Source organism: Lytechinus pictus, chromosome 13 (genome assembly GCF_037042905.1).
Source record: "Lytechinus pictus isolate F3 Inbred chromosome 13, Lp3.0, whole genome shotgun sequence".
Lineage (NCBI taxonomy): Eukaryota > Metazoa > Echinodermata > Echinoidea > Temnopleuroida > Toxopneustidae > Lytechinus > Lytechinus pictus.
The window spans coordinates 18,116,512-18,260,690 of record NC_087257.1 but is presented as its reverse complement, the minus strand read 5'-3'; the positions used below and the strand labels follow the sequence as shown (position 1 = coordinate 18,260,690).

The window sequence follows — 144,179 nt, the reverse complement described above, 5'->3', positions numbered from 1 at the left end:
CCGATTGAGGTGAGAACACAAATAACTTTAGATTCGACAGAATAAAAAACATTAACTAAAATTTGAAAGACAGATTACATTACGTTTATGCCTTACTGAATTTCTGAAAAACATCAAGGTTAATTAATTTCACTATTTTGTTCTCTTTGCCCTTTTGCCATATTTTGTTATCCTTCCCCTCCTTTCATTTTCGTTTTCTATCTAGTCACCAAAATAGTGGGAAGTGGCCACGCATCTGCACGTTTATTATCACGTAACCAGGTAACAAGCCAACGTTGGCTCTACGTTGGAAACTTGAAAGTCGTTGGACGTTGGAAAAACTTGATGGATTAACGTTGAATCGACGTTGAAAACTAGTTTGATGGAAAGATGATGGACAATCAACAATGACACGACGTTGGCAATGTTGGAAACTTGTTAGTTGGAGAGTTGTTGGACAGTCTACAATGTCACAACGTTGGAAACACGTTTGATTGGATAGTTGTTGAACAGCCAGCAAAGGCACAACGTTGGCAACGTTGAAAACTAGTTCGCTGGAAAGTTGTTGAACAACCAACAATGGCACAACGTTGACAAAGTTGAAAACTAGTTTGTTGGAGATTTGTTGGACGGTCGACAATGGCACAACGTTGGAAACTAGTAAGTTGGAGAGTTGTTGGACAGTCGACAATGTCACAACGTTGGAGACACGTTTGATTGGATAGTTGTTGAACAGCCAGCAAAGGCACAACGTTGGAAACTAGTTCGCTGGAAAGTTGTTGAACAATTAACAATGACACGACGTTGGCAACGTTGGAAACTTGTTAGTTGGAGAGTTGTTGGACAGTCGACAATGGCACAACGATGGAAACATGTTTAATTGGATAGTTGCTGAACAGCCAACAATTACACAACGTTGACAACGTTGGAAACCAGTTCGATGGAAAGTTGTTGATCAACCGACAATGAGACAACTTTGACAAAGTTGGAAACTAGTTTGATGGCACAACGGACAATGGCACAACGTGGACAGCGTAATTGGAATAGTTTATTGGAGAGTTGTCGACAGTTAACATTGACACAATGTTGGAAACTATAGTTTGTTGGATATTTGTTTGACAGTCAACAAAATATCCCGGCATAATATACACAGTGTTGAGAACGTTAGAAACTGGTTCATTGGAGAATTGATATACAGACGACTACTTGCATAATTTTCAATGGGGCCAAGGGGGGGGGGGGGGTCGATCAAGTAAGTTTGCTTGTCTATCCATGTCACCCTTGGTATCTCCAGCAATAAGGGGAAAAGAAATCGAGAGGGAAGGAAAATAATGGGAAGGGAAAGAGGAACTAAAACTAAGGGGAAAACTAATATAAAGATGGGGTAAATAGAGAGGCTGCATATGCACCGGGGGATGCAAATGTGTCGATTAATATAGAAAATAAAGGAGAAAAACAAGAAAACAAATGTAGTTCAAGACCAGAATTTCCAGAAACACCCTCGTCCTTTGCAGCTGGCTAGGCCTCTCACAGTAAGTACGAGATATATATAGGCCTACCGTCACATAACTAGAAGAAATTGAAGGAAATACAAGCATCAAATGTGCCTATTTAAAAATACCATACTATTGTGATGCGCATAATTAGTCGCGACGTCGGACTCCTTTTGTGTAGTCTGCTTCCTTCAATTTTGAACTTGAAGAATCTGGCAGAATTTGGACTGGATATAGACAATTAAATTCCTGAATATCTAGTGATCTGGAACAGTACTTATAAGCTGCATATTTAGGACCTACAATCTACAGTGGAATTTTCTTTGCACTTGCAGATAATCGGTAACTGCAACCGTTGATCCCCTCCGAAAGATCCCGGAGTCAGCTTCTGTGCGCGTACAGTCCGACGCTAGTATTTTCGTGTAAGTACTTAACACCAGTCACTGCACAGTACAACATACTAACTAACCTCGTACTTATGTGAGTGACTAACCTCGCAATACGTGTGAGTGGGAACGAGTATGCGATACCAAGGGCAAGGCAACAGTCATTGGGTGATTTCAATAATTTCAAGTACAGTGTTGAAATCTGGTGTTGGTGTTGTGACAACACCGTACTTGAATCGGCTGGTGTTGAGATTGACCTCGGAAAATATGGTTTATTTCCGGCAGTTTGTGTTGAAGGCTGGTGTTGATTGTCATCTGCTGAACCCAACACTGCACTGCGGCTGCATGGTGTTGATAATCTACGTGCAATTTCCCCATTCAGCAACACCGACCCCCAGGGATTGGGAGAATCGTGATTTAAAGTTCAGTGCACTCATTCAATGAACAAGGTTATGTTCAGTGTTGGTGTTGATGAACTGTAGCTCACGAACAGTGGCCGAACACGACGAACCATCTCCCTAAATTATCTTTTACATTTAAGATGAGAGCAAATCATTAGAGTTTTAATACATTTCAATGAAAAATAATATTACGCTTGGTGTTGGAGCTCAGTTCAGCAGCCCTTTCGCGCTCTCAACACCGTACACCGTACTTGAAATCACCCAATGACTTGCTACTTGGCATTCCTGCCTTATTTATTATACGCTGCCTTGAACTGATCTGGTCGGTCCTGCATGGCCTAGCCTGGACCGAGTGTTTTCCAACTGTAGTCAAACCTGTAGTTGCTACGTGAGGCATGTTTACACTTGACGCTGAAATATCATTTAAGAGTTATGGCACGAGCGAGACTAGGCCATGGCCATGCATTTGAGATATCAGTTGACTTCTATCTTAATAAAAAAGAGGCGCCCTGTAGTTACAGTAGGCAGTAGCTACGTTACTTTCATAAACCCAATAAAACCCAATTATGCGGCTAATAGCAGCATAATTTGGTCGTAAAATCAGAGGAGGACAAGAGTTATCCGCATTATTCTGATGCTGCTATTATCCGCATAATAGCGGCATCGGGACAAGATTTTGAGTTTATGAACGTATTTCCAAATAATGCGGTCGCAAGGTCACCCTTTTCCAACACAACCGCATCGGAGGGGGCGTGTCCAGTTGTCATGACGATTATCCGCCTTTTTCAGGACGGGCGCTCGTAAAAATAATGCGGATAATTTTCGGAGTTTGTGAACGCAATTTTTATTGAATTATCCGCATTACTCTTAGGCGGCTAATTGGAGGATAGGTTTTATTGGGTTTATGAAAGGGGTATGAGTGAGGCCAAGTTAAGCGACCTTTTGAGATTTTGTTAATACTGAGAAACTGCAATTACACTATGTGAGTTTTTGTGATGCTGACGTTGCTATTGGCATTGCATACCGAGTCATTAAACAATTGTAGACATGAACAGATGTTGCAACTCGCAAGAAAATGTAATACATCTTAATTCTTATTACATATGCATATGTTTTTTTGGTATTAGTCTTGTTTGATAAAAAGAGGATGTCAAAAAAGTTTGAATGCTACAAAGGCCTCAATAAATATCACACGTAATTATCTTGATTCCTCTCAATTATGTGAAGAGACTTTTAACAGAAAGAATGGAAAGAAATGAATAGCTGTATAGTTGTAATGTTTTTTGACAGAATCATGAACAGGTTACAGATGATGATGGCACAGTGTTGAAAACTGTTTGATGGAGATGGCGCATCGTTGGATTTGTTTAAAATTAGACCAACAAATAATCAACGTTACAACAACATTTAACCGATATAGACAAACATTGAATCAACGTTTACGCCAACATTGGACTAACATTGGATCAACGTCACCCAACGTTGGACCAACATTGGACAAACGCTGCCATACCTGCCTCATCTGGACATAATGATTATGCACTCATGAATATTCATTACATCAGTAAATGACCAAAATCATAGGTAATATTGCTATAATAATTTATAATAATATTTATGTTTATTCAATATTTCCACCATGAAAAGTTTCAGAAAAGTGTGTGCCTCCATTACCATATCATTTATAATCAAAACATATTATTCTAAGTGAAATTTTCAAGGTTAAGTGTGGAAAATGATATTAACTGTATTCTTCCAAGTATAGCAAAGTTGCTCTATATATAGGAGTCAATGACAGGATTCAGTGGATAGGTGTAGGATGATAAGAATAGGATGATGATAAAGATTAGAGTGTATAGTTGTAATGGTGGACTTCATCTTGAAACCAATTAATGTTTTGTTAATTACTGCCATACTGTTATGTAGTATGTATTTAACTTCCTTATATCCTTTCAGTCATTCACCTTCACTTGTTTACAAACTCCCCCAATGTCATCTAAGAATCCCCAAACCCCAATACCATTTAACTCCTAAACCTTGACCATAAAAAGACCAACCCTCAGTGACGTCAGCTAACTTCAAAGAACAAGTATGACTCTCTCTTCCAGCCCCAGTCACTTACACAGAGCATCACCACACCCCTATACCAGAGAAAGTTTGATAGACAGTTACCTGTAGACCAATCAGATCAAGTTTATATCACTCCCACCTGAAATTGTTACACCCCCAAAACTAATGATATAAATAAGACTTCTTGATTATTAGATATAAAATATACAGAAGAATACTAGACCCACACTCATCCAGATAGACTGACTGATTTCAAGACTTAGACGTCCATCAAATATTATCTTAACTTCACAATCTCAATCTGATACTTCTAAATTATCTTATATTCATCGTCTCATATTATATCTGAATCTTCAAGTACTTTGAACTGTAGCTGAATATTGATAATTAAATACTTTGTGACTTTGAACTGTATAACTTTCTCAAAAGTTTCTTCATTACGCTTCCCTTCTTATAATTACCGATCCAAACACGACATGGTGGAGAACCCGGTTTTCTAATTGAGAAACACTTTGTGATCATGGCTATATGCTTCGAGAAAAGACTGAGAATAGCTCTTATTAAAAGACAATTAAGATATCAGCTACTGTGTTAGAACCTGAACTATGCATGACGAAGATCACGACAACTCCACACATTTACGATAAACGAAGACGACTTCGATTGCCGCAATACAATTGGACACAGACGCATGGACAGACGAAAGAGCAGACGGACGATACAGACGGAGGGACAATGGGACAAGGACATCAATGAAAATTACATTAAACGGAAGCATTACAAGACACCATCGCCAAAGACGCAGATCACCACAACAACATAAATCCTGAAATATAGAATGAATGACTTTGACTGTTCCCCCCAAATATATAAAACACATCACTTTAATTGTGCTATTCATTTTACTTAATTTTAATAATTGTTTGGATACATCTTCTCTGATCGGTAAGTGAAACCATTTTCTTTATTGTTCCACTGGCAAATGAGAGAGTGCGAGAGGCTGTATTTAATTTAGTGCCTGTTACATGTGTATAATTGTATTTTCATTGTACACAGTTTCATTCGTTATAACTGTATAAATTTCTAAAAAGTTTCTTCATTACGCTTCCCTTCTTATAATTACCGATCCCAACACGACAATACATTGGAATGACGTTGGAGCAATGTTGGAGCAACGTTGTAACAATGTTGGAGCAATGTTGCCAGACAACGTTAGAGAATTGTTGCTGGACAGCGTTCAACCAACGTTGTAAACATAGTTGGACTGACGATGTATGCATGTGCACGTCCATCGCTGCTTCAACGTTGCCCATCAACGTTGCAGCAACGCTGTTATTGATGACTCAGCCGACATTATACCAACGTTGGAGCATTGATGGCGGACAACGTTGAACTGACGTTGGAAATGTTGTTGGTCTGACGATGTATGGACGTGCACTTCTATCGATGATGCAACGTTGCTTACCAACGTTGTAGCAATGTTGTATTTGACTATTTAGCCAACATTGGATCAACGTTGCCAGACAACGTTGGAACATTGTTGCTGGACAACGTTGAACTGACGTTGGAAATGTTGTTGGTCTGACGATGTATGCGCGTGCACTTCTATCGATGAAGCAACATTTGCCTGCCAACGTTGAGGCAACGTTGGGAAAAATTTCCCAACGTTGATCCAACGTTTGTCCAACGCTGTATTGTTACCTGGGGTATAATCATACTTCATATTTTTCCAGATATGCAAACATCATCGTAATCACCAGACTTATATTCAAAGTCATACACCGTGTCCTTTGCCGTTAAAAGATAACTCTAAAACAAATTAAAGTGCTGTGACATTAAAATTATGTTGTAGCATGAATGTAGGCCTACAGCGAGGTTTCCATGACATTTGCTCCGGCGACAATTGCTCCGCTGTAAATGTCACTTATTAATAGAATGACCAAATTCATCCCTGCATGGATTCAACGCTATATACCCTATCCAGAACCTAACCTTAAAATAAAACCCTATTGCAACCCTCATCCTAACCCTATATCAGTTCGAAGTCACCTTTCTCCGCATGATCAGAAGAAGGTCCCTTGAACTGTTGAACTCAAAGGGCATGATGGTTATAATATTCAATGAGATAAGCACCAATCTAGATGTCTTGATAATCAAATGGATGGTCCGGGCTGAAAATATCTATATCTAAATAAATAGAGTAAAATTCACAAAGCAAAATGCTGACAATTTCATCGAAATCGGATAACAAAGTTATTGAATTTTAAAGTATATCAATATTTTGTGAAAACAGTTATAACGCACATCGCCATGAATATTCATTAAGTGGGCTGATGATGTAATATCCCCACTTTCCGTTTTCTTTTGTTTTTACATGAAATCATAATTGTTTCATTTTTCATACATGTGTAAATGATGTGTCTCCATTATGATGATATAAGTTGCGGTAATAAATAACTAATGTACTTAATCAGTTGTCAATCCAATTGTTTTAGTTCTTGGTAGAAATTTTTTGAATAAACCTAATTTCATATAATAAAATACAAAAGAACAAGTGGGGATATGACATCATCAGCCCACCTTATGAATCTTCATTAAAACGTGCCTAGAACTGTTTCACCGGAATAATGGAAATCTTTAAAATTCAATAAAATTCAATTGTGGAGCGTTGTGGCCCAGTGGATAAGTCTTCTGACTTTGAAATAGAGGGCCGTGGGTTCGAATCCCAGCCACGGCGTAATTTCCTGCAGCAAGAAATTTATCCACATTGTGCTGCACTCGACCCAGGTGAGGTGAATGGGTACCCGGCAGGATTAATTCCTTGAATGCATGAGCGCTGAAAGGCAGCTCGAGCTAAAGCCGGGGTAATAATAATAATAACAACGCGTCTCGGAATAGAATATTTCTAGATAGATGTCGCTATATAGCCTATTATTATTATTATTATTAATAACTTCGTTATCTATTAACCGATTTTGAAAAAAATTTCAGCATTTTGCTTTGAGAATTTTACTCTATTTATTAAAATATAAATATCTTCAGCCTGGACCATCCCTTAAATGATATTCTTTTGAATGATGCTCTTCATTAGATCCACTGGAAGCAACTGTGCGTCCATGAGCTACTGGTATTTATAAGTTGACCAAGTACATTGTAATAGCAACATGATGTGCTAATGCATTCAAAGTATAAATGCAATAAATATTATCATAATGTCATATGGGACTTGTTGGATAAAACAAAAACTCTGGCGATAGAGCTTTTCATTCAATGTGTTAGTGTCTGGTTTGCCAGAGTTTATTGTGGCAACAGTTTTATGAACTGTTCTATAACATTTCTGCACCCTGCTACGTCAGGCATGCTCACATAATTGATATCTTGAATTGAAATTTGACCATTCTAATGAAAGAATAGAGCGGGGTGACCAGACGTCCCGGATTTCAAGAAACAGTCCCTTATTCCACCACTTTGTCCAGTGTTCCGTTACGACCACAATTTTTGTAAGAATATTCAAACATTACATTTTTTGTTCTCATGCATAGCAGGAAGGGGGGGGATAAACTATGATAATTACGATTGTCTAAATATTATGCCATAATCTTTTATCAAATTAGATTTTTGTATTAAAAATGCCAATATTTTTGCTCGCTCGTAGCTTTGTAGAAATATAGTCCTCTGAAAATGTTTGGCACATTTTATTTACGCCGCTGCTCTGATATCCAAGTGTTCGACGGTCCAAATCTGGTCACCATAGGATGGGGCGACACAGGCCTATAACATTTCCCATAGACTCGTTTGAGTGGCACTTTTAAAAAATCATAAAAAACAAGGACGAAATTCGAGGGTTGAATGTATACTACCAGTGGATAACATATGTCAGACATTCCATATCTGACCAGAAAAGGGTATCTCGACCGGCTCATTTTGAAAATAAATCGGCATTTATAAAGACTACACCTGGCAGGATCAAATTCATCACTTAAGACAGTAAAATGGCCCTAGTAAAAACATAGTTTCAAAGCGGTGATCTTCCCAATTTGGAAAAAGGAAGTTCAGTAGTTACCCTCCCTAGAATCAGTGTTAGATTGTCAATCATATCAATTCATTTTTGTCAATCAGCAATATCAAATTCAAAAATTGAGAATGAGTAGGCTCGAATGAATATCATGTAGCTTCGCACTTCAAAAGAAGTACAAAACGAATCCACACTGAGTTTTACTTAATATAGCCACCTGTGATGCCGCCAGTTTTCTGGGAAAACTGAAAAATGATTTTTGTTGGAAATATGTAATTGCAAATATTTCATATCTTTGTTCACATACAGTGGACGTTAAAAACATGACGAAATATATCTCAAAGCCTTATTTTGTCCTAAAATATTATTGGGCGAAACATATAATAGTTTCAAAATGTGTAAATCCTTAGAATTCCACAGTTTTTGTAGAGAAAAAATAGCAAGCCCCCCCCCAAAAAAAAAAGGACTTCACACCCAATGTATGGTACAATTTATGTCAGGAAAAATTTGGCAGGCAAAAAAAAAAGGCTCTTCACTTACGTTTACACGACATATTTCCCTAACAAATATAAATAAGGGGGGAGGGGGGGGGCACGGGCCTAGATCCGCCACTGCTGACATATTTTATTCCTGTAGTATCAAACATGAATGAATGAATGAGATGGTACTCCATCCTCTTTTTTAAATACATGTAATGACCAACCCAGTCTATTCCCTCGTCTACGAACCGACATAATTATACTGTACCTGTAATGGGGGCTCTTTCCGTGGTTTTCCTCACCTTAATTCAGCAGAGATTATGCTCCAAAATATGATGAGCAGCATATTGGAGACGGCACAAAGAAATGACAGTGGCACATGCTTTCATGACTTTTCGCTACCGAGGATGGCAACGTTTAATTCAATTAAAGTGTGTTTTGTGAAATTAGATTTGTCGCAAACAAACAACAAGGACAATGAACCGTTGCGATACAATGGCTTTCTGCAAATATACATTACGACAGAATACATTTAGTTAGTATCACAGTCACGTATTCTAATATGTCTTTTTTTACACTCTTATACCCGAGGGGCTCCATAGTTGCCGCCCCTATAAAAATTCGTGTTTTTTTAATAAAAGAAGCATATAACTTTTATTTCAACATTGTTATCTTCCTCCATATTTAAGTAGGCCCTATTGCAGCTGGTCGACTCATATATTATATTTCCACTCCTAATCTGTTACACAATAATCGCGTATTTCAATATGATTGAGTAGGCATAATAGTCGCATCCCCGTGCCCGGAATTTCCCGAAATAGTGCGTCCAGCCCCTCCAAACTCTTCACATATAAATACGCTGCATAGTGCCCGGTTGCATTTATATTTGAATAGCACCGACTTATAGATTTATTATTTAATGACATAAAAACAAATCGAGGTGTCAACGCCCTCCCCTCTCTCCCTTTCTTTCTCCCTCTCTTCTCAAGCCTGGGCTGGTGAGGATGTCTTTTCAACTATCTTTCGTACGCAGAAGCAATGATTTGATTTTACATATACTTTAAAATTTACTTTTACATGTTTAAAAGCTGGATTCTCTTTATGATATTACCTTGTTTTATGGTGTTGTATGGATCATAACTATGTCCCCATTTTTCCCCCTTATTCATAATTATACTTACACTAGATCCATTAACACTGAACAATAAATTAATTCATGCAGGCAGTTTGGTTGGCTCGGCTGTGATCATACGATTTCAGCAAAGGTTATTAATTGGTTGCCGTGAATTTCATGACATACTAAGCACATATAGGCATGTATCTGATTAAACAATAAAGAACAAAATAAATAGTAAGTGAGAGACAATCATCATCGACTTTTTTCATTTGCATATCACTGATTTGTGCATAATTTAATTGTTTGGTGAAAAATAATCGGAACTTTAGAGTGTCATAACTTTCTTATTTTACATCCGATTTTTATGATATTTTCAGTTTCTGCTATTGGATTTTTTCTCTTTTAATTCAAACCAACTTTTGTTCGGGTGGACTTGAGGTTTACAACTACGTTACCCTTTGCCAATCTGAACGGAACTACAGTAGATCAAACGCAATAATAATACAATTCTGAATAGATACTCTAATCTAAATTCACTTCAGTCTCATTTCATAAACCATGATTATCTATACGTAAAATGCAATATAATGTGTTTTGGATTTATGATAATGCATTCTTTTAATCTTTGAAGTTTCTCTGGATAAGCAAATATAAAATTTCCACTCCATCTAAGTATGCCCTTTTTTGTATAAATTTATATGTTTTATTGGGTCAACACAGACCAAGTGTAAACAAAAATAACAAATCAAACACAATTAAACGATTTACAAGTAAACCATTGAAGTATGTCTAAATTTCTTGCTCATTTTCGTTGAATTTTGTTTCAACTTTTCAATGCAGATACCATCCATCGTGGTTTATCAGTTTTTATATACATCGGATTTAGTCTGCAGACACTGACACTTGGTTTTCGCAATTCGCCTAGTACATAATACAGAGTCTGAAGTAGTGAGACTAGATTCACTGTGTACTGTGGCTGGACACAGACAGAGTCTTTGGAGTCTAGTCGTTACTCTAGACCAGTCATGTTATTGGTTAAAGCATGGAGCTCCATGGTTAAATTGTCAAACATGAGCCTGTGCGTGCAGACTACATGGGATTGGTTATAACTTTTATTCATAATTATTGTTGCAGTACATGACCAGGGGCGTTTCATTCTTTTTAAAATTCATTTAAATATATAAAAAAAAACGAAGGAAACTGTGATTAATTTCAGAAACAAGATGCGTAGGCCCCTACGTGGTGCTCCACAACAAGGAGGTTGAACATGTGAAAAACTTTGGAATTATTTATAGTGACCGATAGACAAAGAACACCCAATTTTACGCAAGAAAAATGAAACCAAAGAATCAGCTTCAGAGAATGAAGAATATCCATGCACATTGATAAAGCTATTTTTCTTGTTTTATCAGGCTGTCATTATATAACATTCTAACCTACAACCTAAGATGTATACAACGCTATTTACTATATGAACCTTGCAGCTAGTCGTTGTTCAAAAGTTAGACAATCATGTTTAATTTATTGAGAATTAAAACAAGAATAATCTTTGTTGTTTAAGATTTCAAACACTTGCTTAACCTATTTATACAACCACTGTAGGATTCATGTTGCATGTATTGTAAGCAGCGTCCATGGCGTACCGTGGGTCACGGAATGGGGGGGGGGCACCTGCAAAAATTTTGAGTCACTTAGTGAGCGCGCTCAGTTGCCAGGTATACTGACCTAACAGAGGCATTTTAGGAATCCATTAAGAGTATACATATCTCACCATAGTCATCTCATGCGAGTGCCAAGCGCTTGTCGATTTTGTTAGAATCACATCTAAACACATGAAGCACTTGCAGTCATTGTAATCATGAGTAACATACGCATATCACTAATCAAATATTGCGAACGCGAAGCGCGAGTTAAAAATTTAGGAAATTCAGAAGAATGAGTGTTTTCGGTGTCTCAGCAAGGCAATTCGGAGCAGGTTCGGAGATTCTCGAAAGCGTCCGTAAATGCTCGCGAGATGTGGAGTGCAGTGCGAGATGGTAGATCGGCGCGCTATCATATCATCGATTCGCAACTCGCAAGGCGATCCGAAAACATTTCCCATAGACTCGTGTTTTTAAAGTGGCACTTTAAAAACATTCATAAAAAGTAAGGATGAAATTCGAGGGTTGAATGTTACCAGTGGACAGAATTATATCTGACATTCCATATCTGACCAGAAAAGGGAACCTCGACCGGTTCATTTAAAAAATATGTCGGCATTTATGAAGACTACTCCCGATGGATCATATTCATCACATGACACAGTAAAAATGACCCCAATTCTTCCGCCAGTCAAAATAGTTCCAAAATTTGTGATATACCTTTCCACTTTGGAAAAAGGAAAGTTCAGTAGATTTAGATTTTAGATTTAGATTTATTCATTTTCCGTTCACAAAGCACAACAAAATCAAAGTAACAATACATAGTCAAATTTAAAGTACAACATCAATTGGAATAATGCATAATAATTAGAAGGTATAAACAATGAGAACTATAATGCGAATTAAAGTAACTTTGACTAATGACTATATAAAACAGAACGGAGGGGCTTGCCAAGAAAAGCAAAGCTTGTATGGGAGGCAAGCCCCTGTAACTTAGTTTCAATACGTATATTACAAAACTATAGTAAAAGGAGAGACGGAAGACAGTTTCAAAGGAGGTTATACAAAATATCGAAGGTAACAACAAAAGAGTGACACAAATTAGAATAAATGTAGTTGCCCTCCCTAGAATCAGTGTTTGACAATCACCTATATCAAATTGAAAAATTGAGAATGGGTTGGCTCGAATGAATTTTTTTTTACTTCCAGTTGTAAATAGGCCAGTGTGACCCGAAGACGATCGGTACAGAGTTTTAGTCGATTTGACATTTTCCGATCCTAGAAACATTCTTTCCGATGAAGTTTTTTCTTGATTCGTGTTCCTATGGGGTCCTATAAGAAATTCAGCTTGGTTGCCCAAAGTTGTCGTTTGGGTAATTTTGCTAATTTGCAGAAATCCAAAATGGCCGCCACATGCCATCTTGATCGAAAACCTAACTTTTGAACCCCTTGCCCCAAAATGACGAGGAATAACTCCTATTAAGGGTTTATGGGTGTGTAGAATCCATTTCTATCATTATATTTGCGATATAAAGTAATCTTTAGAGATTTTGTCTGATCATGGACCCACTACTGTCTCTGACAGACTGTCTGTTTGAACAGAGGGTATTGTCAAAAACAAATAAACTCGTGACAGATCCAAGCCATCCTCTAAATGCCAAATATTCATTCAATCGATCCGCGATCCGTATAAAATCCACGCACTACTTTGAGTAACGCTTCTGCCAATCTTTCTTTCCTAAATCCATTCACTTGTATAATCAACGTGTTAGGTCTGGAGAAAATATTCTTACAATAGTCCCGACTAACCATGCAAGTAGGCGATGGATAACGGCAATACAAATAATAATTATGATACTACTACTGTTACCACTAATGATAAAAATGGTGATAATGATGACGATGATGATGATAATAATAATAACAAAAATAATAACGATAATTATAATATAATAATGAATATCAAAGAGATAATGACATGCAATATTATGTCCTGTTTAATTTAGCTGTGCAAGTAATGATCACATTTTTAACACGCCATGACTTCTTGTGAAGAATCATAATTTGTGTTAGTCTGTTTTGCGTGAACTGTTTGCCGTTTTGATCTTGGATCATGTACATACCATTGTGATCATATGTTTATAACGCTGGTGGAAAGCACATTTCCATCATTATGTAGGACTGTCATTTTGACATTCATCCTTTATTCACTTTGATTACTCATTCTTTTCTTATTCAGATTGTGTTCATCTAGTCCATTCTCACATCTATATCTTCAGTTCAACATTCTCATTATGTAATCATCCCAACATCAATTATTTCTTATTTGTTATTTTTTATGACTTGGACTGTCACATTTTAGTTAGCTCTTCCATTCTCCTTTTTTATTGGTTGATAATCCTTAAAGGGGGTACTCCTGGCTGAAACATGTATATGTATAATGTACAGAATAATGAGTATTTTATACCCTGGCCGCAGTTTCAAGAATCAAAAATGGTTTTATACAAAATGGAAAGTACAATATTTGAGGATATAGATTTAATATTCGGATTTAAAACACAATCGATCAGTTTTCATGAAAAAAAAGAAAATTCCGAAAATTCCCGGCAGCTGAAAGTTCCCGAACTTTCTATGGAAATTTCCCAAAATTTAAGCTTCCAGCCCTTTGCAACCCTAGGTGTGTATTTGATGAAAGGAACATGCCGATTATCGCATTTCGCAATTTAGGTGTAGAGGCATAATTATTATGCAAATCTTTGGTCTGAAATTGAGTGTTTACACGCATGCAAATTAAGATAAGTATAGTGCCCTAACCATCGGAAAGCTAAAATAATTAACTTTACTTTACTTTGAATAAAGAAATATATATATAAAAAAGGAAATTTATACGCGATTCTTTGCTGATTTTTTTTCTCCAAATTTCACACACTGTAGGAAGTCATAATGAAGCAAATGAAACAAAGTTTTTAACTGTATGCAAATAAGAACAAATTTCCCTACGGTATAATGCAAATTTGAGATGAAATAATGGGAATTTCATGTGTATTTGCTTGTTTTTTCTATTTTCCAAGGATTTCTTAATTTTCATGTTTTTTGTTGTTTCATGCTAGCAACAATATTATTGTGAGCCCAACCATGATCCATTTTACTGGAGGGTGTAAATGTAGTAGGAAACTTGAAAACATTTCACAACCACACGGTGTACACCAAAGAGCGGTGCCATGCAGGTAATTTTGATTGATCTTTATTTCTAATTTTGACAGTGGGGGTGGTTTTTTTTATCGCAATTGAAGTACACGGGTTTCATAACGAGTTGCACATTCATAGCACTCTTGGGCACTCTTCTTTCTTCTTTTTGCTATCTATTTTTTCACTACTTGAAAAGTAATACCTCGATGCCCCCATCCTTTAATCGCCGACCATGTGCATACACCATCGATGTAAAAAAAGGGGGTGGCGACCTTGGAGCTATAGGAAAAGTATATAGGGAATTCCGGGGTAAGTTGAGCATAGGGGCAAGTTTAGCCACCAGCCCCAGGCCAATAATGAATGAGTCAGACATTGTGTTGCATGGTGTCATGTATTGATGACCAATTGCGTAACCCCTAACCCCACCACATTGTTTTCAACTTTGAAACGAACAGTACTTTTTTCAGAGGGAAAAATACAAATTTCAGCAAAAATACATAGAGCGCGTTGTGCTATACCGATGGTACTTTAATAGAGAGTTTTCGCATTTTACTACGGAGCCGCTCCCTGAAACTTAGCAATTCATTTGAATGTGCAAGGCAATTCACAATGGAGAGCTGACATATTTTGCAAATCTTCGGATGATCTGCTACACCGGTCCATCAACTAACTTTCGACAAAAGCCTCTATTACAGCTGTCAGTGTGATATGACTTGCACTTTCAAGGGAATTGGTGGGTTGCAGCATGGACCTAGGTTGCAGAGAGCTGCCCCCTATAGTAAATGCAAAAACTCTCTGTTAGCGTGATGAGGGAAAACCCTTTTGTTATCGTGAAACGTGTAATATGGTTTGTACTAAACTGTCAGGTGACAACGCTTGACCTCGCGAGAACAATTATAGATCAATCGGCCCATTCAAACCATTCTATCCTGCCAGGAGAAAACAGATACATGAATATTTGTTAATTGCAGGTACTAAGTCGTGCCTTCCCAATGATTCATTATTCCAATGATTCATTACTACGCCCCGTTTTTATTTGGGGAAGGGGATTCTGAAATGAAACATGTGTTTTTGTAATCCTGTCCACTTAGAATTCTGTCACGGTATTTTGTGACTGCGGACGTCGTATAAATGCATTTCTTATACCAGGGGGGGGGGGCGTCGTAGCTGCTCTGGATATACGGCTTAGAAGTGCGTTCATACCGGACCCTACGAGAGTAGTACAAAATGAGGTGCGGAAATCGAATGGTATATACAATGATTCTAAAGACGATATCTTTTAGTGAAGCCCAGGAGGGCCTGTCTAAGGGTTAGGCCTACACTAAACATTTTCAAAGACAAACACGAGGAAGCTAGCACAGTACAGGGGCACAGAGTTTTCTTTTCAGTTCTTTGTTTTCCTTGTCAATCAATAATTGTTCAGACATATCGATTCTACCAGCCGAAAATCAGACACGTATACATTATGACGACCGGTCATTGCATAAATCTGGTTCACTATAATTATATCCTTTTACTACAAAAGGTCAAAAGCAATGATGCTAAAACTGTAGTAATTTAGTCGGCCCTCTCAGTGGTATGATATTCTTCACAATACAGTTTTTACAGTGTTAATGTCGGGGAGTACTTCATGAAAGGATATGTCGGGTGTAATCCAATACGGTTTATCTCCAATTCGTCTAATGCCAATTCGTCCAATTGCCAACTCGTCTACTATCGTTTGGTCTACCATAAGTTCGTCCACTCATGGTCTACTTTCATTTAGTCTAATGCCATTCCGTCTAATAACCGGTTGGTCCAATAGCCATTTACCATGCGGTCTAATTAAACTATATATGAAGTGTTAATTGTGCAAAATGAAGGAAAAGAAAATGGATATTAGACCAACTGTTTATTAGACGAAATGGTAATAGACGAGCTGGTGATTAGACGAAGTGATGATTGGACCAAATGGTTGTTAGACGAAATGTTAATGGACGGATGGCATTAGACTAAATGAAGGTAGACCATGTGGTGAGTGGACGAGTTGGCAGTGGACGGATTGGCAATTACCTCAAATCCTGTTTATTCCAACCCAGGGGTCCGACAGTTACCACAGCAACAATACTTTGGTTTTGACAGACTAGGGTCAACTGTCAATCGCGGACTCAAACGTATTTAGGGTATGTTCTTTTTCCAAAGCTTTTTTCTTTAGACTAGCCAAACGTGTTTAGGGTATGTTTTTCACCCAAGCTTTTTCCTCGGGGCTTTTTCCTCCTCGTTTCTGAAAAGTGTTTGGGTTCTATTCCCTATTCTGGCGACAATGTGTTTAGGGGCCAAGATGTGTAATTGAAGCCCGCGAAAAAGTTGTTTAGGGGGTTATTTTGCACACAGAGAAAAACTCGTTTAGGGCCAAGTATTTTGAAATAATTTTGTCACGCATGTGTAAATGATCCTCAGAGGCGATAAATGGACACTAAAAATGAATAAATAAATGAAATATCATGTGGAACATTTCTAAGTACCTGCAATGCTCAAAACGCAATCGTCCTGAATAAACTTACAATTTGCTGGCCAAAACACGTGATGATGAATGAATATCACTTCAAATGAAAAAACCCGGTAGGATGCGAAAGATATTGTATGTTTGATTTTGCCAGCGCCATAATGAGGCTGCGATGAATGCAAGGAATGCTCCCCAGGGAGTGGAAATTGTGCACTTTTCGTGCGGGATTGAAATGAATCCAATGACCGGGGTAATAATATGCTGTAACGCGCTTTGAGCCATTCTGGGAAAAGCGCTCTATAAAAATTGGCTATTATTATTAATAGGCCTACGGTGTATAACATGACATCATGGATAAACTTACAATTTGCAACCATTTAAAAAAAAACATATGAAGATGAATGAACAAACAAACACATCATTATTTTGGTGTATAGCATTTTCAAGTATTTTGAATACAACACAAACGTTCTGCATGCATGATATATATACAGTGTTACATATAGACCAAGGAGCCATGCATGTATAGACGACTTTTTCGACAGAACAGCTACTATAGGAATTTTACTATACGCCAATGTACCGCCATTGCTGCAACCCCGCGGTTCGCAAAAATATGGCGTAAACGCTTTCAGCTGGCTGCATGGCCTGGACGTTTCAATAATTAGCGATATAGGTCACGGCAAGCTCCGTCCATATATTCGCCATACATACAGTACATCGTATATTATGGTTTAGCAGTTTATGCTATAATGTAGGTGAGTTGTCAAACCACGGATATGTATCTCCTTGACACTGATGAAAATATGAAATGACAATTCATGAGTTTGTTGCGGGTATATCGTTTGTGTATTATAAATATTATGCAAATATTGCGGGCCAAGGTCAGAAGCTAGCAACAGCGATTCTACTGTGTATTGCGAATATATTATTGATTAAATTGTGGTTGACGCGTTCGAAAGCTATTGCTATCCAACTCCGCTTGCAGTCTGCTATCTGCAGATTTGCATTCACCAGAAATAAGCATTGCATAGGCCTATATATGCCTGGTGGGGCTATATTGCCTGTACTTTGAGATAATACATACGATAATTTCGTTTGAATACTGTATGTATACATTTTTGTAGTATATTTTTAAACCCGGGGCTCTGTCTTGCAAAGAGTTACATTAATTTTGATCCGATCAACCACATCTATGGAAATCCAGCAATGCATGTCATCAACATCCAAAACGCGTGTTCATGAAATATTTTCTATAGATATGATTTATACTCAAGCATTCATATTTGTCTTGACAGTTGGGTGGGCCCCTCAACTATGGAAATCCAGCAATGTCATCAACATCCAAAACGCGTGTTTATGAAATATGTCATCAACATCCAAAACGCGTGTTTATGAAATATGTCATCAACATCCAAAACGCGTGTTCATGAAATATTTTCTATAGATATGATTTATACTCATGCATTCATATTTGCCTTGAAATATTGGGTGGGCCCCTCTTCCTTTACAAATTAGGACATTGTGAGAATTTCCCGTAGAAAAAAATTATGACAATATGGATTTCCATATATGGTTTGAGGTTGATCGGATCAATCGCAACTCTTTGTAAGACACGGGGCCCCGATCAGTGTTCGTGTTGATATGGGTAGCTGGTTAAATTTAATAAGGTATATTATACAAGCCTTTTCGGCAAGCCTCTCCATAATTACTGTCATGATAATATATTCAACTCAGCTTAGGTCATGTTTTGTATGAAGCTCACGATCTTTCCTCGAGATCCACATAATACCACACATTCTAGTTAATATATCAGATACTTAATGTATTTGGACTTTTCATGTAATGTAAGTCTGTATTATCTTAAACGGAAATGTTTCAGATCTCTCTAAAGAAACATCTTTTAGAAAAATCCTAAGAATCTAACAAAAGTCTGAAACCTGTGACAATCCGAATGAGTGTCATTTATAAGCCTATCATGGAGAACATGTATGACTGCATATAAAATCAAATAATACGAATCGGTCAAATACCGAGGTAATAGGCAGAGGCAGATCCAGGATTTTCTTTTGGGAGGGGGCATATTTTCTTGAGGAAAAACTTTACAAACCCCCCTCCCCCCCCCAAAAGGGAAAAATCTTCACTTTCAAAAGGGGGCACACTTCTGTTTTAACGACTTCACATTACAAATTTTGATTGTGCCTCTCAAGGGGGGGGGGGGGGGGCACGGGTCGGCGTTGCCCCCCCCCCCCTGTATCCGCCAGTGGTAGTAAGGGATGGCACACTTGATCCAGTTTCAACTGGTTTTTCCTTCTGGGCTTTTCAAAACAGTACTCAGTAGGGCCTATATTCATGGAATCGAGTTATTGAATTCAACGTATGAAAAATGATGTGTGTTTCAACCACTACTCTTTTACAATTTTCATAGTCATGCAACCTTTCTTTTGTTCAAATCATAAAGGCGTCCATTGGGACAGAAACTCGTCTTGGAAATCATATTTATAATATTCATGCGCCAGTGACAAAATGGAAGTTTCCCCGCTTGAAATTCTGCATCGTTATTGTTAGCTGAGACTCACAAATATGAGATATATTATACAATATAAATTATTATTATTTTACGATTTATATTTCATTTCTGTTCATTGTAAGCCCCACAGTTTTGATTATTTACATTGTAAAGCGCTTTGATATGAATTTTATGAAAAGATCCGATTAATTTATCATTATTTTATACTTGTAGCCTATCGTTGATTTTTTCAAGCATTTTTTTTTAAATCTAATTCATTAAAATTTATGTTTTTATTATCCATCTGCGCCTACAATTTCAAAATAATATTTACACATGTACATTTAGGGTCCATGGTTTGTGTTGCTACTGTATCTCCTTATTTTCACATAGAACCTGCCGGGCCTTCACTTGCATAGTATTTCAAACAAACACGACACCATACAAAGTCATGGAGCTATTACTGCATGATATACAATCATGAAAAGGGGGTCTCCACGGAGTCTCCCCACTTGAAATTTTATTCTATATACCTTATTATAAAAACGAAATTGATTTCACACGTTACCTTCATACCTCCCATTGGATTCCTCTCATAATCGCAATGATGGTGTAGGTTTATACTCCCGATCACTAATAGGCCTATATGTTTCCCGTCGAGCCAACGTCAAAATAATGCACAGGCTTTCCTCCAGAATCACATCATGATGAACAGTAAGTTTCAGCCGGTCGTACCGTCTCGGATTTGACGAGCTCGTCATCTGCTCGGCTGAACATAATCATGATAATGAATGCAGGCAGGCAGGGTTGCAGGGGAGCTCCACTCAGACGTGTGATTCAAGAGGAGGAGGGAGGGGGGGGGGGGGGTTGGTCCGGGGGGGGGGGTTAGTCACACCAATGAAATCGATTCCAACTCAACTGAAAGTTTGCCATAATATGATTCAAAATAACGTAACCTCTGGGGGTCTTCTTCTTCTCTCTTTCTTTTGCTTTCCTTCGTCTTTCGTTTTGTGTGTGTGTGTTTGTGTTTCTTTTCTTCCCCTTCTATTCTCATGCTGTCTGTTTTTTGTTTTTTTATATATTTTTTTGTCGCTGTGTTTTTCCTGCTGTCTTCAGTGTCTGCTAATATTTCGATGCGTGGATGTATAGGACGGGATGATGTATAATACATTCATTCAATTTATTTGATTCCGTTTGCTTATACCTGCAAATCGTTTTTTTTTAATGTTGTATTATGTCACAGTTGAAGAGTCACTGAAGTCATATTTTCTGTGATTTTACGATGACTATACTGGTCTGCTCAGATGCATAAAAGTTACGGTAACATTGCCATCCAGTGGTATACCTTTCACGGAATCCTTGATTTTGATTGGCTGTTGAGCCTTGTTGCCATGGTATAGTTACTATTGAATTGCAAATTTCCCATAATTGTAACTTTTATGCAACGCGGCCGGACCCATGCATGTATCTTATTTTCCCGGGGGGCAACTTCCATTGACGAGTGGATACCATGCGCGACCAAGGGGTCTCGAAAAGCACCCTAAACACGTATTTTTCCAAATTCTGAAAATGCACCCCTTAACAAGTATTGGCGTCTGAAACCCTACCCTTAACAAGTATCAGAAACAAAACGATACTCTTGGCAAGTATTCCCTGAAATGAACCCCTAAACAAATACAGCGATATTTGATTGTTATGTCACGAGTCCATCGGTCGTCGGTTTTACCTTTACAGTTTACACACCATTTGGTTTAGTACGGCCCCAGCTTCCACAACTCGCGCAAATCGGACTCAAAACACGTAGTGTTGGGGCAAAAAGGACATCCTTTATAAGACATTTTAATTTTGTTTTATCATCCCCGCAAATTTGACCCTAAACACGTAGCTTTCCTAGCGAAAAAGATACCCTTTTTTCATTATTTTTGTGTTTTTGACACCCTTATCACGGTACGTACGTAACGTGCCCTATCTTGAAAAAGACATCCTTTTTCCGTGTTTTTTTGGTCGCGCATGGTATCCACTCGTCAATGTAAGTGGCCCCCCCGGGCTTAGTTTCTATAATGTTATTTGACTTTGTGTACACTCTGCTGCAATGACTCATTTCTTTTGTTATTTTTATGATATTTTTCAGATTATGTATGTATGATTTGAATAAAGATAACAGAACAAACAGACAATAGACTACGGGGGAGCTTCACTCGGGCGTGTGTATCGGGGGGGTGGGGCAGTCACACCAATGAATCAATTCCAACTCGACCGACAGTTTGCCATTCAAAATAAGGTAATCGGATTGATCGACCTGGCGTTTCCAAGGTCAAACAGTACGTCAATACATTGAGCGTAACCCGGCAGCGCTGAGCTCGTCATTGGTCTCGCGATTCGCTTTTCTCCGAGTGCGCCCATGCGTGTAACCATGGACTTATACTACTCAGAGTAGTAGGTCCATGGTGTAACTGACTAACTGGATATGCGGAGACGGTCCTTTGGTTTGAAGCCCGCGAGTTCTATTGTCCGCCATACCAGTTCCCCCAAAAGGAACGCGATCGCTCCACTGCATGTGCATTGGAGCGGTACGCTAGCTGTCTGCACACTGAAGCTCTCATTGCTTTTCATACAAAACTTCATATATTTAAGGTGCCAGTATCCTCAATTTTCTTGAAACCATGGTACTTTCCCAGTACATTTAGGAAACATGATTTTGAAGGGGTTGGTGTTTTTCTCACCTGAGGAAGAATGGATGAAATCCTTGACTTGTCAAGGGGTATTTTCAGTTGGAGGCATTGCCAAATAACATATTAGGGATAGGGCGAGGACTTTCTAGGTTATGCAGGCTTGTAACACTGCATGGGCTTGAAACCCCCTTTAAAGAACAAGTCCACCCCAAAAGAAAGTTGATTTGAATAAATAGAGAAAAATCAATCAAGCATAACACTGACAATTTCATCGCTTAAGTGAAACTTTAAAATGTCATAACTTTCATATTTTACTTCCGATTTTGATTAAATTTTCAGCATTATTGTGTGGTTTTTCTCTCTATTCAAATCATCTTTTCCATGAGGTGGACTCGCCCTTTAAGAGTCTCTCTCGCCCTCCATCACACCCACCCTCTTCAATTAGTCTCTCCCCAGTTTGTTCATAGCGTAGGCGGCGGAAGCGGGGGGGGGGTCTTGTCCCCTCTAAATTTTAGGTGGGGGACGGACCCCCCTAAAATTTATGTTGAAAACCTTTTTGTTTTTTGGGGTTTTTTTTGCTTGTCAATTTTGTTTCCTGCGTCCCCCCCCCCCTAAATTCAGGTGGACCCCCCCTAAAATTGTTGTGGTCCCCCCTAAAATTCTGGTTGATAACCTTTTTTTTTTTTTTTTTCCTTGTAAGATTATTTTTCTTGCGTCCCCCCCCCTAAATTTTGGGTTGATAACCCCCCTTTTTTTTTGCTTGTCAATTTTTTTTCCTATGTCCAACCATAAATTTTAGGTGGACCCCCTCCCCTTAATTTTTGGGCTTCCGCCGCCAATGGTTCATAGTTTTTTTTTTCGGTTTTTATTATAACAAATTGAAATAAATCACAAAATTTACCAATGATTATTAGGTGATTGCAAATCACATAAACACAAGTTAGTTACACAAAAAAGACAAAATAACAACCATAATAATAAAAAAAAAACCTCTACCCATTTATCCTCCCCCACCCCCCAAAAAAGGAATGTGGCAAAGTGATGACTTAATATCAGTGTTATCTAAACAAAGATAGGTGATTTGGTAAATAAAGTAGACAAAACAAAATATACAAGCTATGATTATGAAATGGTTTCCCAACAACCATTGATTAAAAAACCCAACTGGTTATCCAAGACGACATAATTATGGAGGTTTTTAAACGAACATGTATATCAAGGAAACTGAGATATAAGTTGCCTGAAAAAATGGGATCTGATGTCTACAACCATATAACCAATACAGTGCAGTATTATTTTTAAGAATGGGGCACTAAGCCTGTTATACAAAATGTACATTGTTAGTTATCATGTAACCTGTTGACATTTTTGACAACCAAATTATAAGGTGAATCGCCACTTCTTAAAGTGAGCGGGCAACTTATTTTTTTTTCTTAGCTATCAAATATTCCAAGTCCTGTTGTTTTTTAACAAATGTTTTAAAAAGAGCAAAACTTGGAGGATTAATCTTACATTTACATGTATGAATATAATACTTCAAATGTAAGAAAAGGTATGAAATGAACTTATCAGCTGGGAGTCCGAACATTTTTTCAAAATTAGAACCATTTATTTGAACATTATTTTGGGAAATTTTCGTTAAAAGGGATTGCCAAATAGGAATACCCTTTCACATTCGCAAAACAGGTGGACTATTGTTTCCTCACTTTTATCACAGAAAACACAATTGGGTGAATCCTTAGATTTAATCTTATATAAAAAAAAATCATTTAATGCTATGGCTTTATGAAAAATCTTAAAATAGAATGATCTTAATTTTTTAGTATAAATGGTACAAAAAAAATGTGTGTAGTGTACCTTTTCCCAATCGATAGATACTGGTATTGGTAAACGTTCATCCCAATAAGAGTATCTTTTGTCAGGTGTGTGTGATCCCCTAAATAAAATGTATGAATTTTTAGGGACTTTTTTATAACTCAACAATTTATGTACAATCGTTTCATGAACACCAATAATATCAGGGTCAAAACTCACCAACCATTCTTCCGGGATGCACTTATTTAAAAAATTATATTTCCTTCTGCATGTTCTGTCTGTTTGGGGGATTCCAAAATCTAACACAAGCTCTTTAAAGAGTTTGTGACCTAAAAGAGGATTAAATAAGTCTGACATCATTAAGACATTTCTCTCATACCACATTGGATAATTAAGATACTGTTTAGTGTTTGAACGAATGAATTTGTTATACCACAGGAGTTGACAACCACTCAAATCTGAAAATTTGTTACCATAAAATTCGACAGCCAATGGTTCATAGTTAAATCTGCCATTCCATTCTTGCACAATATCACTCCTGCTGTAAACTCTGTCTCTCCAACTCTCCCCCTCCCCCTTCACAAATACACACACCCATGCACACACAGACACACTTCTCATTTTTGCTTCAAACATCTAACGTAGATCCCAGTCGTTAGTTAAAATTTCTAATGCAGTAATTGAGAAAAGCAGACATTTCAATTTTCATTTAAAATCGACAAGGCCACGTTGACACTATTGCCGTGAACGCTATCTAGACTCTACTTCGATTTTGGCTTTTTTGGGGAACTCGGCGTGCGGAGGTACAACTTCCGGTGCTTCAACACGGAATAGGCCAATCAGCGTTATTGTTCCCATCCCGTTAGTGGAGAGATCAGTGGTCACAATCGGGTACATGTACGCCCCTGTAGTATGGCTTCTCTTTTCCGCGTGCTGACGATCTTGTTATTGGTGAATGATTATCGGATGGTCCAATACACTTGGTCTACTTATCATTTCGTCCAATTTCACATAGTCTAAACCCATTTCGTCTACAACCAGTTCGTCTAATATCCAATTTGTTTATACCCACTCGGTCGAATATCCAATCCGTCTAATGAGCAGTTGGGCTAAGACCATTTAGTCTAATTTCCAGTTGGCCTAACACCACTTGGTCTAATTTTCATTTCATCTAATTGGCATATGGTCTAATTCACACTTAGTCTAATTCCCATATAGTTTAATATGTATTCATTCATTATGATTTATAGGCATATTTGATCTAAAATTAGCAAATATGGTAATGGATAGATAAATACACCATGCATCATTTAATACATGTCGCCCCGGGATGTCGCCATGATCTAGAGGGGTAGAGCCTTGGAAGGGCTATAGTGGCGGATGCCAAACCTCTCCGTGAAGGACTACCAATGACGAGATAGCCGCTCATCGAATGAATTATTCTAATCAAAATTGATTATTCTAATCGAAAAGGAAATCTTTTGAGAACTTTTAGACAACTCAAATGTAAATAAGGCGAGAAAAAATATTCATGGTCTATACACAATGTTAATTTGAATATATATATATATAATATAAAACCAAGCTCCGACTAAGCGCTCATAGAAACAGGGAGGTACAAAAGACCGGAAAGGATACCACCTATGCAGTGGCGTACCTGGCATATTTCGTCAGGGGGGCAAGCGACACGAATGAGCAAGGTGGGGGAGGGGTTGTAGGCATGGACGTATATAGGCACAATTTTTTCAAGGGGGCTGATAATAATTGCCCAAATAAACTTCACAGTTTTTAATTTCCGAGCGAGCGAAGCGAGCGAACATTTTTTCAATTATTAATTAGCCTTTTTACATGATGTGAAACGTGCAGAAATTATACATTCGGTCATAAAATTACCAATGCACGAGGATATTTGGGCACCTCGCAGTCCTCGCTGTCCTGCATTTTGCAGCCCACCCCCATACACGTTTGGATGTGTAGGTCTGGCAGTGGCACTGAAGGTGGGAAAGGTTACCCAGGGGGTGCCCAATAAAACAGTTGGGATCTTGCTACTACTGATATTTGCAATCGGGCGATTGCACATGATTGTCGAAATTAATAATTTTTTTTTATATCATTCCAGAAATGAAATGTATTGGATCGTGATCGATATATTTCTAATCAAGTGGTAATTGCAATAGTTATGTTAACATACTTCTTTTCTTCCTCTTTGAAGGTGTTTACATTATGTTCCCAATTCTGCTGATTTGGAGACGTTATAGGTTTTGACATTGATATCAGTTAAAATAATAATTTAAAAATAACAATTGCGAGCGCGAAGCGCGAGCTGATTTTTTCTAAAAAGTGCTCCGGAGGCTCAGCATTTCCTGTGAACGAAGGAGGTGCAGAACTTGTCTTCGGATTGAGATGCGACTCCTTTATATGCTGTTGGAGGATCAGGCGCGTAGCCAGGGGGGGGGCGGTGGGGGCGGTCGCCCCCCCCCAAAACGTCCCCAAAAAGAAAAAAAAGAAGGGAAAAAAAGAGAGGAGAAAAGGAAAAGCGAAGGGAAGAAAGGGAAGAAAGGTAGCTTTGTGGGTTTTTCCTTTTATTCTTTTTTTTTTTTTTTCAAAAAGAGAAACTCCTTCACTCTTGCTCTAAATTTATATATATGAATTTTGCTTCCGCGCTGCGCGCGGATAAATGACAATATTGCAGTTCTCCTCTGTTTCCCCCACCCTTTCTCTAACCCTGTTTTTCCACCTCAGCTATACGTGTTTCTTGCCAGTTCAAGTTCAAATGTATACATGAGGGCATGGAATTAGAGTAAGGTTAGGCCGAAGTGTATGAAGTCTTTTTTTTTCAAATTGATCGCGAAACTTCTGGTCGGGTTGACTCCAGGCGGGTCAAATCTTTATATCAATTTCTGCCGTCACCTCCACTAGGGCAACTTCTCCCGCTTTTCAACTCATTATTTAACAACCATAATTTTGGGGCAAACGGGTTTCTAATAAAAAAAAAGAAGGTATAAAATTCGTGTCGTATCAAATAAAAAAGTACAATATTTTTTTAATCAAATTCTAGTAAATTTCATGTCATTTCCCTGCCCTGTCCTATTTTGCGCCCTCAGTTTGAAATTTTGAATGACACTTAAGTTTCTTTATCGTTAATAATGAAGCGCTTCAAGATTAGTCAAAGACATTATACATCATCCTTTTTATATAATTTTAATAAATCACAGAAGTTTCAACTTTTTGAGCGGTATTTTCCTTGTAATGAAGTTAAATAATCTTAGAAAATCAATTGAATTAGAACCGCTGGGTATAGAGATATCTGCATGTAATGAAACGTCCGACCTTTAAGATTTCAGAGTTTCATTGCTCTGCGCGGGGAAGAATATCTTCCTCCCGGCATATCTTCTCCTCTGTTTTGCGAGTTAAAGATATGCACTGTGGCTAAATTGTAATCAAATCTGATCTTTCCGAGGGAAGCATTCAATATGACTTAGAGAATACCATTATTTCGGGACCCTTTTCTTTGCCAAAAAATTATAAAATGCATGAGCTTCCGCGCTTCGAGCGGGGTAATTATTATTATAATTTCCTTTATTTTATCCCTTTTTGTGCGTTCACAATCACTTTTGAAAACAAGATTCAAAATCACAATAGAGTGAACTGAATTGGAGCTGATACAGGCAGGGTTGGAAACAGGTACTAGAGACAAGATAGACGGCTCCTTTTCATTTTAATTTATGAAACACCGAAAGCTTCGCGCTTCGCGCGGGAGGGGGAAACTCCCCCTCCCTGCACCCACCCCCTAGGGAGCGCTCTGTAAGTGTTGGTACTCTTCGCGTGCACTTACCGCCCCCTCCAAAATGAAATCCTGGCTACGCGGTTGTGGAGGAATTCGGGACTTTCAAACCTCTCATCGCAGTCCGTGCATTGGTACAAGTTTGCAAATGTGCTTTTTTGTTTACCGGCAAATTCGACTGGGCTTCTTGTGTTAGGTCCTATTGGGGATGCCATAGAAACATCGGCAGTACCAGTGGTGTCTTTGGATAAGGCAGTTATGTCTATCGACGCAGCAATCCTAGTTCCACCATGAACGCGCTCAATATGACTCTGCATGAAGCCAAACCTGGAGAAGATTTTCCCGCACTCTGGACAAGGGAATCGACGCTGTTGTACAACATTTTGTCTATCTTTACCATGACTTTTTATTAGGCATGCTGCTCCTGCAAAGAACCCAAGATCTCCGTGAGTCATCAGATGATCGTGGAGTGATCTAGCGTCTTCAAAATAAGAAGGACAAGAACTGCAGGAGAAAATCAAGTCTGGTAGTGTCGAATGAAACATTTTAGCGTGAGAAACCAAGTTGTAAATATTACACAAAGTACGTTCGCATATGCGACAAAGATAGCGTTGCTGTATTGCAACAGGTGATACGGACAAATTTTTTGGGTCATAATCGGCAAAGTTGCTATTTCGTTTTGTTCCAAGTTGTTTTGCGGCTGAAATTCTGGGTGTGATTGCGATGACCGCGGCTCTGATGGCGACATTTGTCGTGTCGTGTAGCAAGCTGAAAATTTTCTAGTTGAGATACATATACAAATTCATTGCGTTGTTCAGCATGCTCTTGGGGGACTGCAATAACCCGAACGCATTCGTTGTCATTCGCTTGATGAGTAAATTCAGTTTTGCGAGTCTCCTGTTCTGCCCCACGCCTCATTATCCTCTGGAGGTGCAACTGCTTCAGATTTCGTAGAGCCGTATCTCTGCTCTCATGACTCTCCATAGGTACGGGTACATCCGACTGAACCGATGAAGTTGGTGGATATCACTGGCGTAAATCCCGGGGGAGATGGGGGGATATATCCCCCCCACTTTTCGAGGAGGGGGGATGGCCTGTACAAACATCCCCCCCCCCCCACTTTTTACGAAAGAAATGAAAAAAAAAATCACAAGAGATAGTTGTTTTATTGGTGAAAATTCTTCCTAAAATACCGCTTAACAAATAAAACAATATTATTGAATCATAAAATGCAAATAAAGAGCCAGTTCACCATTTCCAAACGAAATACTTATGTCCTTATTATAACATTGAAGAGAAACCCCCGTTTCTTCCAATTCATCAATGTTGGGTTCTTTGGGAAGGGATTAAGATGGAATGTCAAAAATGTTTGAATGTAATCTCTAATAAAACCATTAAACCATCATAGGGTAAAAAAGATAATAATATTGGAGGGGTATTTGCCATATGGACATACAGTGGCGTAACTACGGGGGGCATGGGGGGCACATCCCCCCATCGGCTGACCAAAAAAAAAACGGGGAAAGGAGGGAAAGGAGAAAAGAGGGAGAAAGGAAGAGAAACGTATTGGGAAAGAAGAAAATATTATTCATTATAAGAAACATTTTTATCATAACTTTATGAAACATAATTTGCCCAGCGCCTACGTCTTCATTGTTCCTGGTGCTCGCATTGTCTGTTTAACGAGATATATAATCCTGTTGTACCAAAAATCCCGTTTTCAAGTCAATATAAATCAAATATATTTCCTAGCACTTGAGTTATCATTGTTTTATGTAGTGACATATGATTCTTTTTCATGACTCAAAAAGTGATTGCCCCATGTTAAGGTCTTCGTATATATGAAACATTTCCTGTCCGTGATTACGTTCGCATTAGTGGATTGGTGAGATATGTCTGCTCTTCATGAATTCCTAAAATCAGTCCTTAAAATGTCCCTTCTTCTGATCTGAATATCAAAAATTTTCAGCTCGCGCTTCGCGCTCGCATCATTTGGTTAATAAAATACGTATGGTCCTAGTTAATTCCTACAAAGAAACCTTAGAATGCCCCACTTCAGGTCTGAATTATCTAAGTTTTCAGCTCGCGCTTCGCACTCGCATTGTTTAGCGAGACAGGTACCTATCATGATTACACAAATTTGATTATAATGTCCCTTTTTAGGTGAGAATATAAAAAAAATTCAGCTCGCACTTCGCGCTCGCATTATTTGATCAGTGAGATACATATCCATTTAATGACATTGTCCTTAAAATGTCTATATTAGGTCAGTATAACTGGCAACTGAGCGCGCTTCGCGCCCTCACTAGCGCACTCACTCAGTGATTCAAAAATTTTGCTGGTGCCCCCAAATGCCGTGACCCACTGTGGACATATCAATGACAATTCCTTGCATATCTAAAAACATGATTGCAAAAAAATGCCAAAATATATCAGTCATCCCCCCACCCATCAACACGGATTTACGCCAGTGGTGGATATACAGGCGTAAGTTGGCCATTGGTGCTTGGTCTCTGGTCCTCTAAGCTAATGGCTGTTTTTAGCTGTGCCTTGGATGCCAGATACGACTGTTGAGACCAAAATTTCTCCCAGTACAGCTTTTGCCACTCGTCACTAACATGGGAATCAGGCTCAGGGGGTTGATGATTCTGTTGTACTCGAACTATTTCAGCCTCTTGCGGATCGCCTGGCTCTGGTGTAAAGGGGATCGGTCCAATCGGTTCACAAGCCACCTGACACGTGAAGTCATGTACGTACTTCTTAGGTAATCCGGATTCCCCTGACATTGGTTGGTCACCAGGTCCAGCTCTGACGCCGTAGCTCATGAAGTCGTTCCTCATCTTGTCAGTGACATTATACTTACAAATTTGGGACTCCCTTCCATCTTGTAACCGAACTAGAACCTCGCATCCGGTCTGCACTGCAAGCTCATGTGCCTGTCAAAATCAACAAACGAAATGGAAATTAAAAATTGATATATAATTATTTTTTCAACTTTTTATAGTATCAAACAATATGTAGGCACATCATCTATATTATCTCCCATATTGTAAAGAAATTGACCAAGACCATAATGTACTCTAATCAATTTCCTGATCAAATAAATTATGATTTATATTGTAATGATTTTCAAGCAACTTTCTTTTTCCCGGTCAGACGAAGATGGTTTAAAAACGTCCATTATTAAAACGTTGGGCAACATACTGTCCACACAAATATAGGTTAAAAATTTATACAACTTTGGTCAGTTTTCAACCAATACTGTGCAGTTTTAACCCGAAGCACACATTATTGGTTTAAAACCCAGAATTGGATAAATTTGTAACCAATTGTTGTGTGGACAGTATGTTGCCCAACATTTTTAAGAGTGTTGAAACGCAATAAATCTGCTTGCATGATGTTCTTATCCCCAAAATATATCATCTTTAATCTGGGGTCCGTTGCAGAAAGAGTTGCGTTTAAACGCAAGTCAAAAAATCAATCGCAAGGCCCAAATGCGCGCTGTTGATTGGTTGAAAATCCAGTTGCGCGTGATTTTTAGAGTTGCGATTGATTGCAACTCTTTCTGCAACAGGCCCCAGGACCCACTGCCGTAGATCTCCGTCGCTGATGAATCGCATTGTATAAAAATGTAGACTAAGATTCAGGATGTGTATTGGTCCTCGATTACGGACACCGATCTACAAGCTTCGATGGACCAGGGAAGTTGGCGTTCCTGGATGGACTATTCGGAAGGGTGAATTAAGTGTCATGTGTATGCTTCAAATATATCAGGGTGCCAGCATGACCGAATACCTGAAAATAAATCACTATTAAAACAAATTATTTTCATGTCGTTGATTGTTATCAAGATCCACTTGAATATTATATTTCAAACACAAATAGACCTACCTTCAGATCAGGTGCACGTTTACAGACCTACAGCATTTCCAAGAAGTAGTGTCAAGATTTCTTACTCGATAAAGTACAATTAATTTCTAAGGTCTGGGTCCAGTAACACGAAGGTTAGCGATTAATCGCTTATTTGAAAGAACAATTCTGATTGGTTCCCAGTCAGTCTACTGAGCAAAATTCACATGCAACGATGATCTTGATAGGCCATTTCACTTAGCGATTAACCGCTTACATTTGTGTTACAGGACCTCTAAATCTTTTGGTTTTTATCTTTAAGAGTTGAACATTCAAGGATTGGTTTGTGACTTAAGCAATAGATAAGAGTTACAAATCCTGATCAATAATTATTCAAGGCAAGGGGTCATTTTTACCACATCAAATGCAATCAGAATGGAGTTATATTTCTTAATCGAATCTTATGAATAATGATTCAGGTATTCACATCTTCTGAGTAGTCCTACAGCTGCACGTGAAATTTCATATAGCAGTACGGCATAATTTATGTTAGACCATGGAGCTATTAGCTCTATGGTTAGACGTTCGCAAGTAAATTTAACATGGCACCACATGGCCAGCGCGGATTCGGTCTACACTGAATGAGCATTTTTGTGTGAAAATCTGTAATAAAAAGGTTTTTTTTTTTTAATCGGAGAGCGGGGTAGGGGTAAATTGCCACCATGTCCCTCTCCGTCCTTCTTCATACAGGGCCATGTATAGCACTTGTCAGAAAGAAATTAAAGTCACCTGAAATCATGCATGAGCAGAACGTCAGGCCAGCCTGAGCATATATCGATCTTTATCTAGACAGGTTTTCGCTATAAAATATGTCGATTAGGAAGGCTTGGAAGAGGGCGCTTTTGAGGTTTTACGACGCCTCTCTTCTCTTCTCCGTTCAATTCGAACTTAAATCTTTGGAAATCGACTTTTGCTATTATTATTTTTCTCTCATATTGAAGGACTTTTACAATTAAAGGAATATCATAGGACATTTACATCGTGAGTATAATTTGGATTATTGTTCTGTTTGCGGAGAAAGCTACGCGCCACTCCCTTCATTTTTTCCACAAGGTCCCAAGCCCGTGTTTCTACGTTCAACCGACATCCGTAACGTAGACAAGAAACCACTTTCGGGAGAGGAACTTTACAAGAGTATCGTAAAGGTCGTTGAAACTGAGAATATCTCAGGTTTTCAGGAAATTCGACACCTATGGAGAATCTACCTAATCTCATCCGAGGACAGAGTTTCATTGATTTCAAACGGCCTTGATCTGCGTGGATCTTTTGTTGCTATCCATGACGTCAATCCTTTTACAAAGGCGAGGGATGAGCATCTTACCATTGTTGTAGTGAAAGATATCCCCCTTTCTTTAAGTGATGACGTCATCAGAGGAGAGATCTTGGCACGAAAGCAAGAAATAAAAGGAGATATTCATCGGCAGAGGTTGCGGGTCAACGGTCAGCTAACCAATTGTTTGAATGGGGATAGGGTCATCTTCATCACCCCTCCAACCCACCCACTCCCAAGAAAGATGAGCTTCGGTAACCTCTTCACCGGTAGAGTTTACCATGATGGCCAACCACAGCAATTCAGCAGGAGTCAGGTGAAATGCTCGAGATGCTTAGAAGTTGGTCACCATGCATCCACCTGTATTAGTGAAGTAAAGTGCCTAAGGTGCAGCAAGTTTGGGCACATGAAAAGGGCTTGCCCTGGCAACGAAATTGCTAATGTGTTACGTAATATCGCGCCCAGAAGGAAAACCAGTTCCACTGGACCAGTTAGACCAGTAGAATTTAAACTGGTAACTCTGGAAATTGGAACATCAGTTTACTGGTCTAACTGGTCATACTGGTCCAGTTAAAATTTTACTGGTCCAGTTAAAAATTAAACTGGTCTTGAATTACTGGAATTTTATACTGGACTTGTTTCTGGTATCACTGCATGTCTTCATACTGGTGTCCATTTCAAGCTGGTCTTTACTGGTATTTTCTACTGGTCTGACTGGTCCTCGAACTGGTTGAACTGGTCCTCGTACTGGTCTTACAGGATCAATTTATTACATGCATTTGATTTGTTATATACCATGGTCAGTGAAATGTGATGGAAAATAACAATGATAACTGATAACAGTAATAAGAATGATAACAACTATGATAATAATCATAATAATAATTATGATAATTATAAGAAGAATGATGATAACAATTAATGATAACGATAATAACTTTCTCTGAATTGCAAGATTCATATTCCATAATTCGTCAAATGACCTGACTTTAAATAAAGTCATTATTTATTGGACCAGTTACACCAGTTTGATGAAAAACAATTTAACTGGTATCACTACTTTGCTTCAACTGGAATGCAATTGTTTGAACTGGTCTCCAGTTGATTTTTACTGGTCCAGTTAAAAAAAATCAACTGGTCCAGTAAACATATACTGGAAACCAGTAAAAATCTACTAGAAACCATTTATTGGACCAGAAACACCAGTTTGATGAAAAACAATTTAACTGCATTACTAATTGCTTCAACTGGAATGCAATTGTTGGAACTGGTCTCCAGTTGATTTTTACTGGTCCAGTTAAAAATCAACTGGCCCAGTAAAAATATACTGGAAACCAGTAAAATTCTACTGGAAACCAGTAAAAATTCTTACTGGTCTTACTGGTTTTTCCTTCTGGGCGGCATCAAGTGATACCATGGATACAGCGTGTGTTCCAGACCCTGAAGCGACCACTCCACACAAAGTCTTCTTCGAGTCATCAAGAAGCGAAACGTCAAAAGAGCCTCGCGGATTTCCTGACGAAACCACAGCAAAGTGATCGTAGTGGCGCGAGTAGGCCTACATCTTCACTTCCTCCTCGTAAAGCTGCAAATCGTCAGACATCGTACGCGTTAGACGGAGCGATCTCCAACAGTTGAATAAGGCAGTTGAATAAGGACGTAGAAGCACAAGTGAGCAGCAGCGAAAGCGAAGTTGACTCACCTTCAACATCATCATCATCCGAAGTTCCAAAGGCTGTTTCGAAAGGTAAAAAAACCGCAAAAAGAAGGCGAAAAGGATCACATAAAATCAAATAAACTTCGAATACGTTCCTAGACAAAGTTGATCTTATTCTCTACTTTTAATGATCGGTGCTTCAGTGCACTTTATATCCTTGAATGTGAGAGGGCTTCGGGATCATCTCAAGCGAAGTAAGATTTTTCTTTGGTTAAATCAACAGAAAAGTGATATCGTGTTTTTTGCAAGAAACGTACTGGACAAGTGATCTTGAACCTAAAATTAGAAATGAATGGAAAGGCCAATGTTATTTTAATCATGGAACGAACCATTCGAAAGGGGTTGCAGTTCTGATTTAAAATAATCTTCATATTGAGAACATTTGTAGCAAAGCTAAAGGAGATGGTAGAATACTAAATTTGTCTTTCACATGTCAAGGTGAATGTTTTAATTGTATTTACATTTATGCACCCACCAAACGATCTGATAAAGGTTCATTTTATAAAAATGTTATGAGTTGGATTAAAAACGTTGGAAATCCAAATGAGAAAATGATTTTTGGTGGAGATTGGAATTATGCTCAAACTAAAAAATTAGACACACAAGGAATTTTATATACATATGGTGCAGATGATTATATCTTAAAGTTAAAAAAACAATATACTTATTGTTAGATATCTGGAGAAAGTTATATCCAGCATGTAAGCAATAATACATGGAGGCAAAATTCCCTCAATTTATTTTCTCGTTTGGATTATTGGCTAATTTCAAGAGACCTTAGCCAATATGTTCTCTACGGATATCAGACCTCGTATACATTCGTAATACCGAAGTTTCGTTATTCCGAAGGTTCGGATATTCCGAAGGTTCGTTATTCCGAAGGTTCGTATTTCCGAAGGTTCGTAATTCCGAAGGTTCGTTAGTCCGAAAACGAAATAAGTTTCGTAATTCCGAAGATTCGTTAGCCCGAAAACGAAGTGAGGTTCGTAATTCCGAAGGTTCGTTAATCCGAAAACGAAATGAGGTTCGTAATTCCGAAGGTTCGTTAGTCCGAAAAGGAAACGATTAACGAACCTCATTTCGTTTTCGGACTAACGAACCTTCGGAACAACGAACCTTATTTCGTTTTCGGATTAACGAGCCTTCGGAACATCGAACCTTATTTCGTTTTCGGATTATCGAACCTTCGGAATATCGAACCTTCGGAATAACGAACCTTCGGAATAACGCCAAAAATGCTCGGATAAACGAACCCTTTTACGTTTTCGGATTAACGAACATCGAGGTATAGGCAATTTACGTGTTTCGGAATTACGAACCTTCGGAATAAAGAACCTTCGGAATTACGAACCTTCGGAATTACGAAGTGTAACCATCAGACCTTGTCTCAATTGTGACCACAATCATGACAATGCTATTTCATTGAAATTAAAACTTTTTAACGACGTGCGAGGAAGGGGTTACTGGAAATTTAATAGTGACCTACTTAAAGATGATATATATAGGTTGAATATCGGAAATGTAATATATAAATGTAAATTGAAATATGAGAACCTTGATGCTCAAGGAAAGTGGGAAATGTGTAAAGTTAGAATAAAAGAATATACAATTAAATATGCTATAGATGTACAACGAAAAAAGAGAGAAAAACTTGTTCAATTGGAAAAGCAATATTTTTTATTGAACAAAGAAATGGACAGTAGTCCTAATGATAGAAATGTCGAAGAAATCAATGAAATAAGGAAAGATATCGATGATTCGTATAATTATAAATTTAAAGGAGCTTACATAAGATCGAGAGAGAAGTGGATGGAGGAAGGTGAAAAATCTACAAATTACTTTCTTGGCCTTGAAAAAAGAAACGGAAAAAAGAAAGAAGTTGATTGCCTAGAACACAACGGTAAAACCATCACTGATAAGGTGAAAATATTGCAGAGATTACGTAAATATTATGATGATTTATATAAAAACCTTAATTGTATTAGTGATTTGGAGTACGAAAAATATTTATTTCATACAAATATACAAATCCTAAATAAAAATGAAGCATCGAGTTGTGAAGGTGATATAACCGAAAAGGAATGTGCTGAGGCTCTGTCAAGAATGCAGTATAAGAAATCACCAGGTAGTGACGGCCTCACAATCGAGTTTTATAAATGCTTTTGGAGCAAGCTAAAAGATTATGTTAATGAACAGTTTAAATGAAGGACATTGAAAGCAGCAATTGTCTCCAAGTCAAAACATGGCCATGTTGGCGTTATTATTTTAAAAAGGAAATAAAAACATCATTCATAACTGGAGACCAATATCAATCCTAAATGTGAATTACAAAATTCTTGCACAAGTTCTTGCCTAACGACTACAAAATGTAATAACGAGTATTGTATCTCCCGATCAAAAAGGTTTTATAAGAGAAAGGTCTTCAGCCGAAAATATACGTCTGGTGCAAGATATAATTGATTATTATCAGGGCATAAAAGCCCCGGGCATAATTATGTTTTGGATTTTGAAAAAGCCTATGACAACATAAGTCATAATTTTCTATTTTACCTTTTAAAAATATTAATTTTGGAAATTCATTCATTGGATGGATTCAATCGTATAAAAACGCAAAAGGCCGTGTGTTAAATCATGACTGGATCTCTGAAACTTTTCAAATTAAAAGAGGTGTAAGGCAGGGGTGCCCCCTCTCATCACTACTTTTTATTATTGTTGCAGAAGTTTTGGCGACGAAAATTAAACAGAATCATAAAATTGAAGGTCTCAGTTTACCGATTTCGCAGATGAATGATGATCAAGTAGAAGTAAAAATATCCCAATTTGCAGATGATACAACTATATTTATGAAAAATAAAAATTATCTTTCTATTTTGATGGAAGAATTAATACTATTTGGTTCAAATGCTGGGCCAAGGATTAATTTGCAAAAAACCAAGCTGCTGAAGCTTAATATTGATATTGTCCCCGGACAAATAGAATGTACTGAATAACCGATAAAATATTTAGGTATATATGTTGGGAAAAATGAGAAAGATGTTGAGGATTATAATTGGCAAAATAAACTAGATAAGATACAAAATATTATTGGAGTATGGAAACTAAGAAATCTAACATTTTTCGGAAAAATTATTATCATCAAAACTTTGTTGGTGTCTAAAATTGTGTATCCTGCAAAAGTGATTAGAGTTCCCCAGAAAGTAATCAAATCTCTAAATAAAATGTTAAATACTTTTATTTGGAATTCTTCAAAAGAAAAGAGTAAAATTATCTACTCGAATTAAAAAAAAAGTGAACGAATTGCATTAAAAAGTGGAGAACAAATAACTCTAGATTATTTACCAACAAGAAAGATATATTCTTTATTATGTTCGGAGGTATCGGAAGAACCAGGCATTGTATCTTTTTGGTCTAATCTTTTTTCATTACCAGTTTCCTTTAATTGGAACCATGTATTTTATTTTAAGTTGCATTTAATTGTGGATAACAGAATTAGACAATTTAGTTTTAAATTTTTGAACAAGATTTTACCCTCAAGAGGCAATTTATTTAAGTGGCATGTAGTAGAAAACAACTCATGTAACATTTGTGGAGAAGTTGATACCATTTCATACTGTATTGTAAATATGTTCGATTTTTTTGGAAAATTATAGAAAGGTTGGTATTTTATATTTTCAAGATTACTTTTTCTATAGATGAAAAAACATTAATCATAGGTTATGATCTGCAAAGTTCCAGCAATGTTATGTGTAATTTATTTGTGTTATTGCTCAATTTGTTATTTATCGAAATTACATAAAAAGCATATTCAAAGGAAAAAGATATGATGCGAATTCTTTATGGATTGAATTCAAGCTTACTATGACTATTTATTTAGAAAGTTTATGTAAACAAAAAAGCAAGTTCGGAATGTTGAAAAAAATGTGATATTCAAAAAATTATTGCATTATTGAAGTGAATTGATTTGTTTATTGTTTGTATATATATGTACATGTTATTGTGAATAAATACCTCGATTAAGAGGATAAAAGAAAAAAAATAAATATGTCGATTAGTTTCAGATAGTTAGATATCAGATGTGTTTAGGTGTGCGTGGGTGTTTGTGTATAACTTCCTTGTCTGTATGAATCGTTGATTTGTGCAGTTTTGTACTTTGTGACAGCAGTGGCGGATCCAGGGGGGCATTCATTTCCTGCCCCATAATGGTTAGTTTCGGTCATGTTCGCTCATTTGGTTTACGTAGCAGACGATGCTAGCCTGCTAGTATATAGTATACTTACGCAGACCCTATTGCAAATCAAAATCAATTCCAGACTCGATATTTGCTTCCTCATACTGTAGCTATATCATAAATATCAGTAGGCAAAGCTTTAGAGTACAAGAACATTGTTACTTTCAACATTATATGCGTTAATTAAGCTTTTTTGGACTGTAATAATTGTTTCAAATGAAAAGGGTCTAGGAACGGAAACTATCAGACGTTAGTCACGTTACGTTGTACACAGAAATATGCCACATTTTGCATTCAATATCTCAAAGTTTGAGAGAAAAATGAGATGTAACCATTATACCAGTCATAAAGTATTATACATCAAACTGTAGGTAATCTATTTAGCATTGAGATGACAATCAATCTCGACCTTTTGACCCTTAGGGATATTCCATTGGGTGCCAGCGTCTTGAAAATATGGGTGGTTTTAGACCGTTTGCCATAGCAAGAGTTGTGAACATGGACACTTTCGAATGAACAGCGAGATCGACGTAAATGGTGAATTAATTGTAATAATATTTACATCAAATTAATGGGATTGGATACAATTTTCACACTATTATCAATCTGGTGTGAGATTAATAGTTATAAAGATATACCCGGATTTCTGCAATATTACGTTCATGATAACCACTATTCCCTGTGTTGAAGCTGTGTGTGGGGACTTTCGGACACTCAAATGCACACGACTAACCATTATGGTCATGGGTGTCGATCGGTATTCTTGGTTGGGGGGGATGATTGACACAAATGTTCTTGTGGATGGGGATCTTTCAACATTACCCCCACTAAAATCACAAGTTAGGACATTTGGGAGTGGTTGATATGCATGGTGTTCTTGCAGTGGCGTACCGTGAGTCACGGCATGGGGGGTACCAGCAAAATTTTTGAGTCACTTAGGAGCGCGCGAAGCGCGCTCAGTTGCCAGGTATACTGACCTAATATAGGGACATTTTAAGGACAGTGCCATTAAACGGATATGTATCTCACTGCTCAAATAATGCGAGCGCGAAGCGCGATCTGAAAATTTTTGATATGCAGACCAAAAAAGGACATTATAAGCAAATTTTTGTAATCATGATACATACCTGTCTCGCTAAACAAACAATGCGAGCGCGAAGCGCGAGCTGAAATTTTTGTAAATATTTACCCCAAACAAGGACATGTTAAGGACTATATTTTAGGAATCCATTAAGAGTATACATATCTCACCATAGTCATCTAATGCGAGTGCAAAGCGCTTGCTAATTTTGCTACATCTAAACACATGAAGCACTTTTTGTAGTCAATGTAATCATGATAATACGCATCTCACTCATCAAATATTGCGAGCGCGAAGCGCGAGCTGAAAATTTAGGATATTCAGACCTGAAGAGAGGCATTCTAAGGCATGTTTGTAAGAATTCACTAAGACCATACGATACGTATTTCACTAAACAAATGATGCGATCGAAAAATGTTGATATTCAGATCAGAAAAAGGGACATTTTAAGGACTGATTTTTAGGAATTCATGAAGAGCAGTCATATCTCACCAATCTACTAGTGCGAACGTAAGCACGGACAGGAAATGTTTTATATTAACACCTTAAAATGGGGCAATCACTTTAAGTAGTAATGAAAAAGAACCATATGTCACTACATAGAACAATAATAAGTCGAAGTGCGAGGAAATATATTTGGTGTATATTGACTTAAAAACGTTAAACAGACAATGCGAGTACCGGGAACAATGAAGAAATCTAGGCCTGAGCAAAATAAAGTTATGAAAAAATGTTTCTTATGTATTATAACATAACATTATTATAATATAATATTATAATGAACAATAATTTCTTCATTCCCACTACGTTTCTCTTCCTTTCTCCTCTTCCCCGTTTTTTTTTTTGGCCAGCCGATTGGGGGGCACGTGCCCCCATGCCCCCCCCCCCGTAGTTACGCCACTGTGTTCTAGGAAATTCTTTCATTATTGCAGTGTACTGTACTTATAATTTTTTTTTAAAATTCAATTTGTGTTACAAGTAAGCCTATTCTAAACTCATACGAAAGAAAAAATGACAAAAATTGTCTGGACCATGCACAAAGTGATCTGTTTATTGAGCATGATGTATACAACTTCTCTCTTAAAATCTAACCCGACTGGCGATATCTTTTTTCTTCTTAATGCATGATGATAAAATGCAGATTTGGATAAATTAAGACTAGCACAAATTACAAACTGTGTGGCTTCTCGTGCGCCATCGGGCTTACCGTCATTCCTTAGACGATTTTAACATGTTTTAAATGCTTTATAAGTGCATAAAACAAAAACAAACAAAAACAATCGAAACTCAACTGTCATGTTTTGATATTTCTCCAACATTTTCTTGAACCATCAGTGTGTAATATCAGCTAATTATGTGTTAAAATGAAATTTACGTACCGCATGAGTGTGCTCATATAGAATGCAAAACTGTCATCCCTTTCCAAACTCAAAAGAGATTTCTTTTTGCCAAAATAAGAAAGAGCCAATCAAGTTTAGTTATTCAAGTCCATAACAATAACAAGAATAACATGGGGAAAAAATCCGATGTTCATATCCGAAGATACGCTTTAGAGAGAAATGAATGATTATTCTTTCTAAAACCATTAATTGATTTCACTTATTAAAAATTGTAAAAATATGATCATATTACCACTGGTGGGATGGAACACCCTATCAACAAAAGTTGTTTTTCGTCGGGGTCCTTTTATGTCATGTGTTAAAAAATATCATATACGTAAACATTTCATTCTTTTTCATCTTGAACCTCCACCCATCTGTTTAAAAGTCCTGGAAAAGAATGTTTTTATTTAATAACAATATACACAAATTGCGAGGGAAACAAACTGATTGATGGCATACTATAATCATCACTATAATCATCATGATCAAACCTTTACATTTTTTCATCATCATTATTATAAATTTTCTACCCTAAATTATTGGGGGGGGGATGATAATACAGGCCATCCCCCCCACTTGAAATATTGGGGGGGATATATCCCCCCCATCCCCCCCGTGATCGACACATGGTGCGCCCCCCCTTGAGAGTCATAGTCAATATTTTTGATGGAAGTATGTCGATCGGTCACACACAAGTGAACCCCCCCCCCTTTGAGTCACAGCAAATATCTTTATTGTTTTATTGGGAATATGCCGTTCATACACAAGTGAGGACCTTTTTTTTTTGGGGGGGGGGGGTATTGGGAATATGCCGTCCATTTTTTAGTGACAACTTTTTTGGGCTCGTCAAATTTTCCTTGGGTAAATGTGCCCCCCCCCCCCCTTTGGAAAATCCTGGATCCGCCCCTGTCTGGAGGTTATACAAAACTGTATACAGGAAAGACAGGTCCATGATTAGGATTACTGCACTTATAATGATCACAATAATCATATCAAGATAATGGGGATGTGAGTGCATTTTTTTCAAGTCACAGAAAGTTTCTTAAATAGAGTCTGAATCTGCACATAAGTATTCGAAACAAGAAGGTCACCTGACAGCAAGTACCTTCGCGCGTGTTGAAAAGGTCCAGTCAATCCACTAGTCGCCAGTCAATGCGTTCAAATTCCGATGTTAGTAAGGGAAAAATATATACATATTAAAAAAAAAACAGAAACCATCATGCGAGTAATGGAATATGAGGTGATCTTGCAGTGACTAATAACTTTACCTAAGATTTAAACTTTCTAAAGATCGCAAAGGTATCCCATATATCCTACACCTAACCAATGCACTGACGGCTCTCACTGCGTCTCATTTAGATGGGCTGCTGTTACAAATGCGTCCTCTTTGCAGAAACAGAAAAGTTAAAACAAGAAAAGCAATTCCTGGCAATGGCAAAAAAAAGCAAAGAAGGAATATTTGATCATAGGACCTTTCTTTTCTCGGATGCTGACATAGATCTGTAATATCCGTTTTGTGCCTGATTTTTTAGTGTTCGAATATTATATTGTTAGAATTTTTCACACATGACTGTATAATATGTAAAATCGCCTTAAAAGTATGGGGTCTTAAGTCTATCCTTCCAACATTTTTTCCCAACATTTTTTCCCAACATCATTGTAATAATCGATTGCTTTGCTCCCTCACCTTCATCTTGCCTTTTTGTGTCTATTCAGGTTGGTTGTTGGTATATCACAAGTTTTTTGGGGGAATTATGGGCCTGGAAGAAGCTGTATCAAGACTAGTTCAATCAATCAACATTGCTGCACGTATACACAGTGTGCACATGGCGTGTTATTAATCGTGTCTTTGAATTTGAACTCTGTCTGCGATGCCACCGCTTCTCTCTCATTGAAACGTAATTCTATATATATACACACCATATTATGAGGCGCCGAATGTACCAATATTATATAGAACAATTATTTGTTATATAATCATTATTTATTAAATAATAACTATTATTTATATATAATTTACATTTTATTTGTAAATAACTATTATTATATAAAATATCATTTCTAATTAATTATATATAATTCCAAGTAATACTTCATTATTTGTAAATAATAATAGTTCGACATTCCATTATTTATAAATAATGATTATTTGTTTTTCATTATTTATAAATAATGATTATTTGTTTTTCATTATTTATAAATAATGATTATTTGTTTTTCATTATTTACAAATAATGATTATTTGTTTTTCATTATTTATAAATAATGATTATTTGTTTTTCATTATTTATAAATAATGATAATTTGTTTTTCATTATTTATAAATAATGATTATTTGTTTTTCATTATTTATAATTAATGATTATTTGTTTTTCATTATTTATAAATAATGATTATTTGTTTTTCATTATTTATGAATAATTTGTTGAGTTTTCCATTATTTATAAATAATGATTATTTGTTAAATAATGAAAACGTCTACTTCATTATTTATAAATAATTTTTTCGAGTGCACCATTATTCTCACTATTTATAAATAATCATTATTTAATGTTCGAGTTTTCCATTATTTATAAATAAAGATTATTTGTTAAATAATGAAATATCTACTTCATTATTTATAAATAATAATTTTGTTTCAATATCCCATTATTTATAAATAATCATTATTTATAAACAATTTTTACAGTTTGCCATTATATACAAATAATCATTATTTATATACAAATAACCATTATTTATTAAATAATGCCATTATTTATTAAATAATGGAAAACTCGCTATAACATGCAAATGTGGGACCGCCCATGATATGAATATTCATGACGCGATTTCCTTTTTCGTGATTTTTCTTCACAAATTTTTGTCCATTTCCTCTTCATAATGACATTTCTTGAAGCAATTTTTTAGGGATATGGTCTGATTGTAATATTCTTCATTTTCTTTATAACTTCGTCTTCGTAGAAATATCAAAAAGTGTAATTTTATACGATTTTTCCTACAGTTCACAATCCCCATAGGCGCGCGTGTATCGTAGGGACAACCGGTGAATCGACGGAGTGCTCTTCATCGAAATACTACGTTGGTTGGTCCCCGGAAGTGGCGGGCGGAATTTAGCCCGAATCCTCGATGGAAGTCGATCAAGTGCATATGAGCTGAGAGAGTGAAATATCAGTGTACTTGTACAGGCCCTTCTACTTTTTATAAATATTTCTTGTTGCTCTTTTTGTTAAGTTATTTTTTCCTGGTGTAGAGATAAGTTTCAGTTCTTATAATGCACTTCAAATACATTTTGGAGTGTCTGTTTGAGGCGTTTGGGGCGATTTCACCCTGGCCCCAAAATGCTCGCAACGACAATACGGGGGCATGATGACCTCTAATTTTTTAAAAACTTGTTTTTCTATTGAAAATTATCACAAAATTCACCAAAAGTGTGCACGAAAGCCTTCGTATTTCACTTTTAAAACTCCAAAAAGTGCCCAAATGACAAGCTTGGTCGCTTCGCTGTGTCGCTTTCAACTTGAGAAAGTTTAATTACGCGTCTGCTTCCCCCCCCCCCCTCCTCCGAAAGAAATTCTGTTTACGGCCATGCTCTAAAGAGCCTGGCACATTGATTTATGTATACTTCATTTTCATTATTTTTATCTCATTATCATCATGGCCTTACGCAGATTTTTTTCCGGTGGGGGGGGGGTGGGTGGGGGGAGCAGGACGCGCGTAAACTTTCTCATAAAAATCTTGAAAAAGCGAAGCGACCAAGCTTGTCATTTGAGCTTGGTCGTGTCGCTGTCTCGCTTTCAAGATTTTTTTGAGAAACTTTACGCGCGTCCTAACTGCTCCCCCCCCCCCCCGGTAAAAATTCTGTGTAAGGCCATGATATGATAATGAGATAAAAATAATGAAAATGAAAGTATACATAAATCAATGTGCCAGGCTCTTTAGAGCATGGCCGTATACAGAATTTCTTTCGGAGGAGGGGGGGGGGGGGGAGCAGACGCGTAAACGTTCTCAAGTTGAAAGCGACACAGCGAAGCGACCAAGCTTGTCATTTGGGCACTTTTTGGAGTTTTAAAAGTGAAATACGAAGGCTTTCGTGCACACTTTTGGTGAATTTTGTGATAATTTTCAATAGAAAAATAATTTTTTTTAAATTTAGGGGTCATCATGCCCCCGTATTGTCGTTGCGAGCATTTTGGGGCCAGGTTGAAATCGCCCCAAACAGACACTCCAAAATGTATTTGAAGTGCATTATTAGAACTGAAACTTATCTCTACACCAGGAAAAATTAACTTAACAAAAAAAGCAACAAGAAATATTTATAAAAAGTAGAAGGGCCTGTACAAGTACACTGATATTTCACTCTCTCAGCTCATATGCATTTGATCGACTTCCATCGAGGATTCGGGCTAAATTCCGCCCGCCACTTCCGGGGACCAACCAACGTAGTATTTCGATGAAGAGCACTCCGTCGATTCACCGGTTGTCCCTACGATACACGCGCGCCTATGGGGATTGTGAACTGTAGGAAAAATCGTATAAAATTACACTTTTTGATATTTTTACGAAGACGAAGTTATAAAGAAAATGAAGAATATTACAATCAGACCATATCCCTAGAAAATTGCTTCAAGAAATGCCATTATGAAGAGGAAATGGACAAAAATTTGTGAAGAAAAATCACGAAAAAGGAAATCGCATCATGAATATTCGGGGCGAATATTCATATCATGGGCGGTCCCACATTTGCATGTTATAGCGAGTTTTCCATTATTTAATAAATAATGGCATTATTTAATAAATAATGGAATTATTTAATAAATAATGGTTATTTGTATATAATGGCAAACTGTAAAAATTGTTTATAAATAATGATTATTTATAAATAATGGGATATTGAAACAAAATTATTATTTATAAATAATGAAGTAGATATTTCATTATTTAACAAATAATCTTTATTTATAAATAATGGAAAACTCGAACATTAAATAATGATTATTTATAAATAATGAGAATAATGGTGCACTCGAAAAAATTATTTATAAATAATGAAGTAGACGTTTTCATTATTTAACAAATAATCATTATTTAAAAATAATGGAAAACTCAACAAATTATTTATAAATAATGAAAAACAAATAATCATTATTTATAAATAATGAAAAACAAATAATCATTATTTATAAATAATGAAAAACAAATAATCATTATTTGTAAATAATGAAAAACAAATAATGATTATTTATAAATAATGAAAAACAAATAATCATTATTTATAAATAATGAAAAACAAATAATCATTATTTGTAAATAATGAAAAACAAATAATCATTATTTGTAAATAATGAAAAACAAATAATCATTATTTATAAATAATGGAATGTCGAACTATTATTATTTACAAATAATGAAGTATTACTTGGAATTATATATAAATAATTAGAAATGATATTTTATATAATAGTAGTTATTTACAAATAAAATGTAAATTATATATAAATAATAGTTATTATTTAATAAATAATGATTATATAACAAATAATTGTTCTATATAATATTGGTACATTCGGCGCCTCATACGCTCTCCCCCTCTTTTCATGATCCCTTTCCATCTCACCCCTTTTCTCCTCTTCTCTCGCACTCCCTCCCTCATTTACTGAGGGATGTATCTATTGTACCAGAACTAGGTCAACACCAGTGGCGTACCTAGGATTTTCCACAGGGGGGGGCAAAACCGTCCGCCAAATTGACAAGCAAAAAAAAAAAAAAAAAAAAAAAAAAAGGTCTTCGATCACAAATAAAGGATTTCGTACCAGAAAAACAATTGACAAGCAAAAAAAAAAAAAAAAAAAAGGTCTTCAAGCTCGTCAGGGGGGCATTGAAGGTCTTAAAGCTCGTCAGGGGGGGGGGGGGGCAAAAAAGGTTTTTCAAGCCCGTCAGGGGGGGGGCAAAGATACGTTTTTGCATGGGTTGTGACTCGTCAGGGGGGGCAGAGTGCCCCCCCCTGCCCCCCCCCCCCCGTAGGTACGCTAGTGGTCAACACACAAATCAAGTTTGTTTCTGGGTGATTCTGGTTGCATAAGCCCCGAAATTGGATTTATATAATTATTATATGCAGTGGCGTACCTAGGATTTTCCACAGGGGGGCAAATTCGTCCGCCAAAAAATTTGACAAGCAAAAAAAAAAGGTCTTCAACCACAAATAAAGGATCTCGTCCGCCAAAAAATGTGACAAGCAAAAAAAGAAAAAGGTCTTCAAGACTCGTCAGGGGGGCAGGGATATGTCCCTTGCATGGGTTGTGACTCGTCAGGGGGGGGGGGCAATCTGCCCCCTCTGCCCCCGTACGTACGCTCGTGCACCTATGTGTAACCCGAGAGTGTCTGAAGAATCACGGTACGAATTCGGTAGGGGACGAGTTCCATATTATAATGAATTGTGACAAATACACAAATTTACTTAAAGAATTTGTTTTGAAAGATGAATACTATGGATGTATTGAATATAGACTACAAGGAAAAATATAGGCCTTAACGTCAATTTGAAAATTGTTGCATTTGTGTATCAAGGGAGTAAAGAAACAGACCTCCAATCATTTCCCCCTAATATACCCAAGGTAATTATTCAATTGATCTCTGCGTCAACTAATGAATAGGTCAAACAACTGAGGCGAGCTAAACTACATTACCTATTTTAAGGCCCAGGAGCTTGGTCTCGTCTGTATAAAATTATTTATTTATTTATTTCGGTATAAAAAACATTGCACATAGCAGCCTTACGGCTGAATTGCGTACAATTTACAAAGATGATTGATTCATACAATACACAATTCAATTCAATTCAATTTAATTCAATATATATTTCATTCTTCAACATAATACAAATAATTACATGATAACTTAATTCAATTTAAATAAAAGCATGAACAAAATTCAACATTGAATAAATAATATACATATTCAATAAGTGATTCAAATATAAATTAACATGCATGTCAAATTTAAATCAATATAATCAATATACAGTGCGTCCCAGAAAAAACGAAACCGAGATTAAGCGATGATTTATCATAACTTAATCACAAATACAATAGACAAATGACCTACCATTGTAAAGCTTAGAATCTCCTCTTTCATTTGATATTACTTAGATTATTCCTCATTCACGCATGATTGAGCAAAAACAATTCGAAGAAAGGATGGATCGTCGAAGACTACGAAATAACAGAGGCTAGGAAAGCCGCTTTAAATTGGATAGTTAGGCAGGCTCACTACCGTGTATTATTAAATCTGTATAAACATAAGAAAACGAAGTGGATCATAAATATATGTCCAATGCTTTGACAAAAATAAATGTTTTCATAATATTCCCAAAATTGTCATCTCTTTTAAACAATAAGGAATATAAATCTAATTATCATTCATATCAGGTGTATAGAACGAATATATATAAACAAATATCCGAGTTTTCCTCGATAGAAAAACCAGTTTAAAATTTGTCCATTTTCTTTAACGTCTTGAAAAAGACTAACTTAAATACATGCATACATATTTGCAATAAATCAAAGTGAACTGCTTAAATATATACCTTTAAATCAACTTTGCGTTCCCACTTAGTAATTTCTATATTCTGAACAAAATTACCTTAAAAGGTAAACAGACAGCAAACTTGTCTGCTAACTTCAGCTTATATCCAAATAAGTCCGGTAAGAAATAAATTACCAAGGTGTTTCATTATTATTTATCCCAATTTTGACATTATCAGAAAAATCTAAAATATAGACCGAAAGCTTTCTTTAGCTAGCGGTTGCACACTAAAATTGAATGTGCGAAAAACGGAACGAGTGACCCTGACATGACCTTGCACATAATTAAGCCTCGTTCGTATGAAAAACTTCTGACTAAAAATTGTCTTAACAAGTCAAAATTATTTTGGTTACAAACGCACAAATTCTTAAAGTGCTTTATAAATGTTTACTCAAATATATCTGACTGAATATAATTAAATGCAAACAAATCACGCAATTTAAAGACCACGCCCATACACGCACGATTCGTGCCCATCAAGATCCTAAAATTCACCTTTGTTCATTTCATAAGCTTAATTTTCCTTTAATTCATACTACTTTACTTTTCTTGAAATAATCTATTAAAAGCTTTTATTTAGTTTCACAACTTTACTCTTCTCATAAAGTACAACTAACCTCCTAATTAAGTGTGCATAGCTAATCGCGTTCATTTCACATCCACTGATTGTACATTACACATATCTATGGCGTTCATTACACATACTGCGTGTTCATTACAGTTCAAGTATCTGCATACGATTTTTAATGCACTTTTTCTGCTCATTCACTGAAAAATATCTCTAGCTTTTAGCACCTCCAAAAATATAACATTTCTGTCATCAAACTTACTTCTTGGGCGGCATTTCCCAGTCAACATCAAGTAAAATAAGATAATTTCATTTTCAAGCGTCCCTTCTCCCTGTTCTCTGCAAACTAACAACGTGGCATCTGCGAAATGCATATTCATGAGCAGAATTACATTACTTACGAAAGCTTCAGGGTAGCACCAAAGTGACAAATTAAACCTTGAAAATACATATAATAAAAATGTGAAAGAAAAAGACAAATTCATAATTTTAAGGTTTGTTCAGCAAACCATCCTCCCCCCGCCAACAGTAGCGGAAAAGAGCTAAATTTCTCCTGACTGAATGAATTCTGTAATTATTATTTTATTTTATTTTTGTTTACAGACCAGATGAAAAATATTCAAGTTTTGCACCGACATAAAATTCAGGAGTATCAAAAGCAACTTTCTTTCAAAAATTCAAATTTTGCACCGACATAAAATTCAGGAGTATCACAAGCAACTTTCTTTCCTCAATGGCATTGAAAAACCAAAACACAATTTATGAACTCCATATTGTCTACTCCTCATACCCTTCTGCCGGATATATTACAACAATCTTCGAAATCGGCCGCTTATAATCAGTACCTTTAGATTGTACTTTAACTGTTCGAACTTTCCCATCAGTCCCAGGATACACTTGGATAACTTTACCCAATGTCCACTTTCCTCGAACTGCATTAGGGTCAGAGAGTATAACCACGTCATCGATTCGGACGTTCCTTCTGTCACTGTTCCATTTTCGTCGTGGCACCAGTAGTGGAAAGACGTCACGCATCCAACTCTTCCAGTACGCGTCGACGATTCGCTGGACAAACTCAAAGCGATGTCTCGGGTTCTTCGTCTCTCTGAAGGGTCCTTGAGGGACTGCGCTCGAAGATCTTCCAAGCAAAAGATCGTTTGGACACAGATATGCTCCATCATCGGGATCATTCGGAGTTCTTCCGATAGGGCGCTGGTTGACGAGATTTGCGACCTCTTGGAGACATGTATGCAACTCAAAGGGTGTGACCAGTTGATCCCCGACTGCTTTCTTCAAGGCGATCTTGCAACTTTTAACTAACGCTTCAGCACATCCATTGTGATGCGGTGCAGATGGAGTGGTGAACTTCCATGTCGTTCCTCTCTCGGCGCAGAAGTCCTTTAACTCCTCATAGCTCCAACCTCTCACCATCTCCCGTAACTCTCTTTCTGCCCCTACGAATTGTGTACCGTTGTCACTTAGCAGCAATGCAGGCTGACCCCGCACAGCAAAGAATCTTCGTAGTACCTGCATGAACTCCATGGATGAGCAATCAACGGCCACTTCAAGATGTACCGCTCTTGTATTCAGGCAGGTGAAGAGGACCCCATAGTGCTTGGCGGTCTTGTTCCTTCCAACTTTGACTGATATCGGTCCAAAATAGTCGACAGATGAGAAGTGAAACGGTGGTGTATATGGGGCAACTCTCTCATCTGGTAGATCAGACATGACTTGTGACTCAACCTGATGCTCCATGCGTCGGCAAATCACACACCTATACTTTACAGTCTTAGCCAGTTTATGAATTTTCAGGATCCAGTATTGACGTCGAACCTTCGCTGCAGTAGCTGCCACGCCTCCGTGTCCTAGCTGATGCATATGTCTCGTTATCAGCACTGATACCCAAGCTCCATGTGGCAGCAGAGCAGGGTGTTTGTGCTCATAGGAAATCAGAGCCTTGTCTAGTCGCCCTCCAACTCTGATAATTCCCTCGTTGTCTATAAAAGGGCTGAGAGTCTTGAATTCTCCATTCTGTACACGTTGATACAAGGAACTCTGGGCTTCCTTAATTAGAAAGTGTTCAGCTTTCTGCAACTGAGTTGTCGATAAGTTTCCATCTCCAAGATTGACATTAGACTTTGCCCGAAGTACAGCTTTGAGCTTGTCGATGAACTTTAAAACATAAGCCGTTACTCGGATCAGTTTTTTCCAGCTGGAGAATCTCTTGACATCGATCACATCATTGTTCTTGACTGAGATATGATTAACCCTTCGTCGTTCTGCTTCAATCTCAGTCTCTGCTTCTGGAATAGCCTTTTCTGACGGCCATTCCTCGTAAGATCTGTACAAGAACGCAGGTCCTTGTTTCCATCTTTCTGAGAGCTTCCTTACTGGCAGGCCCCTGGAGACGTCATCTGCTGGGTTCAGCTCTCCGGGAACATACTTCCATTGTGCAGGGTTGGTATAACTTTGGATTTCTCCAATCCTTGCTGCGACGAATGGCTTAAATCTCCTACCCTCACTTCGAATCCAGGAGAGGGCAATCATGCTATCAGTCATGAAGATGATCTTTTCAGGCTTCAGACTCAGTTCTTTCATCACTGTTGTGTAGACTCTTGAAGCCATTACTGCCGCCTGAAGTTCAAGTCTAGGCACAGTCATCTTTTTCAGGGGAGCAACTCGAGATTTGGCAACTACAAATCTAACAGCATATTTACCATTTTCCAGCTTCCACTGCAAATACACACAGACTCCAAATGCTACCTCAGATGCATCAGCAAATATGCACAGTGAAGGGTGACCAACAGCCATTGGTGGAGTCAGGCATCTCTCATATTTGATATCATTCAAGTCCTGCATCTCTTTCATGAATGTCACCCACCACTCCTGTAGATCGGGAGGCAGAAGTTCATCCCAATCATATCCTCTTTGCCACAACTGCTGCATTCCAATCTTTGCACGAACTAGAAAGGGGGCAGCAAATCCTATCGGATCAAATATTCGTGCAATTCTACTCAGAATCTTCCTTTTGGTAAGTACACTCGATTCTTCTTTTCCATCATTAGGAAAACTGCTGACTGTGTCCTTCAGTTTGTAGAAGAACATATCTTGCTGGTTGTCCCATGCTATTCCCAGCACTTTGTCTTCCAAGGCGGCTTCGAGGATTTTTGTTTTACCTTCCTTCTTACTTTCTCCTCTCAAAGCTTCGTTGCTGGTCCAGCCTTTAACTTTAAAGCCACCTTCCAAAAGTACTTGATCAATTTCACTTGTCAGCTGCTCTGCTTCGCCTACATCTCTCACCGAGTCACATATGTCGTCCATGTAGACACTCTCCTTCAGTACCTGTGCTGCTTTCGGATATCTAGCCTCTGCTGCTTCTGCTGTCATCCTGAGTGCCAACTGGGCCATAGCTGGTGCTGGCTTGTCGCCAAATGTAACAACTTTCATAATGTAAACATCTGGCTTTTTATCAGTCTCCATATCTCGCCACAGGTACCGATGTACATTCATATCTCTCTCAGGAATTGAGACCCTGTGATACATCTTAGAAATGTCACCACAAAATCCTACTTCATTCATCCGGAATCTCAGCAATACTCCAAGCAGATCATTGAGAAGATCTGGACCCTTTAGCCAATAGTCATTTAAGCAATGACCCTGATATGATGAAGACGAATTGAAGACGATGCGTACAGGGGTACTTCTCTTCTCAGGCCGGAGAACAGCGTGGTGGGAAATGTAGTGAACAGGACCCTCGTACTGAGCTACTTCATTCTCTGTTAACTTTCGTGCAAATCCATTCTCTATCAGTTCCCTCATTTGTTTTCTATATGCATCTGCATGGTCTGGGTTTCGAGCTAGTCTTTTCTCAGTCGAACACAGTACCTTCTCTGCTTGTGCTCGATTGTTAGGAAGTAGGTTGGGATCCTTTCTCCATGGATAAGCAATCTCCCACTTGTTTCCAACCTTTCTACTAGACTCTCTGATAATCTGCTCCTCAACCTTCTCCTGCTTGCTCAAAGGGCTTGGCTCACAATGGCAGGAACTAGACTGCACCCCCATAGATTCTGAGCTCCAGAAATCGGTCAAGTCAATTGGGGATGTCAACTTCACATGCAGCACATTCATCCTATCATTCCTTCTTTTGGGAGCACCAAAGATGACCCAGCCCAGTGGGGATTTTCGGGCTGCTAACTGTCCCTTCTCTCTCGTTTCACCAAGATGCATCTTTGGGTAGTCAATACCTATGAGAAGATGAACTGACCCACTTCCTCTGCGTAGATCCTCAGACTTCAGATTAAACTGCTTGGAAATTTCATTCATCTTCACTTGTGCAATATTTTCACTGATACAGGGTAATGCCACTGCTGCTAAAGAATGAATGGCATTGGTAGAGAGGGACCTCACTTTTATCTGATATTGTTTGGTTTCCATCTGCTCTTGCTCTCCACCAACCTTAGTGATTGTGATATTTATGTTGCTTCCCTTCAGATTCATCTCCTTAGCAACAGACATCTTGATGAGGCTTACTTGAGCTCCAGAGTCTAAGAGCACATTTCCCTTACAGACTGCTCCTTGTTGCCCCAGGATCTCCGCTGTAACTACGGGTAACAGTGCCTCAGAGTTGCCCGCAAAGGCGACATCTACATTTCCACCTCGGACCTCTGTTGAAGCATGAAGGAGGGGGTGGTGGAAGTACTTGCATGGTTCTCCGGCAGTAGTTTCACTACATCGACGTTTCCGTTTACAGTTTGACATTCTGTGATCCTTACCAGCCTTCTTTAGACAGCTAAAACAGGCATGATGATCCTTGAGTAGCTTCAGTCTCTCGGATTGTGACATGGCTAAAAACTTACGACACTGATCAAGCCAATGTGATGATGTTTCACAGAGCCAGCATTTGTGAAATAACCTCTGGAATTTGTTTTCCTGGCTGGCTACTGTCTTCCCGACTAGATGTACACCACTTGACTTCGAATCACTTCGGACTGGGGCCGAAGCTCTCATCCTTGACTTCAGTTCAACTGTAAGCCATGTCAGAAACATTTCAAAGCTTGCCTTGCCACTTGCCTCTTGATGCCTAAACCACACCAGTCGGTCTTCCGGGCTTAGCTTCCTTTCCATTATGGCAAGCATATGGCTATTGTTCAAATTTCCTGGCTGGTTGATTTCCATGAGGGTATTGTAACTCCTCCGAACGAGATGCACAAACTCACAAAATCTTTCATCTTCTCCGCTTTTGAGTGGTTTGACTTTTGAGATGTCATTGATTATAGCGTCGGCAACAAAGCGCTCATCTCCATATATCATGTCCAACTGTTCCCATGCTGCTTGGTAGTTATGCCCAATTCCTTTAATCAACTGCAAGGGTTTGCTCTGTAAACATGACCTCAGAATCATTAGGGCATCTCTATCCTCATACTGTCTGCCAACAGCATGTAAAAAATCTGCCTTGAAAATGCAGTAATCACGGATGTTGCCATCAAAGGTGGGAAGTTTAGGCCTTTCCATCCTATAAACAGATCCTGACATTCTCCTTCCTGCTTCAGGAGGCTGATTTGTCTGTCTTGGTGACTGATCTTGCTGTTCATCTGCTGATAAAGTTGTTTCCATACTCTGATGGCTTGTCGATGCTCTAAGATGATGCTCTTGGAGCTGCTGTGCTTCTCTGTGGCTCTCATTATCTTTGCAATAGTCTCTTTCAAGGATCTGCAGCTTCAAAAATGAATTGTGGCACTCTTCCATCCACAACTCTTCTCTTTCAAATTCCTCGTCATCCTCTAGCACTTCCGAATAACTGTCATGCTTATTTTGTAAATCCTCAAAAGCACCAGCATACTGTGCAAACGATTCCTGAACTTCTGGAACAGGTCGCTCTCCATCGATCAAGCTCTGAAGGGCCTTTCCAAACCTGGACAACTTGGCTTTTGCCCATCTCCGCTGCAGGCGCAGATTCTTAACCTTCTCGGCTGACATATTTCTTAAAGACTTCTGATCCCTGATGTAAAGAGTCGTCAGATCCAGACAGCAGACTACTTGTGGTGACCATCAGACCTCTTCCCAGATGAAAGAAATTTAATTGATGGATCGTCGAAGACTACGAAATAACAGAGGCTAGGAAAGCCGCTTTAAATTGGATAGTTAGGCAGGCTCACTACCGTGTATTATTAAATCTGTATAAACATAAGAAAACGAAGTGGATCATAAATATATGTCCAATGCTTTGACAAAAATAAATGTTTTCATAATATTCCCAAAATTGTCATCTCTTTTAAACAATAAGGAATATAAATCTAATTATCATTCATATCAGGTGTATAGAACGAATATATATAAACAAATATCCGAGTTTTCCTCGATAGAAAAACCAGTTTAAAATTTGTCCATTTTCTTTAACGTCTTGAAAAAGACTAACTTAAATACATGCATACATATTTGCAATAAATCAAAGTGAACTGCTTAAATATATACCTTTAAATCAACTTTGCGTTCCCACTTAGTAATTTCTATATTCTGAACAAAATTACCTTAAAAGGTAAACAGACAGCAAACTTGTCTGCTAACTTCAGCTTATATCCAAATAAGTCCGGTAAGAAATAAATTACCAAGGTGTTTCATTATTATTTATCCCAATTTTGACATTATCAGAAAAATCTAAAATATAGACCGAAAGCTTTCTTTAGCTAGCGGTTGCACACTAAAATTGAATGTGCGAAAAACGGAACGAGTGACCCTGACATGACCTTGCACATAATTAAGCCTCGTTCGTATGAAAAACTTCTGACTAAAAATTGTCTTAACAAGTCAAAATTATTTTGGTTACAAACGCACAAATTCTTAAAGTGCTTTATAAATGTTTACTCAAATATATCTGACTGAATATAATTAAATGCAAACAAATCACGCAATTTAAAGACCACGCCCATACACGCACGATTCGTGCCCATCAAGCTCCTAAAATTCACCTTTGTTCATTTCATAAGCTTAATTTTCCTTTAATTCATACTACTTTACTTTTCTTGAAATAATCTATTAAAAGCTTTTATTTAGTTTCACAACTTTACTCTTCTCATAAAGTACAACTAACCTCCTAATTAAGTGTGCATAGCTAATCGCGTTCATTTCACATCCACTGATTGTACATTACACATATCTATGGCGTTCATTACACATACTGCGTGTTCATTACAGTTCAAGTATCTGCATACGATTTTTAATGCACTTTTTCTGCTCATTCACTGAAAAATATCTCTAGCTTTTAGCACCTCCAAAAAATATAACATTTCTGTCATCAAACTTACTTCTTGGGCGGCATTTCCCAGTCAACATCAAGTAAAATAAGATAATTTCATTTTCAAGCGTCCCTTCTCCCTGTTCTCTGCAAACTAACAACGTGGCATCTGCGAAATGCATATTCATGAGCAGAATTACATTACTTACGAAAGCTTCAGGGTAGCACCAAAGTGACAAATTAAACCTTGAAAATACATATAATAAAAATGTGAAAGAAAAAGACAAATTCATAATTTTAAGGTTTGTTCAGCAAACCAATCAATATACAGTGCGTCCCAGAAAAAACGAAACCGAGATTAAGCGATGATTTATCATAACTTAATCACAAATACAATAGACAAATGACCTACCATTGTAAAGCTTAGAATCTCCTCTTTCATTTGATATTACTTAGATTATTCCTCATTCACGCATGATTGAGCAAAAACAATTCGAAGAAAGGATGCCAAAAACCCATTTGGCGGGGGTATCTGAATTTCAAAAGAAAATCACATGACTAAAAAGTTCAATATCTTCTCTTTTCTTTGATACCTAAATCACAGAAAATGGTCAAGTAGTAAAAAAGTTATGATCCCTCGAAACAATGCTTGTATTTCCATAATTTCATTAAATAAACGTGTTTTCACCGGTTTCCCACTGAAGCTATCGCGCGGTAAGACTTAATGCATGGCTGATCGTCAACAAAACGGAGTGTCGAGTGAGTTTGAACGCTAGCCTGTAAAACCTCTTCATTTTATGAAATTCTTGAAATTCAAGCCTTATTTCAAATAACCAGAACTTTGTTATTTCTTGACCATTTTCTGTAATTGAGGTATCAAATTAAAGAGCAGATATTGAAATTTTTAAAAATGTGGTTTTCCTTTTAAAACCCAGATACGGCCCGCCAAGTGATTTTTTGGTATCCCCTTTTCAAATTGTTTTTGCTCACTCATGCGTGAATGGGAAATAATCTAAGTAATTTCAGATGAAAGAAGAGACTCTAAGCTTTAAAGTGGTAGGTCATTTGTCTATTTTATTTGCGATTAAGATATGATAAATCATCGATAAATCTCGGTTTCGTTTTTTGTGGGACGCACTGTATAATCATATATCATGAGAAGAATGGAGGGGTCCACTGAAAAGCAAAGCTTGTAAAATGTGTACCCTCAAAAAGTTAGGATAGAAAGAATAGTGAAATATACAAAAATCTTATGTACAGGATTGTGAAATTCAGAGACAAAAGACAATAACACGACACAACATAACACAGGTACATGAGGGTGGACAATAGTACGATGACAACTGCCTAGAATATAGAAAGAAAAATAGAGATAGGGAGAGGGATGCAAAGCTAATCTGCTGCATATACATTATGTCTACACATACATACACATCATGTACATATATATACACACACACATATATATATATATATATATACATACATATACACACATAAACACGCACACACACACCCTAACACACAGACATACACACATACACGCATACACAGAAACAATATAAAAAGTAGAATATAATGTATAGACAAGCTATAACTTTTGTATTTTAAGTCTTATGTCTAACTGGAAAAAATATGTCATGTTCTGTATAAACATAGAATATAGACTAGCAATAAAAGATACAAAATTTTAGTTTAGAATAATAAACATAATTCATTGAGACTTGAGGAGCATAAATCTTAGTTTGTCTTTAAAGGACAGTAAAGAACGGGCGTCTTTAATCTCATCGTCAAGGGAATTCCAAAATCTTGGACCTGTATATAAGTAAGTATTTTGTGCTAGAAGCGTTCTAAGAAGGGGCAAGTGATATTCATTTAACTGCCTGGTGGGATAGTTATGGAGGGATTGGTTTCGGGGAAACATGGAATCAAATATGCGTGGCAACGAATTATTTTTATATTTAAACATGAATTGACCTAATTGAAACAAATATAATTTTTTTTATTTTCATGATTTTATGTTTCAGAAACAATGGATCTGTATGAGAACGAACTGGTGCGTTACATATAATTCGGAGTGTTTTCTTTTGTAAAATTTATATTTTGTCCAACAAAGAATTGTGGGTATTACCACCCCAAGCTAACATTCCATAATTAAGGTAAGGTAAAATCAAAGAGGAGTATAACATGAGTAATGTGACGGAAGGAAAAGAGTGTTTTAACTTATTAATTACACCAATATTACGAGATAATATTTTGCTCACATTAAGAACGTGGGGTTTCCAAGAAAGTTTATTATCAACTATAATTCCTAAAAATTTAATTTGGGAAACTCATTGTAAAGGTGTATCATCAAAGATGATGTCAGAAGGTAAAGATTCAATAGAATTACTAAATATCATATATTTGGTTTTGTTTAAATTAAGAGATAGTTTATTGGCACGTATCCATTGAGTCAAATTTAGCAATTCTAAATTCATAATCTGAACTAGGGTGTGAGGGTTTTTGTGAGCAAAAAATACATTGGAATCATCTGCAAAAAGAATAAACGAAAGAATGTCAGATGATCTGTGAAAATCGTTAATGTAAATAATGAATAAAATAGGCCCTAATATACTACTTTGTGGGACACCACAATTAATGTCATGTTGATCAGAGATGTGATTATTTAAATAACATATTGCTTTCTTTCTTTAAGGTAATTCCTGAACCACTCCAAGGCAATTCCACGTATTCCATAATAAGAAAGTTTGTAAAGTAAAATCTCGTGGTTAATAGTGTCAAATGCCTTGAAGAAGTCCAGGAATATACCAATTAGATGCGAATGATCATCAAAAGAATGTGCTACTTTATGCACAAAATTTAAAAGAGCGTGGATAGTGCTATGTTTTTGTCTAAAACCAAATTGGAAGTTAGTAAATATATCAAAGACTTTAAGAAATTAAGTTGTTCTAATAAAAATTAATCTTTCTAAAATCTTAGAAAGAGAAGAGAATAAAGATATAGAACGGTAATTACCAGCATCAAGCTCGTCTCCCTTTTTAAATAAGGGAATAACTTTTGCAATTTTCATTTGCTTAGGAAAAATACCACTTAAAATAGATTTATTTAATATATGTGTCAAGGGCTCAACAATAAACGAAATGGTACCTTTTAATATCGGTCACTTCATAAATAGTAGTCGGATAGAAGAAAATGGAATTGGCATTAGGTTGTCCCAAGAATTTAGAAAAATGCTTATTAGATTGTGAAATTTTTGTGCCAGATTTTCCCCTATGGTAGAAAATTATGAATTTAAAACATTGGCGATTTCTGTGGGATCTTCAATATTCCGATTATTAAATCTTATTTTAGTAATATTTGATTTCTTTTTTGAAATATTCAAGGCTTGTTTAATAACTTTCCATGTGTTTTTCATGTCATGTTTATATTGTTCTAATTGAATTGAGTAATATATCTTTTTTTCTGCACGCAAGATTTTTATTAATGTATTTTTATAAGAAGTTTACTTAATTTTTGAGTGTTCATTCTTTTTTATTTTGAATTTATAGTACAGTCGGGTTTTTTTTATTAATTGAGCGCAAGAGGGAGTTAGAAATCCATGGAAGTCTGGGTGATGTTTTATAATTAACTCGAGTATCATTCTTTTTAGGAATATGATCATCTAGATGTTTTTTAAAATATACTTTAAAAAATGCCTAAGGATAGATCGACATCGACAGTGTTATAAACACTAGACCAATCAACTCTATCTAAACTGACACCAAGACTAGCTAAGTTTTCTGGGGTGGCCCTACGTCTAGCTGGTAAGGGATATACTTTATGTAAGGAACAATTAAGATTAAAAAATGACATAATTGGATAATGATCAGTAATATCAGAAAGGACTATTAAGGATTCTTGGGGTGGTAATGAGTTACACAGAATATTGTAAAGGAGAGTGGCTGAGTGATTGCTAACACGCGTAGGTTTATAAATTAATAGCAAGAACGAGGCTGAGTAAAGTGTTTCAAGAAAGTCGTGTGAGAAATTGTTACTAGCATGTTTTAATAGATCGATATTAAAAATTACAAAAAATACATTACAAATACATTTTTGTTAACAAAATTAACATTACTCAGAATAGATTTTATAAATTGAAAGAAATCATTATTATTTGAGTTTGGGGGTCTATAAATAATTCCAACTATTATATTTTTGCTATGAGGAATAGAAATTTCAACAAATAATGACTCAATAAATTCATTCATAAAATTAAGTTCGTTTAGGGCAGTGAATTCAAAATTATTGGAAAGATAAAGTGCTACGCCCCCACCGACTTTTTTTTATCTGTTATTAACAATAAAATCATATCCATTTAATGCATAAGGTAAATTTGTGTCTGTTGTAAGCCAAGTTTCGGTCAAGCCAATAACTGAAAAAGAATGTTTATTATGGTTGTCTAAAAGAATCTGAAGGTCTTCAAAATGTCTACTTATGCTTCTGATATTCATATGCAGTAAGGAAAATGAGTTTTTAGAAAAAAAATTGTTACTTCTTTTAATTGTAATTGGGTAATATATTTTGAGGGGGGAATTGGAAGTGAACATTGATTAGAATCATTGGCATAATTTAACTCCTCAGATGATAGATTAAAGTTATCTGCAAAATTATTATCATTTGAGGCTGAAGAGGTATTAAAGTCACTGGATTCTCTATCAGATGAATCATTATCATAAAAATTGAAAGATCTGTTATTTGTATCAGCCATTTAAAAATTTATCAAAACAGGAGAAGCATAAAACATTAACAATTTGTGAGGAAGATGGAATAATTCAACACTTCTTAAGCAGCATCTCAGCAAGCATCTGAAGAAAGGAAGAATGGAAATAGTCAGGCAAGAAGACAGATACAAACACAACACAAAACAAACATGAAATACTCTCATTTGGAAGAAAGTAACAAACGAAAACAGAAATAATATCTCTCATCTTTGGAGGTGTATCATGCGGTGCTCCAGCTTAAAAAATAAATGAACTGAATTACTCTAATATGGTAATAGAATAATAAGCAATTAGCATCTACTAAAAAGCGGAAAAAGGATCTACGTTTGTCAAAAAGAAAAACGATGAAAATAAACAACAAAACGGGAAAGCAAGCATGTATATACAAATACGAATAATACAAGCGAATGCAGAACAGAAGCGAATATCTACAATATATATAAAGATATGCGATAGAAAATGAAATTAGTATGCAATGGGGAAGGTATGCAAGAAAATATAAGCATATTCAGTACATGAATAGGGGATGAAATATCATTAGACAAGCAAGCGAATATTAAAGTGTATACCGAATGAAACAAGCAAAAAAAAAATGAAAATAAAGAACGTAGGTTGGGGAAAAACATGCAAATTATTTAATGGATCAAGCATTAAAAGAAATCAAGTGGGAATAACAGTGAAGGTTGAGGTTAATTAGTAGTGAGTTAATTAACTGAGCAGGCATGCATAATGTAGAATACAGCAAATGGAAAAAATAAGCATGCATGAATAAGCAAGACTCTTATTCACTGTTAAACAACTAACACAACACCTTACCTCGAGGTCTTGTTAAAGTAGAACTATATTGAAAATCGTAAAAATGGAGAATCATATATCAAATTAAAGGAGAAAATAAGGAGAACACGATGGTGTAAATCATTTATCATGGAGACCGATGGAACTCAGTTAATTGATAGTTTAAAGTTCTCTCTCTGAATGCTTCAAACACGCAGAATTACCCGCGAAATTGGGGATTTTTTATGACGTCACTTTCTGTACGAGAGGCGTGATTGGCTCTCCAACGTGAAGCTCCACTTGCATGCAAAACCTGTTGCGAGGGTACGTTTTCTCCACATTGTCACTGAATACTTCGATCCCGAAATGAAAGAAAACCCAGAATTTTATCTAGATTTGGATTTTCAAATTGATGATTATGAAGATGAAGAGAATGATGATAAAGTTTCTAGCTCTAGAAAAACAAAGTGACGTGGATAGAGGTATACATTAGGGGAATTACGCCGGTGATTATGAGTCGGACAATTCAACTTGCATGCCGATTCGCTATCAACACATGCAGCTGATAGCTGCTCCGCAGGTCAAATCCATGAAAATGAATTCCATCACGACCACATCCAGACAGAGTCTCTTTCTTCTATCACATGGGCGGAAATCCCAGGGGGGACAGGGGGGACGTGTCCCCCCTACCAAAAATAGTAGGGGGGACACAATATCAAATGTCCCCCCTACTATTTTTGGTCTTTTATGATGGAGAAAAATGCATCATTCACATTCAAAATAATACATGTATTTTGGACTAAATGACCTTACATTTTGAGTGAAAATCTTTATTTTTTTGCTTGTCAAGTTTTCCAGAGTGAATAAATTAAGATGAGGGGAAGACTTGGAAATAAAAGAATCTTTCATGTCAATATATAAAATTTTCGCTCACACTTCGCGCTCGCATTATATGGAGCTTAAATATCAAGTTTGGAAGTCAATATACATTATACATTTCACCTCGGAAATCGAACTGTCATTATTTTGTGTGATTTACAAACTGATTTTTCAAAAAGTGCTCTGTACAAGAGACAGCTTTATGGTCTGAATATTGACATTTTCTTCTCGCACTGAGCGCTTGCAAAATTCGATTTATTCAGAACCTATTATTTTTGTGTATTCCATTTAGTTTGGAAAAATATCCCTTTTCAAGTCTGATTGTCAAAACGTAGCAGATAGCGCTACTCGCATTTTGATTGGCGATTTATGTATGTCTCAATATTGATTTTCATGAGAGTTTATCAAAGATTTTGGCTCGCGATTTGCGCTTGCATTAATGGTTAAAAAATATTTTAACTTATGCATTCTATTCATAATTACTAAAGTGCTTGAAATGTCCAGTTTTCAGGCCATAATATCATCAGATTTCTCGCCCTCATTAGGCATTAATAAATAGGATATTAATTTAATGATCCATATTCACCTCACAGTTTTCCTACAAAGTGCTTGAAATATATAGCTGAAATTGACTCTTTTTTCAGATCGGAATATCAAATAGTTTAAGCTCGCTGATAGATGTGTAGAATGCCGAGATTCTCGGTCTAAATCTGAAACACGCGCATGTTTATTCAGATATTCAACTTATTCTTTATTTAAATCATAATCCAGTTTCAGATCACAATATCAAAAATTTTCTGCTCGCGCTTTGTGCTCGCATTATTAATGTAGAAAGATCCCCTATTACTCACCCTTTTCATGATTCACAAAACATGAGTAGAGTGTCCCGTTTTTAGGTCTAAATCTCTAATTTTCTGCTCACGCTTCGCTTGCATCAATTGTTTACTTATATAGCTACCCTGTTGACGATTACAAAAATTGATTAAAATTTTCGATTCTTTTTGTAGAAATGTCGAAAATTTTCAGCTCGCGATTCGCGCTAGCATTATTTGATTGTTGAAATATGTAACATCTTCATGGCTAAGTGCAAGCAGTCCCTCACAAGTACCTTTTCGATCGATTCAAATTAACGTATATGAACGTTTTCTGGCTGCATTTTGCACTCGCATTATTAATGTTTTGCGAGCACAAAGCGCGAGCAGAAATTTTTTGATATTGTGATCTGAAACCGGGCGTAAGGAAGACCCCCAATTACTCATCCTTTTCATGATTTACAAAACATGAATAGAGTGTCTCGTTCTTAGGTCTAAATATCAAAATTTTCCGCTCGCGCTTTGCATCAATTGTTAATCAACTGTCCGTCTTCAGGACAGTCACTCCTGAAGACGGACAGTCAACCTGCCCGAAACGTCGAGTCTCTCTACTACTCATCATCTCTACTCGCCGACTCAAGCCAGCATCTCCTCACTAGCTCTACTACTCAAGCTGTTCTCAACTCATCAATCTTTCCTGGTTTACAGTCCTTTTCAGGACTACTTTCAAGAAAGAATACTCTACTCTCAAATCTCCACTTTCTCGCCTATCCATTTCTTCTCTTCTCCTATCCACTGTTTCTACAACACTTCACATGGTGTACCGTAAACCACATCAGCGATTGCCCAGAGTGTTCAAATTTTAGGAAAAAATACATAAATTTGCCCCCCAAAAAATTGCTCGCGCTTCGCGCTCGCATTATATAAATAAGGACAATGGTATAATATATTTATGTTGATTTATAAGAATAAAGCTAAAATGTGACCATGAGGACCACTCCTTCAATGAAACAGACAAAAATTACCTTCAAGCGTCCGATCGGGGACTAACATATGGCTGAAAACATTTTTCGCCCCCCCCCCCCCCCTATTGGCGAAGGCTGGATCAGCCCATGTTGTCCCCCCTACCTTTCGGGACAGATTTCCGCCCATGTTCTATCAACAACATAATGAGAATGAAAATAATGATATAACTGTACTTACAAACAAGTGAATATATCCGAACCTAGGCTGAAGGTAAATCAACTCAAGGAATAACAGCAGACGATATGCACCGAAGATGAATTTCACGTGGCTGGGAGATTGTCACTCGTTCTGTTAGATAAAATTTCTATCTCATTATTTTGACTAAATTACGAAACTCGGAGAATTAGTATTCTACATAAAAATTAAGATACACCTGGTACTATTTTTTTAATAACGATAAAACCTTTTTGAAGCAAAGAAAATGAGGTAAATTAAAATTAGATATAAAAGATCATCCGCCTAGCTCGCATTCGATTGTAAACAATCAGCAAGGCGAGCACATAGAGTTGGATAAAGCATGGACCTACCACAAAGCTACGCTCCAACTCTATGGGCGAGCAAGCCACTGAACTGAAAATACGTATTTTCAGTTCAGTGGAGCAAGCTGGCCATGTGCTTTTGATTGTTTGTTTACAATCGCATGCGGCTAAGTGGATGATCCTTTATATCTTATTTTAATTTACCACAATTTCTTTGCTTCAAAAATATTTTATCGTAATTCAAAAAATAGTACCAGGTGTTACTTAATTTTTATGTAGAATACTAATTCTCCGAGTTTCGTAATTTAGTCAAAATAATGAGATAGAAATTTTATCTAACAGAACGAGTGACAATCTATTCCAGCCACGTGAAATTCATCGTCGGTGCATATCGTCTGCTGCTATTCCTTGAGTTGATTTACCTTCAGCCTAGGTTCGGATATATTCACTTATTTGTAAGTACAGTTATTTTATTATTTTCCTTCTCATTATGTTGTTGATAGAGGAAAGAGACTCTGTCTGGATGTGGTCATGCTGCATGGAATTCATTTTCATGGATTTGACCCGCGGTGCAGCTAGCATGCAGCTGCATGCGTTGGTAGCGAATCGGCTTGCAAGTTGAATTGTCTTACTCATCATCACCGGCGTAATTCCCTTAATTTACCACCATCCACGTCACTTTGTTTTTCTAGAGTTAGAAACTTTATCATCATTCTCTTCATCTTCATAATCATCAATTTGAAAATCCGAATCTAGATAAAATTCTGGGTTTTCTTTCATTTCATGATCGAAGTATTCAGTGTCAGTGTGGAGAAAACGTACCCTCGCAACAGGTTTTGCATGCAAGTGGAGCTTGACGTGGGAGAGCCAATCACGCCTCTCGTACAGACAGTGACGTCATCAAATTCGAGTCAATTCAGAGACCGATGCGAGGCATATTTCGGAGGGGCATTTTAGCGCTTTTTAATCGGCGATTTCCACCTTATGTATTATTTTCGTTATTTTTGAATGACCTAATGGTAATCCTCACATCATTACCTTTCCACTGATATATAATAAGGCCATATTCATAATCAATATATTTCTCTTTTAAGGAATCCCTGTCAAGAAGGGGCTTTTGTACTAGTACAAAAATAATCTATTCATTCCCATCAGAATAAAAAGGGAAAAGATGTGAGCATTCATTAGTAGCAAACAAAATTTAAACAATATAATCAGGAATGCAAGTAATGAAGAGCAAAATAGGGGAAGCGGGTATGGAAGTATGGCAATATATACTCTTGAGTAAAAAGACTGATTATCTACTTATCTCCACTGACAGTGATTCCCGGAGATAGAGAACTACAAGGGAGCATGGCTATAATGAATACATTGCATTTGAATAGTGGAAGGTTGAGCAACATATAAGACCAGGGTAGAAATGTAGTTTAACGTTAAGTACAGAATGGGAAAGCATTTGGGTAATGAAGTTGCTTTGATAGTAAGATCAATAGAGCACGAATACATAGAATACTATAAGGTTATGTTTGATAGCTGAATTCCAACAACACAGTGAAACAAGACACTGAAGGACGTGTAAAACGATAAAGCCATTGAACTAAACATATATTTTAGGAATTTGTGGGCTCATTGAACTTTAACAATAAATTCCTTATTGATTAACCATGATTATTTTGTGACGTATGGCGCGAAAGCAAGGTAAGGGAAAGATATGGTCCTCTTCAAACCCGAGTAAGGATACAAACAGTAAATAAATTAAGGAAATAAACATCGGAAGGGAGGGGGAGGAAGGATAAGTGGGCAACAAACAATAGTTGATAAAAATATAAGATATTGAATTAAACTCTGATCTATAATCAATGAATCTTGGTAATAGGATTTAACAAGTGAATATTTTATAATATAATTCAAATTCAATTGATTCAATAAATTGATTGATTATTGAATACATAATACTCTTATATTTACTCTTATTCACCCAGGGCAGCCAATTCAGTTGTAAGTGGTTCTACCTGCAGGTCCTAATTTGGAAAGATGTTTATCTCCAACTTATGAAAGATAATGTACTGTTATAAACAAGTGGTATAAATAAGCCAGTTCGTAGTTCCTATCTGCGCATGATCAAAAGATTCTACGCATGATCAGAGGAAGGTCATCTGTACTAAAGTGACATAGTGGTTTAAAATCTAATGAGATAAGCACCAACTTTGATGTCTTGATTATTCATATATTCTTTTGAATTGTGGTTTTCATTTACATCCACAAAAAACAACAACGCGTCCACGAACGACTGGTTTTCACAGTTTGCCAAGTACATTGTGCAACATGCTATGATATGCATTCAAAGTAGGAATGCAACAAATACCTTCTTAAAGTGTTCATTGGTGTGTTATTCTAGTCTCCTGGTCTATTCAATTTCTTCATCCTGCTATGTAAGGCAAGCTTACGTAATATTTTGCTTTGAAATCTGCCTATCATAATGAAAGAAATGAAAGGTCATTTGACCGAAATTTGTCCATGTGTAACTACAAACTGGTCTATTGCAAAGTCGCAAAGGAAAAGGGGTTCATTTTTATTGGTATACTGGCTCCTTTTTGTTGAATTGGTCCGAATGGTCTGACTCTGCAGTGTATACCCCTTCACCTTTCTCGGCAAAGCCATTTGTGAATTTTCCCACTTTGTGAAAACTCCTGCAGCAGTGGCGTAACAAGCCAAAAAGTTTGAAGGGGCGCGATTTGGCGCATCGTGCAAAATTTATAGAAAATTGCGAGCGAGCAAAACTGTCGATATTTTCTTTACATAAATCAAACTGTGTGATAGGTTTTGATACAATATTCAGAAAATGATATCATGTTTCACCCTTCCCTCTTTCCATTTCTCTTTCTTTGTCGTGAAAAAATTAGGGAGGGGGAAAGCTCCCCGAAGCCCCCCATCTGTACGCCACTGTCCTGCAGTGATTTGGATCTTTCGTATGACATCTTTTGAGATTTGAATTACACCAGATGAAAGAGAAAATTCTAAGCTTTACAATGATATGTCATTTGTCTATTCTTCTTGTGATTTAGTTACGATAAATCATCGATAATTCTCACTTTGTTTGTATGTTTTTTTGTGAGATGCACTGTACAGCGCGTCCCCAAAAATGTACCTCTGATACGAGGCTGAATTACTTCCAAATTATTCTCAATTTAATATGTAGATATAGGAAACTCATCTCATGTTCTAACTTCTATAAAAAAATCTTTGGTCTCGCTTCAGTGGTTTTGAATACACAGTCTATTATGTAACAATGGTGTTTTTCGGCCCTTTCCAGGTTAACATGTATGCAGCACTGCTGTATGTTCTGCACTTTCGAGCATTATCAACTCCCACATATCATTCTGACCAGGGAATTCCCTGATCTGACCAGGGAAATCTCCATGATCTTACCTGGCTCATCAAATCACAACAATTGAGCATGTCCAGAAGGGCAACCTCATTGTTTGACAGTTAATTTCATGTTTGATAATGAGAGATGCAGAATGATGGAGACATGACGAGACCCGGGATCTTGTCATCTCATCATCTCTTCTAAAAGATGTTGACAGGATGAGATCCGGGATCTTGTCATCTCATCATCTCTTCTAAAAGATGTTGACACGATGAGATCCGGGATCTTGTCATCTCATCATCTCTTTTAAAAGGTGTTGACATGATGAGATCCGGGATCTTGTCATCTCATCATCTCTTCTAAAAGATGTTGACATGAAGAGATCCGGGATCTCGTCATCTGATCTTTTGCTATCATGATGTCGACTTCCCAAGATAATTATCTCAACATCTCGGTGGCACTTTTAAGCTTCCATAGCCTGCAGATTAGGATTGGATAATCGTCTTTAGTAGCATCTTTATAATTTCATACTGGTTTGAATACTTTCGATTTCTAGTGTATATCTATAGATTGTTAAAGTATGGTGGAATTCGAACACACGACCCTCTAATTACAAGATTAGAGTCCGAACCGCTACACCATGACGCTTCCATCATCCATGCTTCCACATTTGTTAACATTAATTTGTTAACAACGCACATGATTTTCTTGACATGAAGATTACCCCTAGATATTGAAAAATCAAAATTACTTGATATGAACAAACAAATTATTTTTATCAAGAAACATGATGAAATAAGTGATGACGCGGCTTGACTTACATAGTTACGTCGGTGTGAGCTAAAAGCTTAAATAAGCGGATGAGACGGCCCCTATACAGTGCGTATAAAAAAAAACGGGACAGATTTGAAAAGTCTATAAAATTTTAGTTTCAAATTATAATGTCTATATTTTGGTGTTAATAGGTGCTCTAAGGTCTTATCTTTCAAATGCTATTAAAAGAAATTAGTTTTGTTCATGCTTGAGCGAACACGGAATGGGAATGTTTTTGTCGGTGGTTAAAAAGGAGGCTTGCGCCAAAATGGCATAAAATTATAAATATGATGATCGGACTTCTTGCTAATTAGCAGACTTCCTCTTAACCTTTTCATTATCTTTGCCATAATTTTCAAATCATGCGGTCAAAATTTATTTTCAGATCTATTTATTTGCTTGAATTGTTCTGTTGTTTCTTTTTAATATGCTCTCTGTTAGCTTTGAATATTCCTTCTCAAGCTAAAACAATTTTGTTTCAACCGAAGTATGGGAGAGCGTGGATTTTTTTTCAAATCCTTTCATTGTGTGCTACAAAGTTTATAGTGCCTTTTGAACAGTGCCACACAGATTCGCGGGGGCTTGGGATGCCCCCCCCCTCAATTAAAAAAATCATGACCAAGAAAAAAAGTGGACAGGAATAAAAGGAAAGATAGAAAGTAAAATATGATATTATTTTCTGAATATTATGTCAAAATCTATCAAAAAATTTGATATTGTAATAAAAAGTGGGAATATTTGCGTGCTCACTTCGCTCGCTCACAGCTTTTTAATACATTTTACCCGATCTGCCATATCTAGCTCCTTCAAAATTGACTCAATACACCATTGTCATTGAAAGACATGAGTCCCGTCCTGTGTTTCCTGTCAAGCAATTAAACTTGGTCAAGGAATCAATGACCCCTTGAAAAATAGATTCATGTCTTTTAAAGGTACATACCATAATTTGTTTCACAATAAAGGATTTGAATAATCACAAGTTTTCCCAATTAATAATGCAAATCTCTTTGCTTGGATTGACAAAAAAATCTTCTTTTCTCAGTTACTTATGAAGGAAAATTAAAAGGTAAGAGAAGTTTAAATGAAAAAACAAAATAATTCAAGTAAATAAATAAATTTGTAAATAAAATTTGACAGCATAATTCGAAAATTGTGGCACAGATAATGAAAAGGTCAAGAGGAAGTCTCCTGATTAGCAAGAAGTGTGATCATCATATTACTCATATTCGGCAATTCTGACGCAAGCCTCTCTTAGAACCCCCCACAAAAACGTCTCATGTTCGCTCAAGCACGAACAAAGTTTTTTTTTTAATTGCATTTCAAAGATAAGACCTTAGAGCACCTATTTACACCAAAACATAGACATCATAATTTGAAACTAAAATTTTATAGACTTTTCAAATCTGTCCCGTTTTTTATACGCACTGTAGAGTACATTGCACTCGAGAATTATAATTTTATTTCATTTCGCAAACTTGTTTTATCAGAAGTTCAATTACAATCGTTAAAGTCACGAAAGTCGTGATGAGCTCTCCTTCTTTCTGTTTTTTTTTTTTTTTTTTTTTTTTTTTTGGGGGGGGGGGGGGGTTGTTTGCTTGATTCTTTGTCATTAAATTGGGGGGGGGGGCTTCTGGTTAACCAATGCTTTCCACACTGCACTTTTTTTCTTAACCCCGGGAAATTGGTGGGGCTAAGGGGGGGTCTTAGCCCCACCGATTTCCCAGGGTTAAGCTTAGCCCACTTCGTTTTCACACTACGTTTTAGCAAAGTGGGCTAGCACGGTAAATAGTACGGTACTATCTGGCCCTGCAAAAAAGCAGGGTTAGCCGGCTTATTGTGGTGCTAGCACCACAATTGCGGTGCTAAGAGAATGCAGAGGAAAGTGGGGCTAAGCATTTAGCCAATCACGGAAGTCGAATTGCACGTTAATCACGCCCTGTATGGTAAAATCATCAATATTCATGAGCTGAGGGATGGTCCAGGGTAAATGCATTATCCCCGGCTGAGCAGATAGTATGGGGTTAAGAAAGACAGTGTGAATCGAAAAAAAGATAGTATGGGGTTAAGGATAGTCCGGGGTTAAGGATAGTATGGGGCATGGGTGTCGATCACGGGGGGGGTGGGGGGGATATATCCCCCCCAATATTTCAAGTGGGGGGGATGGCCTGTATTATCATCCCCCCCAATAATTTAGGGTAGAAAATTTATAATAATGATGATGAAAAAATGTAAAGGTTTGATCATGATGATTATAGTGATGATTATAGTATGCCATCAATCAGTTTGCTTCCCTCGCAATTCGTGTATATTCTTTTCCAGGACTTTTAAACAGATGGGTGGAGGTTCAAGATGAAAAAGAATGAAATGTTTACGTATATGATATTTTTTAACACATGACATAAAAGGACCCCGACGAAAAACAACTTTTGTTGATAGGGTGTTCCATCCCACCAGTGGTAATATGATCATATTTTTACAATTTTTTAATAAGTGAAATCAATTAATGGTTTCAGAAAGAATAATCATTCATTTCTCTCTAAAGCGTATCTCCGGATATGAACATCGGATTTTTCCCCCATGTAATTCTTGTTATTGTTATGGACTTGAATAACTAAACTTGATTGGCTCTTTCTTATTTTGGCAAAGGGATGACAGTTTTGCATTCTATATGAGCACATTCATGCGGTACGTAAATTTCATTTTAACACATATATTAGCTGATATTATACACTGATGGTTCAAGAAAATGTTGGAGAAATATCATAACATGACAGTTGAGTTTTGATTGTTTTTATGTTTGTTTTTGTTTTATGCACTTATAAAGCATTTAAAACGTGTTAATATCCAGGGTTAAAATCGTCTAAGGAATGATGGTAAGCCCGATGGCGCACGAGAAGCCACACAGTTTGTAATTTGTGCTAGTCTTAATTTGTCCGAGTCTGCATTTTATCATCATGCATTAAGAAGAAAAAAGATATCGCCAGTCGGGTTAGATTTAAGAGAGAAGTTGTATACATCATGTCCAATAAACAGACCACTTTGTACATGGTCCAGACAATTTTTGTCATTTTTTCTTTCGTATGAGTTTAGAATAGGCTTACTTGTAACACAAATTGAATTTTCAAAAAAAAAAAAAAAAGTACAGTACACTGCAATAACGAAAGAATTTCCAAGAACACAGTGGCGTAACTACGGGGGGGGGGGCATGGGGGCACGTGCCCCCCAATCGGCTGGCCAAAAAAAAACGGGGAAGAGAATGGAAGAGAAACGTAGTGGGAATGAAGAAATTATTGTTCATTATAATGTTATATTATAATCACTGGCGTAAATCCCGGGGGGGATGGGGGGATATATCCCCCCCCCCACTTTTCGAGGAGGGGGGATGGCCTGTACAAACATCCCCCCCACTTTTTACGAAAGAAATGAAAAAAAAATCACAAGAGATAATTGTTTTATTGGTGAAAATTCTTCCTGAAATTCCGCTTAACAAATAAAACAATATTATTGAATCATAAAATGCAAATAAAGAGCCAGTTCATCATTTCCAAACAAAATACTTATGTCCTTATAACATTGAAGACAAACCCCCGTTTCTTCCAATTCATCAATGTTAGGGTCCACTGGCGTAAATCCCGGGGGGGGATGGGGGGATATATCCCCCCACTTTTCGAGGAGGGGGGATGGCCTGTACAAACATCCCCCCACTTTTTACGAAAGAAATGAAAAAAAAAATCACAAGAGATAATTGTTTTATCGGTGAAAATTCTTCCTAAAATACCGCTTAACAAATAAAACAATATTATTGAATCATAAAATGCAAATAAAGAGCCAGTTCACCATTTCCAAACAAAATACTTATGTCCTTATTATAACATTGAAGACAAACCCCCGTTTCTTCCAATTCATCAATGTTAGGGTCTTTGGGAAGGGATTAAGATGGAATGTCAAAAAAATATGAATGTAATCTCTAATAAAACCATTAAACCATCATGGGGTAAAAAAGATAATAATATTGGAGGGGTATTTGCCATATGGACATACAGTGGCGTAACTACGGGGGGCATGGGGGGCACATCCCCCCATCGGCTGACAAAAAAAAAAAAAAACGGGGAAAGGGGGAAAAGAGGGAGAAAGGAAGAAAAACATAGTGAAAGAAGAAAATATTATTCATTATAATATATTATATCATAATTATGTTATGTTACATTACATAAGAAGCATTTTTATCATAACTTTATGATTTGCCCAGGGCCTACGTCTTCATTGTTCCTGGTGCTCGAACTGTCTGTTTAACGAGATATATAATCCTGTTGTACTAAAACATCCCGTTTTCAAGTCAATACAAACCAAATATATTTCCTAGCACTTGAGTTATCATTGTTTTATGTAGTGACATATATGCTTCTTTTTCATGTCTCAAAAAGTGATTGCCCCATGTTAAGGTCTTCGTATATATGAAACATTTCCTGTCCGTGATTACGTTCGCATTAGTGGATTGGTGAGATATGTCTGCTCTTCATGAATTCCCAAAATCAGTCCTTAAAATGTCCCTTCTTCTGATCTGAATATCAAAAATTTTCAGCTCGCGCTTCGCGCTCGCATCACTTGGTTAATAAAATACGTATGGTCCTAGTTAATTCCTACAAAGAAACCTTAGAATGCCCCACTTCAGGTCTGAATTATCTAAATTTTCAGCTCGCGCTTCGCGCTCGCATTGTTTAGCGAGAGAGGTACCTATCATAATTACACAAATTTGATTATAATGTCCCTTTTTAGGTGTGAATATAAACAATTTCAGCTCGCGCTTCGCGCTCGCATTATTTGATCAGTGAGATACATATCCGTTTAATGACATTGTCCTTAAAATGTCTCTATTAGGTCAGTATAACTGGCAACTGAGCGCGCTTCGCGCGCTCACTAGTGCACTCACTCAGTGATTCAAAAATTTTGCTGGTGACCCACGGTACGCCACTGTGGACATATCAATGACAATTCCATGCATATCTAAAAACATGATTGCAAAAAAATGCCAAAATATTTCAGTCATCCCCCCCACCCATCAACACGGATTTACGCCAGTGATTATAATAATGTTATGTTATAATACATAAGAAACATTTTTTCATAACTTTATTTTGCTCAGGCCTAGATTTCTTCATTGTTCCCGGTACTCGCATTGTCTGTTCAACGTTTTTAAGTCAATATACACCAAATATATTTCCTCGCACTTCGACTTATTATTGTTTTATGTAGTGACATATGGTTCTTTTTCATGACTACTTAAAGTAGTTGCCCCATTTTAAGGTGTTAATATAAAACATTTCCTGTCCGTGCTTACGTTCGCATTAGTAGATTGGTGAGATATGACTGCTCTTCATGAATTCCTAAAAATCAGTCCTTAAATGTCCCTTTTTCTGATCTGCATATCAAAATTTTTCGATCGCATCATTTCTTTAGTGAAATACGTATTGTATGGTCTTAGTGAATTCTTACAAACAGGCCTTAGAATGCCTCTCTTCAGGTCTGAATATCCTAAATTTTCAGCTCGCGCTTCGTGCTCGCAATATTTGATGAGTGAGATGCGTATTATCATGATTACAATGACTACAAAAAGTGCTTCATGTGTTTAGATGTAGCAAAATCAACAAGCGCTTTGCACTCGCATTATATGACTATGGTGAGATATGTATACTCTTGATGGATTCCTAAAATATAGTCCTTAACATTTCCTTGTTTGGGGTAAATATTTACAAAAATTTCAGCTCGCGCTTCGCGCTCGCATTGTTTGTTTAGCGAGACAGGTATGTATCATGATTACAAAAATTTGCTTATATTGTCCTTTTTTGGTCTGCATAACAAAAATTTTCAGCTCGCGCTTCGCGCTCGCATTATTTGAGCAGTGAGATACATATCCGTTTAATGGCACTGCCCTTAAAATTTCCCTATTAGGTCAGTATACCTGGCAACTGAGCGCGCTTCGCGCGCTCACTAAGTGACTCAAAATTTTGCTGGTACCCCCCCCCCCCAATGCCGTGACTCACGGTACGCCACTGCAAGAACACCATGCATATCAACCACTCCCAAATGTCCTAACTTGTGATTTTAGTGGGGGTAATGTTGAAAGATCCCCATCCACTAGAACATTTGCGTCAATCATCCCCCCCAACCAAGAATACCGATCGACACCCATGGTATGGGGTTAAGGAAATGCAATGTGAAAAGCATGTATTTCCTTGAAGCTTGCAGATGAGATGACATACGAGTCTTTGATACACTTTCGAGTGATTCATCTGTTATTGCTTTGCTCATAATCTTAATTCAATAGTATTTCGAAAGAGATTTTATTGCTTTAATCCGGTGTTTACCGATTACATGAAAGCATTCAGAGAGGGGAAAAGTCATACGCAAGTGAGTGGTAAAAGAAAACGTTTGTATCCCCTGCATAGCAAAATTGACATGAGTATAGTACCCCCCCCCCCCCCAAGAAAAAAAAAGTTTCATAACCAATGAAAATAAAAATGGAAAGGAAAACAATAAGGTAGAAACATGACATTTTATTTTCTGCATATCATGTATTTTCGTATTGAAAAAGTTTATTTTTTCGCTCGCTCTCAGCTTATTCGAAATATTTTCCCATTTGTCTGACCCTCTAAAATTTGTTGGTTGATAACGCTTCTGATTATGTTCAACGGGAAGCTTGAAAATATACACGTACATTGTAATGATTAAGTGACAGAGATAGAATATTCAGTAGACGGATAAATATAATTATTCAACTAGTGATCTTTCTTGGACACTTAGGTATTGATGAAAATACTTATTCTCGTTTAAAATATTTGTATAGACACCAGAGATGTATGAATATGAAGTTTAATCAAGTCATGCAGAATTTTATCAAGAGTTAATGTTCTGACACGATTGTATGATATTTTGTCAGTTTTATTGGATTTGATAAACTGTTAAATGTCCAGTCCACCCCATGCAGAAAAATGTTGATGTAAATCCCCCCAAAAAAATCAAACTATAGCATAATGCTTAAAAAAACAAAATCAGATGTAAAATAAGAAAGTTATGAATTCTTTTTATTTTTCGCTTATATTTTGACAAAACAGTTATATGCACAACTCAGTGATATGCAAATGAGGGAGTCGATGTCCCTCACTCACTTTTTCTTTTGTTTTTCATTGTTTGATTTAAATACAATCTTTCTGTTTTTGACAATAATGACACTCCAATTTTTTTAGATTTGACAATAATGACAAACTTGAATGAACCAGAAAATGTTTTTTATGTTAATTTCACATGTTCAGGGAGGAATAAAGCCTTATTTCACATGACAGTAAGGAGGAAATTCAAATATTTAATATTTCGTGTAATGAAATACAAAAAAATAGTGAGTGGGTGATGTCACCAGTCCCCTAATTTTCATACCTACGAGGATGAGCAGAGGATGTGCATGTAACTATTTATTATAAAGCGAAATTGTCAAATGTTATAAATTTCACATCCCATTTTCATGAAATTGTCAGTGTTGTATGTATTTTTCTCTTTTTATTCAAGACAACTATTGGATTTGTCCTGTCATTAAGATTGATTATGTAATAAGCCTTGAGATTACTCACATTTTTTCTATAGTTGGCAGAAGAAAATGCATTTATCCACCATTCTACTATTCATCATTTTGCTTCCAATCATTACGCAATAGATTTGGAAAGAAAGGGATTTCATCGTTGCATAATATTGTTACCTGAACACGTTCTGTGTCATTTGTCCGAGAGACAGATAATATTCACTGAACCATATATGCGTTTTCTGTCCAGTCTATTATCGCAGTATCAAGACAGCGGACTTGGAAAATGAAATCCTATCTCAAGGTATTTTTTAAATGATTGAAAGTTTTTTCCTTCTTCTTCTTTCATTCCGGAAAATGCCCCCTTTCCTAAAAGGCTAGCCAGGCAGGCCATTGCTTACGTAATGACTCTTGCTCTATAGACCTACAGAATTCTAAAGCTTGTGACTGTTTTTACACAAAAAGCAAAGGAGCAATTTAGTTCAGTTTTTTTACTACGACAGCAAGATAATTCAGGAAACATGTATCTCATAATATTAATCGTTCGCGAGTCTTCACAATGTTCGACAATCGATTATGAATGTTGAGCGCAATAATGATGAATGGTGGCAAAATATTACGGCCAAGATAATTCAAACATATTAAGATGGAAGGGGAAAAAATTACATAATTTTGAACAAAGAAGAGGATTCCACAATAAAACACAGCCGCTAGATTTGTAGCCTACCAATTAACTTTTTATTTCATTTACGATATTTAGGGGGTTTGGATATTTTTTATTTGATGATGGTGACGATGATGATAACAATGATGATGATGTTGGTGATTGTTGTGATGATGATGGTGGTGGTAATGACGACGGTGATGATGATGATGATGATGGATGATGGTTATGAGGATGATGGCTTTATAGTCATAACGTCATGACTGTTTTTCATGAACACCTTATGGATCATTATGTAAAATACAATAGACAATAGAATGAATCTGAGTCCATAGTTTATTCATAAACTACTGAAATTTAAATGCTACAAAAGGGAACAAAAATGATTCTCATAAATAATTCCTAAAATATATTTAATACATATATCATAAACATAAATTTTGTGATTAACCACCTACAACTCAAACATTGTATTAATAGCTGTATAATTAAGACAAAACATTGTCATGTTATTTTATTAAGAGTGGCATCAAACATTGGAGAACCCCATCATATCTATTTCTTGCAAGATCCCATCACATTCCTTAGGTGTGACTTGGGAATGATAAAAACACCCCCCCCCCCCCAATTTTAACATAATACCCTCCACCAAAAAGGAAAGCTTGAGCTGATAAATGGTCAAAGAAAGATTCAATAAGACATTTCCATTAAAAGAATATATATTTAATGGAAATAATACACTGAATCTTTCTTTGCATATCACATATATATAATATATCGCACCTCACGTAGGTTGCGTGAAACTCAGAGTTGCAATTAAATTTGATGAACCTCCAGTCAACCTTGTGAACTTGTGTTTATTATACATATATATATACATATATATATATATATATATATATATATATATACATATATTTCTCTACATCTGTGTTTAAGGCGAATTTTTTTGTCTCCTTTCTTTATATATATATCTTGAAGTTTCACGTATTGGCTTCAGTAAGGTATCAAAATAATGCTGATGATATTAAGGCTTTGATTGCCAATAAAATTTTTATTGTTCACTCAAATTTTCGACGGTCCTCCGTCTTCTTCTGAAACTCCTGAAGAAGACAGAGGACCGTCGAAAATCTGAGTGAACAATAAAAACTTTATTCTATATATGAAAGTCAATTGTGGGAGAATGTGGTGACAAATGCTACACTTGATGTCATATTACAATGCTTGCACCATTTGTTGTCCCCCCCCCCCCCACTATAAGGCCTCTAACCTCCTATATTTTTCAAGTAGTGAACAAACAAAGTTGTTAAAGAGAGAACAAAAATCCTACTCATCCAAGCATAAGGCAAACCAATCATTTACAATGCAGATAATGAAATGACTAACATCGTTATAAATAAACAGGAGTGTATACAAATTGCATTTCATTTTCTTGGAAGCACTGAATTCAAGTAAATTGCCAATTCGTCCACTGCCAACTTGTCAACTCATCAGATGGTCTATCTTCATTTAGTCTATTGCCATTCGTCCATCAACATTTCGTCTAACAACCATTTGGTCCAATAACCATTTGGTCCAATCATCACTTCGTCTAATCACCAGTTGGTCTAATATTCATTTTACCCAACACTTTAGTCTATAATTAGACCAAATGGTATATGGACTAAATGGCTATTGGGCCAACTGGTTATTACACGAAATGGTGAGTGGACAAAATGGCAATTAGACCACGTGGATATTGGACAAACTGATGGTAGACCAAATGATAGTAGACGAGTTGGCATTGGACCAAATGAAAATAAACCCTGAATTCAGACCAGGTGCAGATCCAGGGGAGGCATAGAGGGAGGCACGCGCCCCCCCCCCCTTTTGAGAAGAAAAATTGAAATTTGTAATGTGAAAATGCCATTGAAACCGAGGTGTGCCGCCTCTTTTGAAATTGAAGACCTTTTTTTTTTTGCTTGTCAAATTTTTTCGGGTACGAAATATCCTTAATTTGTGGTTGAAAACCTTTTTTTTTGGTCTTGTCAAAATTTACCTCCGAAAAATTTGCCCCCCCCCCCTTTTGGAAAATCCTGGATCCGCCCCTGATTCAGACTGCTGATGAAATGCTGATTTTATTATGTACTTGTCAAGCAATTGGTAACACTCTGTCGAAATAGCTGTCAGTGTTTGTACAAGCATAAAATAACTGTAATGGGGGCAGGAACATCATCAGAAAGAGGACACTTTGGAGCATCTATTATCATTCAAATATTTCTTTATATTTTGAAATATGATTTTGACAGTTTTTCTTCTACATACTGTACAGTAAACAGAACATTTCATACATTTGAGGCTTACAAAATCTTCAATTTGTTGGCAAGAAAGTCATACTTTATGGAAAAATAAATCAAAACAAGCTTCCTTTATAATGAATATTAATCTGTTGCACACTGAATTGAATGATCCTTGTACAAAGCCCAAAGGTGCCTGCATACCACATACAGTCTGGGTAAAACTTTATCTCTGGGATGCCACTTAGAATTGATATTAAAATTTTGAAAATCATCTGAAATGACCCCTTCCTACATGAAAAAGGCATTTTCTATGGCCAACTCAAGACTTTTGTCTGAAAAGTTGCACCCCCTGGTATCTGAAACCAATCACCGTTTGTTGTGATAGTTGCATACGGAATTGAGCTATTTCAGAAGTGTATCTATCTGCTATGTTTATGTACATCTGGGACCGAACTGTTACGTCACCATCCCAAGGACGTGACCTGGGGCCCATCTTACAAAGAGTTGCGATTGATGTGATCGATCGCAACTATGGAAAGCCAGCAACGTCAACATCTAAAATACATGTTTGTTCAAAATATTTTCTAGAAATGACATATATTCTTACATTCACTGCTTTTTCTTTGTTTTCAAAGGACATTGAGCAAATTTCCAATAGAGAAATTATGACATTGATGGATTTCCATATACTTGAGATTAATCAGATTAATCGTAACTCTATGGAAATCCATCAGTGTCATAATTTATAGAAAATTTGCACAATGTCCTTTGTAAACAAAGAGAAGCAGTTAATTTTTAAGAAAACGATGAATGCATGAATATACATCATAGAAAATATTTTGAACAAACATGCATAATAGATGTTGACGTTGCTGGCCGTCCATAGTTGTGATTGGTTGGATCAATCGTAACTCTTTGCAAGATGGGGCCCAGGGCTCCAAACCAGGAACCTCAGTATCAAATTCTTAGTTTCCATCGATATCCAAAAACTGGACGGAGCTCGAAATGCACTCACACCATACTGTGATGCATGTATGCATGCGCGACCTTGAGGCCGAGGAAAAGTACTCCATGACACAATAAACAGTATATGGGACCATACCAAACGTAAAGTACTCCAGTATGCAAACGCAATAGAAAGAAGAGTGCAATTGTATGCGCACTTGACCCTTTGGAGTACTTTGATTCCGGTGGTCTCAAAAGTAGCTCTATCAACCTACTGATATAGATGGTAACTTCCCCTTTGTAGATTGGATTACAGGCGCACACCACGATACACAGTATCGCTCACAAGAGGTACATGTAGCCGAAGGAATGACTTCTCTGAACATTCATTTTCAAAAAATAAACAATTAGTTTTTTGTTTTTTTTCATGAACCTTACTACAGTCAAAACTGTGTCAGTGGCTACCTGTGTATAGCAGCCACCTGTATGTCGTTGTGACCACTAAAACTGATTCCCATGTGTGTATAAGAACCTGTCTATAGCACCCACCTGTCTATAAGACCAAACTTTGTGTTTTTTTTGGGTGGTCACTATAGACAGATTTAACTGGACATGAGAAGGGCTAGACCGCTTCAAATAATTCAGTAGTCATTGTGTTAGTCCATCAACACAAATCCAGACGACTATTACTGAGTATTAGGTAACACGATGGAAAAAAATATATACAATAAGTAATCACTTTTATCAAGTTTCTGGGAAGAGTCCTGGAAACCAATAGAGCCTGCCGGACCGGTCTTGATCGTCCACCCAGACTAGACCCTCCTTGACCAGTTGATCCTATGGAGGGAAGAAGAATGAACAAGGTATGATGAAGAAGTAACGGAAGGAGATGGCGGGATGAGGAATGTAAGATCAACAATGACAGAAAAGGGTTAAATTAAGAAAATGTTTAAGACTTCACAGAGAATTGAATTATTGCATGTAAAAGAAGAAAAACCCCTATCAAAAGAAACACTTTCTTATTGAAAATCAAAACGTTAGTGTTAGAGGGTGCTGAATATTGAAATATTCAACATAAAAAATTTAAAACATAACTAAAAAAAAAAATAAAAAAAAGCTGCTACAATTTTTAAGCGAGAATGTTAAATGATATTTGTATGAGTCACATTATTGGCCCTTAATGAAAGCTTAAGATGTGCTTTAAAGAAAATCTAATAAAGAAGAACAAGACTTAACTTGTGATGCAGTAATTAATGAAGGGAGAGAGAGGGAAAAAGAGAGAATACATTCACTATATGAAAGAGGAAGATGTTGAATATATCAAAGGATTTGTTTTCAATGTATGCAAACTAAAATTTATGAAACATGAAAGATGACACAGAGAAGAGACTTCAGAAAAACTGAAGACACATTCGATGGAATCTATAAGAATGAAAAAGCGAAAGAAATTTGTGTACTTTTTTCAAGCTAGATTGCATTTACCTGTTTCCATACAGGATGAACATATACATAGGTCAATGTTATTAAATTTAAAAGCTTATCTGGATGACTTACCATAACTAATCTCGCTCTGTCTTCTTCCCATTTCAATTTGTTTTGTAGATCTGGGAGAGAAACACAGCCAGTACCCTAAAAACAGAAAGAAAGAGAAAAATTAAATCAAGTGATATGATGATGCATACATAGCATTAGATACCATACCCCCTGCCAAGGAAAATGATAATTATTTGAACTGACTTGCAGTCATATCAAACATAACTATTTGATTCAGCAGAAGTACATGCACTCTAATTCCCTCCGTGAATTCATTCAGAACTCAAATTTACAAAATCCCTAAAACTAGAAAAAATGCTTACATTTTCTTAGTGATATATAGTCAAACTTCCTCGATAAAATCTACTGGAATTATTAAAAATTTGGCTTACATAACTTAAAGGTTATGATGAGTAGTAATAACTAGGATAATTATCATATCACTGATTAAAACAAATCCCATATTGTCTGAGTTCAATAAATACATCCAATGAAGACAGCATTTGACGTTTTGTGAGGTACATTTTCTGAAAGGTTGACAGTAGACAATTACAAATCTGCAAATTTGAGCTATGTAGCCTGACATTAACTAAACTCTGCTATATATCAAGATCGCTTGAATGATCATTACTCAGTAGTCTGCTAGTACAGATTCAAGTTTCTTTACGTTTTGATATAAATAGCTAACGATTTAGAAACGTTTATCATAAGATTAACTGAACTCACCAAGGATATATTGAGAATACCTGTGTGATCCATACCGATTTCTGTACATTCTGATGTAGATAATTCACAATTGTAAAAGTGTAGCGTAAGAATAACTGAACTCACCTGTGCAATATTGAGAACACTTGTATGATCCATACTGAGTTCTGCTGGAACAGACTGAACAATAAAGCGGCCATCATCAAGGCGATGGAGGCCAAATCCATTCCCTAAAACTTTCAGTTTCTTGATTGCTCTGATGATGTCATCGCTAAAAGGAAAGGGGAAAGTGCAAAAACAATAAGAATTTTGTGTCAGGTACATCAAAATGTCTAAAGAAGGATGAGTTAACATATGTGACCACCCAGCCAATAACTCACAGAAAATATAACATTTCTGATTGGTTTCAAAATCATATTCCAAAGAAAGGAAACAATGACTACACGACAATACGATATAGGTTGTGGGTGTCCACCATTTGTAGTTCCAACACATCAGATGTATTGCTTAAATATTTAGCATACCGGCACAGATTTAGCAGTAGCATCTACCATACCCTATAGAGACTGCAGCTTTTGGCTTTGCCTTTATGAGTCTGATGCTGTTATGTGAAACGTCAGCAACAGGCCTGGTGCGAAAGACTACGAATCACGTCTTGCACTGTTGTTGTTTTCTTTTTATCGACCAGGATTCGGTGACCCGACATTCGTATAAAGAAAATGAAGTCTAAAGAAAGACCGAGTGTATAGGCAGTGGCTGCTTTGAGAACAGGAGAAATGTGTTGATATTTAGATGTACCTAGCCTATTATCTAGGCGGAGGCTGCACCGATGCAGCTGTTGTCACCATGAAGCCATGATTTATAGTCTTCCACACCAGACTTATGCTGCTGATGTTTCGCCTAACAGCATCAGACTCATAAAGGCAAAGAAAAAAGCTAGAGTCTCCGCATAGATTACAGGCTACCTGCGCCTAGAGTATAGGCTAAGATGCCCCTGATAACATCAAGATATACTTACAGACTGACATCCTGGGCTTGCTTTGTCTTTCCTCTTGTTGTCCTAACCTTGTGGAGCAGTTCTTCCAGGTTCATGAGACCTCCGTTCCGATGCTGCGTTGCCAGACACACCTCAATGATCTGAACGCCAATTTCATAGTAGAAATCTCCAACGCCTAACATCTCTGACCAGAATCCTTTCCCGGCTGATGAGGGTTAGGGTAAGAGCGAAAATATATAACCGTGACTGCTAGCAAACACAAGCATTTAGGATACTGTGGTAACAAATAGAATCTGTCCAAAATTTGACCATAAATTGCCTTGCAATTCACAAGGCCCTTTGTTGAAAGACTTACAATGAAACAAACTCCAAAAGTTGAATTTAATTGCGACTGATTTACTCTCTTTTTTAATAACCTTCTTTCGTTTTAAAATTAAATGTTCATAATACAATCGAAATTAATTGATTATCATGCACAAATATGAAAGATGCTTGAGAACTGACATAAAATGTCATTTTTGCTGATCTGCATGCAAATGCAAGCCAAAGAGTTACAGGTACACGTAGGTTTTTTAGTCTAAAACATGTCATACAGAGTGTGCAAACAAGTTTATTGTTTGTTTGGCATTCGCAAGTTTTCTACTCAGGGATACCTGCTTGTCTCCCCCCCCCCCCTTTCCTCCAGAGAGAGATTCATGTAGGGTTGGTCACTCACATGCTAATGGATCGACTCCTATAGTGGCACACATATCTTGAAACTGCATCCTAAACTCTGGGTTCTTCTTGATCTCTGATTTATGATTTGCAGCAAACTCTTCCAGGTTGGTCCTGAAAACCTCAAGCTGGCGACTCATCTGATTCAACTGATCCTCCGCAATTTCAGATCCCTTGTCTTTGTACTTGGCCTGCAAAGATGAGGGAAAAGAGTATATAGTGCTGGTGTGGACACTCTTTTGCAACACACAACAGATGATATTGTAAATAATGGCTCATGCAATTCAGAATTCTTATCAATTTAAAAATGAAAATCTCCATTTGACATGACAAACTTATTTCACAAGCCAGCACAGTCAATCACCACAACACACACCAAACACATTGTGATAGTCACATGCATCATCACTCACTGAAAAACTATAGGCCTACCGAATTGAATTTGCACAGAAAACAAGTTGACCACATGCTAGCGGCAGGCCTTCATTCAACATGGGGTCAAGGGTAATGCCAGAGCGAATGGCCACTACAACTTCCGGGTTGCACATCTTTTATCCCGGCCCAGGCCATGATGCAGTGCGGCGCAATTCAGTGGCGCTCACGTCACACGAATTAACGGCAAAAAAAAACATGATAAAATTGATACATTTCAAAATTGTACAAAATATTGAGATAGAAGGTGAAAATAAACATTGCAATTAAAAATAGGCATTTTGACAAATATATTCAACAAACTGACTTTTACTTTTAGCTGCTTGATAAGTTGATGCAAATTTCTTTTTTTTGTGTGAAGTCAAAATGATTTTCAAACAAAAAATATTGCAGAAAAGCTGAACATGTAAGGCCTCCAAGGACAACAGTATGCCATTTACTGATGGAGCCACCCTTCTAAAAAAAGACTTATATATTAATATAAATAAATTAACATGACGAATTCCGGGCAGATTACTCTAACGTTAGATCTAGATCTAGGCCTACACACTAACATCAAAATGAATATGTGGGCACGGAAGGGGCAACATTCAAAAAGTGAATAGCTCCGTTTATCACTATATTCTGCATATTTTTACTTAAATAACATATTAACACCTACCTGCGCAAGTTTTTGCTTATTTATTTTTCCGAGTCCCGCCGCACGCCTCATGATTAGGCAGAATTTGTAGATTTTAATGAGTAATTTTTTTTCTAAATAATTTCTGTCGAATCAACACTGATCCATATGAAACACGTGATGGCGCTCGTCCGCAGAAAAAAACTATTTAAAACAAAAATATCATATACTTTTACAAAGTATGTTGTTTTTTTTTTGTCGATTGATATGGGTTTTTCCCCTCTGTTTTCACATTGTTATAGAAGAGAAATTTGACAGTTTAATTTCGTTTGTAATCATTTAAAAAATATTTGTAATCTCATTGATATTGATTTATTCATTTGTTTGATTGTTTATTGATTGTATACATGCAAAGAATCTTTATTTATATGAATTGTGATTGTAAATTTATTGAAAGAGGAAGAAAAAATATTATTCAAAACAAAAAAGATTAGGCCTCTGTCATTTTATAAAATACCAAAAATTTGATTTACTGCAGTAAATCCGATGGGATCGTGGACGTGGGGGATATAGCCACTACATTTTGGGGGAAGGGGGTGTATGGCCTGTACAAACCTCCTCATACATTTTTTCAAGAAAAAAAAATCTCACCAAATAATAGTTTACATCGCGGGGATTCCTTAAAATTTGTTTTATTTAGTTTTCTTTCTTTTTTTTAATTCTCAAAACGCGAAAAGCGCTATCGGAGAGATTCCATCACTTTCACTTTAGTTACTTAAAAATGACAAGTCCACCCCAACAAAAAGTTGATTTGAATAAAAAGACACAAATCCAACAAGCATAACACTAAAAATTTCATCGAAATTGGATGCAAAATAAGAAAATTATGACATTTTAAAGTTTCGCTTAATTTCACAAAACAGTTATATGCATATCCTGTTCGGTATGCAAATGAGGAGACTGATGACATCATCCACTCACTATTTCATGATTTCTTTTGTATATGAAATATGAAATATTCTAATTTTCTCCTCATTGTCAAGTGAAACAATAGTTAATTCCTCCCTGAACATGTGAAATTAACATTGTTTAATAATATGGTTCAGTCAAGTTGGTCCTTATTGTCAAATAATAAAAAAATGAAATATCATATAATTCAAACAATTAAAAACAAAAGAAATAGTCAGTTCTCATTTGCGTGTCACTGAGTTGTACATAAAAATTATCGCTATTTTGTGAAAAATAAGCGAAACTTAAAAATGTCATAACTTTCTTATTTTACTTCCGATTTTGATGAAATTTTCAGCGCTATGCTAGTTTGATTTTTCTCTTTTTATTCAAATCAACAGTTTTCCGGGGTGGACTTGACCTTTAATGAAAGCATAAAATCTACATACCGTTTGCATGGTGGGGCTTAATCAAAAGTATCCGCCTGCAAGAGTCACTATTACAATAAATAATTTATTATTGTGTTATTTAAAGGACAAGTCCACCCCAAAGTTGATTTGAATAAAAAGAGAAAAATCCAAAAAGCATAACACTGAAAATTTCATTAAATCGGATGTAAAATTAAAGTTTCGTTTAATTGCACAAAACAGTTCTATTCACATCCTGGTCGGTATGCAAATGAGGAGACTGATGACGTCATCCACTCACTATTTATTTTGTATTTTATTATATGAAATATGAAATATTATAATTTTCTCATCATTGTCAAGTAAATCAATGATTAATTCCTCCCTGATCATGAGTAGATAGCAATGTTTTATATTATATGGTTCAGTCAAGTTGGTCCTTATTGTCAAATCTATAAAAAATGAAAAATTGTATAATTCAAACAACAACAAAAAAACAGTGAGTGATGGACATCATCGACTATTCACCTAGTTGTGCGTATCACTGTTTTGTTGAAAATGAGCGAAACTTAAAAATTCCATAACTTACTTATTTTACATCCGATTTTGATGAAATTTTTAGCGTTATGCTAGTCAGATTTTTCTCTCATTATTCAAATCAACATTTTTCTGGGGTGGACTTGACCTTTAACAGACATTCAAAATATCGTTATCATGGTTAATTGAACTTTTAATTATAAAAGCGATCAGAAAAAAGAATTAGGAATGGAGGTGGCATGCCTTCCTTGGAGGAAAATCAAGAAAACACTTAAGTAATTCGGGGCATTGGGAGAAGGATAATCGGGAAATAAAAGACATCCATCAACATATTTGTTTGCAAATAAAGTGACTTCATAGTTTTATTCGAATATCTAAAGGTGTACTATAAATTCTTTATTTCATGCAATTAAGGATTATTACGCCTGTTCAAAAACGTTCCCTTTTATCCACATAAAAGTTGTGTCCTTTTTCTTTCGCATATTCTTTTATACTAACAAATGACTGTTTTAACCATTGAGGGTCTGACAATGTTTATCTTCTTGTGCCACTAGCCTCAATATTCATCCTACCCGTTTTAAGCCCCACCTCCCCTCACGCATTTGAAAGTGATATCGGTTTTATCGTAACTATGTAAGCCGAAATAAATTGCACACCATTAATTATTTAATAAATGCACCCTTGTTCTTGGTCATAAAACCATTTTTTCAGGCGGGTTTCTGGACTAATAATTTTGGAGGGGTTTCTGGGGGCTTGGGAAATTTTCGACGTAGGCTTATACAATAGGCCTACAGTGAAAATCGCCTATCGTGGGCAGCCTTTTTTACTGATCAAGCAGCTAGTTCCCCCCCCCCTTTCTGGCCTAAAAAGAAATAGAAAAAAATCATATAATATCCAAAATAATTGAGGATGACACAGACAAAAAAAAAGAAAAAGAAATTTTCGTCGTCGGTTCTTACAATACAATGAAAACCGCCTATCGTGGACAGCCTTTTATACTGAATAAGCAGCTAAAGTCCCGCCCTCCCCACTCCGGCCTAGAAAAAGATCATGCAAGAGAGAACATATAGCGACCAAGCGAAAAAAAAATCATATATTAAAAATTATTGAGGATGACGCAGACACAAAAAAAAAGCAATACCAAAGTTACTATGAAAGCTGCCATATTTTTATTATGTGAAAGAATATAGTCACAATTTCACCAACTATAAAAAATGAAAATTATTGATTGACGTGATACATTCAACTTCATTGCGGATCTCCTTGGTATAAGAACTACAAGAATTAAAATAACAGTGCAAAAACCTCATTTCGTACAGATCCTTTTCATAATGATCCCTCTTTACTAGCCTATACGTTCTTATTAATATCATTAATAGTTTTTTATTGTTGAATTTACTCATGGATAACGTGTTAAAAACAAATCGCACTGACACATTTTCATACAAAAGAAAAGAATAACGAATCAACCTCTAAATGACCACACTATTACATTGCAAAATGAATATACATTGACTTCTATTACAAGAAAACACGAAATAGAATATGATGAAATTTCAGAAAAAATATACTGCAATAGAAGAAAATGCAAAAAAAAATCTCAAAATACCTTAATAACGAACAATAATTGATCTATGAATAATATATTTTAAAGAATGTTCTTTTTCATATTATTTATCATCAAATCATTTCCAGCCACTTTTTCAATGTTGCATATAACACACTCGATTTTGTTTCATGAAATAATGATAATCTTAATGCACTTACGTTATACATAAAAAATTATAAGAAATATAATTGGATACATAAACCGGTAAATTGCCAATTCGTCCACCCGTACACTCACCACATGGTATACCCTCATTTAGTCTAATGTCATTCCGTCCATCGACATTTCGTCTTACAGCCATTTGGTCCAATAACTATTGGTCCAATCATCACTTCGTCTAATCACCAGTTGGTCTATGACCATTTCATCTCACAATGATATTCGTTTTATTTTCATTCATTTTGCCCAATTAACACTTACTTAGACCAGATGGTATATGGACTAAATGGCTATTGGACCAATTGGTTATTATGGTGGGTGGACGAAATGGCAATTAGACAATGTGAATATTGGACGAACTGATGGTAGACAAAAATAATGAAAGTAGACGATTTGGCAATAGGATGAATTGGCATCGGACGAAATGAAAATTAGCCCATAAACCATAACTCTCTTTGGAGGGGTAGGGCAATTTGCCAAAAGTACCCTTTTTCTATTGGGCAATACATTCTCAGCCTGAACGTATATATATCTTTTCCTATAGTCAAGAAAGACAGAAGTTGTATAACATCAACATTTCATATTTACAGTATTTCTTCTTCTCAACAGATGCCATAACCTAACTGACTATCATCACCACCATTAACTTTATCATTATTGGTTTATTAATCCGAAATGAGTGACGATAATGAATCTAATCTTTGTTTTATTATCATGATTATTGTGACTGCATTCTATTTTAATGGATCAATTTCGTATACATCTACTGATAACTCAGTATCATTTCATTAATTCACATCTATTGTAACGCTTCAAGTATGTGGAAGTACTGATTATATCCGGGGATTATATATCTAATTTTGGTTGTATTTCATTATGTAAATTAATTATGTAAAATTGAGAAAAATTAATGGTCGTCAGTGAATGCAGTCATCGACATCTGAAAAGTGAGATCGCCCTCTCTTGTCCATCCTAGGCCTTCATCGGTAGCTCAGTTCCTGTGCACATGGATTAGAGGAGAACGTGTATAATTCAAATCGAGCTTCAACCTAGAAAAGACTATACAGAACACAACAAAATTCACTGCAGAGTACAGAGAAGGAGTTGGGGGATGACTAATGATGGGAATTCTGCCTTATTCATATTCGGTTCTTTGTCTATTCCACTCACTACTTTTAATAATTATTCATCAATAACCTTTTATCAGTATTTTCATTACCTTATTCCTCATTGTGATTTGCTTATTTATTAACCATTCATCCATCTAATCATTTATCTATCAATACGCCCCGATTGATTACACATGCATTTTATCCACTGTTCAAATATATATATATATATATATATATATATTATAGCAATGGAAATGCACACCTGAGAATTGACCTCAAGTCAGGACACTTCAAGTCACCTGACATGAAGTCATGTCCGTTAACTTAGAATTTTAGTACTATATACCTTATCGTCCAAAGCGATAACGGTCTAGGTGAGGGTATATATATATATTGGCGAAGAAGCTCAAAAAGCATTGAAGCTAGAGACGTAGCCTGGATTTCTTCAACTTTTATTAGTTCAAGCTTTCGGCCATTTAGTTGGGCCTTCTTCAGGTATCTTCAAGTTTTACTGTAAGTGCTTAACCAGGTGGGTGCACTTACTTACATTACTTACAGTAAAACTTGAAGATACCTGAAGAAGGCCCAACTAAATGGCCGAAAGCTTGTACTAATAAAAATTGAAGATATCCAGGCTACGTCTCTAGCTTCAATGCTTTTTGAGCTTCTTCGCCAATATATTACTCACTGAAGCACCCACGCAATGTTTAGGTCCTTGCTCATCACAATTATATATATATATATATACATTTATATATGTCTACTTTTATAACATCGTTGAGTTGAATGCAAGTCTTACCCTGGACAACATGAGTACCCATCTGGGCTTGGAGAGGTTGAACGCCAGCCTGAGGATAGTACATCTGAAAAATGAATTGAAATTAATTTAGTCCAGAGGAAAAATATAGTAATCACTTGGTTGAGATAATAATAATAATAATATAGTATTTCTAAAGCGCCAAATCCACATTGATTATGTGCTCAAGGCGCTGCGAAAAGGAAATAAGAAAAAATTACACGGTACAGGAAGTGACAAAGATAAAATAATGACAGTCATGACAATGAAAGGAAACTACTGGAAGGCAATTTAAAAAAAATGGGTTTTTAGAGTAATTTTGAAATTATCGATATTTGAAATACTACGAATGGAATATGGCAACTGATTCCAGCATAGTCGTCTGGCCAGATGCACATCGGAAACTGGAGTTCAGTAGGCCTCAATAGAGATCGACATATTGCTTAAATGTTCCCCGCCAACGAAACTCTTTCCACGAGAATGCAAAACTGAACACACGACTCATTGTAAGCCATGCGTTCACTACAAGCAATGCTTTTTGGCAAGCCAATTAAGTTGCTTCTCATATCTTTGACAAAGTCGGTTCCGTTGAGCTTAGTTCAAGTTTATAATTTCTTCAATTTTTATGAAATATAATGATTGACATGCTTTTATGTTCGTCTCTGTGACATACTATTTTGTAATATATTATGTTAGGCTTTTGAAATATTATTTTGACGGAAAACTAAAAAAAAAATAGATAAACTGGAGGGTGTATAACCGATTTTGTCATCTGGCAATTGTCAGATCTGACAACTTTCCTTCATTTTGATTTGCTAAGAAGAACGATTCCTAAATAATCATCGGACAAAACATACTCTTTCGGATAAGACATCTTACAATTCCTTTCATGAAACGCTCCGCATGGGGGGGGGGGGGGTTCAGAGGCGTACCCAGGATTTGAAAGGAAGGGGAACACTTAAATGAAATTGACAGGCAAAAAGGCGTATTCAACGATAAAGGGTGCACGACGGTGTGCCATTCTAAGTAAATTTGCACATAGATATTCTTCTACTGGAGGTAGTGTTGGCTTGGTTTTGGTTTTATTTATTGTATAAAAATCAAAATCACGTAGAGTGTACAAAAATGAAGTACAACAAATATGATAAATGATAACAAATTCTTAAGAGGGCCAGATTAAAAAAAAACGATACACTGATTTAGTGCCATTGCAGATACTTTAAATCATATTTAGCTCTATGAATGGATTAAGATCTTGCAGAGTTATATCAAATCATGACTATCATAACTATTTGGGGGGAGATTGTTAATTACCATGGCATTGGAGCGGGTCTGCTCTGTCTGTTGTCGAGGGCAGCAGCAATTGAGACCGCCACAGCAGGTGGCAGCAGCTACGATAGCGACGATGAACTCGGCGAACATCAGGACAGCGATCACGGCGTGAACGGCAGTAAGGCACTGGAGGAAAAGAGAGAAAAGAGTTTCATGAATCACTGGCAACCACATCAGATATAAAAAAAAAACAGCAGCAGCAATAAAATTTACTATCTAATGATGATGGTGGGGTGGTGTGATGACGATGATGACGACGAAGATGATGATGATGATATGATGATGATAATGATGATGAATTGATGATCATCATCAGGGGAAGCTGCTGCAGTTCTTTAATATCTAAGGAAGAAGAAGAAGAAGAAGAAGAAGGAGAAGAAGAAGAAGAAGAAGAAAGAAAGAAGAAGATAAGGAGAAAACGGGAAAGAGGAGGAAACAGAAAAACACGAAAAAGAGTTTAACAATGATGTATTAATAGTGAGAAATATTTCACCACGTAATTTCTTTGAGTCAATTAAACTAAGGTCAAGTGCGTGATCATTTTGGATATTTTCTCAATATTGTACAATGATTATAATCGTAATCAGGAAAATGTCATGTACATGTATCTTATGTAAGCAAGTTGATTCGGAAATGAACTAATTTTCGCAAAAGATTTGTTAGAAATTACGTTTCTAATTAAAAAAGTGAATTTAAATACTGTTCGCTGTTTTTTTGTTTTTTTTTTGGGGGGGGAACAACCGGTTTCTCAACCGAATAACAGCTAAACATGTTACTTGGTAGAGGTACATGGTAATATGCAATATGCAGTTATCCAACCAATACATTTCTCTTTAATGCTCTTTTCTTTCTTCTCTGTCCCATTTTCTTACTCCTTTCCTTCCCTTTTCTTCTCTCTTGTTCTTTCATTTCTACTACTTGAAAAATCATAGTGGGCGGCTGCCTCCTTGTAGTGCCCCACCCTTAGGGGTATTACCTTGAAACGCTCCCAGGAACAGGCGTAGTCGACTGCGATGTCAGGATACTCAAACCCATGGACATCGAATGGAGGATAATCACGATAGTCTGGGATATCGGGGCAGACTGAATGGAAGCTGACCGCAGCCAATATCGACTCCATTGCACACACGAAGCCTGCCTGGATAGCAGCCAGGACTGACATCACGAGGTATGCCACGATCTGCGGTACGAATGAAGTACGAGCATAGAGTTACATAGTATAGAAGCACTCGCTGGGGTATAGGGGATTAGGACAGCTGCCTCCCCCACCCCCTGTGAAAATAAACATTCTGATATATTGATTGGCGTACTGAACTCGTGATTGCATGACTTGTATTTCCGTTGTTTTCTTTATACAACATGCTATAAAGTGAACAAATTATAATCTAAATTTCCCCCCAAAGTCCCCAGGAACGTTTCATTTCGCTATAACCATAAGTGATAGAAAATTGAAATTATTCAAATACATTTCGTTTTCAGTTATCAATTTTACTCTTATTTAATAAAAAAATAAATATTATATTTCGTTATCAGTTATCATGATTATCGGGACGGATTCAGTATTTTCCAAAGGTGGGGGCACACACAAAAATTTCCACCAAAAAATGAAGGTCATTTCGTCAACATAGAATTTGACAAGCAAAAAACAAAAAGATACTCACGTGTGTATGAACGACATATTCCCATTAAAAATACCTGCTCTGACTTTGAAAGGGGGGGGGGGGCACACTTGTGTAGGAATGGCATATTAACATTAAACATTTTGATTATGGGTCTTAACAGGGGGAAACGGACTGGATGTGCCCCCTCCCCCTGGATCTGCCACTGATGGTTATCTTAAAATTTACTCATAAATGATATAAATTAAAACACATTTCGTTTTCAGTCATATTTCATTTTACTTTCAGCAATTCAAGAAAACACTCACCACACAGTTACTCTTGTTCTTAGAGCAAGCTCCAAGAATTCCAGCGGGGAGAAATATCTGAAAGATGAATATTTACAACTAATATTAATAACTTATACCATGGGATAAACTTTGATAAGAGCAGCTCGTAACACGTGAAGAAGTCAAAAGCAAATTTTGAGCGAACAAACTTGCATGTTATACTTCCCTTCACTTTGCATTCAATATTCCTGATCTTCCTCGCCCAGATGCTTTGAGATGATTATTTTGGCGACAAAAACACATCATCATCAACATCACAATATCATGTAAATGATGTCGCCGTAAAGTTCATGGAAATTTCATCACTTCTTTGGAACCAATTTGTGCGTTTTTCAATACTTATAATTATAATGCAGTAAATTCCATTTCTCATCCACACCTGACGATCGGAATAAAATGGAAGAACGTAAAACAATTGTATTTTACTTACTTGGAAAAATAATCATAAATGTATTGCAAGGCATGTGATGTTAATAGTAATGGACTTTGTTTATCTCTAAAAGTTCCTATAATGCAATGTGCTGGAATAACGCAGAAATGCTTGATTAATGAGAATGTTTTTAATCAACTCACGAATAGGGTTGCACCGATTGGCGTCCCCATTGGGCCGACGTAAATATCAGCCTCGACCTGAAGCCAGATGGCTACTCCAGATAGGATGCTGGCAACGATAGCGATGATGAGCTGGACGATACCTGTTGTCATGCCAACCGATTCTTTGAACCAATCAGATTTGCCAGTGCAGCATCCCGGGGATTGCTGGGCAGGAATGTTCTGAAAAGAAAGTGGGATGAAAAATGTTAATTCACCATTAGTATCGTTATCATCTTCTTCTTCATCATCATCATCATCCTACTCATCCACCTCCTCCTTATCAGGTCATCATCATCCACCTCCTCATCAGGTCATTATCATAATGACCGTCATCATCGTCATTACCATCATCATCGTCATCACCGTCATCACCGTCATCATCGTCATCACCATCATCATCATCATCACCGTCATCATCGTCATCACCATCATCATCATCATCATCACCGTCATCATCGTCATCACCACCATCATCATCATCATCATCATCACCATCATCATCACCACCACCACTACCATCATCACCACCATCATCATCATCACCACCACCACCACCATCACCACCACCACCATTATCATCATTACGCCCCGCCCCCTCCTCATCCTCCTATAAGCTCACCTGGATGATGTAAGTTGGCTGCTGAGGCTGAGATACATACATCCCCTGTGGTTGGGTCGGGCCGTTAGGATAACCAACATAAGAGGGTGGTCCCTGCTGTACCGGTTGAGGGGCTTCGGTGGCTTCCTCGGTCGCTTCATCGACACCCTGCCTCTCTTCGTTCTTGATCAGCTCTGCGTCCATCTTGGTATCCATATCCTGGGAGAAAACAAAGTCGATCGAAAACATTCTTTCAGATACCGTTGGGGTGGGGGGGGGGGGGTCAAAGGACCATGCCATCCCAACGTGTACTGTCATTGCCACACGTTTATACAATAATTTTCCTCTGAAATATATCGAAAGTCAAAACTACTGGCAAAAACAAGCACTTTTTGAGCCTCAATGACTCCTCTTGCAAGCTCTCGCTCGTTTTAACCATACTATATATGCTCATCTACGCACCCCCCCCCCAAACAAAAATTGCCATACTGGCACGAGACCGGCCATCTCTTCATCAAAGCTGCTGGTCGATGACCTGGGTTGAGTGCAGCACAATGTGGGTAAATTTCTTGCTAAAGGAAACACCCCATGGCTTGGATTCGAACCCACGTCCGTCTGAAAGACGAGAGTCGTAACCACTAGACCACGACACCACACTTGACCTAACTAGACATGGAGTCAATTACAGTTTCTTCCATATCCCTTGTATATGTCACTCGGCCATAAGGCCGGCAAAATATGGCCAGGAGATCGTCCGGCCTCGAATCCATCCCATAATTTATTTAAAGGACAAGTCTACCCCCCAAAAAAGTTGATTTAAATGAAAAGAAAAAAATCCATCAAGCATAACACTGAAAATTTCATCAAAATCGGATGTAAAATAAGAAAGTTATAACATTCTAAAATTTTACTTAATTTCACAAAACAGTTATATGCACATCCTGGTCGGTATGCAAATGAGGAGACTGATGACGTCATCCACTCACTATTTCTTTTGTATTTTATTAAATTAAATATGAAATATTTCATTTTCTCCTCATTGTCAAGTGAAAAATCAATTAATTCTTCCATGAATATGTGGAATAGCATCGTTCAATAGTATATGGTTCAGTCAATAAGTTGGTCCTTTATGTGAAATCTGTAAAAAATGAAATATTGTATAATTCAAACAATAAAAACAAAAGAAATAGTGAGTGAGGGACATCATCGACTGTCTCATTTGCATGTTACTGTTTAGTGAAAATAAGGGAAATGTTAAAATCTCATAACTTTCTTATTTTACATCCAATTTTGACGAAATTGTTTGCGTTATGCTAGTTTGATTTTTCTCTATTTATTCAAATCAACATTATTCTGGGGTGGACTTGACCTTTAAGAAAGAAAAAAAGAAAGCGTTGTTGCATGGAACTAGAACGTAGATATATTCCCCGTATTACGTGAACAAGTAGGGTGCAACAAAATATTCTCAGGTGGAGGTAAGGGACTGGGTTGAATGAACTTCTAGGCCCTGTTGCATAAACGTTATTATTATTTTAACTTCGCCTTCCAATGGAAACTTGCATGGAATCCTTGACTCTGATTGGCTGTTGATCATCGTTACCATGGTAGTTACCGTTGGATGGCAAAGTAATCATTATATAGTAACTTTTATGCAACGGCGCCCAAAAACCATCGCCATGCAAGTATATTAAAAATGGCTACACGGGGTGATGAGATTTTAAATCAATCTTTTTCCTTAAAAAATCCCCTTAAAGGAATGGTCCGGGCTGGAATTATCTATATCTGAATAAATAGAGTAAAATTCACAGAGCAAAATGCTGAAAATTTCATCAAAATTTGATAACAAATAAAACAAATAACGAAGTTATTGACTTTTAAAGTTTATCAATATTTTGTGAAAATAGTTATATGCACACCGTCATGAATATTCATTAGGTGGGCTGATGATGTCACATCCCCACTTTCCCTTTTCTTATGTTATTACATGAAATCATAAATGTTTCATTTTTTCATACATGTGTAAATGATGTGTCTCCATTATGATGAAATAAGTGGCGGCAATAAATAACTAATGCACTTAATCAGTTGTCAATCCAATTGTTTTAGTTCTTGGTAGAAAAAAATTGAATAAACCTAATTTCATATAATAAAATACCAAAGAACAAGTGGGGATATGACATCATCAGCCCACCTAATGAATATTCATAATGCCTGGAACTGTTTCACCGGAATAATGCAAATCTATAAAATTCAATAACTTTGTTATTTGTCATCCGATTTTGATCAAATTTCAGCATTTTGCTTTGTGAATTTTACTCTATTTATTGAGATGTAAATATTTCCAACCTGGATCATCCCTTTAATTACTTGAAGAACGAAAATCACAAGCACGTCTTGTATAAACAGGAAACATACTGATTTTCATCTTAAAACTTGTGAAATATTGCGAAGACAAAACCAAAGAATATCCATTTAGCTCTAAATGAGCGCCCCTGGACGATAATTTATGTGCGCTCTGCAAAATTATTATTACAGTGGCAATTACTTTGCCGATTGGCATATCAAAATCAATAAAAATGAAAAACAAGTCGCTATGTGTAAATACACGGGTGTCTGTGTTTCAATTGTATCCATGGTAACCATAATACGTCACAGGCACAGCTATACATTTTGAGCCTGTGTTTTCCTTTAGTCGACTGTCAAATGATCAGCTTTATGCCTCGCCTTTTGGGAAAATGATATAAAGGAAAGAGAGGGAATTGGTTTGGATCAGTTGCTCATGAATTTAACACGATCTAGGCAAGGGGGAGGGGCTCGGAGGCCCCCTCCCCTCTCAACATTTTGGTTGAAATTTTTTTGACCGCGCTGCTCGCTGACTTTTTATGCACGCACTTCTTTTGAGACCAAAATTGCGAGGCTCGGGTACGCGGTAACGATATAACACAACATTTCGTAAGTGCACCAACCCCCCCCCCCCAAAAAAAAAAAATATGCTTTAAAAAAAAAGTTTTCGTGTACAAAGTCAATGCAAATTGTGTTTCAACCAGAAATCATAATTGTATGATCACTTTTATTTTGCTGGCCTACATGGATTCATCTTATGCTGTTTATGATCTCAAAAGAGTCCCAGACATCGACAAAGTTCATTGAAAAAAAATATTGAAAAGAAAAGGCAAGAAAAAAAAGAAATCCGTAAGAAATTGCAAAAACATTATTATTCATAAGAAAAAAAAGCCCAGCCGCAGTCGCAAGATATTTAGCAATTCGTTAAAGCTAATGCTTGCTTGATAATAGGCATTGTATATACTGCCTAAAACAAAATAATTTCTGTATAAAGATTTTTATGAATAATGAAGATATATTTTCTGTAAATAGTGTAAATGTTCACTAAAGAAGATTGTATTTTTCTGTATCAGTCATTAGTAGAATAACATTTGCAGTGGCGTAACAGGCGGGAGCAAGCTGCCCCCCTCCCCTGGAGGATTTCAACGGGAAAATAAAAAAACGGAAAAATAGAAAAGGGAAGGAGAAAGAAAGGGAAAGGGGAAGGAAAGGTGAAAAGTAAAGGAGGAGAAGGAACGGAAAGGGAAAAGTGAAAAAAAAACGAAGAAAAATATTTCTAAAATGGAAAAGGAAGGAAAGCGGGAAAAGAAAGGAAAGAAGAACATTTGAGAAAGAACAAATCATTCCGAAATAGGCCTATATGTAATGCAATATCATGATAAGTAAGAAAGGGAAATAAATTAAAAGATGACAAAATGGCAAACAATAGCGGGAAATGAATGTAGAATGGAATTAGCCAAAAGCTGAATTGGAAAACGAAGAAAAGGGACAAGAAAAAAAAAGAACTTAATAACACGACCGGGCTGCCGAAGATTGAAAATAAAGAGCGGAATGAAAGATGGACTGCATACAAGCTTGTGCTATAAGCTTGCTAAATTTTATGCAAATTTGTAAGCTACCGGAGCTCTGTCCCAGACCCCACGCAGTAGGGGCTCTTCATCTATAACCTTCAAATGGCTCTATAACGCCCCCCCTGTGGACTCTTCCTACATTAAGCTTTACGTTCGATCACTGGCGAACAGGCGGGGAGGGGGCGGGGAGTCTTGGTTCCACACTCAAGAGGAAATAACAGAAATTATAGGAGACAACGTAATGAAATGAATGGAAACAATGAAATGTGTTATTTGCTGAATGTAATGGAAAAAATATGTCACATATTAATTAGAAATTAATTTCAATAGGCAATTGTTTCCAGCTCGCTTTGCTCGTTTGCGTCTTTTTACAAATTTTCCCACATTGCTATGTTATGCCCCCTCGAAATATTTGGTTCATTACGCAACTGGGTTGAATAAATGTGTAGTGTAAAAGTTATAGATTTTTTTTACCCGCGATTCGATTAAAAATAGCGATATTCTGGGAGGTTTAAAATGGCTTTGATACCAAGAAGTTCCGAGGGCTCCGCCCCGGACCCCAACCGCATAGCACTGCCGTATATGATTATGGAAGGGTTGGGCCATGGCCGCCAAAAGTTCTACAACCAAGAACAACAAAAAAAAGGAAGTAAAAAAGAAAAGGAAAAGTGTAGGATATGATTTTATTTACTTAATAAAATGTCAAATATATCTCAAAGTTAGATTATCATGAAAAAGGTGATTTTTTTCTCGCTCACTTCGCTCGCTCGGGACTTATATTAAGCAGCTTTTTAGCACATTGTGTCATACTGCGCCCCTCGTTTTTTTTATTTTTTACTCTTCACGCTATTGCCGCAAAGAATCCTGTTCACAGTGGCTTAAGACCCCCCCCCCCAAAAAAAAAAAGAATGGAAAGAGAGAAGGGTGAAATATATTATTCTTTTGATATCATGTCAAAATCTATCACAAATTTGGTTTTTGTAATTAAAAAAAAAAAAATCAATTTTTTTTGCGGCGCTCGCTCGCAACTTTTTTTTATTAAAATATAAATTCTGCCCGATACGCATTATCTGGCCCTCTCAAAATTGTCGCCTCACTACACCATAACGTATGATATGATCGGGAAATTTTTGCTCTTGCCCCCTCCCCTTTGGCCACCGACCACTGTTACGCCCCTGTGAATTCGATGTACAATATTGTAGTTAAAATTAAAAACTATGATAATGACATTGTGTGGGGCTTACCTCGATTAGCATCTTGCTATTGTGTTCGCTCCAATTACCAAATGTATTTTTTGTTCATAATTATGTGATCTATTTCTATACAATATGTTCCAGACAACTTGCGAGCCAATTTCATGCATATTATAAAAACTTGCGTGCCTTTTTTTTCTCGATTGGAAAAAAATATGCATCGCAACAGGGTCTCGGATTTTCCCTTGCAGCTATAATGCCATTTGATAAAATCCAACAGTTGAAAGTGTTCATTATGTTCTGAAGAGGTTGGACACGGCTGGGTAGCACTAAGAACACCAGCGTATGCGAGCTGGGGAAGCTGGTTTTCACTGGAGGAGAACAGTGGGGGGGGGGGGAGCTGGACGACTCACTGAGCAATCACAATTTCTATTGTCATTGTTGTGCTCAACCATTGACGTCAAAATAATAATGAAAACCCGTTTTGCATACTTTTTGTATATACCATCACAGCTATCATGGCTATAGACTCACGTAACGATCCAGTCAAGGAAATGGTGCGCATATAGGCCTACATGCAGCTACCGAAGGCTTGATTTCAGAAATGCAGTCACTGTCAGACTCTATTTTCTGAGGCAGCCATATAGCAAAAAAACTTCAAATATAATTTATCCCAAGAAGGTTTAAAATTGAGCATCCCCACATCTAACTGCCCAGCGGAAGCGGGGGGGGGGGGGGGGGGGGGGGGTTCAGCTTCCACTTTTTTCCTATAGCCTTGTACAAAAGCGTAAAAATAACCATATGATTTTTCACATGCTGTCAGCCTCCACTTTGAAAACTGTTCCGCGGCCCCTGCAACGCATTCTAGTATGTTTATGTGATTTTAAAATCGCGTCTCAACCATGTTTCATGGATGACCAAGGGCGTAGGAAGAGGGGGGGGGGTGCACCCTCCCGTTGAGGCAGAGGAGTTCCGCCATTAGCAAGCAAAGCGGGATTTGTACTCATTCTGCTTTCAGTAGCTAATTTTCCAAACTTTAGTTCCTCCTCCCCAAGATGTGCATCCCCATACTACTTGAGTTCTACCTCCCCATGCTCAAACCAGCCGCCCTTGTTTAAACGCCCGATGTGAAAGCAAAAGTGCTTATCATTACCTAAGCGCTAAACTATTAATCAATAGTTTACTTCACTTTCTATCTAATATCCTGGTAAGATCAATTTCCGACTATCGCGCCATAATGCAGACTTCTATAGGCCTACAAACATGATAAACATGACGTCTACAAGGAGAGTCCGTAAACATTAGTATAGCTCAATCCGGGTCATAAATGGTATTAGATGTTGTTTTCATATTTAGCATGGTCGTAATTTACTTCTATCGACATGAGTCATTAAATTATAAAGTAGGCCTAATTAAGGTGTTCTATATGTGTAGGCAGCTAGGTCTATGGCGCCCGGTAGGTTAAGGAGTCTGTGGGCCTAACGTGTGCATGTGTTGATGATTAGGCCTATTGCATGACTCCTCCTTTTATTGAGAAAAAAAAATGTTGTGAATCAAACTAGTAAACATACTAAATATTAAATAACCTGATAGTCTATATAGCTGTATAAATGATAATCATGTAGAAAATCGATGCAGTCATATTCTTAAACTAGACTTTGGAATATATCCCAAAATATATTAGTATACCTTTTTACCCACTAGTTATTGATATTCTATCATGATCATACATGCATGCAATTATATACTCAAATGACATATATGACGCGAATTTAAATAGATATATATATGCATTCTTAAAAAAATGTATTAACTCCAATATTTTTGCCATGGATGTAATTATCACAATCAATGCAACAATATTACTTAATTGTACAATGACAGCATCATCGCATATCTGGAAAGAGTCATGAGAAATACAGGAGTATTGCAGTCCCGGAGTTGCAGTCTGCCGAGAATTTAAATCACAAGAAGAAAATACATCATAATATAACAAATTGCTGAATATTAATTCACAAGTAGCAAATATGAGAGAAAGATACATACCTCAGGAGGAATAGAATATAAATATGATGAAAAATGACCTTGCGACGCTCTCGAAAACGAAATATTATCTCTCACTGAGAAACGCTATCTCTGACACCGAATGCAGAATGGCGTAATGTACTGCTTATCAGAGTCTGCATTGTAAACATTCGAGCAATATCCCTTTCATATAGAATGCTTAAGGCGCATGCGCAGTTTTAGTCTTTCCCTACAGACTGAGAACATGGGTTCGTCTTCCATGTCCATCTCGTTTTTTTTTTTTTTTTAATCAACATAATCAAATTTTAATAGTTTTGAAGAAAGATTGACCTTATTTAACCAAGCACAGCAAAAATACGTTTAATTGTGTTAACCAATATTCCTATCAAACACATATTTAAAAAAAAACTGAAAGATTGAGAAACATTTGATAAAAGCATGTTCATGCATAGGGCGATTCCAAAAACTGGTTTGCAAACAATTAACATTCATAATGTTAAAGGGATGGTCCGTGCTGAAAATATTTATATTTTAATACATAGAGTAGAATTCACTGAGCAAAATGCCGAAAATTTCTTTAAAATCGGATAACAAATAATTAAGTTATTGAAGTTTAAATTTTAGCAATATTTTGTGAAAACAGTCGTCATGAATATTCATTAGGTGGGCTGATGATGTCACATCTCCACTTTCCGTTTTCTTACGTTATTACATAAAATCATATTTTTTTCATTATTTCATACTTGTGTAAATAATATGTCTCCCTTATAATAAAATAAGTTGCGGCAATAAATATCTAATACACTATATCAGTTGTCAATCCAATTTTTCTAGTTCTTGGAGGAAAAAATTTGAATAAACCTAATGTCATGTAATAAAATACAAAAGAACAAGTGGGATGTGACATCATCAGCCCACCTAATGAATGTTCATGACGACTGTTTTCACAAAATATTGCTAAACTTTAAACTTCAATAACTTTATTATTTGTTATCCGATTTTGATGAGATTTTCGGCATTTTGCTTAGTGAATTCTACTCTCTTTATTAAGCAATGAATACTTTCAGCCCGGACCATCCCTTTAATGGTTAATCATAAGCGCCCACTCATGTCTGATTTTACAAGCGCTTCATCCATAACCCATATTAATTTGTCATGTTTTAGTGTGATAAGTTAAAATGCTATACGAGAAGTCATAGTTATTATATGTGCATATAAGCCTGCAAATTTTACGGAGGGATAGAACTAAAAGAAATGAAAATGTAGGCCTACATAAAAAAAATGAAGCAATCGAACGAGCATTTTTAACTGTTTTATAACAGTCCATTTCAAAGATAGAAAATGAGGCCCACAAAAAGATCCCCTACAAAAAACAATCAGTTTAAATCTGGATGATATTATATTCTAGAAAATTCAGTTAAATTAATGATATATGAACTAAAAAAAAGGAAAAAGGGATTTTTGAAGGTCACTCAAAAAAGAGAGGCTGCCTCCGTTCTCCCCCGTCCTCGACCCCCCCCCCCCCCCCCTGAAAAAAACGACTACTGCCGGTACGCCGGGTTGACAAATTCGGTCCTCACTCCCTTCATCATATAGGCCAACCTAGGCCTATCTTCTCATACAAAATACATAATTTAAAATAAAAAAAATCAAATCCTTACCCAGAGTAGCATAATAATATGTATTTAATGTGAGTGAAGTATAGAGAGAGACATTATAAAGCCCATGTTGCAGAATTTTATACCAAACAATAGGCGCACGCACCATGCGAAGGAAAGTGCCAAAAGATGGTCTGGAAAGTGAGACTATCAGCGACATCGCGAGCTATCACACAATGATAATAATAATCATGGTAAAAATAACCATGACGTATGCCAATTACTTCTCATAAGGAAAAACGATGGTGTGAAACAAGATCCTAACTCTCTGAATGAAAGTTTATTTTACTTTTCTGAGAACCTCTATAAAGAAATTCATTTAACCTGGTGGCGATATATAAACTATAATACTTGGAATCTAGTTTTATACATGCCAGCCTTGTTGCCATGTCTGGCAAACCCTTGATGCATTCCAGTTGCCAAATAACATATACTATAAAAAGTATGCTTGTTTTCATTTTACTTTTTTCCATTCTGGGGACAAAGATAATCCTAGGTTATACCAAATATTCATTTGAACTCATTGTATTTTATCATAGCTCCATAATTATCTTGCTTTTCTCATTTCACAGCGCAATTAAAGTGCTAATTTTACTGTAGGAGTCGATGAGTCAGATGGCAACTGGCACTCCAAATATGTCATTAAAATGTTTTTGGTCCATAGAGTAAACTAGCTCAGGGTTATATATATCATCACATTATTATAATCCGATTTCGATGAAAATAATGGAATTATTTTTTAAAGGTCAAGTCCACCCCAGAAAAATGTTGATTTGAATAAATAAAGAAAAATCTAACTAGCATAACGCTGAAAATTTCATCAAAATCAGATGTAAAATAAGGAAGTTATGACATTTTAAAGTTTCGCTTATTTTTCACAAAATAGTGATATGCACAACTTAGTGACATGCAGATGAGACAGTCGATGATGTCCCTCACTCACTATTTCTTTTCTTTTTTATTGTTTGAATTATACAATATTTCATTTTTTACAGATTTCACAACAAGGACCAACTTGACTGACGCATATTAAACAATGCTAATTCTACATGTTCAAAGAGGAATTAATCGTTGTTTCACTTGGCAATGATGAGAAAATTAGAATATTTCATATTTCATTTAATCAAAATACAAAAGAAATAGTGAGTGGATGACGTCATCAGTCTCCTCATTAGCATACCGACCAGAATGTGCATATAACTGTTTTGTGAAATTTAGCGAAACTTCAAAATTATTTTACATCCGATTTTGATGAAATTTTCAGTGTTATTCTTGTTAGATTTTTCTCTTTTTATTCAAATCAACTTTTAGTTTGGGTGGACTTGTCCTTTAATCTTGTTCTAGTCCGGCGACCCGCTTTACCGAACACTGTTCTAAGAATCAGATCATAAATAAACAAATAAATAAAAAAAAAATAAAATAAGTAACCAATTGATATTCGATTCACCTCATTTCTAATTTGTCATTTTTTTCATAAAATTAAAATATAACGGTTCGAACCACGAGATGAAACATTGCAATAATGGCGATAGTATTCATAAACTATAATTGCGTTTCTGATCAATGAATGATTTTCATTCTGTTTGCAATAAACTAAACAAAATATACGGCAAGTGAACTTATAATGAGGGATTAATTTTGAACGGGATCAAAGAACAATCATAAGAGAGTTTAATATTTTAACTACAGTGTGAGTGAAAACAAAACTAGACACCTCACAAATTCCTATTTTAAGGAAAAATATGTCATGAACACATAATTATTACAAATGGCCTGAAAGGGTATATTTCCCAAAAAATTTGATACCATATTTATGTTGTATGTGTTAACGCTTGGATGGCCAGGAGGTATTCTTTGCAGTGATGTAAATTTTGATTTGCGCCAAATTAAAGCGATGACTGCAATGAAATCGGAATCCAGACGCCAATGATGTCATAATGATGTCATGATGTCAAGTGTGTCATTAAAATCCATTTCAAAAATCCTTTTTTAGTAATTTACATTATTTAATAATACACATATTTGAGTATAAATTATCAAGATAACTTAATTGAAAATAGATTATCAAATATCTTTAGTTACTCAATTAGGATTTTCTTTTTTACTCATACAGGAAAATTAGGAATCATGCGGAATTATCAACAATTCGCGTACGCATGTTCTTTTCACAGTGGATATAATTACAATCTCACGGTTTTTTTAAGGACTCTATCTGCCTATTTTCGGAATATATTTAGTTTATAAATCATCGCCAATTTAAACACATTTTCAGTATAATGTATAGACGGTTGGACATTTATTATTCATTCGATAACTGCGATTTGTTAATCTTGTATTTCCGTGTTTTCTGCGTTCGCATTTAATCTGATCAAAGCATGCATGAGGCGAATCAAGTGCATTTGCTGACGCTCAGTGGCTGTATCATTTTGTAATTCTCTCCATCCGTATCTATTGACTAATTATCAAGAGTGTTATCATTCGAGGTCTATTCTTTAATTGAATTATATTCATGGCATCAAAAACACTTCATTGCTCAAGTAAGGAACTTCGCGGACCACCCTAAACTACGAGCACGAAACTGAAGCGTCATTGTAACGTAAATTTTTGCAAGCGATTGAAGCGAAGACTTGTATTTGTTTATGAAATCCTTCAAAACATTCTAAAGGTCTTCCATATGCCTGTGTTTGCCAGATGCTTTCTGGCAAATGCCCAATCATTCAATATATTACTGACATTTCCTTAAGAAAATCTAATTGACTGGGGTAATTTGTCATAGTGCAAGCAGTGCAAGTGAATGGCGGGCGGCTATGCCAGAAGGGGGGTGGGGGGAGGGCGCACTCCGCCTTAGATAATTATGGTTGCAAAATAAGTAACAAGAAAATGTTCTTACTACCTATTTACCGCCACTTCTACTTATCATATAAGGGAGTGAAACTTCCCTTTAAAAATCGAAGATTATATATAGAATTGTAAAATGAATGAGCAAATATTGATCCATCGAAAATATTGACTGAATTAGGCACTGACATTCTTAGTCTCAGCATGTCAGGTGCATGATAAATGCCAAATTAGTCCAGATCGTATTTTCATTTTGAATGAAATTCTATATCACATGGGTCAGTTTGTTAAAAGTCAAGTCCACCACAGAAAATTGTTGATTTGAATTAATAGAGAAAAAGCAAACAATCATATTGCATATATTGCTGAAAATTCCATCAAAATCGGACCTAAAATAAGAAAGTCATGACATTTCTAAGTTTCGCTTATTTTTCACAAAACATTATGCACAACTCAGTGATATGCAAATGAGACAGTCGATGATGTCCCTTACTAACTATTTTTTTTATTTTTTATTGTTTGAATTATACAAATTTTCCATGTTTACAGATTTGACGTCAAGGACCAATTTGACTTAACCATAAACTGTTAAAATAATGGCAATTCCACATGCTCAGGGAGGAATATTTGTTTTGGTTTCACATGACAATGAGGAAAAAAATAGAATTTTTCATATTTCATATAATAGAATACAAAGAAATAGTTAATGGGTGACGTCATCAGTCTACTAATTTGCATACCGATCAGAATGTGCATGTGCAAAACGAAATTTAAAATGTCATAACTTTCTTATTTTTCAGTCATCCGATTTTGATGAAATTTTCAGTGTTATGTTCGTTGGATTTTTTTCCTTTTATTTAAATCAACTTTTTGTTGGAGTGGAGTTGTCCTTTAACAGTTAAGTCTGTCAAGACCATTAGACCACAGCGCGTCGTGGTCTAATGAGTTAACCTACCCAAACTACCTAAAATTGTAAAAAGAATAAATTATGATAGCATTCCTCACCTCCCACTCCCAGATCAAGTCAACACACCACCCTAATATAATAAAACAATTCCACTAATTGAATTTAAAGAAACATATATCTAAAACGGTTGTTACATGAGATGTGGGGCCACTTGTTTGTACTCGATAGATATTTATGCAACTTTGCATTTACTGCGGTATGGGTTTTTTTGAGGGAGCGGTGGTCTAAACCGAGTTTTTGATTAAATTTTATTCTGTTCGTCTGTTTCCTTTGATTAATTACGTCAACTAAAATATTGAACATTGATTGACTTCCCTAATTGTGTTTTGTCAGTTGTATCTGTGATTAAGCTGAGCTGTGATATCAAACCAATGTATACATCCGGGGACCAATGCCACAAAAGTCAGTGTATATAGATTTAAAGAGGCACTATACTAAAAATTGACGTATAATGTGAGTCGAATAAAAAACTATTAAAGCTCGGAGAAAAATCATTTTAATCCTATTAAAATAATGAAGCCACCCAATTTTGAAATATTTCGTTAAAGCAGTATTTGTGAATATCTGCAAATTTATTAATGCCTAATTTGTGTATTATTCAGTTAGTTACGTTTTACATACATTATTCTAGACGCAACTTCTCTTTCATGCATTTTATACGATTTTCATTGAAACCTTATTTGGCCGTACTTTAATTCCAGACTATATAGAGTACGTGCCCCTTTAAATAGTTTCATTGACTATGTTCTCGCCCCGCCGTATTTGGGATTTTGACCTTATTCTGACAAAATGCATTATAATCTTTGTTGACCGTTAATCACTCGTTTAGGGCACAATTATTTCTCGTTCGTTCTATATTGTAGGCCTACTTATTGAGAGAAATGTTCGACAACATCGACAGGTTAATACACATCTTGGATTGAACAAAGATCTCAAGTTTGTATAACACCTGGTAACACCACTAACAACTCGTAGTTCTTTCATCTAGACTTGTATATCGCGGGAATGCTCTCTATTTTCCACGTGCATTGGGCATACACTGACGAATAATAAATTATAGTCAACAGCAATTAGAGGAGTGCACTTGGGTTGACCCGTACCGGTAAGTAAACTTGATCGCTAGCTACTCCGGTAGCTACTGTTTTATCTCCAATGTATTCACAATGTCCCTATGCCATATGAACTGTGAATGGGTCTGTACTTTGTTCACAATCTAATGTATGCAATGAGCACAGCTCAGCTGTTAAATTCTTTGCAAATAGTAACATATTTTTTAGTATGGCAGACTAGCTAGCCTTATAGAGTTGCACTACTTTTAAATCATAGCCCAGTCATAGGCCTGGCCATATAGGGCTTATTGGCCTATATGCAGAGATGGAGTTTCATTATAATACGGACATGATGACATACCTACGGGGTCAATGATATATATAAGAAAAAAAAAACATGCGTATATTCTGGTTCACTCGATCGCTTTACTCTCTTTCAAGTGTGTGATATTAAATGTGACGAACAAAAATAATGATAACGATCCACCAAAATATGGTTTGAAGATATTTTCTTGTGTGTGTATGCGCGGAAGGAAGGGGTATATGAGTCTTTTTGTCGGCAAATATGTCTTAACCCCCCCCCCCCACACACACACACCCTCACACAACCAACACAATAGGCTAGAGATACCCCTGATAATCATACGGCCACTTTATATCGAAGATGCAAAGGGATGGAAGAGACCGGGCCAATCATTGCTTTTCATGGATGGAAATATAATTATTCTTAAATATCAATGCTTTTATACAACTATTGATTCAATTACCCATTTTCCTTCCTCAGCATGCGCATTCAATAATGATCAAAATTTTCTTTATTCGTACCCCCCCCCCATAATCAACATAAAGAGTTTATAAAACCACATATCAAGTTCGTTAACATGGGAACACAGCTACCATCTTCGATCCCCGGTTTGAGAGACTTCGTCAGCGATTCGGAAAGATTTGAGGACGTCTTCGAGACGGCTTTCTTGCCCAACAATGACGGTGTGCCCAAACTGGAACGATGGTTCGAAATGGACTTCGAGCAGGAGGTCGTGGTGAAGATGACAAAGTCTCACCCGACCGATAAGGAACTTCGTTTGCTTGGGATCGGTACGGGAAACGGTAAGTAAATTTATCGCGGGGCAGCACCAAGGTATAGCAAGACAATACTTTTTTATTGAATAACACAGTAAGTTAGTCACATGACCAGTACCTCGATCTCTTTGTATACTTTCCTTTCTTCTCTCTCCTCTTTTCTTTTCTCTTTGTAGTTCTTTTTTCGTCACTACTTTAGAAATCAACGAAAATTACACAGATAGGGCAAGGTAAATTTGAAAGATATCATATTTTAAAATCTATATATTTTTCATTCTTTGGGGTGCGATATATCAACTTCTCGTGATATAGCTGGTAGTAAACAAATGCCCAAATATGTAATATTGCCCATTACTATATATTGTAGTACTAAGTAATTCGTACAAAACTGTACTACAAAATTATTTGTATTAAGAATGATATTACTAAATGCCCATCTGATCTTTTTTAAATGGTAGATTTCATTTTTCGGTAAATTATGAATTATTACCTGCTTTTATCATTTCTTTGTTAATTTATATGATCACATCTCGCCATACCTCATGACTTGGGTGATTTAAAGTGAATAAATTTGAGCAATATCATAGCAAAAGAGAGGAAATAATTTGTCTATTATTATCATGATGGTTATCACGTATATCTGTTCTTTTATGATTTTGATTATAGGAAGGACGGACACAATGATGCTTGAGAAGTTTCTTCGTCATTTTACCAAAATCCATTACACCGTGGTAGAACCAGATCAGCCAGCTTTCAAGGAGTTCAAAGATACAGTTGAGAAAAGTTCAAACCTCTCAAACGTCATCTTTGACTGGCAAAACACGACCATTGAAGAATACTGGACAAATTCCGAGGTAATAATTATAGTTATAATGATAGTATATGCATTGCCAACTATATAGTGCTCTCACTCTCTTTATCTTCCTGTCTGACTGTCTTTATATCCCTCTCTTCTCTCTCCTCTCTCTTTATATAGATATATATATACTAACAAAAAAAATATTTTTCTGAAATTGTATATAAAAAAGAAAATTGAACGAACTTATAATTGCAGGATCACCATCGTGCAAACGTTTATATAACTTCCAAAAGCCAAACGCCTAATAAATGTTTTTCCATGAACCCTTTACAAGTTATTCTTCAATAAATTTAAGGACAAGTCCACGCCAACGCCAACAAAATGTTGATTTGAATAAAAAGAGAAAACTCCAAAAAGCATAACACTGAAAATTTCATCAAAATCGGGTGTAAAATAAGAAAGTTATGACATTTTAAAGTTTCGCTTAATTTCACAAAACAGTTATATGCACATCCTGGTTGGTATGCAAATGGGAAACTGATGACGTCATCCACTCACTTTTTCTTTTGCATTTTATTATATGAAATATTCTCACTTTCTCCTCATTGTCAAGTGAAACAACAATTAATTCCTCCCTGAACCTGTGGAATTAGCATTGATTAATATTATGGTTCAGTTAACTTGGTCCTTATTGTCAAATCTGTAAAAAATGAAATGTTATATAATTCAAACAATAAAAAGCAAAAGAAAAGTGAGTGATGGACATCATCGACTGACTCATTTGCATGACACTGAGTTGTGCATATCACTGTTTTGTGAAAAATAAGCGAAATTTTGAAATGCCATAACTTTCTTATTTTACATCCGATTTTGATGAAATTTTCAGCATTTATATGCTTGTTTGATTTTCTCTATTTATTCAAATCAACATTTTTCTGGGATGGAATTGACCTTTAAGAATCGCAAAAGTACGTGTGTATGTTCTTTGGCTTGTTACACATCAAAACTTTTAATTCACATTATTTGGATACAAAGTGTATATACATACTCTCCGCAGTATGAAAATTATATATGATCAGATATTAACAGATTTTTTAAGATTCTCAAATACATTCTTTGTTTTTTAAAGGATTCTCAGGAGTTTGACTTTATCAGCATGGTACACACTGCGTATTATTTGGAGGATGTCGGGATGACCATGGACCGTCTGCTGGCATCCTTGACCGTAGGGGGCGCGAGTCTTCTCGTTCACAAATCAGGTAAAATTTCCTTTTCCTGCGCTCTTCCGATTTTTGTCTCACCACAGGTCAATCGTGTCATTAAAACGTCTGTTTAACAGGATATTCGTTCGTGTCAGCTGTATTTTTTCTGTATAGTTGTGTGATCTGTAATGGGGAAAATAACCTTATATCAATAAAAAGTGCACTTATTCTGAACTCCAGACTATAGGTTTAATTCATGTTTCATTCATGTACACTGTATAGGATTTGATAAAATGACACCCAAATCAAGAGGAAAAACGGGGAACTATATACATGATATAAGCGGAGCAAGGATTGGTCAGCAAAAAAGGGGGCACAACACACCACACTATTTCTCGAAAATTCTATAACAAGCAATAACAAAATGTTACCCCTCCAAACATCCCCCCCCCCCGAATCTGAATTTTTATATAAATCTGGATTTGTATCTGAATCCGAATCTGAATTTGGATCTCTATCTGAATATGTATCTAAATCTGAATTGGTATCTGAACCTGAATATGCATTTGAATTTGTATCTGTAACTGTAGCGGAACCTGTATCTGAATCTCATTTTTCTTTCAATAGGAGAGAACAAGACCTCGGAATTCGCCCATCAGTTACCGTGGATTTCCAAACCTTCCCACATGTCGCCGGGACGTCGTATCCTCGACGCTGCCCGTCGTGCAAATCAACGTCGACTTCGTGTCACTCCATTTCCAGCTGTCATCGACGTCACTTCGGTATTCGATGCCGGGTCTGACGTCGGACCCAAACTGATGGACTTTTTAACCCAAGGTGCCTACTTTTGCCAAACAGCGTCTGAAGACGTCTTGAATGGTACAATGGACATTCTGAGATCGTTGACCACGAAGAGCGATGACGGCAAGAGAATACTGATAAGTAATGATTTTGAAATAATAGAGATATGGAAAGACCCTTCTTCGTAAGTTCATATATTTTCAATGATTCTCCAGAGATTCAAATATTTACTATATGTATTGTCACTATAGGTAGTGTCTGACTTATTTTTGGACAGATTTGCGAAAAAAAAGTCTTATTAATGTGAAAGCTATGATTGTTTCTAACGTGTTTATGGAATCTACGATGGAAATGTTACATTAATCAAGATGTCTTTTTCATTAAGAAAATTTATCACTTTTTTATATAGTTTATTCTTTTTTCTTAATCAATTCAATATACCCCCATCCTCTCTCTCTCTCTCTCTCTCAATAGACTGATCGAACTGACTATATTCTATGCCTCTTTCTCCCATATCCGATCCCCCTCTCATAATTATAGAAAATTATTTCTTTATATCCTCTTCGTCTTTTCTTCATCCGCTGTTCATGTTTCGCAGTTTACGTTTCATGTTTCACTCTTTGATCAACTTCGCTAAATTACCTCCCCATTGGAACACAAAATTGTCACCGAAGCTTGACATGAAAAACATGGAGTCAGTTACAAGGCCATTTTGTAATGTTAAATGTTTACTGTAATAGTATAAAAATCATTTATTTGCATAGTCATACTCGCAATATTATCTAAATATGTTTGAATCTTAGAAGAAAAAAAGTATTAAATCGTGTTGTGAGGATCACAGTTTTTTTTTTTTTTTTTTTTTTTTTGGGGGGTAGACATATCTGCACCTCCTTCGATTGCATTAAGCTTGATATCAGTTGCAAGTAAATTTAATGATAAAGAGTCAATCAGAAAACTTGCAATCAACTGCGAATTGACAATTGGGTCCTAATTGGTTTCTTACATCGAACAGTAAAAAAGGATTTTTTGTATTTTGACTTGTTCTATTTAGAGTACAATTAATATTTGCAAATAATTGCCACCCATGTTTTTTATTTGCAAGGACCTCACACACGGACTTTAAAAATATATCTCCGCAAAATAGTCACGAACTAGAGTTGACTTTAGACAACTTGAGAAACATAGGGGAAAGCGGAAGATAAGGTATCCTTTGAATCTTATAGGCATATTTTCGTTAAAAAATCCTATTTAATTCTTGATTTTGCCAAACAAATTGTCACGTTTCCCCTTAAAGAAATGGTGTGTTGGAGCTAATTATATCAGTTTTGATATGAGGGCGAAGAAACAGATCATCAAAACGCTGCTTCCTCCAAGCGCAGATGGACCTGAAACATTGAACAAAAATATATAAAGATGAAAATGAATAGCCAGATAGTTGATCTTAAGTATTCTAATGACAAGTATTTTTCATAGATTCCATGAACTATTTCGATACGTCTTATGTAGACCAGGAAAAATAAATTAAAGGAAATAACACAGTTTCCTTTTATCATCATGCTAATGCGATAGCGTAATGAGGAGATAAAATGATGAGGTGCTTTGGGAAATTTACCAAGATAGCAGTGTCAACGTGCAAACACAAACATTGTTTGCCATGGGTAAGACATCGAAATAAGTACTAGTAACTGATCGCAATATGAAGGGAAATTTTATTAAAATTATGACGTAAAAGAAATCCCAGAATAATGGGTGCTTTTAAGTAAAACCATGAATTGAAATTTGTGTAAGATTTTGTGTGATCCTGTGTGAACACTGGTGGTTTAATTTTAACGTTATTGTTTTTGCAATGAATATACATTTTTGTTTGTATAATAATATTGCATTATATAATTTACCTCCAGCTGTTGTAGACTCTTGAGTAGTCACTGTTTATGATAAGAAGAGGAAGACAAAAAATGTTGAATTTAAAATAGTATGCATTGGGTAAAACAAATATTACAACTCTGGAAAGAAGAGAATGTTTAATGCAAGGAATATAATAGTAAATTTTATCATTTATTTTCTAATCCTTTCATGTAATCTTGTTATTTGGAGGTGCACACCAGTTTTGATTTTTGATTATTAGTATAGTTGCATTAGCTGTGTCATTTTCCCCTGCCACATTTTTTTTTCTTTCTTTTCTTTTAATACCAAGTACAAACCATAAATTGAACACAGTGCGCTTAGAAACACCAGTAGTAAGCGCTTTATAAATGTTATGTATTATTTTTATGATGTCGAGAAATTAAGGATACAAAAATGCTTTCCTTAAACAGCCATTTTCTTTCGAGATATCTGTAGGCCTAGCGTTGTAATCCATTGCCTTAAAAGTTACAACATACACACCTTCCACACACCCACACATAAACTAAAGACAGACAGATACATGTATATACCCCTCACCAACACCCACGTAATATGCATTTGTACACACCAATATGCTAAAGTACATTTATAAAGTCACAACATCTCCCAGTCCCACGCACACATACACCCTCTTAGACGCATACACACACACACATCCATGTCAATATACAGTGCGTTTCAGAAAAAAAGGTAATCCAAATCTAAAGGGCTGATATTCGGATCATATTTAATTTCGTGACATTATTGTGTATGGATATTAAATAGAAACAAATCAGCTTTCTAACGATACCCTATATTTGTGCCATTTGCATTATGCATGGCCGAATTAATTGATGTTGAAGACAAAAGGTGCAGAGACCACTTTTTCCAAGTTCTTGAAAACTTGATGAAAAGGCAGAGGCTGATGTAAATACTTTCATCGATGCCTGAGCTGATAAAAATCTTTTGATTGGACCTTTTTCTTCCAAAGGAGTGTAAATAAGTGAATGTACTTGCACATCATTAATGAGTAGAATATACCACAGTTGGAACAACATTTTGAGAGACAGTTGTGAGGAGTGTACAGGCATCTTTGGTGGATTCAGGGCGGCGCTCCTGCCCATACTTCCAACATCATTCGTGATAGACTGAGATAACTCTTTGGACATTAAGTTGTTGCCCTCAACCATGGCATTGAACGGCCACCAAGATCACCTCACAGCCTGTGATTATTTCCTTTGGAGACACTTAAAAATAAGGTGTTTGCAACTCCTCGCCAAGATCTTGATTTGCAGGGCCGAATTCGATATGAGGTGGATGCTTTGCACAATGATCCGACATTGCCATTGGTGAGACGAGCTGTCCAAGACATCCTTCCACGCTCCCGGTTTGGTTTTCAAAGGAGAGGATGACATGTTGAAGGTGTGGGTGAATAAGACCAGGACCATGATAAGACATTAATCTTTCACTTATCATTTCAGAGAAATTCCTGTAGTAACACAAAAAATACTTTGGAAAAAATATTATTCTATCAATTGCACATTTTACCCACTTTACCAAAACTTGGAAAAAGTGGTCTCTGCAACTCTTGTCTTCAACATCAATTGATTTGGTCATGCATGGCACAAAATGGTACAAATAGGATATCAATAAAAAGCTGATGAGTTTCTCATTTATATCCATGCAGAATAATTTCACAAAATTAAACATGGTCAGAATTTCAGCCCTTTAGATTTGGATAAGCTTTTTTTCTGAAACGCACTGTAATGTATCTTTATACATACACACATATCATACACACGCACATACTCATCCCGCGCACACACACCCTGAACACCTATGCTTACCCAAAAATGCCTTTCAATTGTACATCGCATCATCCAAAAACAATTAATTGACTGAAATTTATTCATCCAATCAAATTATAGCTTACTCATTGGCCCGTCCCATCCAATCACATCTTCGTTCTCTTCGTTAATGTTCTCCAGCCATTCCATCAGTGGCTGAAAGTATTCCAAGATGGCATCTGCTTTCATCTCTCTCTGACCGGTGAGGGCCTCCATTGCTTCAGGCCACGGGCGGCTTGAGCCCATTGATAACATTGCACTGTCAATAATTAATAAATACATTATTTGCAGTTTGTGTAAGAGATTATTACAGAGATATTATTAAAGAGATATTATTTCCATGGTCAACAATAAGGTGTCAGACATGTCATTTTGTTATTTGTGTCAATTAAATCGCCAAATACATTGGCGTAAAGGCGTACATTAATTGGAAAGGGACCTGGGGACACTGGACACTCGTGACCATGCATGAGAGAAGTTCTTCATCTAAGGGGGGGGGGGGAGGGGCAAATTAACAAGGAAGACAAAGTAAACCATAGTGTCAAAACTTATATCTATTTTTAAAATATCATTTTTAAAAGGCTAGAGATCTCACTAACTCGCGCATACGCCATGTACGTGGTTCTTCCCCCTTAAAAAAAATCGGCTAAATTGCAACACTGAAAAATTTTCGGATCATTAATAGCGCCAATTGATCAAGTGGTTTACCCAATTCGCCCTATCTAACCCGTAGGCCTATAGGCAGGCTTATACAGATTACCTTTAAAAATTTATTTTGAATTTATTCTTACGCAAGTTTATCCCCGGCTTCTTTGGAATCATAGAAGTCGCATTTATGGAGTGGTCCCGTGTGTCCTGCTGACTGGCAAAGAGACTGGTAAAACTGGAACTGAATGATAGTCCGAATGTAGTATCTGAAAATATGCATTAAAAAATATTATCAGAATAATAAACCTCAAATGTATCAATTGCACGTATTTTAATTCATTGAAAAAATCTCACGTAATGAATCAATGGAAATGGCGCGCAAGAATAACGATATTCCCTGAGGATTCAAAACCTATTCACATTCTTGAAGCAAATATTATAAAAAGAGGAAAGGGAACTCATGATATTGTTAATACAGGCTTATTAAAATCCGGGATGACGCTATAGAATCATTATAAATACATATAGTAAAAAAATAAACAAACTTTACTCTTTCACTATTCAGAGAAACGCACATCAGGAGGCCGCACCCTACAAGCTTCGCTTTTCAGCAGCCTCCTCCATTTCAAATCTGCTCATAATGATAATCGTAACTATAATTTTTGTATAAAATGCTATGTTTCATTGCTTATATGTTCTGTATTATAATGATTATTGTACGAAGCAAAATGTAAATGTTGGAAATGGCAATAAATGAAATGAAATATCAAAATGCAATACATTTGGAAGATATTAATCCGATTTTGATCAATATTAATCTAGTTTTAAAAACAAATGAACTTGAATCTAGTATAGACATCCACAAAAACAAATGAAATCGAAAACATTATTCACCTTGCTGAAAATCATTTTCCCTTCATCATGCGCGTATCCAGAGCGGCACAAGATCCCCCATTTTACCACATGCACAAAAAAAAACCACCCATTTACTTTAAAGGGATCATTTATGATTAGTGCCCCCATATGAGGGATGTCGACTGAGTTTTTTTCAGAGGGATAACCCCAAGTTTAAAACATTCTGAAGAAATAGACCAAGATTCTGTGACCTTTATTCATGTAATACTAGATAAGCTGATACTCTTACATGATTTGTAATTGGACGCGTAGCCCCGCCATACAGAATAATGATCTGAATTAGAATCAATTATCTTCCCTGTCTTGTGCCTCAATTTTAGGACGAATGCATGAGAGAGTTAATGTTAAGAGTAATCCATCATATTTTGGAGTTAAGTTCTATCACTTGATAGTTATATTATATAGTTTTTTATATTACTATATAGTTTATTATATTATAATAGAGTTTATTCTCGACAGCATTCATTAATTTAATTTGAATGTTTCTACAGATTTAGATTACTTACCCAATGAATGGATACGATATGATGATGTGATACATGGCACCGGCCTCGAAATCTTCTTCAGTTCTTTCAACGGGAGCTTTGACTCCGATCAGATCATTCCTTTTATCATTAAATAAAATTGAAGATATATAAGAAAATGTGGTGAAACTGAACTGGTAAAAAGTTGAGGCGAAAGAAAACCAGATCGTTGTTACTGTGCTTCTAAAAATATACATCTTGGGAAAAAGTTTATCTTGTCAACTTTAAGGTCTAAAACATAAACAAATAACGATGGTACTATGTTGTTGTTCTTCAGAGAAAGCACGTTTTAATAAAAAATAATAAAAGGACAAAGAAGATAAATAAAAGAAAAAAACAATATTTATGCATTAGACAGTTATTCACTAAGTTATGTAATAAGTCAATAGACTATCTCGAATACCAATTCTACTTTGTTCATACTTAAGTTGCCACCATCTTGCTGTTCCCGCATTGACGTCTGTTTTCCCGCTAAATACATCCCATCTCCATTGCTCTAAAGCTAAGCTGAATGGAAGGGTTCCGATCGTGGGTAGCGCCATCTTAAGCAAAAAGTTTATATCCGTATTTGTTACTAGAAAAGGGACAAAATTAAGTAAAAGAATAAGATAATAATGACCGCTTTGCAGTAGAAAAGGTAACGGTGATCTCAGTTTGCATTTCTTTGTTTTCATTTCTATTCATTTTTGTTGTTCGACTCACTTCATTTTGTTCTTCTTTGTCTTCTACTCTATTATCTTCTTCTTCCTCTCCATCATCATCATCATCACCATAATCTTCCTATTCTTCTTCTCTTCCCCTTCCTCTACTTCTTCTCATTCGTCTTCTTCTTGCTTGCTTTTACCATTTAATTCTATTTTGCATTGTCTTTGGCGTCCTTTAAAAAGCTTTATTTTACACACAGTACATTTATTTTACACACAAAAAACATATCGCTGATGTTCATTCAGTTTAAAGTGATCGTTTATACGAAATTCTTCAAAAGCGCCTCTTCGAAGACTTAATATTGAAAAAAAAATCTCAGATTTGGACCCACAATGCAATGCACCGCTTCCCCATGAACAAAGTGACTGAAATGCTCCATTAAGTATCCTCTTACCTGCCATTGCGTCATCTTCTCCGTCAAACAATCCAACCACTTTCAAATGTTTGGGCGTGGCTACCGATTGTGACATCAATTCCCCAATGGCCTCGTGGAACGCGCCGTTAGCTCCCCCGCGGAAGGATACCGGTTGATGTTTGTAGTTCAAATAATACTGGATGTGTCCAAGCTCATGGTGAACTGTCAAAAAGTAGTCCATGTTTACCTCTGTACACATCTTAATCCTGAAAAGATATGTGCGAATAGGAAAATAATTCTGCCTTTAAACTTTGAACAAACAACTATTCCATTGATATCACGTCTCAATGTCATATTGTACACCCCCAAAAATTATGAAAATAAGGATAGAGATGAATAGGTCTATTATAAGATAAAATGGCATCAAGGGTACCTAGCCTCTTACGATTACAGATACAACCTAGTACCGACCACTAGCGTAACGAGGCTAGACGTTTGAGGGGGTCAGACTTGGCATAACGGAACCTAAAATGATAAAAAGTTGCACGCGAGCGAACTACCATTAAAAAAAAAACCTTTTTAGAACAAAAGTTTCAGTTTCTGTCTATGGTAACTCCCGTAGGAACACGGTAAACGCCAAGCTGGTATATAACCAATTATTTAGTAAACCTTTTACGTCTAGGCTGATGTTATAGACGAAAGATATCACTCTCGGGCCTTTTTATCAAAGTGGAGACAATGGCAGAGTTGGGATTCGAACTCACAACCTTGCGATTAAGAGTCCAATGCTCTAACCACCGGACCACATGTGCACGACCCGTGGTAACCACTGGACCACACGACCCATGTCTTATAGATTGTTACATACTATTCTGCTATTAAGAAAATTACATCACATTTTTTTCCTTTTCCTTTCTTTTTCTCCCCTTATTTCTTGGTCATGGCTCCTCTTTTTTTTTTTTTTTTTTTTTTTGGGGGGGGGGGGGGGGTAACCCCAAGCCCCAAGATCTGCACGCCAGTAAAACTTACCTAAAGTCTACTCTGTTGGAGAAATCCCATGCTGAGGCGTGGCATACCACATCCCTACCATCATCGGGTCTCTCGAACATTGAATGATTCCAGAATGCATTATTGGCCGGATATAGGCCCATGGAGCTGAAGAATTCATCTGCCATGTTGAACATCTTGTCTACTGTGTAATTCTTGTGATAGAATCGAGCGGATATAAATTTCAAAGGATTTTTAGCTGTCATGATAAGGTCTAGGAATTCCTTCATGGTCCCACAAAAGTAATATCACTTACGTTGATCCAAATAAAACATTTATGTCTCATTTATTTTATTTATTCATGTTGTCTTTAAAGGAAAAGTTGAAGGCCACCGATCTTAACGAGGATGGGAGAAGATGAAGTGAAATCAGTCTTCTTGTCTGTCCGCCCTGACTAAGACGACGTGACGAGATCCAGAAGTGTGTCTTCTTTTACATCTTTGACACTTTCTTTCAGTTCTCGTCTTCTTTTAAGCCTCAACTGGTCCTAGCTTTTTTCTTTTTTTTAGGGAGGAGTTCACTTTGTCATAACATAAATCATAGTCCTACTTGTCACAAATCAGATAAAGGTCTACATTTGCCTCATCAAAAATTTGACACACAAGAAAAAAAAAACTTTCTAAATTTAAGTAGGCGAGAATTTGGCACGGAAAATATGTTATCACTTTTAAAAAGTCAACATTTTCCTATTTTTTGTAACATTAATATTTCGAGGAAGAACCCTTATTGTCATTATGTATTTCTTATTTACCTGTATATATGTTATTTTTATCGAGTGAAATAAATAAATGAATTGAATTGAATTGAATTGAAAATTTAAATTGTATACGGATCTGTGAATTATTATAGTCTACTTCATATACAGCTCTTTTCTTGATCTCACCTGTCGGACCATTTCATCAGATACGTCAATATTAGGTAGATCAGGGTAAGGCACAACGTGTGGATAGATGTTCGTCCAGAATCGTCCCCACATGTCTCCTGTAATATTGATATTATATATTAGGAAATAAAGATCGGTACTGAAATTTCACAGTTACTAACGGAAACGAAAGAAGAGGGTATTTTGGGTATCATTATATCTTTCTTATTCCGTTTATTAGACTCAAGGTAGCATATGCATCTACAAATAGATAAATGATCTTTGATAGAAAACCCGCAGTAAATAAGCCCTGCAATAGGTTTGAGGAAAATTACAATATTAGAGACATCGTGACCATTTCGTTAACAAACTTACTGCAACAACAACACCACCACATCCATCATCATCATATAGCACCATGCTACCACCAACACTGTCTTCATCATCGTCATCATCACCAATCCCATTATACCATCATCAACCATCCCATCATCACCATCGTCATCAACATCACCATCGACAAAGACAACATCGCGGTCATCATCATTAAGTAATCATGCATCATCATCACTATCATCACGCCATCATCATTATCATCATCGTCCCCATCTTCATCACCATTAATATCATCATCGTTATCATCACGACATCAACATCATCGTCCTCCTTCTCCTCATCACCATCATCACTGCCTCCACCACCACCATAGTCATCACTACAACCACAGCTACCAACGATACCAATTCCATCGAAGCCTCAATCATCGTTTATCATGTTTATAGTCAGCATTTACTTCAACTGTAATCTACATCGTTTGTAATTGTATGCCGGCCATCATCATTTAAATTCTTTTTAATTCCACTCTTATTCGTTACCATGGTTACACACCTAGTACATTGGCCGGGAGGTGGCCGGTGAGGGGCACGTGATCTGATCCGTAGATACCATTCAGCTTTCGTCTGACATAAGCATGAAGCTGCTTATACAGTGGTAGAATAGCATTGTAGAGTTCATAAACTTGTGTCTCGAGGTCGTCACCATATCCCGACCTCCACGAATCACCCAGGTCCTCATACCCTGAACGAGAAAGATAAAAATAAAAGTTAAAGATATTATCGTTCAACCGATTATCCGTTCAAAAATATATTAACGTAATTTTCATTTAAAACTAGATTCATTTCAACGAGAAAGATGAAAATAGAAGTTAAAGATATTATCGTTCAACCGATTATCCGTTCAAAAATATATTATCGTAATTTTCATTTAAAACTAGATTCATTTCAACGAGAAAGATGAAAATAGAAGTTAAAGATATTATCGTTCAACCGATTATCCGTTCAAAAATATATTATCGTAATTTTCATTTAAAACTAGATTCATTTCAACGAGAAAGATGAAAATAGAAGTTAAAGATATTATCGTTCAACCGATTATCCGTTCAAAAATATATTATCGTAATTTTCATTTAAAACTAGATTCATTTCAACGAGAAAGATGAAAATAGAAGTTAAAGATATTATCGTTCAACCGATTATCCGTTCAAAAATATATTATCGTAATTTTCATTTAAAACTAGATTCATTTCAACGAGAAAGATGAAAATAGAAGTTAAAGATATTATCGTTCAACCGATTATCCGTTCAAAAATATATTATCGTAATTTTCATTTAAAACTAGATTCATTTCAACGAGAAAGATGAAAATAGAAGTTAAAGATATTATCGTTCAACCGATTATCCGTTCAAAAATATATTATCGTAATTTTCATTTAAAACTAGATTCATTTCAACGAGAAAGATGAAAATAGAAGTTAAAGATATTATCGTTCAACCGATTATCCGTTCAAAAATATATTATCGTAATTTTAATGCCCTATCATTATGGTAAAATGTTGTTTCAAGAGAAAATATGAAAAACGGAATGATGAAAGTTCGAAAGAAATTAAAGAAGAAATAAGAAATGTTTTGCTGTTATAAAAATGAGGATTGAAAAAGATTGTGTGATTTTCAAATCATCGATTGAGAAAGTATATTATGACAAATGGTAGGGAGAAGTGACCGATAGGGTGTATTTTGACATCAGATATAATGTGGTTTTGTAATAAGTACCTAGGCTCAGTCCTCTCGGGCTGTATTCAAATAAAACACAGCATTATGGCATGCACGTTGTTGCTTACCCTCAAGAAAGAGAGATATGCAAATGCTGTCATCTTTATCATCATCGTCGTCGTCATCATTATGATCCTCCTCCTCCTCATCATCAATAGCATCCTCCTCATCATCATCATCATCATCGTCATCATTATCATCATCTTCATCATCAGCATCAACATCATTACCATCATCAGCAGTAGCAGCATCATCATTATCATCATCAGCATCATCGTCATCACCATCATCATCGTCAGCATCATCATCATCATCAATAACATCCTCATCTTCACCATCGTCATCATTATCATCATCTTCATCATCAGCATCAACATCATTACCATCATCAGCAGTAGCAGCATCATCATTATCATCATCAGCATCATCGTCATCACCATCATCATCGTCAGCATCATCATCATCATCAATAACATCCTCATCTTCACCATCGTCATCATTATCATCATGATCCTCATCAGCATCATCATCATCATCATCGTCATCACCATCATCAGCATCATCGTCATCACCATCATCATCATCATCACCACCACCACCACCATCATCATCACCAGCATCATTATCACCATCATCTTCTTAACCATCAACTTTGAACATCATACTCCTCTTCCTCCTCCACCACCTCCTCCTTCTCCTCCTCATCATGACATTTCTCATAAACTTACCATTCGCTCTGGCTCCTTGATTAGCGATATCCACGTAATCTGCGTAAAGAGGCTTGTTGGGTCTCCCTACGCTATTACGGAATTCCTGCCACGCCCACACTAGTTCATCCCAGTCCGTCGAGGTCGCCATAATCTTTGCGAGACCTGAATGAAAATAAATAAATGGTATATAAAACTGCTGCAGAAAAACAACACATAAATCGATAACAAATCAGTCCATTTTCGCACTTCGTTTTGTCTAGTACATATTTACTTTAAATTTTCAATTCCATTTCCATTTCAATTCCCATTTTCATTTCCAAATCCATTTTCATTTCCAAATCCATTTCGATTCCCATTTTCATATCCATTTTCATTTCCGCTTTCATTTTTCATTTTCGTTTCAAATTCCATTTCGATTTCCATATTCTTTTTAATTTCATGTTCATGTTCATTTCCAATTCCATTTCTATTTCCATTCCCATTTTTCATTTCTTTTTCCATTTCCATTTCCAATTCCAATTCAATATTTTGCAATATATCTCACAATGAACATTCTTTATTGGAACAATTTTGGATGAATACTATAAAAAACATACCACAATAAGAATTTCTTCTTGCTCTGGTAATAATTTAGGTCAACAATTTATTTGATTGGAACATTTCACAAAAACACACGATTCATTGCTTGTATTGGAAAAATGCACATTTCATATGATTTTATTATGGCAAAAATAAAAGCATATCAAACTGTCAAACGTGTTTTACATCATCATTTCGAATTGGGAATGAAAATGATTACTTATTTATGTTCTACTATTAAATAGAAGAAAATATGCATGTATCGCAATGAAATTACAGAGATATCGATGCACAAACTGAATCATAACGACTGTTAACGTTTCCATTTTATTGTGCTCTTTTGTGATTAAGCCTATAATCGTGTAGTAAAAACTTTCAAAGTTATATTTGCGTTCCAAGGTCCGTATTTACCGGCTTTATAACACAAAGCTGACTGTTTATTTTTACAACAAACTTGCTCTCTCGTAAAAGACAGCACAATCTAAAAAGGACCTTTTTTAACACAAATCTGTCAGTGGTAAAAAGTGTTGCCTCCCTGTTGAGTATGCTGGCAATGTCACATGAAAAACGATCACTTCGCTTTAGGAGTGAAAAAATAGTCTAGAAATACTCGAATCCATGAATGAAAAAATAAACACATACACAAAGGGGTCATGATATTATGCATGTTTGCCTTCCTAAATACAGATTTGTTCTGTGAAAAGGCTTCTTATTTGCAAGTATTTCCGTTACTATGGTTAGAAACTAAAATATCAGAAATGCAAGAAAAAAATTGTTGAAAAGCCCTATTCATTTCACTTCTCCTACTTATTATAACCCAGGTGTCAATATTGTTTTATGAATCACACGAACCTAACAAAAATTTCTATCGTTTTTGTTCAAAATTAATTTATATGCGATGATTCTGATGTAATGTAATTTAAACTTATGATGATTTCGTACATGTACGAGTTAGGCATTTGCTGCTTTTATGCCAATGAGCAATCAATCACATGATCCGATTTTTGTAAATTACACTTTCAGTTTTGTTGACCTTGACATTTATGCATAACATTTTATTTATTTCCTGTTTTTAATAAGCTTTATACGTGGAATGTATGTGAGATTTGACTTTAGATTGCCAGAAAGATGTTATACTGAGTATAAGAATAATTCAAATTGATTTGTTCAACTGAGAATATGTTCAAGAAAACATCCTTAACCCCCATTTTATATACTTTTCTTCACCTTGTCAATATATTCGTATCAAACGAGAATGTGGAATGATTTTATTCACATGGACGAAAAAATAGCCAAAGCTAGACAAATATTGAAATATTTTATAGACAATATACCATTATGCAAATTTAAAAGATGAATTCCGCGCATAGTCCCGTACACTTATCATGGTTTATCATTATACCTTTCCTCTAAGAATGTCATAATATTGCAGTTTTATCTAATCTTTTGTTTGGTGTTTGGGATTTGTTGAAGCGTTAATTATTTTCAGAGGAATTACATAAAAATATGAATGGCAATAATTACATACTATTCCCCGCAGAGAAAGCAGGGTTGAGAGATATTCTACAAATGTTCTATTGCTAGGACCTTTGAATCTTAATTTGTTCACTATCACATACACATATCCAATCATGTGATTTGCTTTTGAATGTGTTCATTTATGTTCAGTCATGTTGACTTGCATTAGTTCATAACAATTTTTATTTGTTCATGTTTTGGATAACTTTTGTACATGATATAGAGTTCCTAGACTGATACTTAATTCGATTTTTATTATAATTATCATTTTAATTCAATTTCAGGATACCTTTTTTAACCAAATTTTTTACTCTACTTCGCATTATGTAACTTATTGATGTAATCAGATTCAATTACAATAAGCAAGACGACATAATTTCAATTGATATTTACAGGTGAAATCACACAACCCTATCTTATTAATACTCTTCTTTCTTTTCTTTCGTCCCTCTTTCTTCTTCTTTTCCTCCTCTTTTTGTTTCAATATTTGAGAAAAATCAAAGGCCGGGATCAAAGGGTCGCCCCGCCCTAGTTCCTTGTTGCATGAAAATAGATCTTGAGGTGGATGTGGGTGTCAGTGTGGATATGGTCGAGTCGCTATAGATCTGCATGGGGATAACTAGATTGGAGTTGGTGAGAATCATTGTCATGATTATTGAGCTGGCCTTTGTGGAATCTGTTCATGCTACTAGGCAGTAGAGTCAGGGGCTTATACACCCATTGAATAGATGTGCAATGGCATTTTTGCAGAGAATAATGGTGGACTTACCCGGTTCAAGGTTGAGACAGTCCGATGGATCGTCGGGTCGGCACACTTGGGTAGAGCTGTATATCCTATTCATCTGGCCCATGATCTCATTGTACTATTAGAGAATGAAATCAAGGTTTAAAGGGGTACCTCACTGGGCTTGCAACTTCTCCGCGACTAGTTTGCGACTAAAAAACTGGGTAGCTGCCGAAAAGACTCCGCGATGTCTTTAAGACATTTCCTAAACCTTATGAAATCTCCAAGGAGTCACAAGAACATTGAACAATCTCTGTTTTGTTAAAGGATGTTTGGAGATTTTTCCAGTCCTGGCGATGTCTACCCGACGTCTCCGAGACATCTACTTTAGTTGTAGAGCCGTAGCCGACACATTACATCCCCGACTACTATAAGACGTCTCCGCGATGTCTTTGCGAAGTCTCAGAGATTTCGCGAAGACCTTCAGCAGGAGACTGATGAAACATGTGAAGACATCTCCTTACTGATGAAGAGACGCCCCTGTGACGTCTCAGAGACTACAGTCGCCAATTAAGACGTCTCCAACATGTTTTTTTCGTTTTAACCAGGGAGACGTCTCCAGACAAGGTGACGAGCGATTTGGCGCGAGAATGTTGCCGTAAAGTCACCAAATAGTCGTTGTGACGTCTCGGAAACTTCTCTGAGACATTACTGCATCTGAGGAAAATCTGCTAGAAATTGCTGCGACTACTTGAATATTTTTTGCAGCAACACCCCCGCTACTGTCGGTCAATGTGCTTGTTACCTTCTATGGAGACGTCAAAACGTCCCCTTGGTTATAGAAGAGAATTTTCGCACCGCGAGGCAGAATGAATCCTAGCACGCAGCAAATACATTGAAAATACAAGTCAAAGCTTAATGAAAACCTGGGAGGTCTTTGTCGAAAATTGGTGAACCAGAACAGCAATTTTATCCGAAGTTTCGGAGAAGACGAAACATTGCAAATATCTCGTTTTTCCAGAGTCACGGACGAAAGTGCTGTTTCGATTCACAGACCATCGACAAAGACCTCTTTGTCATGAAGGGCGTTTGGCAATAAATGATCTACGTTTAAGGGAACGTTCTGCCTAGCGGTTGCACCCCCCTAGTAACTGTTATGTTGGAGACGTCTCCGCGAATGCAGTCTTTGATCAAGACGTCCACTTGGTTAGCCCATCTGATATGCGCCGGGCTATAGTGGGCAAGTTACTGGTCGCGCGAAGCAGACTGGCGAAGCCCTCGCCCGTCAGTAGTTTGCCCACTAGCCCGACGCATATCGGATAGGCTACCACTTGGTGAGATAGGACCTTATAGGTACGAATTTAATAATCGGGACCCCCTAAAAGCTCTCACTTACATGGCGGCTAAAGCAGAATAAAAGTACTTTCAATGGATTGCTTATCGAGCTCGGTGCATTGCTATGTCAGTGCATGAACTGTCTTTTGTTAGGCATAATTATTAATCCCCACCCCCCAGTTAGAAATTACCATAAAAACAATACCCAAACCAAATCGATCTGGGACGTTCGTAAAGTGTTTTGTGTCTGTATTCTAGTCGATTCAATTCAGCCAGTGAGTTATGTTTTATGCCTAAAAAACCTCAACAAAAACTTCGAGGGGTAATTATCCACAAGTTTTTAACTAATGAACATAAGAATGCGAATACAGAACTTCAAAATAAGTTATCAAATTTTGCCAAATATATATCAAGACATAATAATAACACAGGAAAAAATAATTAGTGTATGCACCATTCTTGATAAAATACAAATAACAAGAAATCGCTCTTCTGCTGTTCGGAAAATTAAACTGAAAACTATTTTTTTTAAATATTTATCATGTACGACGGTTCAGACGATTCCCATTCCAGACTAAAGATAAACACCAGTTATCTTCAAGTTTTCAAGTTGTGACAAAAGGATTCCAGTAACCTTGTACTTGGGTGAGACATCAAATCGTCTAGTGAACACATACAATATGAAATTAGCAACGCTAAATTACCCTAGACAATTATGAGCACAATTCAATTACAATGACGAATCAGACATGTTGGACACGGGAGTATAAAAAAGGGCAGACAATTCTAATCATTAGGCCCATATAGAGATCTAACTCTAAACAGAATCGGCCTTGGGTTTCGCCGGGCTCGACCGAATAAATTTTAGAGAACAAAAAAGACACGCGAGACTATTGGCGCTTGAAACACACACTCTAAAATATACTCAAATCGAAATATACAAATATGATTCTTTGATTTGGTTCCAATCAAACTGTGTGCATTATTTACTACTCAAGGTCGTATGGCGTACGTAAACTCATCACGATGATATGTAGGAGTTTGTACCGATCTTCATTTTGGAAAATCAAATCTAATGTATTGTAAAGAATGGGTAAAACACATTCCAGGTCACACGTTGAGTATAGTAAGGCTTTAGGCTCTTAGCCTTCTTGGTTATTTATTTCCAAAATATAACCCCACAAAATGATACCAAATAATAAGAAATATGACAAAACTGAATATATGTGTAAACGTACACGAACTGTACACACAAACCCACACGCAACCTACACATATACAGGTATACACACACATTTATTTATTTATGTACATATTTATATATATTTGGAGGTGCGTGTGGGATTGTATGTATAATTTGTGTACGTTTATCTATAGTTCATTTCATTGAAAATACATTTCATAATGACTTTGTATTTTTCTATCATGTAAAAGAGGAGAATTTTAAGTCCATTTTAGATTAAAAGTCAAGGGTTTACCTCCTGTACGGTGTCGTTGTCGAGTGCAGATACGCCGATGTCGGCTATAAAACCAAGTATACGTTGGACGTCTTCAGGAAAACTATCCTTGACATCATCGAACTCGCGAGCCCTCATCGCAGAATTCTTGCTAAAAGCCGAAGCTTTTAGACTGGCTTCAACCTGAAAAATACCCAATAAGATTGAAAACAAAGTCATTGTTGGCTTTAATTTCATTTACTTTTTTATTGAATTTCTATTCATCCTTTTCCAAACATACAACTCAGAAATACGAAATTACAGATCAATAAACATAACATTGAACTTATAGTTGGAAATGGGTAATATCGGTACAAAAGAAAAAATGCATCCTTTCTTAATTACTGAATATAGGAAAAAAAATGGCCTCTTCAATTTTGTTTGGTATGATGTGAATGTCATCCATGTTTTTGGCACATACCACGATGTCAAATACAATTACTGCAGTCGAGTTCTTAGAACACACCTATCCGTTTCAACTCGTTACAACCAAGGTAAGTTCACAATTATGGTAACTACCATGGCAACAGGTTTCAACAGCCAATCACATCTCAGGATTTCATCGAAAGGGCAAATTTACAATAGTTAGCCTTTCTGGAACGGGTTCCAGGTGTTAAATTCATCAAAGAGTTTTAGCACGACACCGACTAGTGTTTAAAAGCACAAAACAGAGTGTGCGATACCATCAATACAGGTGATGCTGTTGAAACACTGTGGAATTAAAACTGGTGTAAAATAAGATTATGTTGTCCTCTGTGAACACTGGTGGAGTAGTTTTGACACTATTTTTTGCAGTTCAGGCCTACCTTGCTTAGGCTTGAGACGGAACCGGGGTGGAATGGACAACCCTTTCGAGACAACCGGGGAGGGGTGGCTTTCTCTTAATTATGCACATTTTTACCCTGTCCCTTTTTTTTACCCACCCTTTCAAGAAAAGCCACCCCCACCCCGATTTTCTCGAAATGGTGCGGCCAATCGTGTTCTAACCCGCTTTACGAACGCAAACTGTCGTCACAAGCATTTAATATCACCGAAAATAAAAAACGACGGCATCATCTTCTCTATGAATATAATTATGCAGCATCTTCATCATGATCGAGTTGATCTGAATTGAAAAGATTAAATGTCTAATGACCAAACGGTCGAGCAATATACCTTTGCATTGACATGATCGCGTCACCGTCTTAGAGGCTGAAGCTATTGCCTTGCATGCGTTGGTGATCTGCAGCTGGCGCTTCTCTGATAACTCTGTTTATGCATATTCCTATATCCTCTGAGGGAGGGCGCTATGAGAAAATGACGTCATATGCATAAGGTGTATAATTTATGTACAATTGCTTGTCGGTAAAATCAGGTAGCCATGATAATTCTCGGCAAAAGTTACTACCCATCATCATCGTCACCACGTACCGCTATCATCACCATGCATCGTCACCACCACCACCTTCATCATAATCATTATTATCATCACCATCATCGTCGTCACACTACAAAAACTCCGGTGTTGCCTCAACACCAGCCCGGAATCTATATATGTCCACACCAGAGAAGTGTTAAAAAACCCCAGTTTGGTTTTTGTCTAACACCAGAAAGGTGTTTATACAACACCAATTAATATTAAAACAGCATCGGTTTGATTCCAAACTAGTGTTGTTTCAATACTTCTCTGGTGTGGACATATATAGATTCCGGGCTGGTGTTAAATCAACACCGGAGTTTTTGCAGTGCACCGTCAACACCATTGTACCTATCATCACAACCACCTGCACCATAATTCATCATTAGCTCCATCACCACCACTACGATCATCTTCATTATCTCCATCATTACCATCATCGTCATCATTACCACCACAACCATCATAATCATCACCATCACCACATCGGTTTAGGAATACCATTTTAATTATCAAATTAGTGGAAGTGTATTATCTTATTTCATCAAATCCATACCGATTTTTCTTGATTGTAATCTGTCAGGTTTGTATAATAGGCCCAGCTTGCAGACGACGATTCAAAATATACCATCTCTGCGGTCGAGTTATACTCCTCCAAAAACTCCATAACTTCGTCGAGACTTCCATCGACATCACTGATATCGACCGACTGGCTTGAAGGCACAACGATAGCGAAGACGATCAGGAGAAGAATCACATTACTACTTGGCACACCCATGGTGGTTGGCTGTTTTGCGTAGTTGGTGATCTGTACCGTCATGTGCCTCAAATCAACACGAAATCAGCCAAGCGATTGTCCGCACGGCAGTTTTAAAGACCTTAAATGGCATTATGATGTTTATTTTCAGCGTATGAATAAAATACTTGCAGAATTTACAACTTATTTTATTACGCACTATTTTTTCGACCCCTGCCAATGGCAAATACTAAATTTATGGCTTACTTATACTTAGCGTTTGTTTTTGGCCACTTGGCAACATTCATTCGATTATGACCCCCCCCCACACACACACACACACACACACACACACACACAGACGCACTTTTCTTTCTTTTTTGTTTTTCATATACTTGTAATACTAATATGTTAGTACAATTATGAATTCATTTAAGAAATCAGAGCAACTTCAGTAAAACCACGCGTTAGAATATCCTCTCCCCCCTCTCATTACATTACTATGAATTTTGTTATGAATTGAATAGACTCGTTATAATCCATGTGCATATTATCTCTTGTTTTATGTTTGTTTATGTCATTTTCCGAACAGATGCAGACAATAATTACTAACAATTTACTGAACAATAAATGTGTGTTTTTAATGGGTGATTTTAATATTAATTTGCTTAACTGCGATTCAGATGATAAGGCTAATGAAATTGTTAATATGTTTATTTCATCTTCTTTTGTTCCACTGATTACTAAACCAACAAGAATAACAAACACGTCTGCTTCCTTTATCGATAATATTTTCTGCAATGTTCATTCTTTACCAGAACCTGGTATAGTCATTTCCGATCTTTCAGATCATTTTCCTGTATATTGCAGAATGGCTTTGCTCAGGCGTCCATTTATTGATACTACAAATAAACGGTCTCGGGTAAATAGCCCTGAAAACATTGCCAAGTTTAAGAATGCTTTAATGGCAACTACATGGGATGATGTCCTCCCAGATCATGATGAAAATAGTTCATTTAATACTTTTTTTGATACATTCATGCTATTGTATAATGATAATGTCCCATTTCGATCTGTGGACCGTCCTAGTCATAAGAAATTGCCCAAAATGCCATGGATTACGCATTTTTTACTGAGATCAATTAATAAGAAAAATAGACTTTTTCACAAATATAAAGTTAGTAAATGTGAAAATTCACGAAGAAAATATTCCAGTTATAGAAATATCCTCACTTCACTTTTGCGCACTGCTAAACGAGAATATTATGCTAATCGATTGAAGGTTGCGTGTAATGACATTAAGGCAACATGGAAGGTCATTAATAGCTTATTCAAAGGAAAGCAAAAATTATCCAATATAAATGAGATGGAGGTTGATGGCAACTTGATCAATGATCGAAAGATTATTGTGGAGAAATTTAATACTTTGTAATATTTGCCCTAATTTGTCAAGGGAAATACCAGACTTTCAACAACAATTTCGTCATTATCTTAAGTCACCAAACGAGCAAAGTATTTTCCTCTCGCCCATAAAAGAGAAGGAACTTCTTGATTTAATAGGTGCCTTAAAGAAAGGGAAAAGCCCAGGGTGTGATAGTATTGAAAATGGTTTAATTAAGGATGTTGTTGATGGCATATTGAAACCTCTTGCTCACATCTTTAACCTGTCTTTGTTAAATGGGGCTGTGCATTTGAGGATGAAAATTGCCTGATGAAAGTAGTGCCTGTATTTAAAAAAGGGAATGCAAAATTATTAACAAATTATCGTCCAATTTCTCTATTAACAACCTTTTCTAAGCTTTTAGAAAAGGTAGTATACGTACGAACTGTAAAGTTTTTGAATGAGAGTAATGTGTTCTCTCAATTCCAATTCGGGTTCAGAGAAAAAAAATACCACAAGCCATGCTGTTTTGCATTTTGTTAATAAAATTGCAAATGCCCTTGATAACCACACCCACACGATTATAATTTTTCTGGACTACTCTAAGGCATTTGATACTGTAGATCATAATATTCTGTTGAGTAAACTGGAATATTATGGAATGAGAGGCACAGCCCTTCACTGGTTCAGAAGTTATTTGGCAGAGAGGAAACAGTTTGTTTCTTTAAATGGTATGGATTCGGAATTACATAGTGTAACATGTGGTGTCCCACAGGGATCACTTTTAGGACCCCTCTTGTTTATATTGTACATTAATGACTTCCAGTATTCATCTAAACTGTTATCTTTTTTACTTTTTGCAGATGATTCCAATATATTTTTTTCCCATAAAGATCCTCAATATCTCCTGAATACCGTCAATATTGAGTTGCAAAAAATAACAACCTGGATTCATGCAAACAAATTGTCCCTCAATCTCAAGAAGACTAATTACATGTTATTTAGCAACACAATCAAAACTCTGCCTGGTGATATCTCTTTCGATGGTGTATTAATTGGCAGAGTGGTTACAACTAAATTTCTGGGTCTTCATATTGATGAGAATCTAAATTGGAAAACTCATATCAACATATTATGTAAGCTGTTGTCAAAGAATGTAGGTGTTCTAAACAGGCTTAAATTGTATCTCCCAACACATATTCTGAAAATTCTATATTCAACTTTGATTCTTCCTTATATAAATTATGGGATCCTTGCATGGGGTAACTCTCTTAAGACACAGCTGACTTTCTAGCTCACACTTCTCCTTTGTTTTATGAACATCATGTTTTGAAGTTGGAAGATGTTTATTTTCTGCAATTGGGGTCGCTCATGTATAGTTTTCATAGAGGCGATTTACCATTGACGTTAGCATATTTATTTCATAGGAACAACCAATTTCATAATTACCCAACAAGAAATGCGACTGCACTGCGTACTCCTCATGCAAGGACAATATTTGCTCAGAAAACACTGATCTGTACAGGGACAAAGTTATGGATTGTTTTGAACTCCAACATTACCGGGTCTGTTAGTATTTCTGTTTTGAAAAGGAAGTTGAAACTTTCATTTTTGAATAAGTACATTTATGATGTATAATTATTTTTATTTAAATACATGCAGATCTATGTGATTAGCAATATAAATTCTGTAAAATGTCTCGACCAACTGGTACATGTACATGTACTCCTGTCATTAAGTACTAGTAGTCATTTCAATTATAGTTTTTGTTACAAACCTCGTATCTCTTGCCATTTTCTATCTTGTAACTTTGTGCTCCCTCCGTTATTCTATCTATCTATTTGTCTATCTATCTATCCATCTATTTTTTTTATACCTACTTTTCTTTTTTCCAACATATCCATTATTCTTCTGTAAATAGTTTTTAACCACATATGTATCCTTGTATAACCTTAGTACAACCCATTTTTTTTTTTAGTATTATCAACCAGTTTAGCAAAAATCAAGTTTTGCTTTAAACAAACAAATAACGTATTGTTTCAATACTGAGGGACCGTATAACAAGCCTGGCTTCCAAATGTCTCCTCGTCTTCCTTGTATTTATATTACTTTCCTTTAATTATCGATATTTGTTGCTTTTAAACGTTTTCGACATATGCGTTAGCATATAATTGTACATGTATCTTGTTATATGTTACTTTTTCAAGGAGGATCAATAAAGTTCATTCAAGTTCATTAGGTGGTCTGTCATTAAGATGACAGATCACCTATTATATTCGTCAGAATTTTCTTTATTTTTATTGCCAAATCTTTGTCCACCTCTATCTCAAAATCGGGCATGTCAATTTCCTTGATTTTCATGTCATGTATGGGCATCATTATGGACATGGGAATGGAAACTTTTCAAGGTTATCAAATCATGATGACGTCATCTAGGCGCCATTTTGTAAAATTAAATGATTGATCATATCATCGCAACTAATCATCAAAAATCATCCATATTTGCATCATATCAAGTTCAGGTGACAGGTCATCAGGACATATCATCAGAGGTCATGCAAAGGTCACGACGCGCACGTACGCGCGCGTCAAAATTTTAAATTTCCCCAAATCGACCGTGGTCAAGTTTGGGTACGTTTCTGGTCATTTTGAGCATGTCAAGAATTTGCGCGCGCACAGGTATGCGTGCGCGTTCTTGCACCTACCATCGTTATGCATCTTCGAGTCATCATTTCTTTCATGTCTTTCCATTGTTCATTATCTTCTGATTAATTTGATACCTCATTCAGCCTCTTACGACCAATAATACGGGAATGCGCGTCCATTCAAATTTGCATTACGCGCGCGTAAATGGGCTAAAATATGCCTATATAAAATTCACTGTAGCTCTTCAGGGAGTCCGTTGATCCCAATTTTTCTTTTCATATTCGAATAGAGTATGAATAGGAGATATGATTTCATGCCACATTTGACTCTTAATTACATCGTGACGTCATCAAAATGGCGTCGGAACTAAGAACAAGTGTTTTCTGTTTCATGATGTCACCACAGTCATTTAAATTGATTTTAATTCCGTAAATCTTGGTCTGTTCTCGCCAAATTTTCAATATGTTTTAGCTTAGAATGTATCCTTTAGACAATATCTCCACTGTTTCATTTTAAAGCTTGTACTATTCTCAAAACTAGAATTTGTAGAGTTTTGTCATCATGCCAATTTGGAATTGCAAGAATGTACATTCAATGTCAAGTTGACAATATGTTTCCTATTTTGCTCTCTGTGCTTGTCGAACACACTGTGGCCGACTGGATAACACACCTGACTGGTATACCAGGGTTCGGTGGTTCAAACCTCGCTGGACCCCCTTTTTTTTTTTTTTTTTTTTTTGGTCCTTTTTAGGTGGTCTGTCATTAAGATGACAGATCACCTATTATATTCGTCAGAATTTTCTTTATTTTTATTGCCAAATCTTTGTCCACCTCTATCTCAAAATCGGGCATGTCAATTTCCTTGATTTTCATGTCATGTATGGGCATCATTATGGACATGGGAATGGAAACTTTTCAAGGTTATCAAATCATGATGACGTCATCTAGGCGCCATTTTGTAAAATTAAATGATTGATCATATCATCGCAACTAATCATCAAAAATCATCCATATTTGCATCATATCAAGTTCAGGTGACAGGTCATCAGGACATATCATCAGAGGTCATGCAAAGGTCACGACGCGCACGTACGCGCGCGTCAAAATTTTAAATTTCCCCAAATCGACCGTGGTCAAGTTTGGGTACGTTTCTGGTCATTTTGAGCATGTCAAGAATTTGCGCGCGCACAGGTATGCGTGCGCGTTCTTGCACCTACCATCGTTATGCATCTTCGAGTCATCATTTCTTTCATGTCTTTCCATTGTTCATTATCTTCTGATTAATTTGATACCTCATTCAGCCTCTTACGACCAATAATACGGGAATGCGCGTCCATTCAAATTTGCATTACGCGCGCGTAAATGGGCTAAAATATGCCTATATAAAATTCACTGTAGCTCTTCAGGGAGTCCGTTGATCCCAATTTTTCTTTTCATATTCGAATAGAGTATGAATAGGAGATATGATTTCATGCCACATTTGACTCTTAATTACATCGTGACGTCATCAAAATGGCGTCGGAACTAAGAACAAGTGTTTTCTGTTTCATGATGTCACCACAGTCATTTAAATTGATTTTAATTCCGTAAATCTTGGTCTGTTCTCGCCAAATTTTCAATATGTTTTAGCTTAGAATGTATCCTTTAGACAATATCTCCACTGTTTCATTTTAAAGCTTGTACTATTCTCAAAACTAGAATTTGTAGAGTTTTGTCATCATGCCAATTTGGAATTGCAAGAATGTACATTCAATGTCAAGTTGACAATATGTTTCCTATTTTGCTCTCTGTGCTTGTCGAACACACTGTGGCCGACTGGATAACACACCTGACTGGTATACCAGGGTTCGGTGGTTCAAACCTCGCTGGACCCCCTTTTTTTTTTTTTTTGGTCCTTTTTAGGTGGTCTGTCATTAAGATGACAGATCACCTATTATATTCGTCAGAATTTTCTTTATTTTTATTGCCAAATCTTTGTCCACCTCTATCTCAAAATCGGGCATGTCAATTTCCTTGATTTTCATGTCATGTATGGGCATCATTATGGACATGGGAATGGAAACTTTTCAAGGTTATCAAATCATGATGACGTCATCTAGGCGCCATTTTGTAAAATTAAATGATTGATCATATCATCGCAACTAATCATCAAAAATCATCCATATTTGCATCATATCAAGTTCAGGTGACAGGTCATCAGGACATATCATCAGAGGTCATGCAAAGGTCACGACGCGCACGTACGCGCGCGTCAAAATTTTAAATTTCCCCAAATCGACCGTGGTCAAGTTTGGGTACGTTTCTGGTCATTTTGAGCATGTCAAGAATTTGCGCGCGCACAGGTATGCGTGCGCGTTCTTGCACCTACCATCGTTATGCATCTTCGAGTCATCATTTCTTTCATGTCTTTCCATTGTTCATTATCTTCTGATTAATTTGATACCTCATTCAGCCTCTTACGACCAATAATACGGGAATGCGCGTCCATTCAAATTTGCATTACGCGCGCGTAAATGGGCTAAAATATGCCTATATAAAATTCACTGTAGCTCTTCAGGGAGTCCGTTGATCCCAATTTTTCTTTTCATATTCGAATAGAGTATGAATAGGAGATATGATTTCATGCCACATTTGACTCTTAATTACATCGTGACGTCATCAAAATGGCGTCGGAACTAAGAACAAGTGTTTTCTGTTTCATGATGTCACCACAGTCATTTAAATTGATTTTAATTCCGTAAATCTTGGTCTGTTCTCGCCAAATTTTCAATATGTTTTAGCTTAGAATGTATCCTTTAGACAATATCTCCACTGTTTCATTTTAAAGCTTGTACTATTCTCAAAACTAGAATTTGTAGAGTTTTGTCATCATGCCAATTTGGAATTGCAAGAATGTACATTCAATGTCAAGTTGACAATATGTTTCCTATTTTGCTCTCTGTGCTTGTCGAACACACTGTGGCCGACTGGATAACACACCTGACTGGTATACCAGGGTTCGGTGGTTCAAACCTCGCTGGACCCCCTTTTTTTTTTTTTTTTTTGGTCCTTTTTAGGTGGTCTGTCATTAAGATGACAGATCACCTATTATATTCGTCAGAATTTTCTTTATTTTTATTGCCAAATCTTTGTCCACCTCTATCTCAAAATCGGGCATGTCAATTTCCTTGATTTTCATGTCATGTATGGGCATCATTATGGACATGGGAATGGAAACTTTTCAAGGTTATCAAATCATGATGACGTCATCTAGGCGCCATTTTGTAAAATTAAATGATTGATCATATCATCGCAACTAATCATCAAAAATCATCCATATTTGCATCATATCAAGTTCAGGTGACAGGTCATCAGGACATATCATCAGAGGTCATGCAAAGGTCACGACGCGCACGTACGCGCGCGTCAAAATTTTAAATTACCCCAAATCGACCGTGGTCAAGTTTGGGTACGTTTCTGGTCATTTTGAGCATGTCAAGAATTTGCGCGCGCACAGGTATGCGTGCGCGTTCTTGCACCTACCATCGTTATGCATCTTCGAGTCATCATTTCTTTCATGTCTTTCCATTGTTCATTATCTTCTGATTAATTTGATACCTCATTCAGCCTCTTACGACCAATAATACGGGAATGCGCGTCCATTCAAATTTGCATTACGCGCGCGTAAATGGGCTAAAATATGCCTATATAAAATTCACTGTAGCTCTTCAGGGAGTCCGTTGATCCCAATTTTTCTTTTCATATTCGAATAGAGTATGAATAGGAGATATGATTTCATGCCACATTTGACTCTTAATTACATCGTGACGTCATCAAAATGGCGTCGGAACTAAGAACAAGTGTTTTCTGTTTCATGATGTCACCACAGTCATTTAAATTGATTTTAATTCCGTAAATCTTGGTCTGTTCTCGCCAAATTTTCAATATGTTTTAGCTTAGAATGTATCCTTTAGACAATATCTCCACTGTTTCATTTTAAAGCTTGTACTATTCTCAAAACTAGAATTTGTAGAGTTTTGTCATCATGCCAATTTGGAATTGCAAGAATGTACATTCAATGTCAAGTTGACAATATGTTTCCTATTTTGCTCTCTGTGCTTGTCGAACACACTGTGGCCGACTGGATAACACACCTGACTGGTATACCAGGGTTCGGTGGTTCAAACCTCGCTGGACCCCCTTTTTTTTTTTTTTTTTTTTTTGGTCCTTTTTAGGTGGTCTGTCATTAAGATGACAGATCACCTATTATATTCGTCAGAATTTTCTTTATTTTTATTGCCAAATCTTTGTCCACCTCTATCTCAAAATCGGGCATGTCAATTTCCTTGATTTTCATGTCATGTATGGGCATCATTATGGACATGGGAATGGAAACTTTTCAAGGTTATCAAATCATGATGACGTCATCTAGGCGCCATTTTGTAAAATTAAATGATTGATCATATCATCGCAACTAATCATCAAAAATCATCCATATTTGCATCATATCAAGTTCAGGTGACAGGTCATCAGGACATATCATCAGAGGTCATGCAAAGGTCACGACGCGCACGTACGCGCGCGTCAAAATTTTAAATTTCCCCAAATCGACCGTGGTCAAGTTTGGGTACGTTTCTGGTCATTTTGAGCATGTCAAGAATTTGCGCGCGCACAGGTATGCGTGCGCGTTCTTGCACCTACCATCGTTATGCATCTTCGAGTCATCATTTCTTTCATGTCTTTCCATTGTTCATTATCTTCTGATTAATTTGATACCTCATTCAGCCTCTTACGACCAATAATACGGGAATGCGCGTCCATTCAAATTTGCATTACGCGCGCGTAAATGGGCTAAAATATGCCTATATAAAATTCACTGTAGCTCTTCAGGGAGTCCGTTGATCCCAATTTTTCTTTTCATATTCGAATAGAGTATGAATAGGAGATATGATTTCATGCCACATTTGACTCTTAATTACATCGTGACGTCATCAAAATGGCGTCGGAACTAAGAACAAGTGTTTTCTGTTTCATGATGTCACCACAGTCATTTAAATTGATTTTAATTCCGTAAATCTTGGTCTGTTCTCGCCAAATTTTCAATATGTTTTAGCTTAGAATGTATCCTTTAGACAATATCTCCACTGTTTCATTTTAAAGCTTGTACTATTCTCAAAACTAGAATTTGTAGAGTTTTGTCATCATGCCAATTTGGAATTGCAAGAATGTACATTCAATGTCAAGTTGACAATATGTTTCCTATTTTGCTCTCTGTGCTTGTCGAACACACTGTGGCCGACTGGATAACACACCTGACTGGTATACCAGGGTTCGGTGGTTCAAACCTCGCTGGACCCCCTTTTTTTTTTTTTTTTTTTTTTGGTCCTTTTTAGGTGGTCTGTCATTAAGATGACAGATCACCTATTATATTCGTCAGAATTTTCTTTATTTTTATTGCCAAATCTTTGTCCACCTCTATCTCAAAATCGGGCATGTCAATTTCCTTGATTTTCATGTCATGTATGGGCATCATTATGGACATGGGAATGGAAACTTTTCAAGGTTATCAAATCATGATGACGTCATCTAGGCGCCATTTTGTAAAATTAAATGATTGATCATATCATCGCAACTAATCATCAAAAATCATCCATATTTGCATCATATCAAGTTCAGGTGACAGGTCATCAGGACATATCATCAGAGGTCATGCAAAGGTCACGACGCGCACGTACGCGCGCGTCAAAATTTTAAATTTCCCCAAATCGACCGTGGTCAAGTTTGGGTACGTTTCTGGTCATTTTGAGCATGTCAAGAATTTGCGCGCGCACAGGTATGCGTGCGCGTTCTTGCACCTACCATCGTTATGCATCTTCGAGTCATCATTTCTTTCATGTCTTTCCATTGTTCATTATCTTCTGATTAATTTGATACCTCATTCAGCCTCTTACGACCAATAATACGGGAATGCGCGTCCATTCAAATTTGCATTACGCGCGCGTAAATGGGCTAAAATATGCCTATATAAAATTCACTGTAGCTCTTCAGGGAGTCCGTTGATCCCAATTTTTCTTTTCATATTCGAATAGAGTATGAATAGGAGATATGATTTCATGCCACATTTGACTCTTAATTACATCGTGACGTCATCAAAATGGCGTCGGAACTAAGAACAAGTGTTTTCTGTTTCATGATGTCACCACAGTCATTTAAATTGATTTTAATTCCGTAAATCTTGGTCTGTTCTCGCCAAATTTTCAATATGTTTTAGCTTAGAATGTATCCTTTAGACAATATCTCCACTGTTTCATTTTAAAGCTTGTACTATTCTCAAAACTAGAATTTGTAGAGTTTTGTCATCATGCCAATTTGGAATTGCAAGAATGTACATTCAATGTCAAGTTGACAATATGTTTCCTATTTTGCTCTCTGTGCTTGTCGAACACACTGTGGCCGACTGGATAACACACCTGACTGGTATACCAGGGTTCGGTGGTTCAAACCTCGCTGGACCCCCTTTTTTTTTTTTTTTTTTTTTTTGGTCCTTTTTAGGTGGTCTGTCATTAAGATGACAGATCACCTATTATATTCGTCAGAATTTTCTTTATTTTTATTGCCAAATCTTTGTCCACCTCTATCTCAAAATCGGGCATGTCAATTTCCTTGATTTTCATGTCATGTATGGGCATCATTATGGACATGGGAATGGAAACTTTTCAAGGTTATCAAATCATGATGACGTCATCTAGGCGCCATTTTGTAAAATTAAATGATTGATCATATCATCGCAACTAATCATCAAAAATCATCCATATTTGCATCATATCAAGTTCAGGTGAC

The 144,179-nt window shown here is 36.5% G+C and overlaps 5 protein-coding genes across 5 annotated transcripts; 1 reads left to right on the top strand and 4 right to left on the bottom strand.

Annotated features, from left to right (window-relative positions):
* Nucleotides 1–50,550: 50,550 nt before the first annotated feature.
* Nucleotides 50,551–55,749, bottom strand: LOC135156304 (uncharacterized). Its single transcript, XM_064108255.1, has one exon. The coding sequence runs from the start codon at nt 55,747–55,749 to the stop codon at nt 50,551–50,553; it is 5,199 nt and encodes a 1,732-aa protein (XP_063964325.1).
* A 24,647-nt stretch (nt 55,750–80,396) lies between these two features.
* LOC129275096 (vacuolar-sorting protein SNF8-like) lies at nt 80,397–86,563 on the bottom strand. The gene is made up of 6 exons (XM_054911877.2): nt 86,421–86,563; nt 85,329–85,518; nt 84,635–84,818; nt 83,743–83,887; nt 82,933–83,007; nt 80,397–82,215 (listed from the first exon to the last, which is right to left on the bottom strand). The coding sequence occupies exons 1-6, from the start codon at nt 86,469–86,471 to the stop codon at nt 82,123–82,125; spliced, it is 738 nt and encodes a 245-aa protein (XP_054767852.1). The 5' UTR covers nt 86,472–86,563; the 3' UTR covers nt 80,397–82,122.
* A 2,853-nt stretch (nt 86,564–89,416) lies between these two features.
* On the bottom strand, nt 89,417–103,747 carry LOC129275095 (uncharacterized). The gene is made up of 8 exons (XM_054911876.2): nt 103,572–103,747; nt 96,440–96,637; nt 95,800–96,000; nt 95,206–95,262; nt 94,255–94,458; nt 93,261–93,404; nt 91,950–92,013; nt 89,417–91,036 (listed from the first exon to the last, which is right to left on the bottom strand). The coding sequence occupies exons 2-8, from the start codon at nt 96,632–96,634 to the stop codon at nt 91,011–91,013; spliced, it is 891 nt and encodes a 296-aa protein (XP_054767851.2). The 5' UTR covers nt 96,635–96,637; nt 103,572–103,747; the 3' UTR covers nt 89,417–91,010.
* A 6,001-nt stretch (nt 103,748–109,748) lies between these two features.
* LOC129275093 (histamine N-methyltransferase-like) lies at nt 109,749–117,061 on the top strand. Its single transcript, XM_054911875.2, has 5 exons — nt 109,749–110,115; nt 110,912–111,169; nt 111,809–111,996; nt 113,071–113,200; nt 113,771–117,061. The coding sequence occupies exons 2-5, from the start codon at nt 110,944–110,946 to the stop codon at nt 114,130–114,132; spliced, it is 906 nt and encodes a 301-aa protein (XP_054767850.2). The 5' UTR covers nt 109,749–110,115; nt 110,912–110,943; the 3' UTR covers nt 114,133–117,061.
* LOC129275094 (angiotensin-converting enzyme-like) lies at nt 114,655–133,554 on the bottom strand. Its single transcript, XM_064108211.1, has 14 exons — nt 133,154–133,554; nt 131,184–131,345; nt 128,416–128,509; nt 125,568–125,711; nt 123,620–123,808; nt 122,753–122,850; nt 121,852–122,024; nt 120,862–121,088; nt 120,186–120,336; nt 119,745–119,843; nt 118,467–118,589; nt 117,762–117,934; nt 115,840–115,869; nt 114,655–115,329 (listed from the first exon to the last, which is right to left on the bottom strand). The coding sequence occupies exons 1-14, from the start codon at nt 133,415–133,417 to the stop codon at nt 115,259–115,261; spliced, it is 1,998 nt and encodes a 665-aa protein (XP_063964281.1). The 5' UTR covers nt 133,418–133,554; the 3' UTR covers nt 114,655–115,258.
* Between the last annotated feature and the right edge of the window lie 10,625 nt (nt 133,555–144,179).

Excerpts from the sequence above, each read along its gene's own strand:
- LOC135156304 (XM_064108255.1), bottom strand. The coding sequence starts at position 55,749 with ATGTCAGCCGAGAAGGTTAAGAATCTGCGCCTGCAGCGGAGATGGGCA.
- LOC129275096 (XM_054911877.2), bottom strand. The coding sequence starts at position 86,471 with ATGAGGCGTGCGGCGGGACTCGGAAAAATAAATAAGCAAAAACTTGCG. Across the intron at positions 85,519-86,420 it reads ATAAGCAAAAACTTGCGCAG|GCCAAGTACAAAGACAAGGG; the intron begins GTAGGTGTTAAT and ends TCATCTTTGCAG. Across the intron at positions 83,008-83,742 it reads GTGTTCTCAATATTGCACAG|GGTACTGGCTGTGTTTCTCT; the intron begins GTGAGTTCAGTT and ends TTCTGTTTTTAG.
- LOC129275095 (XM_054911876.2), bottom strand. The coding sequence starts at position 96,634 with ATGGATACCAAGATGGACGCAGAGCTGATCAAGAACGAAGAGAGGCAG. Across the intron at positions 96,001-96,439 it reads AGCCAACTTACATCATCCAG|AACATTCCTGCCCAGCAATC; the intron begins GTGAGCTTATAG and ends CTTTCTTTTCAG. Across the intron at positions 95,263-95,799 it reads CAATCGGTGCAACCCTATTC|ATATTTCTCCCCGCTGGAAT; the intron begins GTGAGTTGATTA and ends TTCATCTTTCAG.
- LOC129275093 (XM_054911875.2), top strand. The coding sequence starts at position 110,944 with ATGGGAACACAGCTACCATCTTCGATCCCCGGTTTGAGAGACTTCGTC. Across the intron at positions 111,170-111,808 it reads TGGGATCGGTACGGGAAACG|GAAGGACGGACACAATGATG; the intron begins GTAAGTAAATTT and ends TTTTGATTATAG. Across the intron at positions 113,201-113,770 it reads TCTTCTCGTTCACAAATCAG|GAGAGAACAAGACCTCGGAA; the intron begins GTAAAATTTCCT and ends TTCTTTCAATAG.
- LOC129275094 (XM_064108211.1), bottom strand. The coding sequence starts at position 133,417 with ATGACGGTACAGATCACCAACTACGCAAAACAGCCAACCACCATGGGT. Across the intron at positions 121,089-121,851 it reads TCCAACAGAGTAGACTTTAG|GATTAAGATGTGTACAGAGG; the intron begins GTAAGTTTTACT and ends ATATCTTTTCAG. Across the intron at positions 117,935-118,466 it reads GAAGCCGGGGATAAACTTGC|TGCAATGTTATCAATGGGCT; the intron begins GTAAGAATAAAT and ends AATTATTGACAG.